General features: G+C 37.6%; 3 protein-coding genes across 3 annotated transcripts in view; 1 reads left to right on the top strand and 2 right to left on the bottom strand.

The window, feature by feature from the left end:
• Nucleotides 1-1,429, bottom strand: part of LOC140235578 (uncharacterized) — a 9,636-nt gene extending 8,207 nt beyond the window's left edge. Inside the window, exon 1 of the mRNA XM_072315583.1 lies at nt 1,153-1,429. Coding sequence (XP_072171684.1) covers nt 1,153-1,429 — 277 coding nt within the window. The remainder of the gene's footprint in view (nt 1-1,152) is intronic.
• Nucleotides 1,430-5,055: 3,626 nt separating this feature from the next.
• On the bottom strand, nt 5,056-6,319 carry LOC140235729 (uncharacterized). The gene is made up of 3 exons (XM_072315741.1): nt 6,241-6,319; nt 5,609-5,932; nt 5,056-5,372 (listed from the first exon to the last, which is right to left on the bottom strand). Exons 1-3 carry the CDS (start codon nt 6,302-6,304, stop codon nt 5,056-5,058), a joined length of 705 nt encoding a protein of 234 aa, XP_072171842.1. The 5' UTR covers nt 6,305-6,319.
• A 67,400-nt stretch (nt 6,320-73,719) lies between these two features.
• LOC140235728 (gamma-aminobutyric acid type B receptor subunit 2-like) lies at nt 73,720-136,437 on the top strand. The gene is given in 17 exon segments (XM_072315740.1): nt 73,720-73,796; nt 74,500-74,719; nt 77,769-77,906; nt 83,207-83,377; nt 104,321-104,422; nt 106,405-106,470; nt 110,456-110,653; nt 112,746-112,979; nt 114,210-114,273; nt 115,572-115,658; nt 118,327-118,483; nt 119,203-119,335; nt 120,288-120,419; nt 132,688-132,813; nt 133,721-133,866; nt 135,415-135,607; nt 136,270-136,437. Coding segments are annotated over 17 exon segments (2,412 nt in total).
• Nucleotides 136,438-144,179: the final 7,742 nt, after the last annotated feature.

Below are 144,179 nucleotides of genomic sequence, written 5' to 3'. Positions count from 1 at the left end.
TCTGAATTTTAATTTCGTTGTAACCGGAATTTTGTTATGACAGTGTTTGAAGGGTTTGTTTGCAAAAACCGATAAGTCCATTTTTGAAGATTTTGAAGTACAATTTCTGTGATAATGTACAAAATAATACCTTTTAAATGATACATTGGTCACTACTTATAAAGGTATATTTTTGAAGTTATGGTCAAAAGAAGCAAAAATTTTCTTTTTATTCTCTTTGTTTTTCTTGACCTTCAATCGCAAATATCTCCATTTGGCAAATATGGACTTATCGGTTTTTGCAAACAAACTCTTCGTTTGTTATAACGGGAGTGCACTTTATACACTTTTATAACATACAAAAGGGTCTTCTCTATTCAAGTCATCTTATAACTTAGCATTAACTTGCATACATTTTCATAAAAAAAAAAAAAAAAAAATGTACAAGTAAAGATTACAAAAACGCTATTACATTCTACTATGATATTTATGTAAATCACTGAAGTAACACAGGCACCCGCCAACTATGTCTATTGGCCTAATAAGATTTTAATATACCCTAAGATACATTTAAGTGGTCAAAGCAAAATATATTATTTATTTTTCCTTTGAATTTCCAACTTCAGGATTTCTATGCCACATGACCAATGATATTCAATCACGATCACATTTTTATTTTAATGATTCGATGACATGAATCTCATGGCGAGAAATGCGTTTTTCACGCTATTTATTCTGTTTTCTTTCCAGTACTTTCGTTATAAAGATGTTGTCATTGATCGTTTTTTTTAGCCTTCCATAGTCATACGTCTCACTATCCAAATCCTGAGACTGAGCAAGTTTCTTTAGAATTTGCAGGCTTCTCTTTTATTTTACGTCTCACTGGCAAAATGAATAAATTAATAAATTAATAAATCAACGAATCGGTTCCAACTTCAGAGGTGAAGTGCAATATCATGTCGCAAGCTTTGTAATAATATTTTATCATATTATCAGAAAACACCTTCTAGTCAGTCTCCACACTATATTACACTCAAAGTTTGTGATGAAAATGCCTCATGTTTTATATTTGGACCAATTTTGACGAGATATCATGAAGGAATTCTGCGATATAGCGCAAATCATATGAAAAATTTAGAAAGCAGTATACAAGGAAATGCAAATTTTACTCACAGCGTACATCAAGCCTGTACTCGCGGTACTGGTTGAACTCCGCAAATTCATGTCCGGAAACCCGGCACTGGAGGATCTTTCCGTTATCTGCTGGCGTCGGGGTAAAGGTTAGCGTGCTGTCAGTGTTATGATTGCAGTAACCATAGTAACTGCCTGCGTCAACGCATCCGGTAAGGGCGAGCCACTGAGGGAAGTAATAATGTAGGGTGGTCGCTTTCGAATGCAGATTTCTGCTCCTTGTGTGATGCAAAGAAAGCTTCCCTTCGGTATCTAACATTTTGTATTACATTTTGCCATCAAGAAAATGATTAAGTGCAAAGTCTTTCACTGGCATACGAGATAAAGAGTGATAATCACCTTTTCAAAAAATTCGGGGAAACTAGAACCTTATTGTTTGTCTTTCCTTCTTTTCAAGCAGGATTTTATTCCTATTTATGGAAAACAAATTTTGCGCCATTTGTGCCTCTTAAAAAGTTAAATGCAGGATATGTGCATGCGTAGAATTTCGCATTTATTTCGCAAGCTATTTCGACTTAATAATCTCAACACTTACATAGCAATTTACTTTAGAGAATCTAAGTTTTCATGTCTAGGGATAATGTAAGAAGGAAATTTTAGAATGTATTTTTGCAAGTGTCAAATGCGACACGGCCCTTGTATTGTACACCTATAACTCTGGGAAGAAATACATGTCCATTATTCGACAGTGCAAACGCAAAAAATGTGCATAAAAAGGAGAGGCAGATAGTAAAAATTACCTAATACAGTTGTTAAAACTTCGAACGTAACTATTCAGCACGAATATTCCCTCATTGTGAAGGAGTAGAAAATATTCCGAGATGTCTAAATTGTCTAGGCCTTCCGCTGTAGAGTTCGGTTGATCGTGCTTCCGTCTTACTACTCCCTGACACCCTGGTATGAAGTTAAATCTTCTTTTTCTACTGTGATCAAGCTCCGTTGCACGTCAGGTAAGACAGATGAAAGGAATCATATACTTTTTCTTTATCTCTGTCGCAAAAAAAAAAAAAATGGGCTCTTGCTAGATTATGCAGTAATCGAAGACTAAGCATGACTTACAAAGTCTTTGGTCACGGGTGTAGCTAATGTCATATCCGTCTCGGAATATATTGTTTCGTGCTAAAATGAGCTGATATTTCACAAGTACCCTGGAATAAGCTAGCTTGAAGTGATTTAAACTTCATACCAAACATGAAGACGACCTGGTATTACAGTAGAAGAAGTAATTCCATGACTCTGATTACTATGTTTCAAATCACCTTTGGGAAGAAATCCATACCGTTTTCCTCGGATATTAAGAGCGATGATTCTAGGAACATCGCTGTAATTTTTCTAAAGTCATCAAGGATCCGAAAGTAGAGAGCCTAATGGACGTTTCATTTGAAGGAAAAAAATAACACAAGTAGAATAATTTTTAAGTCGGTATACCTATTCCCTTAGGATGTCCGCTCAGGCACTGCATTTATCTGCCTCCTTCAGGGAACAGCGGGTAGCTGACGGGTAGATTAGGTCGAAGCCGGAATGCGCTGCGACAAGCCGTCGAAATAATGTTTCGTCGGGCTATTCTGAACACCAGGTATTTTACCCCACTCATTACGGAGCAGATGTGGTCACTGCCGAAGGGAATCAAGAGTTTTCAGGTGAAATTTAGGACCATGTCGAGGATGTATGGCAAAGGTCACTTCCTGCATGTCGTGTTCTACTAGGTAAGAGAAAGGACTGCCGATATTCTTCCGCTTCAACACTGCTAATGTCATATGACTATACCGCTCATTCATTGTGCTGCCATTGTAATTTGCTATGGGAAATATTAATGCGCAAAGTCTTCGCTCTGTTCGCCATAAAAATTAACGTTAATATTGCTAAAATAGCTGAAATCGCGGCGATACTCTCATTGTGTGAGATATTGATTTCTTGAATTTATTATGAAAATTAAATTTGTTGTAACATTTTGTGCGCTTTTTATCTCTTCTTCCAACACCCAGTTGACGACTATATTTTTCGGATATTTTTTGATGCCGACATGTGCGTGCATGGGAAAATGTTACGCTACTTGGCAGAATACAGTGCTTGCTTTGACATATATTTGGATTGATTTCAGTAAAAATCGAGTATGAAATCATAAGATAAAGACTGTGTCCTCTTATACAGGTAGAATATGACTTCATGGCATTAGTCCAAATCTAATGAAACGTTGAAATTTTTTCTTGCAGTGACTCTAGCATGGTAGAGCGGCCGATGAACGTTGTACAAATTTCTTCCAATTGGGACTTTCGTGAGTTTAGCTTTTTGATCTTATTTATACGATCACTGGGAATTACTGACATTTTTAAGCGCTCAAAAGATACACCAGGTTTGAAGAACAGTCCTTTACCTTTCCAACTGCACAGACATATTTTTGCACAACGCCCTAAAAAGTGTATTAAATGGTCAACAAAAAATGTAGGTACATAAGTAGGGCAAAGTTCACTTCCGGTAAACGAAACACTGGTCGTTTGGCACAGGCGTGTAGTGCAGTGTTTGTGTGTAGTTCACGAGGCATGAAAACTGAGTCGCAGAGTAAGTGAAGAAGTGGTTGAAGTTCTGGAATGCTCGGAATTGTTTAATTTAGGTAATTTTTCATTTTTGAAATGAAAACATTTTCTCTCAATTCTTTTTTTTTTTCATTTCACAGTGGAGAATAGCCAGATTAATGAAAAATACTTTGTACTTTAATTGGTGTTGAATCTAACAGTTTATTTTTCATGCAAATGGGGGCAAATATTCAGGGAATGTTTGCATTAAAATGATTTTGAGTGAAAAAGCTAGAAACGAAATCAGACAGATTTAAAGCAGTATTTAACAATTAATGCTATGCAAGATTTGAGTGCTAGAACCCGATGGATGAATGTTTGCCTTTGTTTGATATACAACTAGGACTTTTATTTCCAAGGGACTTCTGTTTGTTGTATACAGACTGACCGAAGGCAGTGTGTATGTGTGTGTGTGTTTTAGATTGTTCAAACATTGCTGATTGTATTTTGTGTTTATACATTCTACGTGATTTTTTTTTTCATGTGAAATTATAGAAATCAAATAAAGATTATTGGAAAAAAAAGTGTCTGTGTCTGTCTGCGTCTGTCATAAAAGTAATTTATCTGCTTGAGGAAATATGTCTGAATGTGATATATAGATGTTTTTCCAAGCAAAGTCATGGATATTCCAAAGAGGAAAAGGAAAGCAGATTCATTAAAGCAACCTATGTTGCCGAACTTAAAATCGTCAATATAACGTCATTTATATACATCAACCTAGTGACCGTGGAAATGAAGTTAACCAGCACGGTTTTCAGAACGTTGATGATTTCGAAATGAATCGGTACAAAATTTTATTTAATTTTTTTCCCCAACGTTCTTGGATGAAAAGATCTTCTTTCAATCCAAGTATAAACAACTTGGTGATTAAGATAATTGGTATTCATTTTTTTTTTTTTTTTTGGTTAGAATAATCAATGAGCAAGTTCAAATTTTAAAGCAACAATAAAAATCGAAGGTCTTTTTGTAACGCCTTGATGAATCTGAAATCTATCAATTTCAACGAAATGAACTTGTGAATCAACTGACATCTAACTATAACGCTAATTACGTAAAAAATGGCAATGTAGAATACATTATTTTGTTGTTGTTGTTGTTTTTGTTTTTGTTGTTGTTTACCCGTCGAGACAGAGAGAAAGAATCTAATATGAATCATGCTGAGTCAGCTTGAATTTCATGTAATGTTGATTGGCATTTTCATGGCATCATCGGTTCCTGTGAAAAGTAGGAACATGGCAACGGTCCAAGAAATGTGCTGAACAGAATTGGAGGGAGCAAGATGACGAAATTTATCCCGACATTTCTTTCAGTTCTACATATGTCCTGTGCTTCGTATGGGTAGTACTTTGCTAAACTTTTCAAGATGCATTATTGGTATCTGGAAGTTTTCAAGGTTTCGTTTTCCCGGAAATCGGAACAGTTTATCGGGAGTAAGCGCACAGTCTATACAATAATCCTTCTTGAAGCGAGTGATGTAACTCTGTGACGTCACGTCTTTATTGACCCGCGCGCCGTCGAGATACCAGGATAATGTTTCGACTGGAATTGCAGCCATGGTGGAGCAGCGAACTGTGATTGGCTGATTGGCTGGGACTCTACTTGGCACGGTGAGCGTCATATTCGAGTTCCCTGGAAAAAAAAGAAGAAGTATGAGCAATGAAAGGACAGTATCGGTTTTTTTTTTAGCTGTTTTTCAATTATGATATGAAGCATTCAGCATCACACAGAACGGAGTGAAATAATAGATTATCACATAAATCAAATTCGAGATATAGTGAAGTGTCTATAAAAGGAACACGTTATACAAAGTTCTTGCCAAGATGATTGAAAAAGATAGGAGTATTCAACCTTCATATCAGCCTTACGTTCAACTTTCAATGTGATGTCTGCATGTTGATTTCCAACAAGGCAGGTGTAGATACCAGCATTGTACATCTGGAGATCTGTAATGCTGAGAACGGAGTATCCATCGGAGCTGCTCTCTCTTACGTTGTATCTATCCCAGTAAAAATGGGCAGAGGTGTACCGTTTGCTGCCGCCGCTGAATACATGGTATTGTGGATATCGGGGATAGCCCCAGTGATACCATTTGAAAGAAGGATTCGATACTCCTGTCACGCTGCATCTCAAGTAAGCCGTCTGGCCTTCCCCGTACGTGATGTTTGGCGAACTGAGGTGAACCGTCGCACCTGCAAAATGTTAATATCCCATTTGCGATATTATATCGTGTTGGAAATCTATCTAGTAGATCATAAGGTTCGATATGAGGTGTTATTATCAATGAACCGGTATTAACAACTCGTTCAACTCTTCCTCTTCTTTGACGTCGAATATAAACAATTGAAAATGTGATGCACAAAGTAGCACAGCAGCGTAGTCATAATACAATAGCCATGAGATCTACATAAGGCTACACAAGACGTGACGAGGCTGATTTCCGTGGGATGTATCATTTAAAAGAAAAAAAAAATCGCCGAATACGCATAATGCATCTCACCTGTAATGCTTGGTGCTGCTACCAGCATGACCAAGAAGACACAACAAATAAATTTGATTTCCATTTTGTCGAGAAATACCAAAGATGCAGTTCAGTCCTCAACCAAGGAAAGATCACCTGCAGACCACAAAGAAGACATGATATTCCAGAAACTGATGATGGGTTAGCAGTTAAAATTTTTAAGCAGACATCTTTTTACGAATACTATAATCGAAGAAGCGACTTTGGTTTTAAAGCTGAGGGGAAAAGGCGTTTTCGAATCCAATGAGCTTAATAACGTTGCTTTTTCTTAGATTAAACGAACCAACGGACGGAAAATATTACTACTCCCTCTCTCAAGACGTCGAAGGCATACCTTTCTTTCCATCTTCACCAAGCATAGATATACGGATACATATGAAAATATCTCACCACATGAAGAAGCAACCCAATGGTGGACGGGGAAATACGCGCAGACGTTCTGCAGGAGGATTTCACGCTTCTGACTGATCAACTCGACGAATGACCGCCAGTTATACCCTCTCGTATGTTAACATGACACCGTGCTTGAAATCTCGATACTAGTATATCGGACACCTCGATGAACGCTGTCATGCGATAGGCCTTCGATAGGTACCGGAATTTTCCTTTACGGAAGTAAGAAAGAATGCATGAGGAACAGACAACTGTATCTTGGAAAGAGGCTAAAATGAAATCGAAGTGATGATATCCTTTTTAAACGATTCATTTCGATTGTACCCTTAGCCAGATAAGCCTACTTAATTATTTTTAAAGAGTTTACTTAAGGACGGAATTGAGACATTAATATAATATTATTTTGACAACATTTGGATATTTATTCACTACAATGAATTTAAGAGGAGGAATAATTAAAATGAAAGTAAGTGTAAATGTAAGGTAAATTAAGGCCTTAGTAATATTCTAAGTAGCAAACATCATCGAACTATCATCGACACGTACATGTGTGTGTGCGTTTGTATGTGCTTAGGAGGTTATGCAGGCCTTTCTTTTAAAATGAATATATATATTTATACGGCATGACTTCACATAGTGATAAGTCACATTCCGTTTCACTGATTTATGGGGTGTTGCAAGAAAGTTGCAATCAATTGCAAATAATTGCTAATTTTGAAAAAAAAACCACTCTGATTGGCTCAGGGTCTGCCCTATTAAGAAGATATGCATGCAACAATGATTTTGATTGGCCAGTGACAATCAGTTGCAAGTTGCAATTGATTGCAACTTTCTTGCAACACCCCATTAGACAGATAACTAGATCTGAAGACGGAGGAAAGATCAACTACGATCAGTGTTGATCGAAAGAGACGTTGGACTCAGGTGATGAAGACGGATAGGTCGGTGAGCATTTATTACCTCAACAGAGGTTTTTTTTTTTTAATATTTTAATCCATTATTTATAAACTGATAATGAAAAATCATTAACAATTTTGAAACAATATATATAAAATCAATGATCCTATTCTAAAAGAATAATTAGCAGGATTATGTAAATATAGATTTACTGAAAAATATGGAAAAAAGATATCATTTATTTTGCCAAAAGCAAAGCTCCTGGCAGTGGTCTAAATATTGCATTTAAGCAATTTCTTTGGACGGAAATTTAGGTTTTATTTGTGCACTCTTTCAATGAATGCTTTGAAGAGATTGAGTTATCAAAAAAAGACGCATGAAAACAAGGTACTAAAATGCTTGTTTAAAACAATCTACTTAAAAAAGGATACCTATTTTCGTTCTGACCTTTTATCATCAGCTTTTACAAAATATTTTTAGCAGAAAAAAACTGCAATAAGTTCACAATTACTCAAAAAGAGTTACTGATTTTAGAAGAAACTTTACTTGTTTAAATTTGATTTTTTTTTTTCCCGAATGGTTACATATTTTGGATTCAAGAGTGATTTTCTGCAAGAAGATTTCATTGTTGAATACAAATACCTGAAGATTTGTTCATGTAAATGGATGGTGAACAAAAAAAAAGTTAAATAAATACCAAGAGAAGTACATCATTCAAGGCTGGTGTCATTTAGGCCTCTATTCATATCGTGGCCGTTGATGTTTGTTAAGCATTAAGATAAGGAGTGATCTTTACATAAAGGTGGTTGAAAATAGTATGTATTAGATAATAGAAACGAAAATCTGAAAATTTGCTGATGACCCACCCATCTTTGTTGATGAAAAAAAAAATCTTGCAAAAAAAAGTGAACTGGTAGAAAAAGACAGAGTAATTTCTTGTTAAACATAAAACAAAACTAAACTTTTCATATTGAATAAGTGGTGAACGTTTCCCATGGTTTAAATCAAAGATGAAAATATTTGGGGATTATTTGAAAAAAAAAAATAGGCACACTTTTTAAAATAATATGATAGATGAATGACATAATACAATTTAATTCGTTCATGAAAAGCGAGGCATTTGTCTCTGTTTTTGAAATTAAGTATATTTTGGGTTTTTTTTGTTATTTCTAGGCTTGATTATGATGCACGATTACTTTTTTAGTGAAAAACGTGGAGAAATGCATTAAATCGTATATACATATTACACAGATAGGGTTGATGCATTCAGAAAGGCAAATCATGAATGAATACTGCTTTGAAGAATAAGAATGATATGAAAATCAAAATTATTTCAAACCATTATTAACCTATTATAATCAATATCACAGGAAGATAAACATTGATAAATGGGAGATGATTTTGAATATTGCTATACAAACAAACTGGAACGAAATTTATTTGATTTGATTCGATACATATATTTCAGGGGTCACAAAAATATCGCCCCTTAGTAATAAAGCACATAGGGTGACTTTCTTTATTTCGTTCTTTCCTTGAAAGGAAATTAGAATTCAATAGTTGAGCATAACTTTTTCATTCTTTTTAAACTCAATTCAAACTTTATTTCATTTTTCGAAAAGGACATAAAAATTTCGATTTCTTTGGTAACAGAGAATAAGGTTACACATAATCAAAACAAAGTAAATTGAGAAAACATAATTGTGGAACCTTGGGGTAACAAATATGGTGTAATGAAAATTGATTGACTGAAGTGATATAGACGATATAACATTACACACAATATTGAAAAATGGAGGGACCCACTGAAAAGACAATGCTTGTAGAATGTGGGCCCCTCAGGTACAGAATGTCAATAGAAAATGAACTGATACAAAAAGGGAAAAAAAAGGTTGGAACAGAATTATATCGAAAAAAATAATGGGATACGTGAAAAAGATACGGAAATATAGAAAAATGGAGAGAAATAGATACGGACGTAATACAAATAAAATCGAATCTACTCTGTAAGTGTCTCAGGACAACAGGGACAAGAAAATACGTGACAGCATATTATTGTAATTAAAGCTCTTCGAATAGAAATTAGAATGAGCCAACAGGCTGATTCAATGCCGTAGGAACATAAAATTGCAATAAAAAAGACGTTAATCTCCTTTTAAATGAATAATATGTAGAGGGTGCATTTTTTATGTCATTATTCAGAAAATTCCGATAAGTTGGGCCAATATAAATAAGTGTGTTTTAGCAAGAATTGTTCGTAAAAGAGGTAACGTTTTTATATAATCTGATTCCTCACATGAACTCTTTGTCCTAATGGAAATTAAATTGCAGTATTTTGTACACATTTGATATTGATCTACATTAATTTGTTTGTAAAATGTGAATACACAAAATGATTTTGGTTGAAATTTTATGCAATTTTCGAAAGAAATATATGATATTGATTTTACTTTTAATGGAGCAATTTTGATTTTTTTTCGCATAATAATCCTTTTATCCTTGTAAATACATTAAATTCTGAATTAGAAAGAGTTGCTTAATGAATAAAAGCAAATAAATTATCTCTTTATAATCTTCAAAAAACAGAATATATGGTTGTCAGCAACTCCATTGAGGCACTACCTGTTGATAATATCTTTGATGGCACACCACTGGAAAATGTTTCTTATATCAAATTTCTGGGAATAACAGTTGATAATAAGCTTTTATGGAAATTTCATAATGATAGTATATGTAAGATTATTTCACGAAATATTGGTATAATCAACAAGATTAAATTTTGTCTTCCTTTGTCGTCCGTGCTTTACATTGTATTCATCCCTCATATTGCCTTATTTGAATTACGGTATTCTTGTATGGGAAAATACATATCAAACTCTTTTGGATAAATTACTTTTGCTACAAAAGAAGTCACTGCGTATTTATGTCACACTGCAAATTTGTCTCATACTGATCCATTGTTTTTGAAAATAAAACATTCAAAATTAAAGATTTGTATTTATTTAACTTAGGACAATTTATGTGTAATTATAATAAAAACAATCGTCCATATATATTTGAATCAATGTTTTCAACAAATCATTCCGTTCATAATTATCCTACAAGGCAATCCAATAAATTTCATTTGCCATATTTTAGGACTTTGCTGGCTCAGCAAACATTCGTCTACGAGGGGCGTAAGTTTTGGAACTCACTTCCCAATACTATAGTAACAGCACAAACTTTGAATTCTTTTAGGAACAAATTAAAATTCTTTTTATAGAAATTTTATGATATACGACCAAATTAGGTTCGGTTTTGTCTCAATCAAGTCATCTTTTTTACAATATTAATATATCACACAGAAATCATCTTGTAAAGAAAATAATCTGTCTAACATAAGTTTTCTCAGATATTTCTTTTATTGTACCAGACAACAATGAGTCTATTCTCTTTCTCTTTTTTTTTTTTTTAAATATCCGTTCCTATGCATTCATACCAGTATATGCACCCAATCAATCGCAATATCAAGCCAGGGAGCATTTTATCGTTTTATTATTGCATTTACATCATGAAGTACAGTATGCTTGTGTCCATGATGGCATGTGTTGTACCATAGTCTCATTTCGCCTTTTTTCTTCTTTTTCCTTTTTTTTTTCTTTCTTTTTCCTTCCTAAGTTAATTTCATGTCATTTGACATTGGTTTCTTTGATTTTGTGTACGTATCTTCCGAGGGTCCCATACCCTACAAGCTTTGCGTTTAATAGTGGGACCCTCCATTTCCATTCTAATCTTTGTATTACGTGTATGTATATACCTTGAATAGAAAGGAATTTCTGTTGTTACTTGTGATCACTTGTAAGTTTTCTTTTAAATTGTTACAAATATTATGTTCTGTAAATATATTGTACATAATTTTCCCTGTTTATTCAATGGAAATGGAAATAAAATTGAAATTGAATTGAAATTGAATTGATTGACAACATAGGAAACGATCAGTTCAAAATTGAACGCTTTTTCATCGCTTATGCGATATAAGCAGTTTTTTGTGATCTTCGTTTTCGCACAATATGGCAAAGCAGTATATTTCATGAGTCTTTAATGTTTTGTGCCTTTAGCAGTTATGTCTTCAATAGTCTTAACGCTTAAAACATTGAAAGAACATGTTTTAAGTTTTAACTTTGCATCTTTGACAACATTGACAACATTGTCATCCAGGACAGTATAGGATTTGTGCGACATTGATATCAATGTTCATGATATGAAACGAGACTCTTTATTCATTATGTATTTCTGTAATGTATTATCATTAATACATGCATTGCAAAAAAGGGAGAAAATCCTTGAAACAAAATATTTCCCACTAAAAATAACTTTAAAAAAATTAAAGATAATTATAGCTTTGGAACTGTCGTAGCCTATCCACAGGATAAGAAGAAGCAGAATTAGAAAGTGAAATCACTCGTTAATACACAAAGTCGAATTCGTGTCTACTTGTAAGAAATATGGAAGCCACATGGTATTTTGAATGTGTAATCTGTTTAAGCTACAATTTGTAGATATACAGTATATCCAACAACAGTTCACACCAATATTGCTAATCGCGCAGAGGCAAATGTGTATGATAATGTATGTGTATGTGTGTGCGTGTGTGTGAGTGCGAGTATCAAAGAGAGAAAGAGAGAGATTAAGAGCGAGACAAAAGGACCCCATTGAGAGAGAGAGAGAGAGAGAGAGAGAGGGGGAGGGGAGAAGGATAGAGCCAATATGACATTTTATTAGTATTTTGATTGTCGTTCCTATGGTTACAGCGGTTACTTAAAATGTTGGGACGTGGCATTTGTCCAAGTTATGTTCTGGTGAAATTCACAAGTGGACGAAAATGCGTGCGATTTCTCTTTCAACTATGTACATTTTTTGTACTTTTCATAGGGTCATTTCTCACAATCTTTGGACTGTGACTCATAGGGATCATGATGTCTCCATAAGCTCTTCTTCCAGGTTATCAGATGGGATTACTGAAATTCCGCTGTCAGTCTATACAGTAATCCTTTGTAAAGCGATTGATGTACGTCTGTGTAGCCACGCCTTCATTGAGCAGCACACCGTCGAGATACCAGGATAATGTTTCGACTGGAATCGCAGCCATGGTGAAGCAGCGTGCTGTGATTGGCTGATTGGGCGAGACTCTGCTTGGCACGGTGAGCGTCATGTTAGATTTCCCTGAATAGTAGTGAACAATATCCAAGGATGACAGAATTCTATTCGATTTAGTATGGTCTACTTCATCTTTGTTAAGCTGCAAAACATTTATGATGCATTACATAGTTACACACGTGTGATAGAAGTATATTCCGGGCTTTGATATCATCATTAATGTTTTAATGATGTAAGTATTATTTCTCCAATATATCATTTGCAATATCATGGTGCTTATGGACAAAGTCGTCTACATTGGAAAAAAATAAGAAATGATATTCCTGATGTTGGTCTCAGAAATTCCTTAAAAAAAAACAGTATTAGGCCTTATCGTCTCATGAACCGAAAGGGTGATGTGTTTAGTAGCATGGTTTGTCTTTCATTTTGCAATGTAAAATCCCCCTCGTGAATACAGTCATGCATACTTTATCATGACAACACAAGTGATACTACTAAAAAATAAATTTCAACAAAAAATGTTACTGCTCACGTTCAACTTTCAAAGTTGCGTGTGCGGGTTGGTTGCCGACCACACACGTGTAGATGCCCGAGTTGAAGATCTTGAGATCAGTAATAATAAGAAGGGAGTCAGAGCCACTCTCTCTCACATGAAGTTTATTCCAGTAGATATCGGTGGCGGAACTATACCGCTTGTTACCGCTGCCAAATAGGTAGTATTGCTGGTGCCTTGGGTAACCCCAGTGATGCCATTTGAAAGAAGGACTCGAGATTCCTGTCACGCTGCATCTCAGGTAAGCCGTCTGACCCTCTGCATAGGTGATGTTTGGTGGGTTCAGGTAAACTGCCGCATCTGTCGGGTACAATGAAAAAGCAAACAAGCAACAAACCACAGAAGATAATGCTAATCAAACGGAAAATTGAAACTGTCGCTCTCTTGACTCATTTTTGGTTACCTAACTCGGACAATGAAATCACATTAAAATGTAACTGTGAGTATATACGAAAATGATGACTGTAAAGGAAAGAAAAGAAAAAAGTGAAAAGAAAACATTTTGAGCAAATTCTTCACTGCTCTAATGACATGTATACAATTTCACGAAACTCACATGTCAGTTTTAGGTTATACAATGTTCACAACGTCACTAGCGACAAATTTAAGGCAAACCTAATGGCAAATCACATCCTCCGAGAAAGAGTCATCCACACAAACCCAAGCACATGCTAAAATTGCTCGTATGTCTTACCTGCAATCGTTGCCAATAGGGCCACTACTGCACCGAGGACAAGATGTTTCATTTCCACTTTTAAGAGCCGCGCTCTTTTCCAGTTCAAGGGCGAGACTTTGTAATTGATTTAAGGCTGAAAGAAAGAATACGAAGGAAAACAAATTGTTAAATCTAATTTCTTGTAATAACGAAGTGATATCAATATTAAAAGGTATTTGATTATATGCTTGGGAACACACATATCAAGATCCATACGCGTGTATTATATCATGAATACCCTGCTTGTGGTTGTTAGGGTGAACAGTTGAAAGAGAAATGCAAGTGTAAAAAGGCGAACGTCTCAACAGAACTATTTTACCAACCAAAAATGAAGAACAAATTCTATAAGTGCAAAAGACGGCATGTGCGGTGCTGGCGGTTGGTTCGGTCTCACAACACTGACGACTGATGCGTTGAAACGAGCGTGCCAAATATCAGCCTACGTTTACAAAGCTCTCTTTATACGCATATCGTCTCCCCTACATGATATCATGGATATTGTACCCCATGGTGTCATCTTACGTGTTAGTTTTAAAATAACTGGCTGACACGTCAGTGGCTTCAAAACGCAGTCGCATGCAAATGTGATATTCGAACAAGACACGTGCATCCCGGAAGAAAATCAAGTTTGTGTGGCTATTCATAAGAAACAGCCGGGTTTGGACGAGAGTTATTCGATAACGAGTTATACAAGGTTCCGTAAGTATGTTCTTGACCACGTGATCCAAATGATGCCGCGACTACTGGTTTAAAAAGACAAAGCTTATCGAGAAAGTCTTTCAAAAAAAGGTAGTTTCTGTTCTAAGAATCTCTGGAGAAAACATAATTGCTAAATTTTGGTTTCTTCTACATAACAGTAGAGGAAAAAGTTGGAAGAATTTCTAACTAAAGGTAAAGGTTGGATAAACTTTAAATACTTGTCTCTCTAGGCCGATTTAAAGCTGCCTGAATGTCATTTATAGGAAATCGTTGACATATCCCCCCCCCCCCCCGCTAAGATGAGTTTTATTCTTAATGCATATACAGTGTAGAGATGTTTCAAGGCTTTCAGCTCCTGACGTCTTGGGCGAATTTAATACTGCCGCATCTTGAGTGACAATGATAGAGCAACAGTATAGCGGCTCATTGCGCTTATTTAATTTTAACGCCTATTTATAAGTGTTTTGACCAATGCAATAAAGACTACGAACAAAATTACATCTTTCGATGAAGCGATGGTGGTAGGTTAAACGTTTGTTATGTCAGGTTTGGACATGGTTATCTACTGTTTAAAGCCTAAGTATCAATTATACCTGACAAGATAATATAATTTGGTAATTCCAACGAATTCGGCAGTTTTTAAGTCAGAGCACAGCAGCGTTGGCTGCACTCATCAACATGCGTTCACGATTTTAACTTGCGTATGGTGTTGAGCTGTGCACTGTTTTTAAAGGGCCCCTGAAATCCCAATGCATGTTGATTTGTGTTGATTACATATTTTATGATACCCTCAACATCACTTTTGCGGTGAAACGAATTCTAGAAACATTCCATATATTTTTAACTATTTTTTTCTATTTTTCTTCAGATTACTTGGGAACGCTCTCAAAAATCGTTCCAAACCAATATTTCTCAGATGACCTAATCTGTCAATCATTGGTGAAGTACTGAAATGTTTAACAAAAGACATTGGAATGCACCTTCCCCTCTACTCAGCTTAACTTGCACGACGTCGTTCCCTCGTCATATCTTTTGTTAGTCACATTGATATCACCAAAAAAAAAAAAAAAAAAATGCAAGTTATGCTGAATCGAGGGGAAGTTGCATTCCATTGTCCTTTGTTAAACGTTTCAGTATTTCAGCAAGGATTGACAGATGAGGTCATCTCAAGAATATTGGTTTGGAAGGATTTTTTTTTGTGGGCGTTCCCAAGTAATCTGAGGAAAAATAGAAGAAAAATCGTTAACACTATTTGGAATGTTTCTACATGTAGATATTCATTTCACCGCAAAAGTGATGTTGACGGTATCATAAGACAACACATTAAACATGCATTTTGATTTAAGGGGCCCTTTAAACTTTGCTGTAGTGCGCTCAGTGTTCTATGATTTGCGTAATATTGTACTGTGCAAATTTCATGAAGTGTCCCCGTGAATGAACTCGATCAAAATAAGTCTTAATCACCCACATAAACAGGCAGACACACAAAACACATCGCAAAATTAGGTTTCTCTGTATTTCCCATTTCTCTGTCTCTGTCTGTCTCTCTCTCTCTCTCTTCCAAGAGCGCTTTTCAGTTAAGGTCGGCTTTTCAGCAGGCTATTCCCACTAAAATGAGTATTTTAACTTTTCTACCGTATGAACAGTCACTTTACTTCCGTTACCAATTCCGATGATAGGGGGCCTATACAATGTCATGTAACTTCATATTGTATCGATAAGGTTGCATAATAATTATGCTACGGAACAACCATTACTCTTTTAAAAGATTGTTTGATATGTATTTTTTTTTAATTTATCATTTAACGGATTACCGGGTACTATTTGTTTTTTAAATTGGCATAATAATATCCTCAGTGTATGCCATTCAACGAAGTCACGTAAATAGTGTTGCTAATGCTATAAGCCAACATTGAAGCATTATTTCGGATGTATACGATTAGGCTATTCCTCTTCACCTTGATGTCAACACAACTCTCAATGGTCTAATAAGAAAAAAAAAAAAGGTATTTGCTGCTGAATGCAATAATTGTTATTGACCACCAATAGACAGACAGACACACACACCTGCACAAGAGGGAAAGGAAAGAGACAAATAATAACAGTAGGATCCCATGATCCACTTCAACATTGCAAATAACCTTGTTTTTTATTGTGTAGTACCTAGTTTTGCAAAAATACCCTCTGTGAGTAACGTTATGACGTTATTAAATGTTATTTAATGTCTTACAATGTAGATTTTTTCATCATCAATAATATCACGAATAGTACGAATTCATTCAAAATGTGGGTCGAAGCAACATGTGGTCCGTACAAGTTCATCTTTCAACTTTGATTTTGATATGTGACCTTGCACCTCAAAACAAACAAAAAGTCGCCAGACATGAATTTTTAGTTAAGACCATATTCTGAAAGAGCAGACTTTAAGCTTTAAAATGATGTATAACTCAAATCAAATGGACTCTCCTAACCTATCTAAATATTGGAAAGAAAGCACAAACTCAGGAAAAGTGTGAACTGAGAAAAGAGGCTCTGAAGTACAGTGTCTATTCAAGCGCTTAATCTTTACCAAACCATGCTGGCTGTGCGATGAATGGGACAAAAAACAGGAAGTAAACCACCAGAGTAACAACAATGAAGGGATTATCAGATTAAAGTGAAATTAAGCATGCCTCATTAACACACTCTGTCCATAATCAATGCCAACTTTCAAAGCAGTAGCACTATACTTTCAAAAGCTATTAGAGTTGAAAGTGAAGAGTGTGGACAAGGTTTTTCAGAAATGAAAAAGGGATTCTCAAGACACACCTAATCACACTATTCTACCAAAAATGTTGGAGATAAACTGCTTAAAAACACACTTTCCTGCCCGTTTTATGATACCAAGTTTTAGCATAATGTAAAAGAAGACCCGCTCTTTCAGAAAATATGAAAAAGTCAAGTTCGGCTAGGTTGACCCATTTCACTTACTTTCAGTCCTCACGCAAAATCAGTGTGTGCGACTTTATGTTCGTTTTGAGGTGCACGGTCACATATGATCAAGACATTCATATCCGTATTATCTCCGTAATTTTCACATCTATGTTTGTTGGGACCTACAGTTTTACAGGTTACCTTTTAGGTAGGTACCACTATATTTCTGTTACTTCATTGAGATCCCTTTATACAATAACATGACCATTAACATTCTTTATTAGGTGTTAACGTTCTTTATTAGGTGTAACCAAAAGACATGGCTGTATACATTTTGTTTGTTTTATTTGTTGTATTAATGTCAATGAATTTGTTATTTCCTTGAGAAAAAATGGAAAGCATGTAACGGTGAGTTGAGCTGAACTGACCATGTAACATAAAGGTGGATTGCCTTACCCCCAGGGGGCCACATTAAAATTACATCCCTATATGTGCGCGAGGCATATAAACGAACAAATGCAAACCTAAATCGATGACGGAAGCAAACGCTTTTACTATAGGAGAGCAATGCAGTTTCTCTATAATGCAGTTCTCTATAGGTTGCTGAACAGATTTGCTTTCACTGTTTTACTCGCTCCACCCCATTCTTCCTGTGTGTTTTATAAAGTGCATGTCTTGGTTAACCAGCATGTTGTACCAGTATTTGCGGGAAAAATCAACAACAAAATCTTGCTTCTGGTCAGTTGGAGATTTTGGACATAATTGTAAATCGAAAGTTTTTTATTTCTTTTTGTTTGTCCTATTTTTTTTTTTTTCATATACAAGTTCTGCCATGTAATCTTTCCTTCCCGGGTATTCTGTGTTGTTCTTTCGGAGTTTTTCAATGCATGTGAATGCTATACATCCATTGCAGAACAGAAAGTGTGGTAAACGGTAAATATGGATGGAACTGGGCGCTCATAAACAAGCAATAAAATTGAAACAACGAAGAGAAAAAACAGTTTTAAACTTTTGTGTGAAATAGAAAGAAATACATTTTCCCTGTGGGAAAAGTGAAAAGTAATAAACTTTAATATCATGGTTTAGATCCTACGAAACACCCTATTTCATACGAGGAACGGAATTTTGGAACATTTATATATATATGTATATAATTCATTATACGTTTTCATTTCAATTTGATAATGTAGTTTGTTTTGTGTGTACGTTCTTTTCTTTTGTCTCTCAGGCAGATCACATCATCCTCAATATTGTCCAACGATAATGCCCCGTGAATTTACCACAGGGATGACGGGCTTTATACACACACATACACACGTAAAATAGAATACACACACATAAAGTTACGCATAGTGTGAAACAAAAGTTCACATAATACACACTTGAAAGGAAAACAATTTCCCTCAAATTTTCAAAACTTCTTCTAGTCCTATCAACTTGTATTGTCATGGGGACAGACAAGTTTTATATATCTGCCAAGTGTCTGTGAAGTATACACAATACATGATCTATCAAAAACACTCAGAGGCATATGTATGGTTTAGAATAGTAAAAATTTCCAGATAATCAGGGGTCAAAAGTTTATTTACATCAACCCTAAAACTTTGTGTCACTAATTCGATTTTCAGATTTTTTTTTTTTTTTTATATTCAATATGCCATCAAACTTTTTTCAAACTTCTGGTAATATGCTATGATGCTGCTTTGCTATGTATAGTATTGGCTCACTTGGAGAAGTTTGATGGCATCATGAATACAAAAAGGAGTTAATTATTTGAGAAAGCCTCTTGGAACCTGATTCTAGGTCGGAATCTAATCTTCCAGCAGGAAATTGGCCCAGAACATTCATTAAAACTAATATAAGAGTGGCAGAAGAAGAACAATGTGAGATTTTCATGCGGTTATCCCAATAGAGAACTTGTGGACAAAAATCGAGAAACAAGTTTACACAAGGCAGCAAAAAACATATTACGACTGAACTGCAGATGATCAGTCTGAATGAATAATCCAGACCTTCAGTGAAGGGTTGCAAGAAGCTGCCCATTACTATTGCTACCGTAACTTCGATGCTACTTCGGTGAAGGAAAATAGAAGCAGCAACACAAAGTGCATGTCTTTAACACATGGATCTGAATGAAATCAGAGGAATTAAGCAAGAATCTGGGCCAAAGGTTGGAATGACAAAGGGAAGTCTCGATTGGCTCGTATCCCATATGAAGAAAGTGATTCTTTGAATGAGGCAGAAAAAGAACTCCTTCAAGCTCTTCAAAGTTGTCCGTTTCTGGTATATTGAAAAGTTCAATTGTTATCATCTTTTTGCGTTAACATTCTAACATAAAACGTCACTCCTTGAAACATAATCCAGTCAATCAAAGTGAAATTTCATGTCCAAGCGGTCTTGCTATATAATAGTGCTTGGTAAACTTATTAACATAACTTTGTGAAGTCACGCCTTCGTTGATCTGCATGCCGTCGAGATACCAGGATAATGTTTCCGCCGGAAGTCCAGTCATAGTAGAGCAGAGAGTAGCGATTGGTTGGTTGGCAGAGATTCGACTTGGCACAGTGAGTGTCATGTTGGATTTCCCTACACATGAATGAATGAATGAATGAATAAATGAATGACGCCACATTTTTGTGCTTTTTAATATGAGTGGACCCATGGAGCAATTGATGCATTGAAAATGGCTTTCATATGATATTGTTAAAGAAATGCTTAAGAAAACTTTTCAGGGTAAAAATTTTAGAGTAATACTGGAAAGTAAATACAAGAACTGTCGAATACAACAACAGGACGTCTATAGAATACTTCGCAAGTTGCATTGGTTTGTACAAGTGCGAATCATCGAATAACTGAAGAGCAATGATTTCATTTTAATATAAACAAATTACAATTTCTAAACTTACGTTCGACTTTTAATGTCGTTTGTGCGAGCTGATTTCCAACAAGACACGTGTAGATTGCAGAATTGAAGATGGTGACATCTTTGATGGTCAGTACGGAATACCCTTCGGAGGAACTCTCTCTGATGTCAAATCTCGTCCAGTATACACCACTGGAGCCCCGCCTGCTGCCTCCACTATAAATGTGGTACTGTGGATACCTTGGGTAGTGGTGTGAGTCATACCATTTGAAAGACGGATTCGAAATTCCGGTCACACTACATCTCAAGTAAGCCGTCTGACCTTCTGCGTAGGTGATGTTTGTCGGACTTACATGAATCGCCGCATCTACTGAATACAAACAGAACTGATAACTGTTATGACTTTAATAGGCCGAAAGAAAGTTACATTCTATTACGTGCAATTTGGAAGAAACTGCACCTCTTGAATCCAAAGTGAATGAATGAATGTTTGCACCCGTGTATTAAGATTTAAAAATCATGTAATCGAAGCGATTGATCACAACGCTCGAATGTACACTTTAATACGTGGTATGAAACATTAACAAATATTTTTACAGTGAAAAGGAAACGACTCTATTCAACGAAGAAAAGAGTCCAATGGAAATGACAGAATTAATTTATGTATCCTTCTTACCCGCATAAAGCGTTTTCGAAACTAGAATTGCACACACAGCAATGATTAGCCTTTCCATGTCGTGCACGTCCAAAGACTGTTCGTCTCGAGATCCGATTAAACACGCTGCGTTCAAAAGAACCAAAAATGATAAAAAAGAAATAGATAATTAGATAAAGAAGAAAAGAAGGAGAAAAAGTAGGAGCCAGTAAACATGTTATTAATGAATGGAGAAAGGGCATAAGCTGAAAAGGAGAGCAAGTTGCAATATTAAACGTGAATCAAGAAGAATATCAGGATGGTTAAGCGACTGTTACACTGGAATCGACTAATAAAAGAAGAGATGAGGTACATCCGAATGAGATTTAAAATATCTTCCTTCGAATCAACAGCAAGAATGTAATGCCACATTCACAATTTGAAGAAGAAAGATGCCAACGCAACGCAAGGAAGCAGACAGCAATTTCTTGATATTGATTTGACCCTGTGATTCACTAACAAGAATGATTACATATCACACAGAAAGACGGATCAAGCAAATGCTCACAGAAAGGAAACTCTGAGATCACGAGAGAGCAGCCAGATCTTTTCGTACTCGATGACTTCAGGAATCTGCTACGTCTGGGGAGGAGCGGCCGCTAAATATTGTCCGCGTGGTGTTGACGTAAGCGGAGGTTTCCATTCCCACTATCTTTCCGAGGTAAAAGGGGATGTGTATCTTATAACATCGGTTGATTCACAGACCGGACGGCGCATGAGCAGAAAAGCATGAATTTAACGAAGAGTTAATACAACAATGATGGCCTGTTCAAATGATATTGGTCTTATAGCACATCTGCTATATCAATACTTAGCGCCTCACTAATCTGAAACTTGATCCTAAAATGAAATGAGGTTCTAAAATCTTAAATAAGAACGAGGTGCGCACTGACGATCCTTCGGAATAACGAACTTTAAAGCTCGGTCAACACAGCACTTTACGGCTTTAATCACCTCCAAAACACGTCAAAAAGTGGTCTCCAGTGAAGCAAACAATGTTGTTGTTCGCATTGATGTCGAGTTTAAGACGAGCTACGGTCGATTTATAGACGTGGCAGGACGCGGGGAAAAATCGGAACGGCGTCGGACGCGGTAAAAAGTTTTGAAGTGCTCAAAATTTTATTCCGCGGACAAGCACGGGCGGCACACGTGGTAAAGACGTGTAACACACGTGAAACACAGGTGATAATCCGTGTTCCCGCAGTGATTAAAACCTCGGGAGACGCGGTAAGACGTGGGTAAGACGCGAAAGTTTCGCAGTCTGTCACGGGCAGAGCATGGTCATCTGACGCGTGCTACGCGTTGGTATCACGAGAAATAGCGTGTGTTTAGCGGCTTATGGATTTTGTTTTTCCGCGTACATACACCTGGCTGGACGTGGTTAGCCGTGCTTAGGCAATGCTTCAGCAGTGGAACAACCGCCAACGGCCCCCGTACAAAGCACGGCCAAACCAAAATTGGTCAAAAAATTACCCCTTACAACCGCGTCCACCAGATTTTCATAACTTTTTGTACGTGATTTAGACGTCGAGTGCTGTGTGACAGGGGCTTTATTCATTTTCGGATTAACGAAGCTTCAGAATAACGTACCCTATTTCACTTCCGGATTACCGAACGTTCGGAATAAGGAACTATATTTTATTTCGGAATTAACAAACCTGCGGAATAACGAACAGTAGCCAAACACGACTCCCAGGTAAATGAGACCAATCACTTGAAATATCTCATCTCCTATGTGGTTAACGCCATGGAGGAGTTCATGACTCGCAAAGCACACATTTGGATTGCATGCAACAGACTGGATCCCATCTGAAAATCAGGCATTTCAAGGACTACAAAACTTGCCTATTTACAGTTTGTGTTGAAAGTAGACTATAACCCCGTTTACAGTGAGTGAAAAGGCCAGCCTCGGCTCGGTATTCCAAATCTACATGTTTATCTACCTGAAGACCAAAAAATCTTTTCATCTTGTATGATTTTTAGTAAAATTGTCAAATACTCTTTCACCATGAGGATTTTCAATCGAGTTGCTTCTAAACGAGTGTAATTAGGTTCTGAGTAAGTTTTAGGGAAAGTCAGTTGATTGGATATATTCGTTTGAAATAATTCATTATTGATGGAATTGAAGAGAAAATGAAGGGTTTGTTTGCAAAAACCGATAAGTCCATTTTTGAAGATTTTGAAGTACGATTTCCGTCATTAAGTACAAAATAATACCTTTTAAATGATATATTGGTCTCTACATATAAAGGTATATTTTTGAAGTTATGGTCAAAAGAAGCAAAAATTTTCTTATTATTCTCTTTATTTTTCTTGACCTTTAATCGCAAATATCTCCACTTGGCAAATATGGACTTATCGGTTTTTGCAAACATACTCTTCAAATATTGGTCTTTATACGTGATTGAAAGTCGCTTGAGTCATCAATATGACATGAGCTTGCGACGAGCATGTAATGTCGTTGATATAGATGAGAAAAAGGAAGGGTCCTGATTGAGACTCTTGGGGAACGCCACATTAATTGATAGGTATCAGGGGAGATTCACATCCACTCAGTGGCCTATATCCTTGTAATTCAGGTAATCCGTCTACCACTCCAAGGCCCTTCCATGTCTCATAGACACTTGTACTTTGTTTTGACGCGCGACAGGCAGAATAATAGTCTATGTAGTGATATAATATATCATATATACTCGTAAAAAAGGGGCCGGTAACACACTCTTATTGGGGAAAGAACCCACGGGTATTTAACACTGTTTAAAGCTGTAAGAACTCCCGATTTCCACTAAAATTAACTTTTCTAGCATAATGACTAACCGCTATACGAAAGCGGGGAATAATTGCTACCTTTACATATGGCACTATCAAGTTGATGGAATGTGTAATTTTCAGGAAAAATGAAATTTTTGTGTAATTCCCTTTATATTTTCTTCATATTGTTGTCCACACATGACGCTATAACCTGTAGTAGTCTCCTCATCCAGCGGTTCCAACACCAAAACTTAAAAAAAAATCATAACTTATTTGCATCAATATTCATTGTCCGATTTTCCTCAAACTGTTACTGATGTGTTCTACTAATGTTGCTGCTTTTACCCAATCGCACATTTCTCTTTGGTTTTGGTTTCTTTTAAGTGAAGAGGCTTGAGGGGAAGACTTCCTTTTTGGATATCACCATAGTATCTATGCATTTCTGATAGGGTAAGTGAGTATCCTTGTAGAGGAAATCAATAATCCATGGATTGTCATCGTAATATGGCACCTAGTTAGTCCTGATGTTAATGTATCTTTTTGTATTTATGCATTAATTGATTTTTATGATTAAAAAAAAAATGGCATGTCAATCAAGTTTAGATCATGGAAAACAAAGTAATCCAATCATTTGTCGTGTGAATGTATCTTGAAAATATAGGCCCATTAAGGTCATATTCTTAAGCTCATATTCTTTAGCTCTTGGGCGTTTTTCTAACAGGAGAAAGTAAACACAAAGTAGATGACATGAATACTCCTGAAGAAGGGAAAATGGACAGGGTGTCCATGCATTCATGGTCGTACACAGCAGTGGGAAAGGGAGGAAATGTTTTCAAACATCCCTTTGTCTTATACTCGGATTACGTATGTATTGATTAGATTTTAAGTATATTCCTATATTGGAAAGTTTTACATTTTTCAATGCCGTAGATATAATCTCTCGTTTTCTTTTCTGTAATAATATCTTATTCATCCTATAATAACACAGTCTCCTTTTTATACCTCGGTGACCTCTGTCTTTGCATGCGTTGGTGTTGACCCTTGCATTCCTCTTCCTTAGCTCCTTTTCCCGGTCATCTTTTCCTGTCAACAAAGTATTTTCTGTTACTCTTTCTATACGCTTATCCTAGTGTAAGGGAAGGTGCTTCGTGTGTGTTTGTGCGCGGGTTTGTGCCAATGTGTTTTGTTTTGTGCTTTTTTTAGTTACGTAATGTTATGCTTTGTTTTCTCTTTTTCTTTTTTTTTCCCCGGCAATTTGTCTCAGTTTCATTAGTTCGATCAGTACGTACTATAATCAGTTAATGTTCATAAGGGGTCTGCAAATTACAAGCCAAGCTTTACAGCAGTCCCCTCCATTTCCAACAATTCTTATTTCATTACAGTGAAGTCACATTGTGTGATTGTATTTCATATCACATTACATGTATATTTTCCTTATTATAAGAAATGAACCCTTTGATATTATATATATATATATATATATATATATATATATATATATATATATATATATATACATGTTTATATTTGGAAATATGTTATGCTGTAAGTATACTTTGTTGGATATGAAGAAATGAAATGTCATTATCTTGATATCTAGCACTACTCAGTTCATTGTTATTTGTCATCGCTGGTGAGTACTATTATAACCATATACGTAGTAGGCCTACACGGTGAAGACACAAACGCGGAACAAGAGGTCACATGTGATACATGTACCGCAATTTAGCCATTCATGTTTTTCCCCTGAATAGTTTTTTTTTTTTTCTATACTCTTTAGATCGGAAATGTTCCAAATATTCCTAAGAAACGTTGACATCAGATAGCTGATTGAAGCACCTCCCGAGTGTTGGAAGGGGACCCTCACCCCCCCCCCCCCACACACACACACACACACCCTCGCTCGGTTGCTGAGCGACACGTCGCTTGCACCTTCTCCCCGAATATTGAACATAGTCCTCCCTCACAATAACCTGTCTTGGGTACGCCTATGTGTGCACGGATATAAGGTATTCATTAAACACGTTCCTCTTAAAGGTAGGGGATACCTTTTACAGACCTCCCAAAATGCAGCAAAACATTAAATATGAACCTCAGGGGACTTGTTTAGGCCACTGCTGAGAAATTTGGAAGTCAACAGTTATCTACAATTTGAATAATGCACAAAACTCAACTACTCAGTAGTTCTGTGTGTCAGCCACACTTAAGCCTTTTTGTTGCAGTCTTCTGTATTTTTTTTTAATCTATAAACACAAATCTAAAAGTATAAGAGCTGATGTAATAACATATAGAGTGTGTGGCAAGAATGTATAGAGAAATGTTTGTAAGTTTTGACGAACTTTCTTCACAAAATATACATGATGGACACACATGCAGTGCATGGGTCTGCAAAGGTAGTCTAGTAATGTACTGGAATTTACGGTGAGCCCCGAAAAAAAAAATTCAATTCAAAATCTAACGGTCAATCAAAATGAAGTTGTTACCTTCCACTTTCAATACTTTATGGGAGTTTCTAAAATGATACTCTCTTCAACATACCACTGTATTTATACAACTCTTGATTTGAGGCATGCAAATGGGATTCCCTTAAATTAGAGTGTTGTTTGACTACTACCTCCGCCTATACCAGAATCTTTGCCAATGATTGCTTTGACAAAGGGAAGTCTCACTTGGCTGTTGTCCCATGAAGGAGGCGAATCTTCGAATGCGGCAGAAAATGTACCCGTACAAGCTCTATGATATCTTCTTTTACAGTTATAATCATATTTACAATTGTCCTCATCTTTTTATCTTGACATTCTTAGATACAAAGTCACTCCCTGAAATATCATCAAGTCAATCGGAGTTAAATTTCACATCAAAGCGGTCTTGCTATAATAGTCCTTGGTAAACTTATTAACGTAACTTTGTGAAGTTACGCCTTCATTGATCTGCATGCCGTCGAGATACCAGGATAATGTTTCCGCCGGAAGTCCAGTCATAGTAGAGCAGAGTGTTGTGATTGGTTGGTTTGCAGAGACTCGATTTGGCACAGTGAGCGTCATGTTGGATTTCCCTACACACGAATGAATGAATGACACCACATTTTTAGTGCTTTAAACATTGTTAAATATGGGTCGACCTATGCTGCAATTGATGTATGTAGAATGGATTTCATAGTTGTAGCAAGAATATACATCAAAATATTGTATAAAAACGAGTAAGAAATTGAAAATCTTTATGAGAATAACTTTCAATACTGGAAAGAATATAAGAGAACTGTAGAATTTATAACGACTGACATCTACTGTGTTTCTTCGTAAGTCATAAGTGCTAATCATCGAATCATTGCAACTTGACTGAGGAGCTAAGACTTCATTATTTTGATGCAAACGAATAACAATTTCTAAACTTACTTTCGACTTTCAATGTAGTCTGTGCAAATTGATTCCCAACAAGGCACGTGTAGACACCAGAGCTGTAAGGCATGACATTTTTTATGGTCAGTACGGAATATCCTTCGGAGGGACTCTCTCTGTTGTCAAACCGCGTCCAGTATAGACCACTGGAGCCCCGCCTGCTGCCTCCGCTATACAGATGGTACTGTGGATACCTTGGGTAGTACCAGTCATACCATTTGAAAGAGGGATTTGAAATTCCCGTCACACTACATCTCAAGTATGCCGTCTGACCTTCTGCGTAGGTGATGTTTGTCGGACTAATATGAACCGCCGCATCTACCAAAAATATAAACAACACGTCGGGGAGGATCAGTATTCAGGTATGACATAGACGAAGAAGAATGTAGGCCCTGTGGTATTTCTTTTTACTCAATTTCATATTGAAAGAAACTGCGCCATTTGTCTCGAAACACAAAAGAGTGAATGCCGGCACCGTTTACTCAAGTTGTAGGCCTACAATTTTCATGAATATCAAGTTCAAGTGATTGCTGACAACATATACATATACACCATCACCGTTGTGTACACTTGAATATACATGTAACAAAACAACATATCTTATGATGTGAAAGAAAATAAATCTACCGAAAAGGAGATGTCGACAAATGAAAAGATGTGCATCACTCTTACCTGAGTAAAGCGTTTTCGAAACAAGGATTGCACACACAGCAATGAATAGCCTTTCCATTTCATGCACGTCCGAAGATCTTCCTTTGTCCAATTCACTTACACACACTGCTTGCTGTAGAGGTAGGTTTAGAAATAAAACAAGAAGGAGAAAGAGGAGGAAATAATGGAACTGTTATTGTTGAATAAAGGTAATAACCTGAGCTGAAAAGTAAAGCAAGTTGCAGGAAAGCAGAGTTGGCATTTAAAACCTCGAACAATACAATAAGAATGTCAAGACGGTGGTGAAACTATTGAACACGAAGAGCAGAAGAAAAACAAAAGATGCAATCGAATTAACTTCTGAAAAAAAAAACATACGACGCAATCGAATTAGTCTCTAAAAAAATCATGATATAATTTGATGGTAAGAGAAAGTATAAATCAGTCGCAAAAGGTCAATATTGAGTATAAATGACACATTCACGACTTGAAACAAGGCATTGAGGAAGGTATTGTGACAGCCAGGAATTACTTGATGCAAAAACAAGAATGATTACATCTCACACAAGAAGACGAAGTAAGTAACTGTCTCCACGAAGAAAACTCTGAAATCGTGAGAGTATAGCCAGGTCTTTACGTACTCGATGACTTCAGCCTTCTTGTGGTGTATCAGGGGAGGAGCGGCCGCTAAATATTGTCGGCGCGTGTGTTGACGTAAGCAGGGGTGTCCAATCTCACTATCCACCGTAAGAGAAGAAGGATGTAATCATAAATCTTACAACATCCGTTGTTTCTGCGCGCGCGTTTGTTCAATCTCGGAACGGACGGCGCACGAGCAAAAAGAGAAAGAAAAAAAAAGCATTACTAAACAGAAAGCTTACACAATAACAAATGTTAGTTTGTTATCAACCATTGATCTTCATGTCCACCTTAAATTTTACGAGTAGCATTTATCTCACATTAAAGCTTTATCGCTTTAACACTCTTCGCACGCGCAATCACTAGTGGGTTTAATAATAATAGTAGACATCTTTAGAGCGCCTTTTCCACTGGATACAAAGCGCTATGAGATGTCATCCCTGGTCGCCATAGGAGATAAAATATAAACAAATTACCAGGCAGCGACAGTACAAGTCCAGTGCACATATAGGGACATCAAAATAAGTAAGTCTTCAAGTTTTGTTTGAAGAGATCAAGTGGTGGTGATGATTTCAGAAGGGCAGGGAGCTTATTCCACAGCCTCGGAGCAGAAGAAGAGAAAGCTGCATCGCCAGCTAATTTGTTCGTGCATGGTTGAGTGAAGGTAACGGATGATGAAAAACGAGTGCGCCTAGAGTGAGAGTGTCGTACAAGACACTCCCCAATGTACGCTGGAGCTCTATATTGTTGACTACTTTGTAGACCAGTAGGAGAAGCTTGAAGCTTGCTTTGACTGGTAGCCAGTGGAGTAGACGTACAAGAAGAGTGGCATGAGAACGTGAACGAACATGGTACACAAGTCTAGAGGCAGCTTTCTGTACTTTCTGTAAGCGATCCACATCAGCCTGACTGATTCCCCCAACATGCCCAAGAAGAGCATTACAGTAGTCGAGTCGCGATAAGACTAATGCACAAACTGCTGTGTGGCAAGTAGAAGCATCAACACATTTTCTGATCCTCCACAGATTTCTGATGTAGTAGTTAGCTAACTTACAGATCTGTGAAATATGCGTGTTCATCTTTGCATCAGAGGAAAAGATAACTCCAAGATTGCGCACATGATCAGAGGGAGAGTTGAGAGTTGTACCAAGAGCAAGTTTGATGTCCTGTACAAGCTGAAGATGGCGTTGGTTTCGCTCGTAACAACTTTTTATTCCTCTATGAAATTTCTTTATGTCATGAGCTGCATATGAGGGAGGGAAAATACAGGAAAATGGTGATGATGATGAATGTGCGACTTCAGGTTGGAGGTTACGATCATTAAAGAACTTGTTAACTTTTGAAAGTAGGTTTTAACCGATATAAAGATTTAGCTGAAAGGTCATAATCATTATCAACATATTCTGACGGTGATTGTACCTTTATTTGCATTCGTATGAGTCTGTGGCAGGACTTCGAAGTTGCACCCATTGGCCTGGTTACACACACACACACACACACACACACACACACACACACATACACATACATATATATATATATATATATATATATATATATATATATATATATATTATATATATAGGCGCACCTGTGTTTTGGTGCCATGCCCATTGAGAGGAAGATGCATGGAAACGGCTCTTGTGTATAAGGCAACCGTCAAGCATGACAACGAGGAAAAGTGCTACTACGGGCTGGCGGGGGTACCTTCAAAGACAGATATAGGAATCCATCAAGAATGAGAAATACAAAAACGAAACCCAACTCTCAAAATACATCTGGAGCCTGAAAGAAAAACGCGTAAACTTCACACTGACATGGGACATCCAAAAAAAGTCAAACTTAACTCTAAGAAGGAGTGGCCTGTGCAACCTCTGCCTCGATGAGAAGGCCATCATCATCCGAAACAAAAACGCACTCAATAAAAGGTCCGAGCTCATATCCAAATGCAGACACCGGAAAAGAAAAATCACCCATGCGTCAAACCGATCCACCGCGCCACACGAGCACAGAAACACACCACTTTGTCAGTCTGCCTGAGGATCGCGACAGCGTGAAACCGCCGGTAGCAGACAAGGCACCAAAACACAGGTACGCCTAATATGCTCTGCTTCACAGCATTGAGCACTTTTCAATCCTCAACAAACTACATATTCCCGACGGATATATACCAAACGGATATATACCAAACGGATATATATATATATATATATATATATATATGAAGACTTTGTTTGCAAAAACCGATAAGTCCATATTTGTCAAATGGAGATATTTGCAGTTAAAGGTCAAGAAAAATATAGAGAATAATAAGAAAATTTTTGCTTCCTTTGACCATAACTTCAAAAATTTACCTTTATATGTAGTGACCAATATATCATTTAAAACGTATTATTTTGTACTTTATGACAGAGACCTTATTTCAAAATCTTCAAAAATGGACTTATCGGTTTTTGCAAACAAACTCTTCATATATATATATATATATCAGAATACGTAAATGATCAGGGATAAACACTCACTATTTTCTCTGGTGGTTCGTATACGAGCCACTAAAATATTTTGATTGGAAGTTCTGGTGACCCGAAATAGAAATGTAGTGGTTCAATTTAAATGAGAAATATAAGAATTCATTTTGAAACTTAGACAGCAATTTTAGAAGTTTGGTGGCCCAACATCAAATTTCAGTGGCTCCAGGCTACCACTAATGTCGAGCCGTGCGCCTTGTGATACTTTTAATGCAACGACAGTTATGGTTTGCATTTTACTATAGTTTTCTTTTTCTTTTATTTCTTAATCATATAGGCATATCCCGCTTCCCGTAGTTGGTACCATTAAACCACCTGGTCTGAAATTCTATCCATTCTCCGTTTCTCTTTCATAAACACTGATTACTCGGGGCTTACAGGCAAGCAAGTTTGCTTTCATGTAGATCCCATCATACTTCTATTGTACAACCCCATTTCGATTTTGACCAGTAATCATTATAATCACAGTGTTATTATCACGTGGTTTGTTTGTTGTTGACAAGAATAGCACAAGAACTTGTGCTGTTTTGATGTAAGATTGATATACGAGAAGTATGAAGTAAATTGAATTGAATTGAATTGAATATGATAATATACGTCAAACTGTTACTTTCATTCATTCATTCATTCATTTATTTATATTTCCATTTCCAACAGAAACATATAAATATTTTACAGAAATGGAAAACATAAATTTCATAATAATACAAAATAAAGGATAAGTTTACAAAATATTGTAAGTAAACGGAAATGCTTGAAATGGGGAGGAATGCTAAAAGCAGTGCTTTTCTGCTGCTTTTTACTGCAAAAGAAGAGCAGGTGAAAAAAAGAAGAAGTCTAAACTTACATCTCTTCCTCTCCTGCTCGATCTAACAAATGAACAAGCAACAAAACGAACAAGGAGAAACATATTGAAACCGTGAAGTGCATAACTTTTTTTTTCTTAATGAAAAAGTTAACAGAGCAGACATACTTTAGCATTCACGGATTTAGATCCTTCGAAACATGTACTCATCTTTATAGAGAATGGAATCTTGAGCTGTGTGTATGTTATAAAATATGCTAATCCTGCTTTTTTTTTGGGGGGGGGGAGGGGGGGGGCAAATATAAAATCCCTGTTAGTTTTTCTATAAATGATGCTAATCCTGTATTTTTTTTTATCTTTTTTTTCGCGGGGGGGGGGGTCAAATATAACATCTGGGTTGTTGTTTTTTTCTCTCTCTCTACTTCTCACAGGTATAACGCATTATATTGTCTGTGACCATAATGCTGACCGTGAATGCACGTGAATTTCTCAGTGTTGATCGGCTGTACAAAATGTATGAATGTAATATAAATTTAAATGTATTAGATATGTATATGATTCCATGTTATACATACATATAAATATATATATATATATATACATATATATATATATATATATATATATTATATTGTATTTATAAGTACACGTGTCTCAGAATGATATTGTTACGAATCCTGTCGAGACATAATTCATGATATAGCATTTACATCATATGTTCTGTATATTCCATTTTTATTCATTCATCTTTATGTATTGTATCGATTTACATTTAAATTAATGTTGAAAGTAAACTGAGGCTCTATATCATGTCTGCTTCTCGTCCTCACTCTATCCTTGTTCTTTTCGTCCTTGCTCGACGATCGGCCTCTGTCATCGTGCGATCCTTGCTACTTTACTTTCTCCTCGAAATGTCCTCTCGTATATTTTACTTGTCTCAACCAAGGAGGTGCCTAGTACCTCCTTGTCTCAACTGCCTGTAGCCCTGTTTCTCGTTGCACTCTCGACTCACCTTCCCTCGAGATTTCTTTGACCCTGCAGCTTCCGCGTCCGCGAGCAGTGGCCTCGTGTCGCAAAAAGCAAGGACGCCGCATGCGACCTCGCTCTTTACGTAACGAAAGGACGCGTCCGCATGCGACCCCAGCTAAAGACAGGCAGGGCATTCAGACGCAAAAAAAAAAAAAATGTATACTAGAACGGTACAGCTATACCAAAACGGTATGGCTATACGATGAATTTATACGTCTGAACGCTGACTAACGAAACGACGTATAACGAAACGACGTATAGCGAAACGACGGTCAGAGCATCGTTTCGAACTAGAACTCGATAACGAATCAGCATTCCATGTCCGTCTGAACGTATGGCGACCAAAGAACGGTATAACTGGGCGGGGCTTAATGGGAGCGCGCACGAAAGGTGACCCCACAGCTGTCACTCATGACTATAACAGCATGCGTAGTGGGAAACTGCACATCTATACGACGTTTCCCAGACCGGTCGAAATTAATGTCTGAACGGTCTGTCGGCTATACGATGATTCTTTATACGTCGTTTCGTTATCGAGTTTTGGTATAAAATGGCATGCGTCTGAAAAGGGGGTAAGTCGCGTAAGGACAGGGACACGTAAGGCCACGCCCTCGTCCTCACAATGATGGACGGCAACAGCTGGCCGTAAGGTCAGATTGCTTTCTCCCAGCAAGGCCACTCTCGCGTCCGCTAACAGGTGACCTCAGTATAAATAGACTTGTTTATGCCTAGTTGATGGAGAGCCTTTTCGTTTAGGAGTTTCAGCATGTAGATCAATAAGTTTTGTTCGTTGTAATGTTCGTGGTGAAAATAACTTTCTTCACAAATAAATTGGACAAACTCCATATGATGCCTCCTGTGGTCTTTGTGACTTGTGACTCTAATATTTCTTGTTCCGCAATACCTTGCAATTAATTACATAATTTCCAGTACACTATGGCTACCCGTAGGCACGCTTAACCACATAACGGATTTTGAGGAGAGTTAGCGAGGAACGGAAGCTAAGTACCCTCAGCATACCAATCGCCCTCTCCATACCAAAATGTCGTTACAATATCAGAAGAAACTCAGCAATACGTTTTGACTACTAGCTCCGTTTTCAAGAATCTGGGACAAAAGTGTCCTTAGCAAAGGGAAGTCTCGCTTGGCTCTTGTCCCATATGAAGAAAGTGATTCTTTGAATGAGGCAGAAAATGAACCCGTAAAAGCTTTTCAAAGTTGTCCGTTTCTGGTTTAAGAAAATATCCAATAGCTTTCATTTTTTCGCCTTGATATTCTAAAATAGAAAGCCGCTCTTTAATCTCCATTCAATCAATCTGCTTGACTTTTTATAAAATTGCAGTCTTTCTATAATAATCCTTGGTAAACTTAGTAATGTAACTATGTGAAGTCACGCCTTCATTGATCTGCATGCCGTCGAGATACCAGGATAATGTTTCCGCCGGACCTTCCGTCATAGTAGAGCAGAGTGTTGTGATTGGTTGGTTGGCAGAGACTCGACTTGGCACAGTGAGCGTCATGTTGGATTTCCCTACACATGAATGTATTAGAACACATCTTTATTATTTTATATCAGTCGACTCATTGTGCAGTAGGTGTTTATTTAATGGATCTCATAATTATGACCCTTGATAACAAGTATATACATCGAAATATTGTCAAAAAAATTTAAGAAAAAGAAAACTTTTCAAGGGTAGAATTATCAATACTGGAAAGCAAATAGACATGTCGAATGTACAACGACTGACGTCTATTAACTTCGCGAGTTAAGTGGCTCTTAACAAGTGCGAATTATTAAATCACTAAAGAGCAACGACTTCATTTTAACATAAACGAATTACAAGTTCTCAACTTACGTTCGACTTTTAATGTCGTTTGTGTAAGCTGATTTCCAACAAGACACGTGTAGATTCCGGAATTAAAGATGGTAACATCTTTGATGGTCAGTACGGAATACCCTTCGGAGCTACTCTCTCTGACGTCAAATCTCGTCCAGTATACACCGCTGGAGCCCCGCCTGCTGCCGCCACTATATATGAGGTACTGTGGATACCTTGGGTAGAGATACTGATACCATTTGAAAGAAGGATTCGAAATTCCGGTCACCGTACATCTCAAGTAAGCCGTCTGACCTTCTGCGTAGGTGATGTTTGTCGGACTAATATGAATCGCCGCATCTGCCAAAATACAAAGAGAAGTGATAACTGTTATGACAATGATAGGCCAAAAGAAAGTTATATTCTATTACATGCAATTTGGAAGAAACTGCACCTCTGATTCAGAACCTCCCAACTGAATTAATGAATGTTTGCACCCATTAAACTATTAAGATATAACAATCATGTAAAGCAAATGGAAGTGATTGAACACAATATACGAATATACACTTTAATACGTGATATGAAACATAATAAATTCAGCATTTTTCTTTTTTTACGGCATAAAAAGGAAACGACTCTATTCAACAAAGAAAAGCGTTTAATGGACATGACATAATTGATGTGTTTTATTCTTACCTGCATAGAGTGAAGTGTTTTCCAAACTAGAATTGCAAACACAGCAATAAATAGCCTTTCCATGTCTTACACGTCTCCGAATCCAATTAAACACGCTGCGTTCAAAAGAAAAAAAAATAGATAACTAGATAAAGAAGAAGGAGAAAAAGAATGAACCAGTAAACATGTTATTTGTGAATGGAGAAAAGGGCATAAGCTGAAAAGGAGAGCGAATTGCAATATTAAACGTGAATCAAGGAGAAGAATACCACGATGGTCAAGCCACTGTTAAACTGGAATTGAATAATAAAAGAAGAGATTAGGTACATCCGAATGAGCCTTAAAATATCTTCCTTCGAATCAACTCAAGAGAAAGAATGTAATGCCACATTCACAATTTGATGCCACATGCACAATTTGAAGAAGAAAAAAAGGAATGGGCAACGCAAGGAAGCAGACAATAATTTGATTCACTAAGAATGATTACATATCACACAAAAAGACGAATCAAGCAACTGCTTACAAGAAGGAAATTCTAAGATCACGAGAGAGCAGCCAGATCGTTTCGTACTCAATGACTTCAGGCTTCTGCTACATCAGGGGAGGAGCGGCCGCTAAATATTGTCCGCGTGATGTTGACGCAAGCCGAGGTTTCCATTCTCACTATCGTCCAAAGCAAAAGAGGATGTGTCATCGGCTGATTCACAGACCGGACGGCGCATGAGTAGAATGCAGAGTTAATTCAACAATGAATAAATGGCATGTTCAAATCATATTGATCTTGTAGCACATCTGCTATATACTCGGCGCCTCACTAACGAGTAAATTTGAAACTTGATCCTAAAATTAAAGGTTCTAAATTGCAAAATAAGAACAAGGTGTGTACTAACGAACCTTCTGAATAAAGGGCCTTATTTCATTTTCGCACTAACGAACCTTCAGAATAACTTACCCTGTTTCATGTTCTGATAACCGAAGCTTCGGAATAAGGAACCTTATTTCATTTTGGAGTTAACGAACCTGCGGAATAACGAACAATTGCAAACACGGCTCCCTGCTAAATGAGGCCAATCACTTTAGATATATCAGCTCGTATGTGGCTAACCCTATGGAGAAGTTAATGTCTATCCTGCATCTCACCTGGAAGTCAGACATAAAGGACTTACAAAACTTGCCTTTACGTTGAAAGCCGACTGTTATATTAATGATAGACAGAGACCATGAAAAGTGCAGAATATCACTTGAGGAGATCTCCTGCCATTTTCTTCTATTGTAGAATGAACACGATTTTCTGGTCACTGTTTCCGTCCAAAAATACAAACAAACAAACAATCAAACCGACACACATACACACACACACACACACACACATATGTATATATATAGGCAAAGCTGATAGTGAATCGTTATTTGAACAATTGAGCAGATTACTTTTTCGTGTTTTCTGGTGTTTGCTGAATACTTTTTTTTGTTATCCGAGTGTGAGATAAGAGATGATTTTAAAGTAACAAAATTACCTATAAATTGATGAGATTTTAAGTATATTCCTATGTTGCAGAGTTTTACGTGTTTCAATGACGTAGATTTAATTTCTCATTTTCCTTTCTGAAATAATTTCTTTATCTATCCCACTAATACAGCCTCCTTTTTATACCTCTATGAGCAGCTTTGTCTTAATAGCATGCGTTGTTATTGACCCTTGCATTACTTCCTTTACTCCTTTTCTTGTCCTCTTTTCCTGTCCACTAGCTATTTTCTGTTGTTCTTTCTATACGCTTAGTGTAGCGGAAGCTGCTTCGTGTATTTTTGAGTATGGGTTTGTGCTTATGTGTTGTTGTTTTTTGTCCTTTTTTGTTACATAATGTTATGTTTTGTTTTCTCCGTTTCTTTTTTTTCCGGGAATTTTCCTCAGTTCCATTAGTTCAGTACGTACTTTAAAGTCAATGTACCTGAGGAGAGTGCAAATTACAAGCCAAGCTTTTCTGCAGTCCCCCTCCATTTCAAACAATTCTTGTTTTATTATAGTGAAGTCACATTGTATGATTGTATTTCAGTATATCATATTTTCCCAATTATAAGAACCCTTTGATTTCGTACATAGATGTATATATATTTGCAAATGTTTTCCTGTAATCATACTTTTTTGGATATGAAGAAAGGAAATGTCATTATCTTGATACATGTATCTGGCGCCACTCCATTCATTGTCATTTGTCATCGCCGGTGAGTGATATTATAACCACCTACATAGACCTATAAGTACACATAGGTCAGTGAAGACACAAACGCCAAAAAAGAGGTGACATGATTGTGATACCACGATTTAGCCATTCATGTTTTCCCCTGAATAGTTCTTTTTTTTTCTATACTTTTTGTGTTCCAAATATTCCTGAGAAACGTGTACAGCAGATAGCTGACACACACACACATAACACACACACCCTCGCCTCGTTTGGTTGGTGAGCTACAGTCGCTTGCGCCTTGTCTCCGAATTTTGAACATATTATTTCCTCTTAACCTGTCCTGGGTATACACCCAAGCGTCAAAGTGTGCACGGATATAAGGTATTCATTAAACACGTTCCTCTTAAAGAAATTACAGTGTTGTTTGACTACTACCTCCGCCTACCAGAATCTTTGCCAATGGTTGCTTTGACAAAAGGAAGTCTCACTTGGCTCTTGTCCCATGAAGGAAGCGAATTTTCAAATGTGGCAGAAAATGTACCCATACAAGCTCTCTAATATCTTCTTTTGCAGGTATAATCTTATCTACAATTGTCCTCATCTTTTTGCCTTGACATTCTAACATAGAAAGTCACTCCTTGGAACATCATCCAGTCAAATAAAGTGAATTTTCACATCTAAGCGGTCTTGCTATAATAATCCTTGGTAAACTTCGTAACGTAACTTTGTGAAGTCACGCCTTCATTGATCTGCATGCCGTCGAGATACCAGGATAATGTTTCCGCCGGAAGTCCAGTCATAGTAGAGCAGAGTGTTGTGATTGGTTGATTAGAAATGGCTGAGATTCGACTTGGCACAGTGAGTGTCATGTTGGATTTCCCTGCACATGAATGAATGAATAAATGAATGAAAATAAATGAATAAATGAATGAATGAATGAATGACACAACATCTTTTGTGTTTTATAATAACAGTCGACCTTTGTTGCAACTGATGTACTCTAGTATGGACTTCGTAATGATAATTATTGCAAGAATATACGCCGAAATATTGTTTAAAAAATGCATTAGGAATAGAAAACTGTAACAGTAGATCTATTAATACCGGGAGGCAAATATAGAACTGTCGAATGTACAACGACTGATGTTTATTGAATACTCTTCGCTAGTTGTAGTGGTTCGTACAAGTGCGAATCATTGAATCACTAAAGAGGTGCGAAATAACTTCCTTTAACGTAAACGAATTACAATTCTTAAACTTACGTTCGACTTTCAATGAAGTCTGTGCAACTTCATTCCCAACAAGGCACACGTAGACACCAGCGCTGTAAGGCGTGACATCTTTTATGGTCAGTACGGAATACCCTTCGGAGCTACTCTCTCTGATGTCCAACCTCGTCCAGTAAAGACCACTGGAGCCTCGTCTGCTGCCGCCGCTATACAAATGGTGCTGCAGATACCTCGGGTAGTGCGCGTCATACCATTTGAAAGAGGGATTCGAAATTCCGGTCACCGTGCATCTCAAGTAAGCCGTCTGACCTTCTGCGTAGGTGATGTTTGTCGGACTAATATGAACCGCCGCATCTATCAAAAATATGAACAACACGAAGAGGATCAGTATTCAGGTATGACAAAGACGAAGAGGAATGTAGGCCCTGCTTTATTTCTTTTTTTTTTCAATTCTCTATTGGAAGAAACTTCACCTTTTGTCTCGAAATACAAAGGAGTGAATACCTGCGCCGGTTAGTCAAGTTGTAGGTCTACAATAAATAATACCATGAATATCAAGTTGAAGTGATTGCAAACAACAAATACACTATGACCATTGTGTACATTTGAATAATTATAAATGTACCAAACCAATATTTCCCATGAAGTGAAAAAAAAAATTACTCCATTGCAAAGGAGATTTTGATAAATGTGATGAATAGATGTGCATCATTCTTACCTGAGTGATGTGTTTTCAAAACTAGAATTGCACACACAGCAACGAATAACCTTTCCATTTCATGCACTTCCGAAGATCTTTCTTTGTCCACTTGTCTACACTGCTTCCTGTCGAGGTAACTTAAAAAGAAGAAGGATAAAGAGGAGGAAATAATGGAACTACCAGTGGTGAATGAAGGTAATGACATGAGCTGAAAAGGACAGCAAGTTGCGATAATATTAAAACCTCGAACAATGAGAATGTGAAGATGGTAATGAAACTGCTGAACACGAAGAGCAGAAGAAAAACATGAGGTGCAATCGAATTGGCCTCTAAAACTGATAATATAATTTGATGGTAGGAGAAAGTATCAATCAGTCGCAAAATGTCAATATTGAGCATAAATGACACATTCACGACTTGAAACAATGATTTGAGAAGGGTAATGTGACTGTCAGTAATTACTTGATGCAGAAACAAGAATAATTACATCTCACACAAAAAGACAAAGTAAGTAACTGTCTACACGAAGAAACTCGGAAATCGCGAGAGTGTAGCCAGGTCTTTACGTGCTCGAAGGCTTCAGGCTTTCTTGTGGTGCATCAGGAGAGGAGCGGCCGCTAAATATTGTCATCGCGTGTGTTGACGTAAGCAGAGACTTCCAATCTCACTATCCGCCGTAATAGAAGAGGATGTAATTATAATTATTGTACAATATCTGCGCGCGTTCGTCCAATCTCCGAACGCGTGGCGCATGAGCAAAAACATGCTCGAACATGCTCGAAACATGCTCGTACCAACTTCTTATTCACAGAAATAGTCCAATTCCACTTTAAAATTCCTTTTTGCGTACGTGAATGTGATGAGGTGGATATGAGGGAGGGAAAATACAGGAACATGATGATAAATGTATAACTTTAGGTTTGAGGTTGCGTTCATCAAGGAACATACAATTAACTTTGAAAGCATATTTTAACAGATATAAGTATTTAAGCTGAAGGACATGAAATTATGAACAAGGTCTGACGCTGATTTTACCTTCAGTTCATTCACATTCTTATTGGTCTTTGGCAGGACTCCGAAGTTGATTGATCTAGGTCTCCTGCATCCCTTGGCGTGATTACACACACACACACACACACACACATATATATACACGCATATTATATATATATATATATATATATATATATATATATATATATACAGATGTATTTATTTATAAATATATTATGACACTCACTATTTTCTCTGTTGCCTCGTTCGGGCAATTGAAATATTTGAATGTAAAGTATTGGTGGCCGGAAAAAGAGATGTTGTGGCCCGAAGTAAAAATGAATATGAAAATTAATTTCGAAATATAGACGCCCGATCATTGCCGATAAGGCCACAGGCAGCCTTTTAAGAAATTTGGTGACCCAACAACAAATTTTAGTGGCTCCAGGCTACCGCTAATGTCAAGCCATGTGTATGTAATATACAAGCGGATATAATATACGTCATTTTTTTGTTTTTTTTTTTACTATACTGCAAAAGAAGAGCAGATGAGAAATAGAAGTGGTCTTAACTTATAACCCATTTCCGAAAAATGTTGTCTGTAACAGGATTACTTGAATATTGTGATAAATCTATCACCAGAGCTGCTGTTAAAGGGTAAGTTCACCTTCATAGACATGTGGGTTGAGTGAATGCAGCAATATTTCTAGAACACATCAGTGAGAGTTTGAGGAAAATGAGACAATCCGTTCAAAAGTTTTTTTTTTTAAGTTTCTTCTCAGTCACAGCTGGGTACTAAGACTACTACAGCTTGTGATGTCACATGACGTGTAGAAAGATATTTTTAAAAATGCAGAGAAAATTCAACTCATTTTCACTTTTCTCGCGTGACAAAAGAACAATTCACTTGCCTCTTTTAGTAGGCGGGGGAATATTAATAAGTCGAAGAAATGTGCACTTTCTCTCTTAAACTAATTTTTTTGAACTTGTCTTTATATTCCTATTATCGTTGTACGCATGTGACATCATACACTGTAGTAGTCTTCTCATCCTGCAATTACTGCATTGGATACTGTCTTCATTCATATTAAATTCTAAATTCATAACTTTCATTTAACTTAAGGATTTTCCCGAAACTTTTATTGATATGTTCTACTAATATTGCTGCATCCACATGTATATGAAGGCGGACTTGTCCTTTAGTTCATTATAATAGTCCCTCATTTTGTCACAGTGATATATTTTTCAGTGAATGTGGATGTGAATAACAAAAATTAACAAGCAAGAGAATTAACCAAGAGAAACAGTTTGAAACCCGCATTTATCATTTTTTTCTTATTGGGAAAGTGTACAGTGCGGATATATTTCAGATTTCCCTGATTTAGATCCTTCGAAACATGTAGGTCCTACTCATCTTTAGAGAGAGCGGAACCTTGAACTGCGTGTTTACGTATATCATTGCAAAAGATGCCAATCCTTTTTTTTCTTCGTTCAAATGTGACCGTGCATCCAAAAAACAACAACAAAATGTCGTACACACCGACTTTGTGTGAGGACTGAAAATAGATGAAATGGGTCAACCAAACCAATCTTCAGTTTGTCATATTTTCTAAAATATAAAGTCCTCGTCTACATTGTAGTAAAGTTTGGGATCGTAAAACGAACAGGAAACTGTGTTTGTAGCAGTTTCTGGAACACTTTTCGGTAGAATAGTGTGATTAGGTGTGTCTTATAGAGTCCCCTATTCATTTCTTTAAAAAAAAACACTGTCCATACTCTTCACTTTCAACTCTACTAACTTTAAAGTGGATGATGCCATTGCTTTTAAAGTTAGACTTAATCATTTCCAGCATGTGTTAATAGAGCATGCTCAATTTCAGTTTAATTTAATAATCCCTTCATTGTTGTTGCTCCAATGGTTTACATCCTGGTTTTTTTTTTTCATTCCTAACGCAGCTAGCATGGCTTAGTAAAAGGTTAAGCGCCTGAAAAGACCTGTACTTCGGAGCCTCTTTTCTCATTTCACACTTTCCAGAGCGTGTGCCTTCTCTCCAATATCAAGATAGGTTAGGAGAGTCAATTTGAATTGAGTTATACATCATTTTAAAGCTTAAAGTCTTCTCTTTCAGGATCTGCTCCAAGTAAAAATCCATGCCTGGCGACTTTTTTGTTGGTTTTGTGCAGGATCACATAAGTAAATCTGGGATGTTTTCTCTGTCTGTCTGTCGATCTGTCTGTCTCTCTCTCTCGGTCTCAGGTAAGACAGGTATATCGCATTGTCTTCAATATTATCTGTGAATACTGACTGTGGATGCACGTGAATCTGTCATAGTCTTGTTGGGCTTTGTAATTATGATAATTACATGTACATGCATTTAATACAAATATAATCTATGATGTATATATATATATATATATATATATATATATATGAAGAGTTTGTTCGCAAAAACCGATAAGTCCATATTTGCCAAATGGAGATATTTGCGATTAAAGGTCAAGAAAAATAAAGAGAATAATAAGAAAATTTTTGCTTCTTTTGACCATAACTTCAAAAATGTACCTTTATATCTAGTGACCAATATATCATTTAAAAGGTATTATTTTGTACTTTATCACAGAGATCGTACTTCAAAATCTTCAAAAATGGACTTATCGGTTTTTGCAAACAAACTCTTCATATATATATATATATATATATACCTGTATATATGATTTAATACATTTTATGTGACCGTGCATCACAAAATAAACAAAAAAGTTGCTCCCCTTGATTTTACGTGAGGACTATTAAAAAAAAAAAGGCTAAACGGGTCAACCAAGACAATCTTACGTTTGTCATGTTTTCTGAAACAGCTATTCTTCTTCTACATCATTCCTAAGTTTGGGATAGTAAAATGAGTGGGAAAGTGTATATTCACCAGTATTCCTCCAACCCCTTTGTTGTAAAGTAGTGAGATCAGGTATGTGTTGGAGGCCCCTTTTTATTGATCCTTTGTACACTCTTAACTTTCAACTCTAATAACCTTTGACAGAATACTGCTACTTTATGAAAGTTGGCAGTAATCATGTACAAGTAGTATGTACATCAAGTTAACACGTGTCTCAGAATGAAATCAGAGGAGTTCAGCAATACGTATTGACTACTAGCTCCGCCTTCAAGAATCTGGGTCAAAGGTTGCCTTTACAAGAGCAAGTCTCGCTTGGCTCTTGTCCCAAACGAAGAAAGTGATTCTTTGAATAAGGCAGAAAATGGACCCGTAAATGCTCTTCAAAGTTGTCCATTTCTGGTATAAGAAAATATCTAATAGCCTTATTTTTTTCGCCTTGATATTCTAAAAAAAAGAAAGCCGGTCTTTAATCTCAATTCAATCAGTCTGCTTGACTTTTCATACAATTGCAGTCTTCCTATAATAATCTTTGGTAAACTTGGTAATGTAACTACTCGAAGTCACGCCTTCGTTGATCTGCATGCCGTCGATATACCAGGATAATGTTTCCGCCGGAACTCCCGTCATAGTAGAGCAAACGGTTGTGATTGGTTGGTTGGCAGAGATTCGACCTGGCACAGTGAGAGTCATGTTGGATTTCCCTTCATAATAATAAAAAAAAAACAACCAACAAGAGTTCATTTTGTTGCAACTGATTGACAAATTGCCCTTCATATCAACGTCAATGAACGTTGATAATGGCAATTTGTCAACCGGTGACGATTAAAGCAACTTGACGAAAAAAAAAAAAAAATTAGTTTGAAGAGCACACTTTGTGGGAGTAATTAGATATACGATGGGTCTCTTAGATTCAATAAAAGGAGGATTTACAAAGTTACCCTTTGATCATGGAATGAGAATTAGGGAAATATTTCTTTTGAGGTACAGGGACTAACGTCTAATGGATACCAGCATCATTGTTTTGTATGGTTTATGTTTATTGTTAAAGTTGTGATGGATTGGTGAACTGCGAATCATGGGCAGTAGAGAGCAATGACTTTAGCATTGTCGAATTACAATCAAATCTTACGTTCGACTTTCAATGTTGTTTGTGCGAATTGATTCCCTACGAGGCACGTGTAGACAGCAGACCTGAGGATGGTTATGTCTTTCATCATAAGAACAGAATACCCTTCGGAAGAACTCTCTCTGATGTCCAGTGTCGTCCAGTATACACCACTGGAGCCCCGCCTGCTGCCTGCATTATACATATGGCACTGTGGACAGTGAGGATAGTGGTGTGAGTCATACCATTTGAAGGAGGGATTCGAAATTCCGGTCACAGTACATCTCAGGTATGCTGTCTGACCTTCTGCGTAGGTGGTGTTTGTCGGACTTAGATAGACAGCCGCTTCTACGGAATACCAAAAATATAAAACAAACAAACTAACAAACAATACAGAATAAAATTCGACTTTGCGTTCTGGAAGAAACTATGCCTTTCCGCTTCTAATCTTAAGCAGTCTTAAGTTAATATTTTCATTACACCTGCTACGCTATTTACATACTTCTTTTATGACTGTGGGTGACGTATACCTAAAGAAACCAAAAAAAGTGAAACATATTATTTTATGCTATTTATTACGATGTGATCAGAAAACAATTACATCTTATTTTACATGGTGGTTAAAGGATATAAAAGTTGTGAATCATTCTTACCTGCATGGATCGCTTTTGAAGCTAGAACTGCAAACACAGATACAAATATCCATTCCATCCTTTCCACGTGGAAGATGAATACCCTGAAAATCCATATAAAATAGAGTTGATGAGAGTTATAAACAGAATAACAATAAAAAGAACGGAAAAATATAATCTGAATAACTTCTGAAACATGAATAACATAAATATACCTAAAGGAAGTGAACTATGAAGACGAGGGTTGAGCAGCCAGGTCTTAACGTACTTCAGGCTTCTTCTGGTGCATCAGAGAAGCAGCGGTCTCTAAATATATTGTCAGCGCGTATGTTGAAATAAGCAGAGGTTTCTAATCTCTGGTATCCTCCACGGCCTGCAGGCGAACGGGAGAAGAGTTTGCCTTTCTTATGTCATCACGTGTTTCTGCGTGCGCTTGTTCGCCGATCGAACGACGCATGAGCAGAAAAGCATGGATAAAACGAAGGATTAACTCAATAATGGATGAGTCGTCCTGTACTATTTTCATCGATCACCGTACATTGTGCATACTGGTACGTCACTCATATGAAACTATATTTTTTCAATTTCCTTTAAAAAAAGTATCTCATCTCATGGAGGATTAGAAGTGGGTTTCGCTAAAAAAAAAGAGAAAAAATCTGTCATTTTTTTTTCACAGAAGTCTTCCTATCTTCCCCTTTTTTCTTTTGAATTCATGATATTAAGAACCTATGTTATTAGATAAGAAATTTATGAAGAGAAAATTGTAAGTGATCACGGTAATAGTAATCACTTTACGTTTGAGGGTGAGGTTATTAGTGATTTTAACATGATACTTGCACAATTAAAACCATTGTTATAATCATATCAAATGTGTTATTGCAAAGGGACAGTCCAATCTTCTATAGTAATCTTGTGTGGAAGGAAAAGTTCCTTTGATACGTTTGATCTCGATTCCCTGATGCTACCTATGCTACAAACTGACAGCTTCTCAGTTGAATTGAATGCAGTTTATATGAGTTTGATTCCAAATGCTAAGTGACATTGAAATCTCATATACTCTAAGTTGCAACTGACATTCTATTCTTTTCTCTTCAAAATAGTGTCTCTTCTAAGACATCGTACTTGACTGATGCAACATATTTTCATAATGTTCTACCGATCATATTGACCCACTTCCCATTAAGTTTTTATATAATGATAGATATTTGTACACGTTAAGTAAACACTTTATGCGACAGTGTGAAAAGTCCTTTCTAATTTGGAAACGTGCTATTAAGTTATGGTGTCATATCAGATATTGAAATAGTAAAATCTGGCTTTGGAACGTGAAATCGATTCGAAGGGGGTAGAATAAAAACACATCTACATTTATGTAACAGAACAAGAAAAAAAGGACTTCAATTATGTTCTTCACCACAACCCCCCCCCCTTCCCCCTCCCCCCCCCCCCCCCCCCCACACACACACACATAGCCTACATGCATTTCTCGCTAAATGTAGAAGTTCTTTTCTGGTTTACAAGATTATGCGTTATTCAGAAATGTTGGTTATTCCTATTGCAGAAGAGTGAAACCCTCACAAAAAAAATACATATTAATCATATTTTATATAAAATTACAATCATATTATTTTGTGATCAGTCTGAGAAGATTGTAACAATTTTCATGTTGGAGAGTCACATGACCTGGTAGTCTATGGCCGCCTGGAAGCAGCGCTCTTCATCACTCGATTTGCATGTTCTTCAGCCTATCAATCTAATCTGTTCGCTGATTTCATCGATTTTGTTCAAACATCTCATTGATGTTATATAGTTCTTCCATGCACTCATGCCATTCTGAATACTCTCTTTTTAATAGTCCATCTTTCCCGCCGCAGTGGTATGTTTTACAGTGTTACACCAAGAAGTTAGGGTGCATTTTGGGGTTAAACTTGGGCCAGTGCACCCTTACTTGGACTACAGATGAATATTGAACCTCTGCGGGTGCTATTAACTTCATGTGGGGTTCAGTTTTAAAGAACGATTACATAACCATTGCTAAACAGAATGTATACGGTGGTAAGAGTCAAATGAGACTACACACACATATACATGTACACACAAAATACATAATATACACACTTTCTTTTTCTCTCACTGCTAAATCATACAAATAAACAAACAAAACTATAAAAAAAAAATCAGATGCACGAAAACCTTTGTTTGGATATAATCTCGTCGTTCCAGATTGTACAGAAATCATTTCCCTGAAGTAGTTAGATGTAGAGTGTACGTATATATATGGGTATATATCTATGCATATCTCAGTAATTTCTGGATTTATTCGAAACATGCTCTCATCTTAAATGTAATTAGATGTTTACAGTCTTGGGACATACGGTACGAGTTCTCAAATTCATGTACGTGTTTTGTTTTGTTTTTTTGTTTGTTTGTTTTTTTCAATTTACCCTTACCGAAGTCAAGATATTTTTATACATAGACGTATATCTACATATATGATATTGTATATATTATGTACATTTATAATGTGTGCTTCTGTACATACATGTACATTTCACTTTTAATGGAAAAGAGTGCGTTAAAAAGAAAGTCAGGTGTCTTTTGATGCAATATCACCAAGAACATAAAGGTGGACCGGTGTGCTTAATCACGCATTGCATTAAAAACATGTCTATCAGACACTACTTTAATAGACATAATTTCGTTCAGCTTTCATAATCTCGTTTCAGGTAGGAGACTTTTAAATGTATATGATTTTACACATAATATGACATTAGGTCTTCGACTCAAAACATAAAGTAAATATCTGATTTTTAGATATTGTACATTATGTTAAATTTCATTACCATCAGGTTATGACTGACCTTATCAGAGTACTAGTATCCCTTACACGGGCTACATATAATAACAAGAATGTGCATATAGATACTAAATACAAATATGTATAATGCATGTAGGACCTATCAAGCTAATATTCAAGAGAATGTCAACAAGTTGTTGATGATGAAATAATAGATTTCTTGCGAGTGCAGTTAGACTGCTGCCTCCCCCTTCCAGTATCTGAGCCAAAGGTTGGTATGACTATGAAAACTCTGACTTGGCTTTCATCCCATGAGACAAGGGATTCTTTGAATGAGGCAGAAAATGTACAGATATGTGTTCTTCAAAATAGTTTTTACTGACATTTGTAAAAATCGATTCAATTTCATATTTTGCCAAATCCTTCCACCAATGAAAGTCATTCCTGTAGTTTACTTTCCACTCAATTAGAGAAGAGTTTAATATAATTGCGGTTATGCTATAATAGTGCTTGGTAAACTTATTAACGTAACTTTGTGAAGTCACGCCTTCATTGATCTGCATGCCGTCGAGATACCAGGATAATGTTTCCGCCGGAAGTCCAGTCATAGTAGAGCAGAGGGTTGTGATTGGTTGGTTGGCAGAGACTCTACTTGGCACAGTGAGCGTCATGTTGGATTTCCCTACATTTGAACAAACAAGAGTACGCTTTCATAATTATGCGATGAGCTGTCTTAGATTCCATGAAGGAGAATTTCTATGCTTAATTGTTAAAGAAAAATATAGCTATGAAATGATCTATTCGACCATCATAACAAAAGTGACAGAAATAGTTTCTCAATATAGAGACTGTTTCTCAATATAGGACGGTATCTACTTGAAAACATTAACATGGAATTCAAAAGGACTGACGCCTGTTGGATACTTTTTACATTTCGTTTATGTCTCGTAAGTTTTAATGGTTTGTTGAACTGCCAATTATGAAACAATAGACAGCAATGACTTTATTTCAACATTGCCGAAATACAATCAAATCTTACGTTCGACTTTCAATGTCGTCTGTGCGAGTTGACTCCCTACGAGGCACGTGTAGACACCAGACCTGAAGATGGTGACGTCTTTAATCATAAGAACAGAATACCCTTCGGAGGGACTCTCTCTGATGTCCAGTCTCGTCCAGTAGATATGGGTGCTGGTAGCTCCTCGCTTGGTGCCGCCGCTATACAACTGAGACGATGGGTACCTTGGGTATTCATAGTGATACCATTTGAAAGAAGGATTTGAAATTCCGGTCACACTGCATCTCAAGTAAGCCGTCTGACCTTCTGCGAAAGTGGTGTTTGTTGGACTTAGATGGACAGCCGCATCTACCGAATGCAATCAACGACACCAACAACATGTTGAACACTTTTAACAGGAATGACACACATGAAATTAATAAAGAATAAAGTTTGCGTTTTGGAAGAAACTATGGCTTTCTGCTTCTAATCTTACATAAGTTAATGACATTAATACACCTTGTACACTGATTGCTTACTTCTTTCAGGACAGTGTATGACGTATACCAGAAAAAGTACTATATTCAATGTTTTTCTTTACAGTACGACAAAAACAACAACAACAACAACTACGTTCATTGTAACGTGGTGTTAAAAGGATTCGTTCTTACCTGTATGAATAATTTTTGAAGCTAGAACAGCAAACACAGCCACGAAAATCCTTTCCATTTCATCCGTGTGGAAGATAAATAAACTGAAAGTCCGAATAAACAGTCGAGGGCAGATAAAAACAAAAATTCAGAGAACGGAGTAAACACATCTGACTTTACATTGTAATACCCACTTTTTAAAACACAGATGGAAGACCGGTTATGGTAGAAACCATGGATTGTCCGCAGAATTTGACAGACTTTAACTCTTAGCAGTCTTTTCCGCCTTTCATGAGCATTAAACAACGATTTCTAAGACAGCGTAAGACATTCCCAGATTTCTTAGTGATCTTTCGATGAATAAACCTCTCTCAAATTCAGAATTAGTTCAAACCAAAATTTCAGCGGTCTCAGATGGGAGAGGTATATCAATGATTGTTTACCGATCACTCAACTAGACTTCACAGCCTCACCGGTCTCTCATCATTTGGTCAACCACGACAACATTTTGAATAGAGATGAATGGAGATTATCAGTGAGAGATCACGAAATATATCAGTAACTACTGTTTAATTTTTTAGAGGATTCTGAGAGGTGGTTAAGAGATCTTGTCAACTTTCTGTTGCTCAAAATGTGCCCAATGTTTTTCGTCATGTGGAGCGTGGCCACTAGTGAAGTCGACTGCTCTTGTCAGTAGACGAAATATGAGAACAACAAGCAATATTGCGACGGTGAGCATAGAAAACTCACGTAAGCCCAGATGCATATCAAATAGTGATGGAGCTGATGCAGAAAGAAGAAGGAAAAGAGGAGATACATACCAGCTTCTAAAACCTCTTTATGGCAATAACAACACCAAAACAAACAAAAAAGTATCAATCGACATATCAAGACTGAGGACTGATAGTAACAGTCTTGATAATAAAATAAACGTTGTGGTTCACCTACAAGAAAAATGGAAGAAACATTAATAACATAACTACCTGGTTAAGAAACGGAACTATGAAGACGAGGGTAAAGCAGCCAGGTCTTAACGTTCTCGATGACTTCAGGCTTCTTGTAGTACATCAGGGGAGGAGCGGCCGCTAAATATTGTCAGGGCGTGTGTTGATTTTAAAGCAGAAGTTTCCAGTCTCTCGTATACTCCACAGTAGAACAGAAGAGTGCGTGTATCTTATGACATCACGTGTTTCTGCGCGCGCTTGTTCACCGAATAGACAGCGCATGAGCAGAAAATTATCGATAAAACGGAGGGTTATTCAATACTGAAACAGACGTAATTTACCGAATTGATCCATCACAATTAGTAAACTAACAGCTCACTTATTTGAAACAATGCAATTTTTTTCAATATTACCTCAAAGAATGTATCACATCTGATGAAGGATAAGAAGTGGGTTTAGCTCAAGAAAAAAAAAGGCAATCTTTTTTTTTTTCACACAAGTCTCCCACTATCCTTTTTCCGTGTTTTCTACTCAATTCACCATTATAACAATTTATGTTGATATAGAGGGAATTTAAAAAGGGAAAATTATAAGTTTGTTTGTTTGTTTGTTTGAAAAGATTTTATTTTCTGCATTTCATATTTTCTTTCAGTCATCACTATAATGGTGACGACTTTACGGCTTAGGCTGAGGTTATTAGACATTTTAACATCCTACGTGCACGATTAAAACTATTGGTTTTATCATATGACAGGTGTTATCGCAAATGGACAGTCTAATCTTGCATGGAAGGTGATGCCCCTCCGATACCTTTGATCTCGATTCACTGTTGCTGCCTATATTCTACAAACTGACAGATTCTCATATCAGTTGAATTCAGTTTATACGAGTTCGTTTCCACATCCTAAGTGACATTGTACTTTGAGTTGTACCTGTCAGTTTATTCTTCTATTCAAAGTGGTGTTTTTCAAATACATCAAATGATAATTGACTGATGCAAAAAAAAAAATGATAAAATGGGGTATTATAAAAACTACTCAGGTTGAATAGGATATAACAATCTGCATGTTGAAGAGTCACATGACCTGGCACTCGTTGGATTCATGGAAGCAGCGCTCTTGATCACTCGATTTGCACGTTTTTCAACCTTTTAATGAAATCTGTTCGCTGACTTCATCGATTTTGTTCAAACATTTTATTGATATATTAGTTTTGCCATGCACTCATGCCATTCTGAATACACTCATTTAGTCCCTCTTCCCTGCCGCTGCGGTATGTTTTTACAGTGTACACATAAAATCAGGGTGGATTTTGGGGTTGAGTTTGGGCCAGCGCACCCTTATGTGGACTGGGGTTGAATATTGAACCCCTGCGGGTGATATTTACTCCAAGTAGGGTTCAGCTTAAGCAAAGGTTACATTACCATTGCTTTAAAGAATGTACGGTGGTAAGAGTCAAATGAGATGATGGGTTAAGCTGGATGTTGGTTTTTCAACTTCATGATCGAAAGTTCATCCACGCCCACAATTCTCCATCCCCCAACACCGAATGCCGTTACCACGAATTCGTGCTAATTGCCTATTTCACAGAACATGTTAATATTTTTGTCATTCCACTGCGTGTAGGATATGTCGCAATCTTTCACACGCACAAACACACATACCCACATACATTCTTTCTTTATCTCTCTCCCCCTCTCTTCCATTGCACCTTCACAAGCATAAGAAAAGACAATAATCAAAGATAGATCGAAACGTTCGTATCCATATAATCTCCTCCTTCAAAATTGTATAGAATCTTTTTCCTAGTGGGTAGATGACGAGTGCATTATATATATATATATATATATATATATATATATATGCGTGTGTGTGACGGAAGGAAAACTTGAAGTATAGACGTTGCAGTGATGTTCAGTCTTGCCTTTATTCCCCGAGCTTTCGGCTATTTCACTAGCCTTTTTCAAGGGCTTTAGGGCGTGGGGATTTGCTTGTGTGTGGTGTGTGTGGTGTGTGTGGTGTCAGGAAGGTGAGGTCACCTTCCTGACACCACACACACCACACACAAGCAAATCCCCACGCCATAAAGCCCTTGAAAAAGGCTAGTGAAATAGCCGAAAGCTCGGGGAATAAAGGCAAGACTGAACATCACTGCAACGTCTATACTGCAAGTTTTCCTTCCGTCACACATATACCAATGATGCAGTACCCACCACGTACGAGGCCAAGCCCGCTTCACATTATATTTATATATATATATATATATATATATATATATATATATACTGTATTTTGCAAACAAACACTTCATATACATGTATATATATAATAATATGCACGTAAAAGATCCCGCTTCATTCATTCATCGTAAAGAGCAGGGTGTTTAACCCGGTGAAGTGGTCCCACCTCAAATCCAACTGGACCCCATGGAAGACCAGCTAACGTAGCTGAATATGGGCTATTCAGCCATCTTCTCAGATGGAAAATGAAAAAAAATATATATATATGATAGGACCCGCTGCAACAAAAGGATCAGAGAGTTGGGGAGGACAATTTTCTTAGAATGACCTGACATTATTCCCTTACTCTTCCACTTTAATGTCACAATAATATAACATGACTCATAAAGGTACTCCGTTGCGGAGATATTGATGATTTTATTAGCGCATGTCGAGTGGTATAAGAAATAAGCGTTTCGAGAAAACCGTCTTTAAAGTTTTCCTTCCGACGCTATCATGATCAAATGGAAGCAAGACAGTTTTCACAGTTTAACAATAGAAGGTACGCTCCTAACAACCCCCATGATGTTCATTCAAGCTTAGAGCCAGCCGTCTACGCACGACCTATCAGTAACCAGAATGCAACGCACCGACCAATGAGATCACTCCCTCGAAGCTAGGGGCGGAGTCTAGCAGCGGCTCTAAATCCAAATCTGTTCTGTTGAAGGTCGGAAAATCATGGCCCAGAATTATTTTTTTCTTACCTTTTCTTTCATCATTTAGCTTCGAAATTTCGGCAGATGATAGAAGATACTTTAGACTACAAATTTATGTCAACAACAGAAATCCGAACGTTTTGACGGAATTTGATCATTTGAATTTAAATTCGATTTTCCCGGCTCACCCGTTAGCGACTTTAGGATCCTTTTGTTGTATACCGGGTCAAATATATATAAAAGTATATGTGCGTGTGTGTGTATATACATACAAGTACACCTTACTTTTAGTTTTGATATAAGAGTGCTTTTAAAAGGTCAAGTGCCTTTGGATGCCTATGCCATCAAGAATAAGGTGCACCTATCACTTAATTAGAGATTGGATTAATAACATATCGACCATCGTGTCATACACCTAATTTCGTTTAGTTTTTACAATCTCGTTTCAGGCAGTAGACGCTCTTATTATCACATATATGGTATCAAATGTTCGAATAAAAAAGTAATAATGATATCTGATTTTTTTTTTCAGGTAATGCACATTATCATCACATTTCTTTATCAGAATCTTTATTACTGTAAACATATCACAGTGACCTGTTGACGAGTAACATATCTTAAATCGTTTTCGATAATACATTTAGCATATGGGTATTGCACCTACATATTCAAATAAAGATGATATATTCAAGAAAAAGAAAACGAGTGGGTCTTGATAAAACCGCAATAGATTTTATGCAAGTTTGGTTAGACTGTTAGCTCCCCCTTCCAGAATCTGCACCAAAGGTTGGGATGCCGAAGAAAACTCTTGATTGGCTTTCGTCCATGAGACAAGTGATTCTTTGAATGAGGCAGAAAATGTACAGATATGTGCTCTTCAAAACCGTTTTTTCTGACATTTGTAAAAATCGAATTGATTTCATATTTTGCCAACCCCTTCTATCAATGAAATCCACTCCTGTCTTTATCTTTCCACTCACTTTCAGTAGAGTCTGATATTATTGCGGTTATGCTATAATAGTGCTTGGTAAACTTATTAACGTAAGTTTGTGAAGTCACGCCTTCATTGATCTGCATGCCGTCGAGATACCAGGATAATGTTTCCGCCGGAAGTCCAGTCATAGTAGAACAGAGGGTTGTGATTGGTTGGTTGGCAGAGACTCTACTTGGCACAGTGAGCGTCATGTTGGATTTCCCTACATTTGAACAAACAAGAGTACGCTTTCATAATTATGAGATGAGCTGTCTTAGATTCAATGAAGGAGAATTTCTATGCTTAATTTTTAAAGAAAAATATAGCTATGAAATGACCTATTCGACCATTATAACAAAAGTGACAGAAATAAACTGTTACTCAATATAGGACGGTATCTACTTGAAAACATTAACATTGAATTCAAAAGGACTGACGCCTGTTGGATACTTTTTACATTTCATGTTTATGTCTCCTAAGTTTTAATGGTTTGGTGAACTGCCAATTATGAAACAATAGACAGCAATGACTTTATTTCAACATTGCCGAAACACAATCAAATCTTACGTTCGACTTTCAATGTCGTCTGTGCGAGTTGATTCCCTACAAGGCACGTGTAGACACCAGACCTGAAGATGGTGACGTCTTTAATCATAAGAACAGAATACCCTTCGGAGGGACTCTCTCTGATGTCCAGTCTCGTCCAGTAGATATGGGTGCTGGTAGCTCCTCGCTTGGTGCCGCCGCTATACAACTGAGACGATAGGTACCTTGGGTAATTGTAGTGATACCATTTGAAAGAGGGATTCGAAATTCCGGTCACACTGCATCTCAAGTATGCCGTCTGACCTTCTGCGAAAGTGGTGTTTGTTGGACTTAGATGGATAGCCGCATCTACCGAATACAATCAACAACGACACCAACAACATGTTGAACACTGTTAACGGGGATGACACAGACAAAAATTAATAAAGAATAAAGTTTGTGTTTTGGAAGAAACTACGGCTTTCTGCTTCTATTCTTACATAAGTTAATGGCATTAATACACCTTGTACACTGATTGCTTACTTCTTTCAGGACAGTGTGTGACGTATACCTGAAAAAGTACTATATTCAATGTTTTTCTTTACAGTACGACAAAAAAACAAAACAACTACGTTCATTGCAACGTTGTGTTAAAAGGATATGTATTTGTTCTTACCTGTATGAATAATCTTTGGAGCTAGAACAGCAAACACAGCCACGAAAATCCTTTCCATTTCATCCGTGTGGAAGATATTCAAAATAAACTGAAAGTCCGAATAAACATTCGAGGACAGATAAAAACAGAAATTCAGAGAACAGAGTAAACACATCTGACTTTACATTGTAATACCCACTTTTTAAAACACAGATGGAATACAGGTTAGAAACCATGGATTGTCCACAGAATTTTACAGACTTTAACTCTTAGCAGTCTTTTCCGCCTTTCATAAGCATTAAACAACGATTTCTAAGACAGCTCAAGACATTCCCAGATTTCTCAGTGATCTTTCGATGAATGAGCCTCTCTGCATTGTATCCATCAAATTCAGGATTAGTTCAAATCAAAATTTCAGCGGTCTCAGATGGGAGAGGTATTTCAATGATTGCTTACCGATCTCTCAACTAGACTTCACAGCCCCACTGGTCTTTCCAGATCTCTCATCAGTTGGTCAACCACAACAACATTTTAATACAGATGGACGGAGGAGATTATCGGTGAGATATCATTGAAATACACCAGTAAAAAGTGTTTGATATTTTAGAGGATCCTGAGAGGTGGTTAAGAGATCTTGTCAACTTTCTGTTGCTCAAAAGGTGTCCTATGTTTTTCGTCATGTGGAACGTGGCCACTAGTGAAATGGACTGCTGTTGTCAGTAGACGAAATATGAGTACAACAAGCAATATTGCGACGGTGAGCATGGAAAACTCACCTAAGCCCAGATGCATATCAAATATTGAAGGAGCTGATGCAGAAAGAAGGAAAAGAGGAGATACATACCAGCTTCTAAAACCTCTTTATGACAATAACAACACCAAAACAAACAAAAAAGTATCAATCGACATATCAAGACTGAGGACTGATAGTAACAGTCTTGATAATAAAATAAACGTTGTGGTTCACCTACAAGAAAAATGGAAGAAACATGAATAACATAACTACCTGGTTAAGAAAGGGAACTATGAAGACGAGGTTTGCGCAGTCAGGTCTTAACGTACTCGATGACTTCAGGCTTCTTGTAGTAATCAGGGGAGGAGCGGCCGCTAAATATTGTCAGGGCGTGTGTTGATTTTAAAGCAGTGGTTTCCAATCTCTCGTATACTCCACAACAGAAGAATGCGTGTATCTTATGACATCACGTGTTTCTGCGCGCGCTTGTTCAGCGAATAGACAGCGCATGATCAGAAAATTGTCGATAAAACGGAGGGTTATTCAATACTGAAACAGACAATTTACCGAATTGATCTATCACAATTTGCAAAGTAACAGCTCACTTATTTGAAACTAATGTATTTTTTTTCAATTACCTCAAAGAACGTATCACATCTGATGGAGGATAAGAAATGGGTTTCGCTCAAGAAAAAAAAAGACAATCTTTTTTTTTTTGGACAGAAGTCTCCCACTATCGCTTTTTCCCTGTTTTCTACTCAATTCACCGTTATAACAATTTATGTTGCTATAGAGGGAATTTGAAAAGGGAAAATTATAAGTCATCACTATAATGGTGACGACTTAACGATTTAGGCCGAGGTTATTAGCCATTTGAACGTCCTACATGCACAATTAAAACTATTGGAATTATCATATGACAGGTGTTATCGCAAATGGACAGTCTAATCTTGCATGGAAGGCGATGCCTCTCCGATACGTTTGATCTCGATTCACTGTTGCTATCTATACTCTACAAACTGACAGATTCTCAGATAATTTGAATTCAGTTTATACGAGTTCGTTTCCACATCCTAAGTGACATTGTACTTTGAGTTGTACCTGTCATTCTATTCTCTATTCAAAGTGGTGTCTCTTCTAATACATCAAATGTTAATTGACTGATGCAAAAAAAAAAAATAAATAAAATGGGGTATTATAAAAACTACTCAGGTTGAATAGGATGTAACAATCTGCATGTTGAAGAGTCACATGACCTGGCACTCGTTGGATTCATGGAAGCAGCGCTCTTGATCACTCGATTTGCACGTTTTTCAACCTTTTAATTAAATCTGTTCGCTGATTTCATCGATTTTGTTCAAACACCTCATTGGTATATTAGTTTTGCCATGCACTCATGCCATTCTGAATACACTCATTTTAAAGTCCCTCTTCCCTGCAGCTGCGGTATGTTTTTACAGTGCACACATAAAATCAGGGTGGATTTTGGGGTTGGGTTTGGGCCATGCACCCTCATGTGGACTGGGGTTGAATATTGAACCCCTGCGGGTGATATTTACTCCAAGTAGGGTTCAGCTTAAGTAAAGGTTACATTATCATTGCTTTAAAGAATGTACGGTGGTAAGAGTCAAATGAGATGATGGGTTAAGCTGGATGTTGTTTTTTCAACTTCATGATCGAAAGTTAATCCACGCCCACAATTCCCCATCCCCAAACACCAAATGCAGTTAACACGAATACGTTCTAATTGTCTATTTCACAGAACATGTTAATGTTTTTGTCATTCCATTGTGTGTAGGATATATGGCAATCTTTCACACGCACAAACACACATACCCACATACATTCTTTCTTTATCTCTCTCTCTCTCTCTCTCTTTCTTTCATTGCATCTTCACAAGCATAAGAAAAGACAATAATCAAGGATAGACCTAAACGTTTGTATCCATATAATCTCCTCCTTCCAGATTGTATAGAATCATTTTCCTAGTGGGTAGATGACGAGTGCATTTTATTATATATATATATATATATATATATATATATATATATATATATATGTGTGTGTGTGTGTGTGTGTGTGTGTGTGTGTGTGACCCGCTGTAACAAAAGGATCAGAAAGTCGGAGATCAATTTTCTGAAATGACATGACATTATCCCCTTACTCTTCCACTTTTAATGTCATATATAACATGACTCATAAAGGCACTCCGTTGCGGAGATATCGATGATTTTTATTAGCGCATGTAGAGTGGTTTAAGAAATCAGCGTTTCGAGAAAACCGCCTTCAAAGTTTTCCTTCCGACGCTATCATGGTCAAGGGAAAGCAAGACAGTTATCACCGTTTGCCAATGGAAGGTACGCTCCTAACAACCCCCATGATGTTCATTCAAGCTATAGCGCCAGCGGTCTACGCCCTACCAATCAGTAACCAGGATGCAACGCACTGACCAATGAGATTACTCCCTCGTTGCTAGGGGCGGAGTCTAGCAGCGGCGCTAAATCCAAATCTGTTCAGTTGAAGGTCGGAAAATCATGGCCTAGAAAAGTGTTATTTTTTTGCCTTTACTTTCATCATTTAGCTTCGAAATTTCGGCAGATGATAGAAGATACATTAGACTACACAATTATTTCAAAAACAGAAATCCGAACGTTTCGACGGATTTTGATAATCTGAATTCAAACTCGATTTTCCCGGCTCAACCGTCAGCGACTTTAGGATCCTTTAGTTGTATAGCGGGTCACATAATTACAGGTGCGTGTGTGTATATATACATACAAGTACAACTTACTTTTAGTTTTAATATACGAGTGCGTCTAAAAGCTCAAGTTCCTTTGCATGCCTATGCCATCAAGAATAAGGTGCACCGATATACTCAATTACAGATTGGATTAATAACATATCGACCATGCGTTATACACCTAATTTCGTTTAGTTTTTACAATCTCGTTTCAGGCATTAGACGCTCATTATCTCCCATATAGGATATCAAATGTTCGAATAAAAAAGTAATAATGATATCTGATTTTTCACGTTATGTACACTATAATTACATTTCTTTATCAGAATATGTATTACTGTAAATATGGCAAAGTGGCGTATTGACGGGAAACATATTTTAAATCTATTTCGATAATACATTTCTCATATGCATATTGGATCTACATATATACATAAAGATGATATGTTCAAGAAAAAGAAAACGAGTGGTTCTTGATGAAACCACAATAGATTTCTAGCGAGTTTGGTTAGACTATTAGCTTCCCCTTCCAGAATCTGGACCAAAGGTTGGGATGATAAAGAAAACTCTTGCTTGGCTTTCGTCCCAAGAGACAAGTGAGTCTTTGAATGAGGCAGAAAATGTACAGAAATGTGCTGTTCAAAACCGTTTTTACTGATATTCGTGAAAATCGAATCAATTCCAGATTTTGCCTAGCCCTTCTAACAATGAACGTCATTCCTGTAGTTATGTTTCCACTCAGTCAGAGTAGAGTTTAATATAATTGCGGTTATGCTATAATAATGCTTGGTAACGTAACTTTGTGAAGCCACGCCTTCATTGATCTGCATGCCGTCGAGATACCAGGATAATGTTTCCGCCCGAAGTCCAGTCATAGTAGAGCAGAGTGTTGTGATTGGTTGGTTGGCACAGATTCGACTTGGCACAGTGAGTGTCATGTTGGATTTCCCTACATTTGAACAAAGAACAGTACACTCTTAATTACAACGTGAGTTGTCTTAGTTTTAATGAAGGAGAATTTCAAATAATGATTGTTACAGAAATTTGACTATTAAATGATCCATTTGACCATAACAATAAAAAATGAGAGAAAATAAACTCTCAATTCAAGTGTCAACTCGCAAAGAAGATAAGAGAAATATTGAATGTACAAGGACTGACGTCTGTGCAGTTCTCTTATGTTGTAGGTTTATGTTTGGCAAGTTTTAATGCTTTGTTGAACTGCTGTAGATAATAAAGAGTAATAATAGATAATAGAGAGTAATGACTTCATTTCAACATTGCCGAAATAAAATCAAATCTTACGCTCGATTTTCAATGTTGTCTGTGCTAGTTGATTCCCTACGAGGCACGTGTAGACACCGTCCAGACCTGAAGATGGTGACGTCCTTGATCATAAGAACAGAATACCCTTCGGAGGGACTCTCTATGATGTCCAGTCTTGTCCAGTAGATATGAGTGTCGCTAGCTCGTCGCTTGCTGCCGCCACTGTACAACTGTTCCTGTGGGTACCTTGGGTAGTCATAGTGATACCATTTGAAAGAGGGATTCGAAATTCCGGTCACACTACATCTCAAGTAAGCCGTCTGACCTTCTGCGTAGGTGATGTTTGTCGGACTTACATGAATCGCCGCATCTACCGAATACAAAAAAAAAAAAAACCCACAAAAAACCGATGAACACTGACAACAGGAATATCCCAGGCAAAAAACTGAAATAAATACATAATAAAGTTCGCCTATGCATGTTGGAAGAATCTACGCCTTTTTGCTTCTAATCTTACGTGAGTGAATACTTTCAATATACCTGGTAAGCTGATTACATACTTCTTTCAGGACAGTGTGTGACGTATAAATCTGAAAAAAAATTGTAATATATTCAAGTTTTCTTTACAATACGACAAAGAAACAACTACATTCTTTGTAACGTGGTCTTTAAAGGATATGTGTTCGTTCTCACCTGTATAAATCGTTTTTGAGGCTAGAATGGCAAACAGAGTCACGAATATCCTTTCCATCGTGTGAAAGATGAATACCCTGAAAATCCGAAAAAAAAATTACAATGTCGAGGACAGGTATAACCAGAATTAGAAGAACGGTATAAACAAGTCAGACTACATAATGTAATGCCGACTTTTTAATACACAGAAAAAAGACCGGTGAGAGACCATTGATTGTCCATAAATTTTGACAGACTTCAATTCTCAGCAGTCTTTCCGTGAGCATTGAACAACGATTTCCAAGACCTTCCCACATTTCTTAGTGGTCTTTCGATGAATGGTGCTGTCGGCATGGTATCCAAATTCAGAACTAGTTCAAACCAAAATGTATGAGGTCTCAGATGGAAAAGGAATTTCAGTGGATGCTCAGCGATCTCTCAAAATGTGACTCACGGCCTCACCAGTCTTTCCAGATATCCCAGCAGTCGGTCAACCATAACAACATTTTAGATGGAGGTGAATAGAGGAGATATCAGTGAGAGATCGTTGAAATACAACTTAAAATTAATCAATTTTTGAGGGAGGTTCTGAGAGGCGGCTGAGAGCTCATGCCAATTTCCTGTCGGTTAATAGTTGCCCAAATTCTCTCCCTCATGTGGAGCGGGGCCAGTAGTGAAGTCGACTGCTTTTTCGGTTGATGAACCATGAAAACAATTCAATAATATTAGGATGGTTAATATGGAAAAACTCACATAACCTCCATATGCCTATTAAAAAGTGATGAAACTAGTGCAGAAAGCAGATGGAAAAGATGATGTACAAAGCTTCTAAAACCACTTTATCACTAATAACAGCACCAAAACAAAACTAAAGTATCAATCAACATATCACGACTGCGTACTGATAGTAAGAGTCTTTAAAAGGAAATAAACGTTATGGATCACCTACAAGAATAATCTAAGAAACATAAGTAACATAGTTACCTAAAGCAAGGAAACTATAAAGACGAGGGTTGAGCAGCGGGTTGCCAGGTCTTAATGTCCTTGATGACTTCAGGCTTCTTATAGTACATCGGGGAGGAGCGGTCGTTAAAGATTATTGTCAGGGCGTGTGATGATTTTAAAGTAGAGGTTTCCAATCTCTCGTATTCTCCACACTAGAACAGAAGAGTGTGTCTATCTTATGACATCACGTGTTTCTGCGCGCGCTTGTTCACCGAACGGACAGCGCATGAGCAGAAAAGCATCGATAAAACGGAGGGTTAATTCAACAATGAAACAGATGTAATGTACCGAATTCATCGGTCACAATATGCAAGATAACAGCTCACTCATTTGAAACTAACGTTATTGTTGTTTCAATTACCTCAAAGAACGTATCACATCTGATGGGGGGTAAGAAGTGGGTTTCACTCAAGAAAAAAAAGACAATCTTTTATTTTTTTCACAGTCTCCCACTATCGCATTTCCCCTGTTTTCTACTGAATTCATCATCATAACAACTTATGTAACTATAGAGGGAATTTGAGAAGGGAAAGTTATAAGTCATCACTATAATTGTGATGACTTTACGACTGAGGCTGAGGTTATTAGCCATTTTAACATCCTACATGCATAATCAAAACTATTGGTATAATCATATCACTAGTGTTATCGCAAATGGACAATCTAATCTTGCATGGAAGGCGATGCCTCTCCGATATCGATTCACTGATGCTACCTATATTTTACAAACTTACATCTTCTCAGTTTGAACTGAATTAAGTTTATATGAGTTTGATTCCACGTGCTAAGTGACATTGAAATCTCATATACAATGTACTGTAAAATGCAACTGCCATTCCATACTTCTCTCTTCAAAGTGGTGTCTCATCTAATACGTCGTACTGTTACTTGACTGAAGCAATGTATTTTCACCATGCACTACCGATCCCATTGAGCCACTTCCCGTTTAGTTTTTACATAATAATACATATTTGTAAACGTTAAGTTAACGCTGACTCTGATAGGCTTTATTCGACGGTGTGAAAGGTCCTTTCTAATTTTGACAAGTGTTATTAAGTTATGGTGTCATATCAGTTGGTGAAATAGTCAAATCTGGCATTAAAACTTTGAGTATGTGGGGCCTACACTTCTCGCTTGATGTAAATGTTCACGTCTAGGTCAAAAGATCATGTGTTTTCCAGAAATGTGGGTAATTTCCATTGCAGGAGAGTCAAACCCTTTCTCTCTCTAAAGAAATACATGTTATATCTAATCGGTTTGAATAGATTGAATCAATTTGCATGTTGGAGAGTTACATGTGACCTTGAAGTCTATGGCCGCATGGAAGCAGCACTCTTGATCACTCGATCACTTGATTTCATCGCATTTCTTCAAACATTTCACCGATATAATAGTTCTCCCATGCACTCATCCCATTCTGGCTACTCTCTTTTTGTCCCTCTTTCCTGCCACTGTGGTATGTCTTGCAGTGTACACACCAATAAGTCAGGGTGCATTTGGGGGTTCAGTTTGGGCCAGTGCATCCTTACGTGGACTAGGGTTAAATATTGAACCTCTGCGGGTGCTATTTACTCCAAGTGGGTTTCAGCTTGAGGAAAGGTTACATAACTATTGCTCAACAGAATGTACGGTGGTAAGAGTCAAATGAGATTATAGGTTGAGCTTAATGTATAATGGTACTGCAACTCCATGGTGGAGAGTTCAACCACGCCCTCTTATTCTCCTTCCCCTAATGCCGTTAAAATGACTTTAATTGCACTTGCCTATTTCACAGAACACGTTAATGACTTTTTGCTCCACTTCAGCATATACAGAACACTGCTGCCCGTCTCATCACCTGTACTAGAAAGTTTGATCGCATCACCCCTGTCATCCGCAATCTGCACTGGCTGTTAATCCCACAACGAATCAAGTTCAAGATTCTTCTCATCACCTACAACATCATCCATAACCGTTCACCTGTATATCTAACTGACCTAATCTCATCGAAACCCAGACCGGATACACACATTAACCTGAGATCATCATCTGCAACCCAACTTAAACTTGGCCCTCGCACCCACAATCGTTATGGTGACCGTGCTTTTTCCGTTTGTGCCCCCCTTCTTTGGAACACTCTCCCTACTCACATTCAGACCTCCACCTCCGTTGACATCTTCAAAAAGAAACTTAAGACTCATTTATTTTTAGAGCAGAATCAATGATTATGTAGGCCCTGTATGCATTTGTAGTAAATTATTTGTTATTCTAAGCTGATTTGTATGTTTGGTTGTTTAGCATTGTAAAGCGCTTAGAAACATGTTGTATAAAGCGCTAAATAAATATTTTATATTATTATTATTTTGCCATTCTTTGCTTATTTGGATGTATCACAATCTCAAAACACACACAAACACCCCCCCCCCGCCACCCACACACACACACACACACACATCGCTTTCTGTTTTTTCTCTCTGCTCCACCACACACATAAAAAAGAAGAAAAAATCACTGATAGACGAAAACATTTACATGAGTATAATCTCCTCTTTCAAAATTGTGTAGAAATCACTTTCCTAGAGTGGTAGATGAAGAGTGCATAAAACATAAAGGTTATGTTAGTAATTCCTGGATTACATTATTTGCAACGTCCTCATCTTATATGTAATTGAATGCTTATAGTCTTGGGACATGCTATACGAGTTCTAATATGCACTTCCACCTCTTCTGCCTGAAACGAGATTGTGAAAACTGAAAGAAGTCACGTCTATAACAGTACCGTGTTGACGGGCCATATATTTAAGATATATACATTTATGATATATCGTATATTGCATATAATATGCATATTGAATCTATATCTATAAAGATGATATATTCAAGAAAAAGAAAACGAGTAGCTGAGGATGAATCCATAAAAGATTTTTAACGAGTTTGGTTAGACTGCTACCTCCGCCTTCCAGAATCTGAGCCAAAGGTTGGAATGACAAACAAAACTCTTCCTTGGCTTTCGTCCAATGAGACAAGTGATTCTTCGAATGAGGCAGAAAATATACAGATATGTGCTCTTCAAAATCGTTTTTATTGACATTTGTAAAAATCGAATCAATTTCATATTTTGCATAGCCCTTTTATCATTGAAATCCATTCCTGTATTTATCTTGCCACTCAGTCAGAGTAGACTTTAATATAATTGCGGTTATGCTATAATAGTGCTTGGTAAACTTATTAACGTAACTTCGTGAAGTCACGCCTTCATTGATCTGCATGCCGTCGAGATACCAGGATAATGTTTCCGCCGGAAGTCCCGTCATAGTAGAGCAGAGTGTTGTGATTGGTTGGTTGGCAGAGACTCGATTTGGCACAGTGAGGGTCATGTTGGATTTCCCTACATTTGAACAAACAAGAGTACGCTTTCATAGTTATACGATGAGTTGTCTTAGACTCAATGCAGGAGAATATCTATGCTTATACATTGTTAAAGAAAAATGTAATTATGAAATGACCTATTCGACCATCATAACAAAAGTGACAGAAATAATCTGTTTCTCAATATAGGACGGTATCTACCAGAAAACATTACCATTGACTTCAAAAGGACTGACGCCTGTTGGATACTCTTTACATTGCATGATTATGTTTCGCAAGTTTTAATGGTGTAATTATGAAACAATACAGATCAATGACTTTATTTCAACATTGCCAAAATATAGTTTAATCTTACGTTCGACTTTCAATGTTGTCTCTGCGAGTTGATTCCCTACGAGGCACGTGTAGACACCTGACCTGAAGATGGTGACGTCTTTGATCATAAGAACAGAATACCCTTCGGAGGGACTCTCTCTGATGTCCAGTCTCGTCCAGTAGATATGGGTGTCGCTAGCTCCTCGCTTGGTGCCGCCACTATACAACTGATGCGATGGGTACCTTGGGTATCCATAGTGATACCATTTGAAAGAGGGATTCGAAATTCCGGTCACACTGCATCTCAAGTAAGCCGTCTGACCTTCTGCGAAAGTGGTGTTTGTTGGACTTAGATGGACAGCCGCATCTGCGCAGTTAAAGAGCAACATTCAGAGTGAAACAAAGGAAGATCATACCTAATATGTTTCAGACCAAAATGTAACAGTAATTAGGATATACCTTTTAGAGAATCTTGAGAAATGATTTAAAAGGTAATCAAATCAAAGAAAAGAAAAAAAAATATTCAGGAAATATTGACATTGTCACACAGTAACTACTTTTGAGACAAATAGTGTTTATGGAATATACACATTGTATTACTAATTAAGAGAATTTCTGATGATTCAGAAATATGTCTTACCTGTAAAAGAAGCTTTGAAAAGTAAAATTACAGCGACAAGCACAAATGTCGTTTCCATGACACGAACAGTATAACTTTCCTGTCCTGTTCAAAATGCACAATCTCTCAGGTTTTATGCTCAGTGTGCTGGCTTCGAAGAATCACTGTAAAAATGAACCGTTTCGAAAGAAATCACAATGAACTGAACCAAAAGAGATACATACAAGACGTTTTTCACAATATCTTTCCACGCCTACTTTTTTATGAGGTCGTCTTTCAACTGGATAGATTGCTGGAACACTTTCATCGGTTACGCTTATGAGCAGAAACAAAAGAAAAGCAAATAAGATAGAATCCCGATATTGTTTGCCGGTTGTGGCACCCTGTCAAACCCCTATATGACTTGTTGTGTCTGATTTGATAAAGAGTGACAGGTATAGCACGCGTCGCATTGAAAAGATAAAAGTGGAAAGGTAACCAATATATTCATTGAGCGAATACACAGAACCACCAGAACCAATCCGACAGAGATCAAGCAGATAAAGGGATGTGTATTGTAGCCTGGGTCCTCGCACACTCCGCTCGCTAAACTTGGACTGGCAGACTTAGGACGAGTCACCAGCTATCATATAGTCTGATTGTGACGTTTCGTGACGTCAGGTGTCCTCATACAATGCACTCTGTGTTGTTAGAATCAAAAACCTATCAATTAGTATTCAGTACCAACACGTAGGCCCAGTCTTTGAAATCAAAGACTCGTGTCGTGATTTATCAAAAAATAATGATAATAAAATAATAACAAATCGTAACTCAATTAAGTTCAATTCATTTCAGTTATAGTTCCTTTGGTTTGACACCTGGTATTTTCAGCAGATGTATTTTGTGTGTGTTTGCGTGTGTGTGTGTGTGTGTGTGTGTGTGTGTTATGGTTGTTGTAATTGATGTTATTTTAATAGGTCTTTGATAATGAAATGATGAGAACAAAATGATATGAATTTGAATAAATTCAAGAATAAAATGAAATTATTATTCCCTTCATACTTGGCAACACTATGACTAGCCTGCTGGATCTTTTCTCAGTGAGCTTAAGGCAGAAGTTCGGAAAAATAAGAATTTAAGGTCTTATTTTTTTATTCCTCTTTGACGTCAGGATTGGCACACATTATTCCATTATCGTGTATAATGATGGTTGCTCCGAATGAGGCCGTGGTAATAGCATCACCTAATATATGCCAGCACAAATCAAATATGGTATTGTACGAGATGTAGCTAGCAGAAACGATCTAAGTATGGTGAAAGATGATATATTTGTTGAATAGTGGTATGATATTGGTGGAGATGAGGATTGGGCATTTAAATTTGTGCGAGATTCCAGGAAATCACTTATGAAAGAGTCCAGAGCATACTATTCTAAGAGGAATTCAAAGTTGTATTCTTATGATGAAATCGGTTTCGAAATGGCTGAAACATCCAAAAACAAAGTGACACAAAGCTATCGTGATGAAAGGTGGGTCCCATCTTTCAATAGGGTCGCTGTGATTTGGATATCTCAGCCATTTCAAAGCGAATTCTCGTCAAATAAACGTTGAATTCCTCTTGGCATTACATGCTCCTTTACATTTCAAAGAGGTACCTCATTTTCTCATTAAAATTTCAGAAACCTTAATTAAATCTCAAACAAAGTTTTACGATTCATTTAAAACTCTAGACGAGACCCACAAATTCCGCGGCATTCTACTTTCACAATGACTATCTTAAGCACAGCACAGCCGTCATGTAATAACGTTTGCTGGCGTTACTGTCGGTTACTGATTGGTTTCACGGTTTGTTCGTGATCATGTACTTAAAGGAGACCTCCGAGTGATTTTCAGACTTTCACATTTGAACAACTATAGATTAGTTATACCGAGTACCGAGTTCCTGAATTTATAGTGATTGAGTCGAGGAATAAGAACGTTTTTGAATTTTTAATTTAATTGAGAAGACTATTATGGATGTGTTTGAAGTGGTGCAAAAAAAAACACAACAACAACAACAACAGCAAGTTCAAGGTACACATACATTTTAGTTTTGGCACAGATTCTCTCTGCAGTTATTCTAAAGAAAAGCACAGATTTGTTTCTCATGGTATGACTGCGTGCATGAAAAGAACCGCCATAGTAGAAACCTCGATTTTTTTTACCACTTTGTATATTTCTAAAATTTGTCTAAATGCGCTTGTTAAAGGGAGTGGCTAGTAACTGATCAGTGGGAATCAGTGGGAATGCTGGGGGATGATTGTTCCAATCCTTGTAGGATTCATTTATAAAGAGTACATTATATATCTATTGTTGTGTGAAAATTATTTGCTTCAGAACGGTCTCATATTCAATTAATGTGCAGTTTAATGCCCCGTTACTGTACAGGCATGCTAACCTGGAAACGTTAAACTGCACATTACTTCAATATGAGACCATTCTGAATCAAATAATTTTCACACAACAATAGATATATAATGTACTCTTAAATGAATCCCACAAGGATTGGAACAATCATCCCCCAGCATTCCCACTGATTCCCACTGATCAGTTACTCGCCATCCCCTTTAAGCTTGGATAGCTTCCACAAATGAAAAAAAAAAAAAATGTTTCAAGGGATATAGTGCTGCCACACAGACACAGACAAATTGGCAGGGATGTGTGAGTGTATACGTGTGTGTGTGTGTGTGTGTGTGTGTGTTATCTCAAGCCCCTATTATGGTTTGTATACGTCGAAACTCCTGACCGAAAATCGTGACACGCTTCGGCAATCTAATCGATTTCATAATGTTTATCTGACGCAGTGTGAGAAGCAGGAAGAGTATCCTTTCGAATTATCAAGTGAAACACGCTTAAAAATCTACTCTTTCTTTTTCCTTCGTCTTCATCTTACTGATGTTATTATGTTTACCTTTACTATCATTGTTTAATGGATGGAAGCAGATATATCAATTACAATAAACTTTGTCTGTCACATGAGTGAGGTGTTGGAATTCTAAAAAACAGATTAACATTTTGCACATGGAAAATTGAGCCGCCTTGTCCTGAAACGCGTGACTCGTATCCTGAAATTTCACACATTGTGACAACAAGGCGAGTTTAGAAATGCATCCGACACCTCGTCACCAGCTTGTTTGTATAACGATCATATATCATTCTTCCCCCTGCGTCACCCCCCTCTCTCTCTCTCTCTCTCTCTCTCTGCCTGTTCATTTTTCTTGCAAGACGAGCCCATTTCCTGTTGAATGTTGGCCAACTTTCAAACGATGCTGCCCCACCCCTTTTTTCAAGCATTGTATGAAATAACTCATTACAAAATAAATCACCAGTATTGAAAACTGGGAGCCGTGTCACTGCGTACAAAATTCTGCATACATTTCAACACATATTAACACGTTACGAAAATATGATTCACAGTAATTGCATTTACAATGTACATACTCGATACAGCTGCAACGATCATTGAACGATGAAATGAACTACTGATAAGTGGTCAAGCAAAGAACATATTTAATATACATAATACACACGTCATCAATACATAATTAATGTATGCACCTAATCAACGCCAAGAACATTAACTTAATCGTTCATCATGATCATTGCACCTGATGAGCTTTTCTCACTCCAGGCAAACCACAGGCATACCTCATTCAAGCACAGGCACACAAAACCTGTTCACCAAACAAAAACTCACACACCAATCATGCAAAATGTTATCTACGAATACGGAGTAAATGATCAGCGTCGCGTGTGGATATCAATTAAAGAAATTGATTATTTAATTGAAATGTGTTATAATTGATTGCCATTATCAGTCCGGACTTGTTCTTTTTCTTTGAAACTCCAGATGTCATAATTATTTTTGTAATAATACCAAACGGGTGATTCAACCGGATTAATTTTCATGCAGTCAGTAAAATAGATGCATCGAAACTTGCACGACTGGTGGACTCGATCCAGTTCAGATTCCTCGGCTCTGTGTGTACTTTCTTGGAGATCCAGTGATAAAGATGTCCAATTTTTTTTTTTTTTTTTTAAATCGAGGATTCTATGGAATCCATGAAGTTGCAGTTTTCGGGCTTCCCTCCCCCCCCCCCTATATACACAGAAGTAGAAGGTACCCCCCCCCCCCATACACAGACAGTTGATTTATACATGCCCTAGTGTTTATCGAAAGAGGGCGCCGTGTCTAGCAAAAGTCGAAAAACCATTGACAGCTGCACGGCTGCACACTCAGTACTTACTAGAAATTATCAAATTCACAAATAAAGAGACAAGCACATTACATCACTAGTGTCTCTCAAAAGATCATGTCAGCGTGGTTACATCTTGGATTCACTACTCCGAATATGCTTTGTAGCGTTACTCCGAAGGTTCATCAAACCAAAACTGAATCATGGTTCCTTATTCCGAAGTTTCGTTAATCCCGAAATGAAATAACGTTCAGTATGCCGAAGGTTCGTTAATCCGAAATGAAAATAGGTTTTGTATTCCGAAGGTTCTTTAATTCGAAAATGAAAACAGGCTCGCTATTTAGAAGATTCGTTAGACCCCCCCCCCCAAAAAAAAAAAAAATAATAAATAAATAAATAATAAAAATAATAATAATAATAAAATAAATAAATAAATAAATAAATCATACAAGTTGATTCGAAATTAAAAGAAAGTGCGTACTAACGAACCTCTGGAATAACGAGCCTTTCATATTTTGCTTTGGATGTAGAAACCGGAGTATTGAATTTATTTACTTCACTTACCCTTTTTTTTTTCAGTCAGATGCAAGATTGTCGTCTTTTCCATTTGTCAGGTTTCTTGATTTAACGTCCTTACTATAGAAAATATCTGACGAAATGTGGGAAACATCCAGCTGTATCTAAAAACTTCTCGAACAACAGATAATGTATATAGTGCGGGTAAACTCTCGACAATGCAAGTTTTGTGGAACCATTGAAGAACAAATTCGCCCAAGTGGGATCATTATTGTGTGGACTGAGTAAATGCAGCGATTATTATAGTAGAACGCATCGTCATGAAAAAGAAATGTCAATCCATTCAAAAGTTATGAATTTTTATTCTGTGAAGCCATCGCGGAATGAGAAGACCACTACAGTTTGAGATGTCACCTACCATTAAAAAAAATAACATTTTCTAAGGTGTCACTCTTTAAACCTTTGTTAAATAATAGAATTAACACTCAAAATGTTAAATCTAGCATTTACAAAAAGATTAGAGAAGTGACAAGATTTAATATATTGATTTACCCCTCTTTTTTTTAAGAAAGTAGCCCTACATGAAATAATAAAAGGAAAATATGAACATAGTTCCACAAAACCTCATTATTTCATAAAAAGTATTAGCAAACACACGTTAGCTAGGGTAATTAAGTTGTCCCCCCTACTTCCTGAGAAAAGTAAATCAAGTGCTTTTTCATTTTGCTGGAATATGAAAACATGATTTAATTCTGTGTATGTACATGTAGTATTTCATGTCATACAAACTGTAGTATTGTGCACATTGTGCCCCCCCCCCACACCAGATTTTCGATTGCCACTCCTTCGCCCTTAATCCGATTTCAACCAAATTTGGTGAATTTTCCTGAAATCTTATTGCAAACATTTTGATATATAATTTTGCTATATATATTTTGATGTTGCTGGTTGCCATGGCAACCATAAAATGACAACCATGTCAGTCAGATTTTGCGTCTTCTTTCTGTTCCCATTTCATTTAACAGCATTACAGTGTATGAAATGGGTGTTTCTAGGCTGAAATTTGTTGAAGGAGCAAAATTTGAAGTAATTATGGTCCTGGAAAGTTTTTTTCATATTATTTCCTTTGTTTTTATGTGACAAAGGCATAAAACAATAGATGTAATAGAGATAATTGACAACAATAATATTTTCTAAAGATTGCCCTTATATTTTGAGTTATTTCGATTCCTTCATCCAAGTTATGCCTCTAATATCATTAGTTTATCATATTATCAATTTGCAATCTCAAAATTCAAGTATTATGCAAATATGAAATGTCATAACTATACATGTACCCATCCCAAACATTTCATCTCATGTCTCATAATGTATCACTATGTTGATATGAATAGCGCCCCCATGTGGTAACATTCAGAAATTTCAACCATAACAAATAATAAAATTCCACTTGCATAATTATTTGTGGCAAATATGAAAATGATTGGTCTATAATAAGACATATATAATGGGGATAAAGAAATTATACAGAAAATTCATGTTTTTAGCAAATTTCCTATGTATTTCTTTATATTTTGGTAAATAGCGCCCTCCATGGGTGACCTTGTGAAAATTCAAATGTACGGTCATGTAGAGCATGAGTTACTCTACCCACGTGCTAAATATGACGATGATACATCAAATAATAAAAAAGTTATATGGGGGCACAATGTGCCCCCCCCCCCCCTTGGACCTGCGAGGGGTCAAAATAGCTTGGGCTTAATAGGGTTAAGACGAAATTTCATTTGTACACATCCAGAGAAAACAGTATCTTACCTTTTCTTCAGACTGGCGTTGACTCGCCGTAGATGGAGTGTCGGCAGTCATTCACTATAGAATTATCTTGATTAGAGAATTACCAATGAGATGAACCTCTTCAAGTACCTAGTATAGTCCTCTTATGCAGCGATGGCTGCACGGAAACTTTAAGATTCTTAGCTTTTCAATGAAATGTCTGATTTTCTTCCCACACTTTCACTGCTCTGTTTTCCTGATATTGCTACATTCACTCAGTTGGCACATAATAGTTGGTTGCTATGAACTCGTCCTGAACCCGTTGATAACGAAAATGATATATTTGTGCCGAAAAAAGAAGTTTTTCGTTGCGTCACACACTAACGAGATTCATCGATGCATTCACTCATTAATAAACTGATCAATAAGAAAAAAAAAGGACACGATGGCAACTCAAACAGATATAGAAAGTTTATACATACAATGTTTTACGCGTGCATTCACCCAAACCAATTCCACGTGCATGCAAAAACGAAGCAGATTCGCAAATACGCACAATTCTCTCTCCCCCCCCCCCCATATGTGGTTATTTCTTCTTCTTTTTTTATCCCCTCACCAATTTCGAAGCATGCGGTTATTTTTTTTTTTCATAACTTTAAGTAGACTCCGCACCTCGTGTTCGTTTCATATATAATCACATTTTAAAGCTCGCCGTGAATGGCGAGCAGTAAGCATCTGATGAACAGCAAAACAGTGGCAGAACAATTAACAATAAATCAAATGCAATAAATCATTGTCCCATTCAACTCAGAAGCACGCTGCATCTTCCATTTTACACGTGAAGAGTCCAGGGATGGCTTCCCGCTAATAACAATAATTATATGTTCGAAGATGTCGTACGTCAGTGGAAGCCTCTACCAGATGTTTAATTATCCCGTTGGGGGTGTGGCGCAGGCAATTACTTTTGTGTACGTGCTTTGATTGTTTTCATCATGCCACGCAAAAAAAAAAAAAAAATGCCCAATGGAAATCCGGTTCACCGTCCGAAAATAATGTTCCAGGTTGAAAATACAACCAAGGGTAGCCAACAATGAGAATTAGAAATTTAAGATTTCTTCCGCTGTTTTGTTGTCGCGTAAAAGGAATAGCGCAAGCTTAGCATCGCGCGTGTTCCTCGCATGAGAAGAGAGTAAAAATGAGGTGAATGTGTATGAACCTATGACAGAGCGCGCGCATGATCATTGAGCGCCCGTAACTTGCGAAGTACTGAGTACTAATACGAGTTTCTGACTAATTGTTCTCCCTACAACAGGAGAGGAACCCCTTTCATTTTCCGTCCATCAACTCCGGTAGAGAACAAGAGTGTCTTATATCTTGACACTTACGCAGACATCTCGGGTCTCTACAAGAGTTACACTAGGTTTCTGTTTATAAAGAGAGGGAAGAAATTAATCTAAAGCTATTCTTATCCACGGATGTGTTTCTGGGTATTTGATGAAACAACCTATCATAATGATAAATTGGATAGACAAAGGGTTAAGGGATTAAGGCCACGGAGAAAAAAAAATATTAGAAAAGATTTTGTTTGTCCTATAAGTTTTCTATTAAATTGGAAATGGTGGGTATGTTGTTTGCTTGCATCGTTGCGTTGTTGACGACTTCGTGCAAAAGTCACGTGACGGGGGAAAAGGACGCCATTGTTATCTCAAACACCACAGGTCGGATTGAGTTGTATATAGCGGCCCTGTTACCCCTCTCTAACCACGCCAGCTGGGCCGAAGAGTATGCCCGCCAGAGCAAGGTCGCCATGGAGATGGCCATCGAAGACATCAACAACCGAACCGACATCCTCCCCGATCATGAGCTCGTCATGATCACCCGCGACACGAAGGTGAGTGCGGCTCGACGTCCTTACGCTCTAACTTAACCATTGGTAATGTAATCATAGGCTGTTTGTATAATAAGGCAGTAACCGCTGCATGCTATAAGGATTACAACCACCACAATACGCTGTCATGCTGTCGGGTGGAAGCTCGGTGGTCTAGTGGAGATGACGCCTGTCCGAAGATCACGAGGTCGAAGGTTCGATCCTTCTCCGGTATATACGTTCATGATTTCTTCTATTTCAATTTCAATTTTCATATTTCTCACATTGAGCACAATAAAGTATATAGATACGAACACGATACAAAATGTAAATTAGATTGAACTTCATCGAAATGTACAAAAGTTTGTCCTGGTATAATCACAAGGTTTATACACGAGATTTGAACTATGGTCATAATGCGAGAAATATGACAGGGCCTGCGTAAAAGCAAGCTTGTGCAGCCGCAGGTCCAGTGATAAATCAGATTAGGGGAACTATGAAATGCAGATATTATGTAGCCCATACTATAACTGGGAGAACCGATGAAAACAGACGAAAAAAAAAATCCTATTAAATAAAAAATGCTACTAAATAAAAAAAAAATAAAAAAAAAATACAGACAGGCCACAACAACGACTGAGATTATAGAGATTCAAATGGGTGTGGAGGTATAGATAGTGGCGTAACGGTATGGCATGACTAAATAATTTTAATGTGTGATGATAAGAAATTTATCATGGATGCAAATAATACACACAAGGGCAGTGGATCTCAGGAGTCACATTCCAGCAGGGATCCTAAAACCAGGCCGAGTGACCATGGTAACCGACAGCTCCCACGCGATAATCGAGTGTAACAATATAGGTGCTTGAAGAGCGTAACAGGCAGACTGATCAAAGATATTGTATATGGTTAAGATCCCTCCGGACTACTAATAAAGGAAAGACAAGGGAGAGATTACAGAGCAACAAGTACTATACACTATGCATGTACAACACTGGCTCTACCTTAGAGCACATCATTAATGACAAAGTAACAAAAATATCAAACTATACATTTCTTTATAGAGTTATGAAATATCGAAGGCCAACCCATCCTCCCATCCCTCGTACAGACGTTTTACAATTTCTGAATTAGGATTTGGTCCATGTTGTAAGATAAATTATAAGAATTCAGTTGGCGCAATTAATGATAACGTTCGTTGAGTAGTACACAGCGGCAAAGAAAAGAATCATCCCAACCCCCTCAAAAGAGTTACTCATTATACCTTGTTACATGAGTTTATAGTAAAGCATGAACAGATGAAGTGAGTACTTGGGTACTCTTGAAAAAAAAAAAGAGAAACATGCACTCAACTCTGGCATTCTCCCTAATCAACCATTATAGATCAGAACACATCTGAGAGAGTGAGAGAGAGAGAGAGGCAGCAGAAAAGCTGTCAGGATTATAAAAGAACGAAATAATAGTGTTTCATGTAGAACATTATTAACCTACTGCTTTAATAAAAAAAAAAGCCTTTGTATGAAGTATGTGCCAGGATATTGCCTTTAGTGAATTTAGTACCAAATGGATCGTGCTTATGTTTAATGTGATAATAAAAAAACGGACAAGTTGACGTTTGTTCCACATACCCAAAAGATACTTTGAATACGGTATGACAGTCTTTCCTTTTTGAGAAAGACTGCTGCTGAGTCGCAGCTCAGCCGCAAAACTCGCAATCTCCGCAAGCAACAAGCCTGCTTCTAAATCAGCATGGCGGTCGGTCTACTTCTCCGACCCGTAACTGATAGTAGAACACTAGGAAATAGCAAATATCTCTACAAAATTATGATTCAGTTCTTTTTCACTATTATAATATATATAATTATGTGGGTATCAACACCGTTGAATACGATTAGCCAAAGAATATAAAACAATGACAATTGGCTAATACTGGCTACATGGTTACTACTTGGCTATATTATGGCTACTACTACACTGATCAATTCAGTGCTTATTTACGTCGATGAATATAGGGCACTTTTCAATCAGTTGCAATGAAAACATATCGACGGAAGAATTTTATTTATTTCAATTTCATGAATTCGAATGTCATGGTCCCTACATGAGACACCCGCAATTGAATGATTAGACTGTACTTTTGCTTATTTTCATTTTATCGACGCTAAAAGGCTTGAAATAAACAAAGGCATTTTGAATAGAGGACATGCAATCGACTGATTGCTGAATAAGGGACAAAATGACAGACAGACAGACGGATCAGAGGACGGGGTGAATAAGGGAGAAAGTATATGTGTAGGCTGTAAAAGAGTTTGTCTCTCTATCACGAGCAAGTGATTATATCTCGTGAAGAAAGATCGCCTCATGTTCAACTACCAAAACACACAAAAAACAACAACAAAAATCTCATGATCAGACGTTCCTAAATGATTATTCGTTATGATTAGTGAGGGCACTGTGGTTAGCCTGCGGGTAAGGCTCCCGACTCCCAGTGGGAGGAGGATTAGAAGTAAAATGCTGCCAAGTGCTTATGTCCGTGCATGGACAAGATGTTTTTGGCCCACTATCGAACTCGGCCCAGGTGTATCATAAGTGTGTACCTGGCAACGGTATAGGGTGATAACAATTGCAGGGCCCTCTGACAGAGCAGTAGCAACACTGAAGAGGCTACCTTGGATAAGAAAGACCACGTCATTATAGTTATCATGATTATTAGTCATTGCTGTAATTATTTTGATTGTCACAATACTATCTGCTCTGCAAATTCTTAAGAGAGTAGTGTTTGAAATGTCTGTTCCAGGGACGGGAGAAGGCCTGGGGATGAGGTAGGGCGGAGACAAACTTAGAAGAATATAGGTTATTTTTTTCTTGTACCATAAAGTGAATAACATGTCGGATAGTGTTACAGTTGTAGGGAGTTGCGTCCTCCCTCCCATTATACAAGAAGGCCTAAATTGGTCGTTTGCAAAGCTGGAAATCTATGAGAGTACTAATATTGTGCATCACTCTCAAGCACTTCAGCTGTGGTATGTACATTTTCAAGGGTTGATTTATCTTTCGTCTATATCGCTAGGGCTCGTCTGGAAGGGCCCTGAATCAGCTCTACGATTTGCTTCTCGGCAGACGCCAAATCATCGCCTTCGCGGGAACCATTGAGGCTGAAACCACCAAGATCCTGGCAGAAGTCACCGGTCAATGGGGCGTAATCCAGGTACCGTCCCCGCTGACTTTCCCCCTGTCCTCCAGCTGATACTAGGGAGCTTTAGATTTTAGACGCGCGGACGTTCAAAGAGAAAAAAAAAAACATGATCTGAGCGTGCGCAGTAACTTGATCCGCGCTACTGCGCACGCTCAGATCATGTTTTTTTTTTTTTTTTTCTCTCTTTGAACGTCCGCGCGTCTAAAATCTAATAAGACGAGGGGGTTGCCGTTCTAACTCCGTTTTGGAGTGGGTTCTTCTTCTTCTTCTTCTTCTTCTTCTTCTGATTAAGTCTGCCTCCTTCAATAGACTGAAGATTCTTGCAGACTGGTGCTATTTACATTATAATACAATTTATTTACAGATATTTACAAGCACATAGAAAATTTGACGAAAAAAACTACCCACTGCGATCAACCGTTAGACGGTTTCGAAATGATCCCACAGATGGCGCTGAAACAATTTCTCAAGACAGGGAATTCCAGTTCCTTACAGTTCTTGGGAAGAACGAATGGCGATGAGATTCAGTTCTCGAATATGGTACCTGACAGGAGTGTGGTTGCGAGGCTCTCGTTAACTGAGTAGCCTGTTTGATAATATAGTCCTGTGCTGAAAGAGGAGTGAGATTATTGTGTATTTTGTACATCATAATTAGCCTGTCAATGCGATGACTGATTAACGCAAACTTTGCATCCATCGTCATTGATTTAATCATCATCATACATGAATAAAGTTGAACCCAAACTGAAGAAAATTCAAACCACCTCAAGGTTGAACCCAGTTTCATATAATATGTCGTGTTAGACTGTGAATTTACATGTCAGTATAGCAGACACCTATCTAATAGCTAACTCTTATTTCTTGATCATGTTCTTACAGGACATTCGCGCTAAACATATAGAAGTTGCATACCGTAAAGACGTCACTCTAAAATGAGTTGTTGTTTTTTTGAGAGAGTATAATATCAAAAATAATAGCATAAATTCTTGTACCTTGCCAATTATAGACAATCAAAAGAATACATACATAACACAGTAAATTATAACTGGTCGAAATCTAAATCGGATTGTACAACGCGAGGTATGACGGAACTTACATAAAAGCAGTCTTTTTGGCATATGTAAAAGCCAGGTTTCAGCCAATCAAAGTTGGGCATTCATACTGTAGACTTACACGTATGTTTCGTTTTCTGACTTATTCCTGATACGACTTATGCGACATGGCCCTGGTTTGATTAGAATTGAACATGAATGTGTGTAATCAAATCATGAACCTATATATTTCACTTGAAGAGTTTGTTCGCAAAAACCGATAAGTCCATTTTTGATAATTTCGAAGTACTGTCTCTGTCATAAAATACAAAATAATACCTTTTTAAATGATATATTGGTCACTACCAATAAAGGTACATTTTTGAAGTTGTGGTCAAAAGAAGCAAACATTTTCTTATTATTCGCTTTATTTTTCTTGACCTTTAATCGCAAATATCTCCATTTGGCAAATATGGACTTATCGGTTTTTGCGAACAAACTCTTCACTTGGACATTAATCGCTCGTTAATTAATTCGTGCACCTGTTTCAGTCAAAAGCGTCACAAAAACATTATGAACATGCTTTCCTGCTTTGATCCAGTGTTGTCCACCAACAGCTAGCCTGGCTAAAATCAAGACGGCGCTTTGAGAAATCTAAAAAATACATGCGCAGAAGATAATAACTCTTAAAGAAAGAAAGAAAGAAAAATGCATAAGCAGTTGCAGTGTATCCTGCGAAATCATTGCTAAAACAACTTCATTTGCGAAATACAAGTACTTTAGAAAAAAAAAGCAAATAATTAGGCAGGTTGACTGTGATTTGTAGTCTATCCTCCCCCCCCCCCACCCCCCCCACCCCCATTTTGTCGCACATTGTTTCAGTGTAAACAGGGACAGTAACAGTAGACGACATGCTTGTCTCGCCATTCAGGGGCGTTACTTGCGTGGCCGCAAGTGGCCGCTTCAGTAATTACCAATTTTGTGAAGCAAAATATGTCCTTGTCTGAGGTTTGCTTCTCCCCATCATTGGTATTTATTCAAAGGTATAGTTGAGCCTGAAAAGGCACCTCAGCTAAACATGAAAGAAATGAGGGAAACGGTTCTTTTATCAGTGATGATGCGCGTCATTGCCCAAACGTTTGAATGTACTCAATAAGATTCACATGATCATGTGGCGGTGGTGAACATCGGATCAAAGAAAGACCTCCGTTCATAGTCTATAAGCAAGTGATAAGTGTAGTAGGTCCATGGTCAAACAACCACGGGAGCGACGGTTTTGAATCCCCTCTGGCTGAAAGACTTTCTTATAAGGCAATGAGGATAAATTGCCTTGTATTTCACCTAGGGACGCAACGTTCTTATTTTATGGAAAACAGTCCATCTTATTCGGCATGTATCACTTTCAATAATATCTTCTTCCTTTGATAACTCGTCGTGCCATTAAACGCTTGAGGAAAGAGATCATGAAGTTAGTTGAATGTCATTCAACGCCTGAGGAAAGAGATCATGAAGTTAGTAGAATGCCATTCAACGCTTGAGGAAATAGATCATGAGGTTAGTTGAATGCCATTAAACGCTTGAGGAAAATGATGATGAAGTTAGTCGAATGAAACTCAAGGCTTGAGGAAAGAGATCATGAAGTTAGTTGAATGCCATTCAACGCTTGAGGAAAGAGATCATAAAGTTAGTCGAATGCCATTAAACGCTTGAGGAAAGAGATCATGAAGTTAGTTGAATGCCCATTCAACGCTTGAGGAAAGAGATCATGAAGTTAGTCGAATGCCATTCAACGCTTGAGGAAAGAGATCATGAAGTTAGTCGAATGCCATTCAACGCTTGAGGAAAGAGATCATGAAGTTAGTTGAATGCCATTAAACGCTTGAGGAAAGAGATCAGGAAGTTAGTCGAATGCCATTCAACGCTTGAGGAAAGAGATCATGAAGTTAGTTAAATGCCATCAAACGCTTGAGGAAAGAGATCATGAAGTTAGTCGAATGCCATTCAACGCTTGAGGAAATAGATAATGAAGTTAGTTAAATGCCATTAAACGCTTGAGGAAAGAGATCAGGAAGTTAGTCGAATGCCATTCAACGCTTGAGGAAAGAGATCATGAAGTTAGTTAAATGCCATCAAACGCTTGAGGAAAGAGATCATGAAGTTAGTCGAATGCCATTCAACGCTTGAGGAAAGAAATCATGAAGTTAGTTAAATGCCATTAAACGCTTAAGGAAAGAGATCGTGAAGTTATTGAAATGCCATTCAACGCTTGTGGAAAGAGATCATAAAGTTAGTCGAATGCCATTCAACGCTTGTGGAAAGAGATCATGAAATTAGTTGAATGCCATTCAACGCTTGAGGAAAGAGATCATGAAGTTATTCCAATGCCATTCAACGCTTGTGGAAAGAGATCATGAAGTTAGTCGAATGCCATTCAACGCTTGAGGAAAGAAATCATGAAGTTAGTCGAATGCCATTAAACGCTTAAGGAAAGAGATCGTGAAGTTATTCAAATGCCATTCAACGCTTGTGGAAAGAGATCATAAAGTTAGTCGAATGCCATTCAACGCTTATGGAAAAAGATCATGAAGTTGGACATAATTGTAGGTTATGTTATGTTTGCAATTTTAACGATGTTTAAGGTGCCATTTTCCTTTGGGAGCAATGATTTAAAAAAAATGTTCGAGATATTACATTTAATTGATGCATATATGTAGGTCAGTTGGATCCCAAACGTTTTGTAATAAAGCTTGAAATATAAGGAAATATCACTATTTTTCTCAATAAACCCTAACTAGAGACGGTTAAGTCTAGTAACTTTTTACTCAACTATTGTTCACATTTTGTGTATCAAACATATACCGATTCAAATTTTTACATTGGTTGTTTCTATCGCTAACTCACATTTCTGAACTGTTTTGAAACACCAAAGCTGGGTTTTTGTTTCATCTGCAAATGTTAATAATGTCTTTAACTGTGTATTACATGATTTACTGATCGATGTAAGATACGGCCTTGTTAAAAAGACAAAACAACAACAACAACAACTGTGAAGCTGAAAGCAGGCTTTTAACCCGTATATATATATATATATATATATATATATATATATATAAATCAACTCAACAACGGCTGCAGCTTTGGGACTTAAACTAGGGATGTCGCTATTGATCATTTATATACTGAATTATCCAACAACTCCTATCGTGCCTACAGAGCTTCTGAAAGGGAGTCGTTGAGGGCGTAAAACGTAAAGGATGTATTTTGTGGATATATACTTGACTTGTGAAACATCTTGTAGCACAACGGCCTCCAGAATGGTTTATTTCACTAAATCAATGTAAAGAGGAATATGAAGTAGATTACGTCACTTTCTACATGAAAAGCACGGAATTCGGCATTGCTTTTCCAATAGCAACAAAATTAATGAAGGCGTTTGTTTGTAAAAACCGATAAGTCCATTTTTGAAGATTTTGAAGTACGATCTTTGTCATAAAGTACAAAATAATACCTTTTAAATGATATATTGGTCACTACATATAAAGGTATATTTTTGAAGTTATGGTCAAAAGAAGCAAAAATTTTCTTATTGTTCTCTTTATTTTTTTGACCTTTAATCGCAAATATCTCCATTTGGCAAATATGGACTTATTGGTTTTGCAAACAAACTCTTCAAATACTTTTTCCTGGGAAGAGAAATGACCTAAGGCTTGAAGATCACTTTGTCTTTTTTTTTTTCTTGATGGTATGAATGGCTATTGTATTACATGGGGAATCTGTCAGTAATGTCATACAATTTATCAAAAGTTATTTGTGTTAGGTCCTTTCTGTTTTATTTTCTTTTTTATGTTAAGTGTAATACTATTTTCTGCACACCCTACTTTGTATCAAAGACACCAACTATATTCAATAATGTATCATTTGTATGATATCAATCATACGTGTAATACATTCATGCATTTTGTGATATTTGTATGTGTATGTAGGCTACTTTATTACATGTATGGTATAGGTCCTGCGTGTATATTCACGATTATGTTACGTAGGTATGTGATAGGACCTATTGGTAAATACTTTATAATCAACAGGCTGGACACATGACCCGGTGGCCCCGAGCCACAAGAAGCGGATGTCGGGCCACCAAACCGAAAGAAAAAGTCAGTGTCGAGCCTACACTATTATTCATTTATTTATCTATATGTGTGTAAATATCTATGTAGAATAATCTTTTGAAATCCTAGCAATAGAAACACTTTCATTTACCTTTCTGCCATATCTTTCCAGGTTGGCTTTGCTAATTCGGCCATTGGCCTCTCCGACCATGCGCGGTATCCCTACTTCGTCCGAACCATGGGCAGCTCGGCGGACCTGAACAAGGTCAAAGTTCAGATTTGCCAGCGTTTCGGGTGGACCCGAGTATCCACGATCACGGAGTCAGTTGAGCCGCACATTGGGGTGAGTACTGCAAAACCAGCAAGTATTTTGATGCGTGCATAATAATATACACAAATCTTTCGCGAATTTCGGAAGGAGCCAAGATTCGCAAAAGTAAAATGTCTACACATTGCATTGAATGCCAGCATGTGGCAATTTGCGAATGCTTCACGCCGTAAATTGTTTTACAATCTAATGTCCGGAGACTCATGCGAGCCTCTGTAAGCCCTCTTTATTTTGGAGGTTAACAGCTTCGAAACAACCTAGACAATTTCACTGAGTATGACTATGCCTATATGACGGGAAAATTATTCTCAATTTAGAGCTCTGTAGTAAACCAGCAATTTCTTTCTGAATTTTAGCAGTATGTTTATATATTGGTTTTTTTTTCTAGTTCTTTGATATTTGTAATATCGTCTCTCTCTCGTATGCCCCTCCAATTATACATTACTACACAATAATAAAGTTTATCATAATACTTTATTACAAGACCAAAACAATGTTATACGAATCATACATCCTATGCTAATTGTTATGATAACACTAACTTTTTAATTCACAGAAAGTTTAATCGAACACTTGTGAGGAAAAGACATCTGTTATGTGGTTTACCCTTTTAAACCAATAACTTGCGAAAACAGGAGAAACTAATAATTCCATAACATTCATGTAGTACTTCAGTGTGTGTTAAAAATCCCACAATTTCCTTTCTCTGATTTTACTCTTCTCATTAAATGGATCGTATAGTTTAGGTTGAGAGCTAACTTTAGGTTTCTAACACTTTTTTTTGTGTGTGTGAAATAACGAGAAACCTCTTATGCAATATGAAAGAGCTTATAATTCCAAAAGTAATTGAACGTTTATTTGGTGACAATTTGTTTTGAAATGGCTGAGATATCAAAAACAGAGCGATCCTAATAAAAGGTGGGACCCCCTTTGTTTTTGGATTTCTCAGCCATTCCAAAAAAGATTTTCATCAAATAAGCTTTGAATTCCTATTAGAATGGTATGCTCTGAACTATTTCAAAAGTGGTTTCTTGGTATCTCACAAAAAAGCCAAAACCTCATTCTTCATCTCCAAAAATACTCTACCATCCCAACAAAGGGCAAGTCCACCTTCATATACATGTGGATTGAGTGAATCCAACAATAATTAGTAGAACACATTATTGAAAGTTTGGGGGAAATCGGACAATCCGTTCTAAAGTTATGACTTTTTAAAGTATCTGCGCAGTCACTGCTGGATGAGAAGACTACTAAAGACCAAATCGCCTTCGCTTACGGCGAAAATGGCTGTTCTTTTGGCGATCGTGTCTTAGATATTCTGCGTTGAACCCTGACACATTTGGTACCTACAGAAAGCTCTACCTCTGCTTATTCCAAATATGGTCATGGCATGATGTCATGCTACTCACTTTCATTGATAAATTCGTCTGAAACATGCGTAAGTTTATGCAAATCGTCTCCCAGACGCGTAAATAGCCTTGTTGCTTACCAACACACGTGGTCGAAATACGTGTTCACGATTGGTCAACTGCGCCGAGGACCCCCTCGTTTACAAGCAAAACGTACATGTACGTGTTATGCAGCAGCGGTGCATGCTTGCATGCAACACGTGTATCGTGACCGCTGCTCAGCACGGAAATGTTGCAGTGGTTTCCCGCTTTGTTGGACTGTTTTTTTTTTTTTTTTAGCAAGTTGAGGTAGAAATTAGAATTTAAACCAACACACAAGAGAAAAAGAAGGTCACATATCGTCGGCGTTTTCACGAACTGACGCTATTTCGATTTTGGTCAAAATTTTCAAAATCGAGATATTGGTACCAAATGAAAGTGCTTTCAAAACTCTACCAAATCCCAAAATTTTAGATCACAAAATTAATTATTCTTAATTTTATCAAAGAAAGAAAAAAACGACGGTACTCGAAATATCGAGAAATTGAGAAAAAGGAGTTTCACGAACCGACGCACGAAAGATACGCCGGTTCGTAAAACCAGGGAGGTGTTTTCCTCTCACCTCCCTGGTAAAACCCGAATTGCTACGGTGAAGAGCAATGCGGGTTTTACGAACCGTCGCAGTTGCATTACTTTGAGCTTTGTTCAACTTACTGGCCTAGAATTAGGTTTTGGCCCTAATCCAGATCTCAGAGTGAGAACCAAACCTTCTGAAAGATGAATGACGGCCTAAGCCAGCCCACTGTCCACGAGTGAAGTGAATGGTAAGCTATAATCCTATTAAAATCATGCTCAAAATAACAGTTTCAGTTGGACTCACTGGCGTAGCCAGGGGGGGGGCGATGGGGGCGGTCGCCCCCCCTAAGATTTGGACCGGGGATTTGGGAGGCGGAAAAAAAAAAAATGCGTGTATACTGTATGCATGCACATGAAGCCGGTCTCCTTTGCAACCTTTCATCAATAAGATTTTTTTTTTTTGAATATTTCACTCAAAGTGTGCACCAAATCGTTGAATTTCAATTCAAAATATGCAAAATCTCTCGTGCTTGGGAGGGGGTATCCCCCTCCCAAACCCTCCCCCTCTGTGCCTCTTTCCCTAGCTTAGTAGTACACTTTTTAGATTTACCAAAAAATTATGAATAATTCTGAGTGCACAAGACTTATCACTAGATTCCCTCATGTATAAGGGGAATTTCCCCTTTTAATCGACCCTTTCCTCCCTCAGTCCCCCTCCCCATCATTTTTTTTTGTGTGTGTGTGTGATTTCCCAAATGTTGATTCCATCAAATATGCGTATACGAGATATCTCAATTTCAACCTTAAAAAGGCAAAAGCTCCGTCGGAAGGGAAGGGTGGAGATAACACTCGCCCACGCCTTCTCCCTGCTCGCACGCCCCTCCCCCCCCCCCCCTTCCGCGGTTCCGCCATGCATAGAAGTAGACTGTGGCTATACCCAGATCGCTTTATTTCAATTCTAAAAATGGGGGAATCCCCCTTCCCCTAAGCTCTACCTCACTAGACTTTATACATACACACAGATGGTGCACATTCGGAATAAAAGCTAAATTCCGTGATTTTAACACTTCGATGAAAAATATTGCACCAAAAATTTGCACCAGATCGCTGAATTTCAGGTCTGAAAACGCAAAATCAACTTCGTGTGGGAGGGGATATGCCCCTATCTACACCCTCGTGTGCATGCTTTTTCTGTTTGATTGCTGAACAGACAGCGTTCATGATATTCAGCGTAAGAATAAATACAAGAAGATTATTTAAATGATACCATTTTATAGGCAAATTGTTCGATAATCCCTAAAATATACTGCAACTTTAAACAAGTGGGACTGTTTCAACTCGTTAAAACACGCAAAAACATGCATCAAATTGCACCATTTGCAACATCAAAATGCAAAAAGTTCTCACCGTGGGAGGGGGAGCACCCCCCTCCCACACCCTCCCCTCCCCCTTCGCTCGCTCCGCTCGCTCGGGTTCAGTCGCGTTCATGATATTCAGTGAAAAGAATTAATACAAGAAGACTATTTAAATGATACCATTTTATAGGCAAATTGTTCAATGATAATCTACATCAAAATATACTGCTACCTTAAACAAGTCTTACTGTTTCACGTCGATAAAACGCGCAAAAACATGCATCAAATTGCACCATTTGCAACATCAAAATGCAAAAAGTTCTTACCGTGGCAGGGGGACACCCCCCTCCCACACCCTCCCCTCCCCCCTCGCTCGCTCCGCTCACTCGGGTTCAGTCGCGTTCATGATATTCAATGAAAAGAATTAATACAAGAAGATTATTTAAATGATACCATTTTATAGGCAAATTGTTCAATGATAATCTACATCAAAATATACTGCTACCTTAAACAAGTGTTACTGTTTCACGTCGATAAAACGCGCAAAAACATGCATCAAATTGCACCATTTGCAACATCAAAATGCAAAAAGTTCTTACCGTGGGAGGGGGGACACCCCCCTCCCACACCCTCCCCTCCCCCTTCGCTCGGCCCGCTCGCTCGGGTTCAGTCGCGTTCATGATATTCAGTGAAAAGAATTAATACAAAAAGTGTATTTAAATGATACCATTTTATAGGCAAATTGTTCAATGATAATCTACATCAAAATATACTGCTACCTTAAACAAGTGTTACTGTTTCACGTCGATAAAACGCGCAAAAACATGCATCAAATTGCACCATTTGCAACATCAAAATGCAAAAAGTTCTTACCGTGGGAGGGGGGACACCCCCCTCCCACACCCTCCCCCCCCCCCCCTCGCTCGCTCCGCTCGCTCGGGTTCAGTCGCGTTCATGATATTCAGTGAAAAGAATTAATACAAGAAGTGTATTTAAATCATACCATTATAGGCAAATTGTTCAATGATAATCAACATCAAAATATACTGCTACCTTAAACAAGTGGGACTGTTTCAACTCGTTAAAACACGCAAAAACATGCATCAAATTGCACCATTTGCAACATCATAATGCAAAAAGTTCTCACCGTGGGAGGGGGGACAACCCCCTCCCACATCCTCCCCTCCCCCCTCGCTCGCTCCGCTCGCTCGGGTTCAGTCGCGTTCATGATATTCAGTGAAAAGAATTAATACAAGAAGTGTATTTAAATCATGCCATTTTATAGGCAAATTGTTCAATAATAATCTACATCAAAATAAACTGCTACCTTCAACAAGTGGGACTGTTTCACGTCGATAAAACGCGCAAAAACATGCATCAAATTGCACCATTTACAACATCAAAATGCAAAAAGTTCTCACCGTGGAAGGGGGGACACCACCCTCCCACACCCTCCCCCCCTCGCTCGCTCCGCTCGCTCGGGCTCGGTCGCTTCGCTCCCTCGCAGACTAACCGCCCCCCCTAAGATGAAATCCTGGCTACGCCGTTGGTTGGACTACCATAACCATTAATTGCGGTAGTGTGTAGTCCCATGTATCGCGTGATGCTTATGAAGCCTAGTCTGTAAACGCCATCCAATTTCAAATTAGATCCCAAATCATATTATTTATTGTTTCTTTTCAACTTATGTCGTTACTTCTGAGACTACTGAGTACTGTAGTCGTAACGTCTGTGTGCAAGACATGCAGATTGCAAGATTTCAAAGTCTCGAAGACACTAAAAGCCTTGACTTTTGAGTTGAAAATGAAATCATGAGATTGACAAAGTAGGCGTACTAAACTACAAAAATAAAATAAAAAGTCTAACAGTAAAACTCAAAGGAAGAGTAAAGAATAAAGTTAGACATGTTAGACTTTTACTTTCAAGTCTAACTATTAAGTCTAAGTTAAGACTTGTAATACCAGTTACTAAAACTAAGATCAGCTGAAGTCTAAGACCAAGTCAAATTAACACAGTTCAGAGCCATACCGGTAGTCTAGCTCTAGATCTACATCTAGACTAGTGGTAATATAGTAGGTAGAGTCCACCCATTTTTTCCCCCAATCTTTACTGGTCCATTTCTGAAAAAGTTACTGGTCAGTGTCCAACAGTGATTTTTCCTGGTCAGGGACCGTCGGACCAGTGCCAGTGTGCAGCGTTGGTGTAGATGTCATCTATGACAGTATGTGGTCTAGTGATACTACCTAAACACCACGAGTACTCTACAGGTTAGGTGGCTTTCCTGTACAGTGCAGTGTTAAAGTATACTTGTGAATTCAGCCCTAGTACCGTACTGTGTGTAGTGTATGTCTAACGTTAGTTCGAGTGGAGTACCTAAGCACAGCGGTGCACGGGGCTTTTTTCCCCTAAAACTTGTGAATGTGGCCCAACCAAATGGCGTTTATATATTTACGCTTGATTGATAGTGATACAGTGGCGCTGCCGATTTCCACAGCAGCCATACATAATCTCTTGTCCTTTCTTCTTTCCTTTTTTCCCTTTGTTCTTTCACTCTTTTTATTCTTGGAATCGAAGGACTTCCTAAGAAATGTCCCTCGACTGATTTAACCAGGACTCTTGAGTCCTGGTAAACCTAACCTTACCGAGTAACCGTTAACGTTTGTTAGGCCTAACATAACAGTAACACTGACTTAGCCCTGTATTGACTTTGTCTTTGGCCGACTTACTGAGATGGCGAGTCTCACTCTTTAACGTTTATAGTCTAAATGTAGTCGCTAGATCTGTCAGTGTCAGTGTCACCGGTTATTGTATATGGTGCCATCTCTAACGTACTTTAACAAGTTGATGTTAGTTATCTATGTCAACTTACTGATTTAGTAATAGTGGTACTGTCATCCTGTTGGACATCGCCGAAATATCATCCGTGACGTGTTAATTTCGTGTCACAAAGACAAAAGTTGCCAAGATCTAATAGTATTAGATGTCTAGATTTAGATGTAGTCTAGATCTAAGTAATATGAAATCTGTGTAACTTAAAAGTGAAAGGTCTAGACTTCACTTAGTCTATAATTAGACCAGACATTCATGAGGCAAAGGCCTATTTAGTAGATCTATTCTTATTCTATTTTAATGTCAATTCCTGCTAACTCGCCACGTGTTATTCCTAAGGCCAAGGACTTCCGGGTTAGTGATTTTTTGTTGTTGATAAATACCAAACAGCAGGCGTGTTTCATTTGCATTCTTGCACAGACTTCATGAAAATATGTGCAGTATCAAAGAAATATGATGCACATGACAATGCCACTGTTTTATAGGTGAATGGTTAATACCTTTAAAAGCTGAATGATAATGTAGAGTCTAGGTCTCATTAAGATGATACAGTCTCTGATAAGAAACAGGTTTGATTGTCGTAGACTGTTTCCCAAATGCAGGTAGTAATATTCAGCTACTTCAATGCAATGCCTTGTTTACAAGTACATGTAGATTTATATTCATGTGAATGATAATTCAATTTCTACATGGGACTTACTAAGTGCTAGACATAAGATCTTGCATCATTAAAATGTGTAAATGACGAGACAATTTGAATATGGATCAAAGACGAACAGCAGTATATTTTGACATTCTTTGATCCTGCATAGGCCTACCATTTTGTTTTATGTTTAATATAAATAGAGCAAAATAATTTCAACTTCAGTTTTGTTGGCTGATTTTTTTTTCTTCTCAAAATTAAAGTTGTATCTTGTACCATGATGTTTGATTTTAATCAAAAGTTCTTAATTTCTTTCTTTTCTTTCAGATGACTGGTGCCATGTAGTAGCGAAGAACTGGACTGTCTCAGAAAAGAAAAGAAATAGTACAGGGTCGTGTACATCATCAACGGATGTGAATACAATGGTAATTAGAGTCTAGGTCTAATCAAGATGTTAAAGTCTCTGATAATAAAGAAGTTTGATTGTCGTAGACTGTTTCCCAAATGCAGTTAGTAATATTTAGCTTTTTCAAAGCAATGCCTTATTTACAAGGACATGTAGATTTATTCATGTGAATGATAATTTAATTTCTACATGAGACTTACTAAGTGCTAGACATAAGATCTTGCATCATTAAAATATGTAAAAGGCGAGACAATTTGAATATGCATCAAAGACGAACAGCAGTATTTTTTGACATTCTTTGATCCTGTATACCATTTTGTTTTATGTTTGATATAAATAGAGCAAATGATTTCAACTACAGCTTAGTTGGCTGATTTCTTTTTCTCAAAATGAAAGTTGTATCTTGTATCATGATGTTTGATTTTAATCGAAAGTTCTTAATTTCTGTCTTTTCTTTCACATGACTGATGCCATGCAGTAGCGAAGAGCTGGACTGTTTCAGAGAAGAAAAAAAGTACAGCATCGTGCTTATCATCAAGGAATGTGAATACAATGGCTTAGGAAAGAAGACAATCTACAGATAGGATAGAAGGGAGAACTTGGGATGAAGGGCGACAACATAAGGACAGTATATCTACATTAAAATGTGATTGTAAAGTGGAAGCATGAAAGAAGATTCTAAGATTGAAGGTGAAAACATGCATTCCATTCTGTGATGTCGTAATTACAATTTTGCTACACTTTAATAACACTACTGAGAGACATTTATATCAAGGCAAGCTTCATGTGGATATGGAATGTTAGATTTTCTTTAAGTGTTCATTGGTATGTATTTCATGATAATAAATCTTGAAGGTTTTGTGTGGTAATCATAACCTTGTGATACATCTTGATAAATTTCTAAGTGCACATTGGCAATATTCAGATGATGCTGTAATCAGATGAAGTTAGATGGTTGAATAATCATTGCATAGTTGTAATAGTTATCGACTGAGGATTAACATGCCCTTCACTGATTTATTTTTCGTAAACGGTGATAATTGCGAGAGTCAATCTAAATTGTCGGGGGCATAACCAAATGTGTCACACTGTCAAAATGTGTATTTCAGAAACTTTTCGCTCGCTGTACGAATTTTCACAGAAAACAGATTTATGAGAGTCACAAATGGTAGCTTAGACCCATTAACAAAAAGTTCCAGCTTCATCTTCAACCATGTTCTTGATACATGTTCATCTACATTTTGCAAACATTCTGAATGTTGATTGAGACATGTTATACATGTATGTATTTTTATGAAATTAATGCAACAAATAATCAAATATGCATCTCTGCTAGATGATAATATTAATCCAGTTAATGACATGCCAAACTCACCTCAAACTGTAATTCATTCTATTCTCCTTTATTTTTTTATTTATTATTTTGTTGTCTTCAACCCACTTTGAATGTGTTACGTATGATTCTTATAAACATGGGAAATGCACTCCATATAACTGATAGGACTTATAACAAATTGACATAATCATTCAACCATCACTAGACAGTTCTGTTATGAGATGTTCTTTATTTAACTAAAATTGAAAATTATGATACGTGTATGCTCCCATGCAAACTCACAACAAAATACAGAAATATGATTTCTTTTAATAATAATTCATTATGTCTCTAAATGTACAATTAAAGAAAGTGATTACAAAAAGGATGTCAAACATTGTATATTAAAATAATAGATTATTCATTTGTCTCCATCCGTAGTAACACATGCAACTGCAGTGTGCAGTTTGTGGGCTGCTGTGAAAAAAAAAAATCACAGGCAGCCCAAGCGGGATTCGAACTCACGACCTCCGGATTACTAGACCAGCGCCATAACAACTAGACCACCGGGATGCCCTAGCACTACCTTTAGACATGAATGATTAAATATAGAAGGGCTTGGGGGCGCTTCGAAGTTAACTGCTCTTATTAAATATGCACATGTCATTTGCAACACGACTAAAGATGATTAAACGCACTGAAATTCTTACTTTAAATAGTATTCATAATCTGTTTTTTTTTTCTTTAATAGCTTGGGATGTACACTTCATACACTGTACCGGTCTACATTTCGCCTACAATATGGAATTCTTTACTTCGAGACGTTTGTTTTTTACAAAAGAAAATTAAGAGTCCTTTAAAGGTGCTGTAAAACAGTGGCGTGTTTTTTTTTTTTTTTTTTTTTTTTTTTTTTTTTTTTTTTTTTTTTTTTTTTTTTTGGGGGGGGGGGGGGGAGTCAAATTAGCCTTGGCCCCTCTACACCGTCCTTTCCCCCCCCCCCCCTTTGGCTGCATTTTTTTTTTTTAGTCATCACATGAAAATTCGTCTGCATCCACCGATGACCGATTTGCCGATGACCTTTCTTTTTAATTATCTTAACCACACACAATTTTGGCCGAATTTCCCCACCCCTTTTGTGAATTTGCTAGCACATGTGTTTATAGTACTGGTGGATTAAGGATTCGGAGGGGGGGGGGGGTCGGCCAAAATTTCTCTTTTCTCATATAACAAGCCTACGGGGCGAAAGGCTGATATTATGGGCTTTCTACACACATTTTTAGATGCTAATTATTGGTTAATATGAGCACGATCATTTATGTTGTGATTAATTTGTTTCCTTTTCATATATGTATATTTATTAGAGACTTAATTGGCTTGGCACTCCTTACATCGACCTATTTTAGACACCCATTTCCTTCTCTCTCTCTTGCTTTTTCTCTACTGTCCTGTGAATAGTGTAACTACATGTACATGCAGTACCTCTTCTCTTTTGTATGATATACATCAAGTTTCCATCTGAGCATAATGTGTGTTGCAGCACTCACAAGCTTCATGCATATGCAGCAACATCTTTTTATGTTCATATACATAATTATGCTTGATATATTAATTTGAGAATGTTATTCTTTCTTTTGTATATGTTCCGTCCGCACTCTATAGATGTAAATGTTAATTGTAAGATTTGGTGCGCATGTTCGAACTGTGTTTCTCTTTTTGTGAACACACAAGAACTGATGTAATAATGAACTTGAATAACGCATATTCTTTAATATTGATTCCATCTCCATTTGCCATTAGATATTTATTGATTTATGGAGCTCTTCCACAATTGTTATCCTTCCCATTGTCATTACTCATCTCTGAATAATTCAAATTTGATACTTTATTGAGAACCTATGTTTCTTCGATTACATAATGTACCTCTTCTATATATTGCTGCAAAAGGCATAATAAAACATGACCATTGTTATATATTTAAAATGAAGCTTGAAATTCTGATAATTTTGATATTTATGTATTTTTAGGAGCTTATCAGTTTCAAAGAGTGCATGCAGGATGAGTTTTATGTTTTTATATGATCAAGTGCAGCTATCAAAGAATCTGTTGAGCAGGAAAGAGAAAGATGGAAAATGAGGAATTATGAGTGAATTCGCATGCAAGCCAAATGACAATAATGACACCGATAAAAATTGTGACAAAGTAAAAGTCACAAATAATGTGGAACAATAAGAAATAAAGAAATTAATAGATTATTTCAGAGAAAGAAATAACAGAGTGCATGAGTATGAAAGATGAGTAAATGCAAGTAATCATTACTGACTGGCACATCTTTTTCCCTATATTTAGCGGTATCCTTCATCTTAGAACAAACATTCATAATTATTATGAAAGAAGTGAACTGAATTTGAATTAAAAATTATGTGAAAAATAAAGAAAGTAAGTTAAAAAAGTAAAAAAATAAAACAGTAAAAAGTAAAAAAAAAAATATGAAACACAGTATACCGAGTACATATTAATTACCAAATGATAAATGTCCACATGCAAAAGTGTTGAATAATATATCCACACAAAAAAGGAGGGGGGAGGGCAAAGAAATCTTTGGAGCGATCAACGACAGCTCTAATAACAATGCTAAATGAAGATGAAAACAAGGACAACACGCTTTTTAGAACAATTAAGAGAAACTGGCTTATATTATCATCTTAATTATCACCTAATGTATTATAATCATCACAATAATCATTACATGACAATTAATTTCAATTAATAAGGTTATTGTTGATAAGCAGGTATAGCCCTAATAGTATTTGTATGTAAACACATACGAAAATGAAATAGCGACGGTTCGTAAATACACGCGTATTGCACGTTACCTATTGTGCAGGCCCTACAGCGCGGGTCTCACGAACCGGCGTAATACAACTTACGTCGGTTCGTGAGACCCGCGCTTAAGTACATAACCTATGGTGCGCGCAAGAAACGATGGATTTACGAACCGACGCAGTGAGTTTGAAGACAGAAATATCGTAATTCTTTTGAATTCACACTAAAATTACACTATGGATAGGAAGAACAACTTCCACTCTCATTACCCTGTCAAAATTTTCACACACAAGACAGGAAAAGTCATTGAAAACGTTGTCTAAAACTTGTGAGATCTTTAAACGCGATTTTCTCAGAATTGCATTTTCGCTCAAAAACGAAATAGCGTCGGTTCGTGGTAACACCGACGATATATCTAACAAACCTTCATCATGCCATTTCGAAGAAGAATCAAGCTGAAATCACGGCATCAAGGAATACCTCTTCACTGCCGATTCTGCTGGTAGGGTTTGTGCTTTTCAAACGTCGTATTTCCGTAAATTTATGGGTGTAAAAATGATTTCCAATCAATTACAGCTCTTTGACTTAGTTATCATCCTTCATGAGTATGTAAGATTGCCTGAGCTATACGCAATTCCCCCACAGTGATCGATTTGTTGTGTCAATAATAACAGCAAATTGTGGCTGTACAAAGCCAAAGGAACAGCTGATCACGCACGGCAATCGTGAATCTTGAGCTGACGATAGGTTTTGTGCTTTTAAAACTTTGTTTTTCCGTAAATTTACGGAATTTATGGGTGTAAAATATGATTCCAATGAACACAAACAAACAAAAAATTTCACGACGCGAATATATAGTTTTGGCGGACGATTTATTCTAGATTGACAACAAATTACACACCAATTTCCTGAAAAGTGCACACAGTTTGCCTATAGATACGTAAATCCCATTGGGTTGCATACACACGTGGTGACGTCACAGATTTGGCACTTTTCGTAGCCGCATCGAAATTTTTCCAGTGCTCAAATTTGGTAAAAATAAAGATTCTTATATTCAAAGCAGAGACAACTATATTGCATGATCTATGTCAGAAATTAATCGAAATAACATTTAATGATAGAAAACAGTCAATTTATATGATATTAATATTTCCTATAAATTTCTTAAGGATAATATTATTCCCCCTGCCTTCTGAAAGAGAGAAGTCAAGTATTATTTTGTTATGCGAGAAAAGCGAAAATATGTTGAATTTTCTTTACATTTTCTTTATTAACTGCATACGACATCACAAGCTGTAGTAGTCTCCTCATCCAGCAGTTCCAACACAAAAAAATTAAAAATTCATAACTTTTGCATCGATTGTCTGATTTTCCTCAAACTTTCACTGATGTGTTCTACTAATATTGCTGCATTCTCTCAATCCTTATGTTTATGAAGGTGAACTTGTCCTTTAAAAGGTGGAATTATACTTCAATAGTGCCATACCGCAGGGCATGCCCGTTGGTGCTACTCAATTTACTTCAGTCTACAGAAGAGTCAGCTCAGTATTCTTCATTAGGCATGAATGATTTGCAATATTTCACTGTTTTATATCATTTTGTTTCTAAAACGCCCTGTCAGACAATACTTGTTTTGTTACGTCTTCGTATGCTGTTAGTACACCATCCGAACCAGAATCAAAATGTTATCGTAACAGGGATAGAATCTGTCAGGCGATTTGATCCAAAGAATTGAATGGAAGAGGCCGATAAATTTATTGAATGACATCCTCCTTTGTGTAAACTCAAGGCGTCATACGGCTGGCGCCACGTTTTGAAAAAGAAGGGGGACAGTTTGTATGTTTCTGGTCCTACTTCCGCTTAACTATACACAGCCCAGTCGCTGTACATGGTACGTCGCGACAGGGCTGTACGCGCGCGACCACCAACCACTAGGAGAGCGACGTAATCGTATCACGATAGCTTTGAATTTTGATACTTAACATCATTTTTGTCACCTCAAACTCATCGAGTATACACTTCAATATTTACTCTACATCTGATGCTATCAGTATTCAAATGTACGCAATGAAACTTACCGAAATTGATCATCATATCCAGCATGTCCACACCGTACACAATCTTTCACGCCAGGCCTAACTATACACAGCCCAGTCGCTGTACATGGTACGTCAAATGTCGCGACGTACCGTGTACAGCGACTGGGCTGTGTTCAAGTGTATAGTTAGGCCTGGCGTGAAAGATTGTGTACCGTGTGGACATGCTGGATATGATGATCAATTTCGGTAAGTTTCATTGCGTACATTTGAATACTGATAGCATCAGATGTAGAGTAAATATTGAAGTGTATACTCGATGAGTTTGAGGTGACAAAAATGATGTTAAGTATCAACATTGAAAGCTATCGTGATACGATTACGTCACTCTCTTAGTGGTTGGTGGTCGCGCGCGTACAGCCCTGTCGCGACGTACCACGTACATCGACTGGGCTGTGTATAGTTAACTTCCGCTATAACAAGCCGAAAAAAGACCCTCAGCGCAACTTTCTGCTACCACTTCCGGGTTTGTGCAGCTGAAAAAAAAACAACAAAAAAAAACAAAAAAAAAAAAAAAAACCCTGCACTTCAAAGCCCTTCGGTACAACACATGAAAAGCTTACTTCCGGGGTAAAAAGAAAAAAAAAAACAAAAACAAAAACGGGGGGGGGGGGGTAGTGGTTGCAACCTATGTATTTCTTTGTATTATCCAAAAAGGGGGCCCGGTTCCACCGGCCCTGGGTCACTGCACGCTACTGGACTGTTAATTGGATTCCCTTTCTCTGTCATTCCTCATGTTTGTGTCTTATGGGAGAATGATTGTCGGCCAGTTTGGCTTCTGTCTTAGCGTTTGAATATCATACAGGTTTGCCACTATACACTGCCGTCACCATCATTAGCTCACTGTGCTGGAGACGTCTGTGTGTACTTCCTAATGTCTGTCATTACCGTGATCATTACTATTATTGTGATCACTTTTCTTGTAGTTGTTGTTGTTGTTGTTTTGTTCACTGTGAGTCTTTATTTTCGAAATCTAATACATGAACAAAGCGAGGACTCTTGCAGACGTGCCTTTTAAGGTCCCATGATGGCAATGAGAGAAAAGAGCTTGGTCACGTGAACATGATATCAATGACATTTTTTTTTGACTCAATGTGGACACAAAATCATTAAAATTACATTTTTCCTGCAACTTGCAAAGTCTTTGTCATCCCCTCCTTCACGCCCTCTCTCTCTCTCTCTCTCTCTCTCTCTCTCTCTCTGTCGTCCTTGGAAAATGCTCATAAATCAAATAATATTCTCTCGAGGAGAGGCCCAGAGATTGATTTCTTTTCTTCTTCTTCTTTTTTTACTTTTTTTTGGTCTCATTCACTTTGCCACTCTGGGGGTAAAAGGAACGACAAACGACACAATATAGTCAGATGATTAGCAACGCTGCTTACAATGGTAACGTCGCGTCGAGGTTCTCCGATGCCCGCTGATTACATCAACCCGAGCTCATTCATTAACCTTCAAGCAGGCGTGATGTTTTTTCTTTTTTTTAATGATTACAAAATGATGTGCTTTTTTTTAATTCATCATTAAAAAAAGATTATCACCTTGCTCGGTGAGACTGACAACTCTGATATTCATCGCATATCCTGTATTAGAGAACGAGTAGATAAAACAAGGTAAATTTATTACATATACTATCTACATAATTTTTTTATGCAGAAATAATAAACATTCGTTCAATTGAGATATAGAAAAATACAACCACAATCGTTTGGTATAAATATGTGACCATGTAAGTCAACTATTATGTCAGTCAAAGGATTCGAAATTTTCTCGATAATTCTGTAATAAACAGTGATGATAATGGTGTACTCCAGACCAAGATAAAGCAGGAGAAACATGTTCTACCTTATGTTTGAGATTTCGAGTAACGAACACAGCATGAAACCATGCAAATGTCTATAAGACTTCATGCATTAGTAAATTTGGCCCACGTGATGCTTGTTCTATTTCTCCTGTTACTAAGTTAAGAATTTATTTCCAAATATTTGCACTTTTATAAATAGATAAATGATTAAGTAGATAAAGTAATGGATAACCAGTATTTAGCCGGCGGTAATTGCCCTGGGAGTACTTGTCTATATACATATATATATATAGAACAGTTTGTTTGCAAAAACCGATAAGTCCATATTTGCCACATGGAGATATTTGCGATTAAAGGTCAAGAAAAATAAAGAGAATAATAAGAAAATGTTCGCTTCTTTTGACCATAACTTCAAAAATGTAGTGACCAATATATCATTTAAAAGGTATTATTTTGTACTTTATGACAGAGACCGTACTTCAAAATCTACAAAAATGGACTTCTCGGTTTTTGCGAGCAAACTCTTCATATATAGATGTGTGTGTGTGTGTGTGTGTGAAGAATGTGTTTTTATTTGTGCGCGCTCGCGTGTGCTCTCTTGTGCTGGGTTAGCAATGCTGACTGGACGAAACATTCAGATCAACGCAGATTTCATCCGTTGTGAGATGCGGATGCATTAGATGGTTATTTGTTCACTGGTCTTTAGCATTGATTAGTTCTCAATACCGAAAAGGAAAACATTTACCACAAGTCACACAACGTTTTATTCGATAGCAAAATACAGAGACAGTGTATTGTGAACGATCAGCAACTGGTCTTCGCCTGCCATTGTGGGTTTAAAAAAAAAATCAGCAGCAGCACAAAAAAAAAAAAAGAAATTAAGAATTTCAATTTTGAGCCATTTCGAAATCAATGAGGCAGAGATAAACACGTGGATTATACTATTTGTGATACTGTAAAAGCAAAGCTTCTAATAAGAAAATTATTAGCCTCCATTCCAGATTCTTCCGATATTAGGCAATTTCTACGAGGAGATGACATAGTATTGTGAAATATAGGACCTAATAACATGATGGCTATTATAGGAAATTACACTGAGGGAAGGCAAAAGAAGAAGGAAAAGGAGATTTCCTTAATTGCTGGCGTTTTTTCAACCCCCCCCCCCCTCTCTCTCTATTGCGTGTCACAGCTGCGATTACTCAGCGAGATCCAATCTGCAAGGTGAATAGTCTTGACATTACACGCAATGATCAGATGCTTTAACAGCTGGAATCGCCTTAGCCTGTCTCGACTTCCAGATAAAAATCATTATGGCCACCATGTACAAATTATATAAGTATGGATATAATCGATATACGTGTGTATTATTGTTGAAACAAAGAGAACGGGTGTGTAAAGCGTGTTTCTTATTTTAAACTTTAACTAGTGAACTATTAATCTGTTTATGCAAAGAGATAAATCTGAACAATACATTGTACAGAATTATAAAAACGAAAGTCGATTTTTATAAATAGGTGATAATTGGTAAGATTAAAATCTGTTGGACAGTAATGCATTAATTTCATCTGCTCATTTTTTTTCATTATACCGATATCAATGCGTGGATCACAATTATCATTATTATGTATGCATATATATATATAATATATATATATATATATGCATATATAAAATATATATATATATAACGGTCCGTAAGGCGAACATACGTCTGAAAACGAGATATCTTAAGGACGTTCCTCAGTTAAAGTGAAGTCCATGTCATTTTCTTCAAACTTTTCATACCGTAACTTTGACCCATCCGAAACCCAAATAATTATGTAAATAAAACCGCAGGTTCAGGTGCTTGTTTTTCTTCTACGGGACTTTGAAGAATATGACAATCTGCCGTCCAGTACCAAAATGATAACGTTAAAGGCATTTTCACGAAACTTGACCAAATTGTAGACGAAGGCTTACTAATTCCAGAAAAGATTGGGGGTTCGTGTGCTAATTTTTGTGCTGGCAGCACCTCCATAATAGAAATCATCCTAGAACCCAAAATCTGGATATAAACCTAGCGTGGGTGCTCTGATTAGGAGGGGTTTCGTGAATGTCATGCTGTACATTCAAAACATATGTCATTTTCATGAAACTTGATCAAATTGTAGAAGAAGGGTTGCTTTAAATGCAGAACAATAAGAATGGAGGTTCGTGTGCTCACTTTTGTGCCTCCTTGCGACAGAAATCTCCACATTGACATGTTTGTTTGTTTTACCCACTTGCTGTTATAAGCAAATTGGAGTTTTGGCATTAGTCTGACGGTCCTCCAAAGGAAAAACAAATCTTAATATAATGGCGTTCATTGTAGATTGCATTTCTTGGTTGTTGCAGTGGATGGTAAAGTGCATGTTGTAAACTAGAGATTCTGAACTAGAGATTCTCCTTTTGTTACACTAGATTTGGTGATAAAAAATTGGATATCTGAATGGTGAAAGTGATAAATACAGTCATGTTTGGTAATACTTTCGTGACCTTGTATTTTGTAACCAAAATTTAAAGAACAATATTTTGTATTACACATGTAGTAATGACAAATTTAGATCTAATTTAGCAGAGATATTCACATTGTTTTAGTTGTTAAACCTTAAGATGAAATGTGTATCATATGATATATTATTTTTGTTGTTATTATTGTTGTTTTTAACACCTAGTCTAGTAGACTAGTAGTCCCCGACTAGGGCCTATAGGCCCTGGGTACCTTTTGAGCACTCGACTTGACCATGTTGATGAACAGATAATGAACTGCATGTCACACACACACACACACACACACACACAAAAAAAAAATCTGTGGATTGAAAATAGAAACAGCTCAGTTCCACTTCCAAGCTTCCCGATTCCGTCGATCAGTGTTGTGCTACCATGACCATGTGTATGCGGCTAGGACCGCTGAACTTTGCGTAGTACGTAGGGCCTATAGATTGTAACGCGTGCAGTCGGCACCTGAGCCGTGCGAGGCCGCTCAGCGCGGCCGCGGTGGGGAGCTCTCGGGTATCCGTACGTACAATTGTACTACACTCTACCTTGATCAACTAGCAGCTTCTCAGCTCATCACTCGTACGTGCGTGCGCTTCTACGCTCTTTGTTACGTCACTGCTTAATCTGCGCAGCTAGGATACGCACAAGAATAACTGAGGAACGGCAGTCCTCACGAATTTAAAAAAAAAAAAAAATGTTGTTGTTGGTACCTCCAATGAACTACTTTCACCAAAAACAATCTTTCAAATCACCAAATAAGCTCGTAAATTTTTGTTGAAAAAGTGTGAATCTGCATGGTGAATATGCTAATGAGCAAGCCGTGTTCTGCTCGTTATGCGTACGCTGAACTACCCGGATGCATGAAGTAGGCGATGGCTACTAGTATTTGACATTATTTTTACGTACTGTGTGTGTGTGTGTGTGTGTGTGTGTGTGTGTGTGTATGTATTGCGTATTGTATATTCGCACAGTACACCGCGTGGACGGTACTACAGTACTACAGATCTACGGTAGATACGCCGATTGCGTTTGCCCTTCGTGCGTTTCCAGTTTATCACAGCGAAGCCCTGTCGCCGCGCATGCAATTATACTGTTTACAGTACGAAGTAGGCTATGTTCCGGTACATGATGTACATGTAAACAGTTCTACACATTCGGCATCGTCTGGTAAGGCTATCTTTAATCATGCCGATGGCGATGAGTTAAGCAGTATTTTGCTCGAATCTTAGAGAAAATTGACCAGGAAAATCGTTTTTCCATCCCAGACCCACAAAACGTTCGTGGAAGGTGCGATGTATGGCTCAGAAATCTCGGTACAACGAAGCCGAACATAAAAACTTAAAGCATTCTCGATATCGGCCATCTTTTTCAAGTCTGGCCGGCCATCTTTTCAAGCTATGCTTACAATGGCGGCCCTCTGCATTATCGCTCCATAATTATAATTGTTGTAATCCCCGCTGCATAGACATGCATACTGTATATTGTATCATTAATTACCTTTTATATCTTTGTTTACGCAAGTCAAACGACTCTGTTTTGAATCTATTTTGTATATTTTCCACATATTCATGATCATGTGCCTTATGTATATTGATTTGCTGATTGATCTGTTGATTTACAGAAAATAAAGTATCTATTAAACAAAATCGTGTTGTAACGTTAGGCCTATGCGAGGACCATTTGAGAAGCATGTTTTGACGTGGACAGGCAGGCTGTGGCCCTCGGTTATAAGCCGAGAAAACTGAAGCTAGCCAGATGCAATCCCGACCATATTTGCTCATATGAGTTATAAAACAGAAACACCTCGAGCATCGACTTCGAAGAGAACCGAGGAAAGGAAGTGTAAATGTTAGAGAGGTAAGGAAAGTGGCTAGCTATGTGTCATTTACGGTGGGGCTGCAGCCGGGGTTGGACTGCAGTACAGTGCCACTGCAAGTGCCGACTGGACCTGCACGGCAAAGTGGAGCGAAATCACATTATTCCTGCGGTACCCCTGTTTTTACCCTGCCCGGTAGAAGTCATATTTGTTTGATATCTGAGTACTTACAGAAATATCGAGATAGAAACAATATTTCCTTTGAAGAATTCGAGTCTCTTATGCCCAGGTAATCTTCGGTCTGAACACCAAACTCAGCTAGAAGGAGTACTGTGTACATTAGTATGGTAAGAATTCGCGCGCGAGAGTGGTTTGTACGCAAAGTAGTATGCAACACGGACAGAAGCTAGAGAAGGACCGTGCCTATTTGATGTCAAGTACAATGTCATGGTATATTTGATTTTAAAATATTTATAAATTTATGTTTACAATATTAATTGACATGAATTACATATAACTAAGCTTGAAATATTTTGTTAAAGATAAAAAATCACATATTTTCACATTTTATGATAAAATTACAAGTGATCATTTGAACACTTAAATTGGTTTTTAGAGGCACGGCTGTCAACTTGAGAGTAGGGCATCAATGACGTAGCATCTTTTTGCAGGCTCTTACACGATCGCTTGCAGGAATTATTTTTCAAAAATCGCGTATGGAGACAGTTTTTTTTTATTTCCACGCGTATTGGTAACTGGTGAAAGCTTATATTTTTCACTCTTCTTAATTATCAGTATAGTGAAAATCTCAGGACTGTCTCCCTTTAAGGGGAATTCGCTCCAAACCTTAAGGTTTTGACAATGTTTTTTCAATACCTTATCAGTGATCTGGGGCCTATAGAAAGGACTACCCCACTACCATAAGCACTCATGGCGTAGTGTCTGTAAACTGAGGACTGTACCATCAATTCAATTTAGAGGAGATTCTCAGCGATGCAAAAAATAATGGGTGTATGTATTGGATGTGCATAGAAAACGAGTCATTGGGGAATGTAGGTATATCTGCTTTTTCTCAACAACAAAAAAAGTGGTATTTCTCATAAACATAAAGAATTTAGGGGTATAAGATGCACTTTGTGTTCTTGTCAATTCAGTGCTTCATTGAGCCCATATCAACGCATATTTTTTTAAAGAGTTATATTTGCACTTTTTTTCCTCATGCTTTTCATCAAATATCCCCCAAACTACCATTTATTCCGCATTTCCCCTTATGGCTGGAAATAGCGTTTTATGAGTGTGTGTGTGTGTGTATGTGTGTGTGAGAGAAAGTGTAAATAAATCACATGCATACGAGTATATAACGAACGTGGCTGTTTGGTGTCTATGACAGGTCATGTCGGACTTTCACGAGCTGCTGGAAACAGAAAACATAACGCTTCACTCCCGGCAGTCTTTCTACTACGACCCGTCCGGGGCCGTGTCCCGGCTGAAGGTTAGTGGTGTCCGCTGCACCCACGATGCTGAGACAAAGAGCAATCTTTCCTCGCTTGATTTGTTCTCTCATCGGTTACTCATCGGAAGCCAAGCTTATAGCTTCCGGCCACCAACCGAAGTGTATCTCGGACCGCATAGTCTGATGAATCTGACTGGTGTTGGTTGACTATCGGATCACTTTAAGACATGACAAACCGAGACGGATTCATCACACTGCGATCCGATGTTTCGGGTGGTGGCCAAAAGTAACAAACTTAGCTTAAGAATTCTCAATTAGTTGAAACCTTAAAAGTATGGTACAGTTATAGAGAAGGTATTTTGAAAGACCTTGAAGACCTTGGTCTTTCAAATTTTCATTTACAGGATTATATATGGTGGAATAAGAAAGTTAGTTGGAAACATAGACCTTTTTTGATTACTCTGTTTTGAGAAAGGGATTCATTTTATTAATGATTTGCACATAGAGGGTCGTGTCAAAACCTTTGAAGAGCTAGTTTTAGAATTTGATATTGCAATAAAGGATTGGAGAAAATATTCTTTAATGAATGGTATTTATCTTTCATGGTTTGACTTTTCCTTCAATACAAATGAAGATTTATTTGATAAAATAGTGACAGAACTTGTGAAAAAAAGAAGGAAATGTCAAAACATGTTTATCCGGTAATAAGGAATGTACACTGTGACTCCTCATGTGAGAAAAGAACAGGTAAATGGAATGACCTTCTCTCCATTAATGATGAAACAGCTCAGTGGGATGCTATTCATATGAATAACTATAAATGTACTATTGAAACGCAACTTCGCTCATTCTATTTTAAGGTTTTTCTTGATATTATTGGTTTAAATGCATTCTTATTTAAGATTAAAAAATAGAACACCCAGAGTGTATGTTTTGTAGTCAAGAACAGGAAACTGCTTTTCATTTATTTGTACAATGTCCTAAAACACTACCTTTATGACAAAAAAAAATATTTGGTTTTATAGCGGAAAAAGCCAAAAAAGTATACACCTTTTCGCTCATTATGATGTTTGGTGTAAATAATTAAATAGAATTTTGTACATGTACAGATTATTCATTTCTTTGTCTTAAGTTTTATATTCATAGATGTAGATTTCAAGGTTCAACTCTGAATTTTGATGCATTCATGGCTTTCACATAAAACTGAATATGTTATAGCACAAAAGAAAGGTAAATTACAATGTCGTTTGAGGAAGTGGTCCATGCTTGTGTAATGGTTGATCCGCTACGTTTATATATCTATTAAATAGACATCCATCTTCCTTTGTTATTTCATTATGGCAGATAGTTTAAGGTGACTTGTTTTAACTGAACCCTTTTTATTGCTATAGGCTGGTCATTAGTATATTGCTTGTTTTTTGGTTGCATTGAAAAAAAAACACACACAAAAAAAAAACTTAGCTTCCGATGAGTGACCGATGACACAAAATATCTGCGGAATGTGGTATTAAGTAGGGGGTTGGATTACAAACTTTTTTTTTCCTTTTTTCTCTTTTTTTTCCATCGCATAAAGAATCATAAATGCCGATTAGCTGTAATCTACGTATTTTTCCCGATTTGAATTGAACTTTATAGATTCTTTTTATTGCTCTTGTTTTTTTTTAATTCTGTTTTCAAGGAAACGAGTTTCTGACATTTTGACTCTTTTCCTACATTGATTTGGCCTTTTGATATTTACCTTTTAAACTTTATACCTTGATGTATATATAATGTCGATTATTTTGTAAAGTATTATAAGTCCGTATAATAAAGGTATAGTTCGTTTTCGAAATTAAAAGGTATTCTTAAAATCAAATAAACAAACAAAACGCAACCCTTCCCCCCACCCCCCACATGATGATTATGATAGTGAGATATTTTTTTTCTTCTCTTTAAGATTGTCCGATATGCGGTGATCTACAGAGAAAGTGAGAAAAAAAATTCTTAAAATGTTTACTGAATGTCATGCTGTACTCGTTTAGATTCGAGACGCTCGTATCATCATCGCAAGTTTCACGGAGGAGACCGCAAGGCGTGTCATGTGTCAGGTAAGAAACATATTTTTTCCCTTTGAAGTAACATAATTCATACTTTTATGATATTGCACATAAGAAACAGGTTTATATGAAAAGAATGTTTATATCTGATATTGTTATATCTATTATAAACATTGAATACATATTATAATGTATAATAAACATGATTATTATAATGTATTACAATCCAGTCAGACCTACTCTATCGTCCACCTGTCCATAGTTACCACATTTTTCGTCTCCTTGTTTGGCTGCGATAGACAGTTATAGAACTGTACTTATATAGTTATGTTTATACGTGTGTATATGTATATATGAAGAGTTCGTTCGCAAAAACCGATAAGTCCATTTTTTAAGATTTTGAAGTACGGTCTCTGTCATAAAGTACAAAATAATACCTTTTAAATGATATATTGGTCACTACATTATAATGGTACATTTTTGAAGTTATGGTCAAAAGAAACAAAAATTTTCTTATTATTCTCTTTATTTTTCTTGACCTTTAATCGCAAATATCTCCATTTGGCAAATATGGACTTATCGGTTTTTGCAAACAAACTCTTCATATATATATATATATATATATATATATATATATACTGTATTAGAAAGCAAAAAAAAAAAAACATTTTGGAAAAAAAGGAGGGAGTGGTCGTCCTCAAAGGGACTTCTGTGGACTCCATTGATGAGGTGCATGGTTGCCTCTTGAGAGGTAGAAGAGGTTTGAATATGCAATTTTTTTTTGTTTTTTGTTGTCTTGTTTGTGTTTTTGTTTGTTTTTTGTTTGTTTGTTTTTTCCTTATCAGCTGAAGAAACCCGGAAGTGGCACCCCACAGAACTATACAAGTTGTGCTAAATACTTTTGTTTTTAATTGTTGCTTGTTAGCTGATGAAACCCGGAAGTGCCACCAGAAGTCTGAAGTGCCCCCCTCCCCCCCACCCATACACACTTTTGAAAACACGGCGCCGGCAATGATTGAATAGTTTCCTGATGAGAAGAAGCCACATGTTTTATTGCGAAGTCCTGAATCTTTTGTAATAGCATTGTGTGTATGAATTTCTATATGTATGTCTTTGTTTCGCTTTGTTTATGCCAGTTAACAAGATGTCTTGATTGTTAGGCGGGCTTCACGATGATTAACCTTTCCCATTCTGTATCATATGTGACCCTGCATCACAAAACAAACAAAGAGTCGCCAGACGTGGATTTTTAGTTGAGAGTAGATTCTGAAAGAGCAGACTCTAAGCTTTAAAATGATGTATAACTCAATTCTAGTGGACTCTCCTAACCTATCTAAATATTGGAAAGAAAGGACACACTCTGGAAAGTGTGAACTGAGAAAACAGGCTCTGAAGTACAGGGTGTAGTCAAGCGCTTAATCTTTACCAAGCAATGCTAGCTGTGGGATGAATTGCACAAAAACAGGATGTTGACCACTGGAGCAACAACAATGAAGGGATTATTGGATTAAGCTGAAATTGAGCATGCTTCATTAGCACATTCTGTACATGATTAATTCTGACTTTCAATGCAGTAGCATCATTCTCTTTAAAGTTATTAGAGTTGAAAGTGAAGTGTATGGGCAGGGTTTTTGAGAAATGGGAAGAGGGTTCTATGAGAAACAACTAATCACACTATCCAACCAAAAAGTGTTCGAGAAAAACTGCTGAAAACACAAGTTCCTGTTTGTTTTGTGATCCCAAATTTCAATATAATATAGAATAAGACTTGTTCTTTCAGAAAATATGAAAAACTCAAGATTGGTAAACTCAAGATTGGTTAGGTTGACCCATTTCACCTATTTTCAGTCCTCACACAAAATCACTGTGTGCGACTTTTTGTTCATTTTGTGGTGCACGGTCACATAATTATTATCATAACAGTCCGTCTTCCACACACACAAAAAATCATTTTCACGGTTACTCGTTTGAATCGCTACATTCTATCCCATGCACAGTTCTTTCTGTTTCTTTTTTACTCTTATCATAATTTTCAACTTACGTTCCGTTTCTGCCTATGCTATCATTGATCGATTGCGATCTCTCGTTTAATATCCTTAAAAAAACCAAAATCATATGAAAATAATTATTTATATCTCCATTATTTCTCGGTCTTACCCAATCCACTATGGTTCGTAGTGGCCCACCGACTTCCGAACCCTCAACTTCATCCTCACTTTATTCTGCCTTATACAGTAATTGTCCCAGTGCCCTTTCCTCCCCTATCCCTTAGTGCACCCTTAAAGGGGAAATCCAGTCCATATATGAGGTAGTCTGATAAGAAAGAGTAAAATATTACGAGTTCAACGGTATGATTTTTAATCGAAATGGAATGAACAAATAAGGGAGTTATGACATTTTGAAGTTTCGCTACTTTCTTTTTTCAGGAAACAGGTCTTGAACAGTCAATATGAATATGCAAATTCCAGAGTCAGCATGTCATTCCCTCACAACTTACCATTATAGTCTGTACATGACATTTTGAAATTTCCCGTTTTTTCATTCAAACGCAATTATGCCCGAGGCTCAAATCCTCGTATGTTTAGTTAACTGATCGCAATTTGAAATTAATATTCAACGAGGAATGACATCATTTTTCAGACTTTTTTTTTGTACGCGATCAATGAAAAATTGTGAGGTTATGACATGGTTAGGTCCTCATTTTGCTTATTCATATCCACTGTACAAGAACTTCTTCCTCATCTTTTGAAACCAAATTGGTGACCCCCGGTTACGCATAAATATGTAGGCCCTACATGCATATCAGAACAAAAACTGCCAGAAACAAAACAAAACAAAACAATTTCAATGCAAATTGTACTTCCAGTTAAATTTCATAAGAGCATGATTATTTTCCTGTCATTGATTAAAATCAATATAAAGACGTATTCCATTGGCAATCCAACAAAGACCAAAAAGTTGAAAAAATAAATTGTACTTAAGAAATAAAAAAAAAACAGTGCAATACTACATTTTATTTTTCATTGGCATAATTAAATATTCATTTGCATTTTGCTAAGGACACTAGAAAGAATATTTCCACCCAAAGTATGCTTTTTGGCGTCTTACTTAGTGATTTGTAGCAGATAACCTGATTTCACGCATACATTTTGCATAAATTAGCATGGGTAAGCATAATGATATCTTTTGAAATATCAACTTAAAAGTTTTGTAGATTACGTCGCAGGCAATGTGCATGCTAAAATTAGTCGCGATCGCGCTGTTGACGGCCGAGATCTGGAGGGTTAGATAGCCCGGCTTTGTTAGGGTTAACTTCCAGTTCATGCACCGCTACCGTCAGACTGTCACTATTGGCCTTCTTTAAACACTCCCTTTGTGGCCGCTTTTACCTCTACTCTTCCTCGGGTCTTCTTTCTCCAAACAAAATAATGTCCCTTCAAGGACTACACATTGTAATATCGAAAGCCTGCCTTCGTAATTTACACATCACTATTCAAACATTCAAACAACGCATAATACAAATGCATATAAACGTGTGCATGGAAGCAAACCAAAGGGGAAAAAAAATATAGTCTAAAGGACCGCCTAAAATATTTTTCGTTTGTTTGTTTGTTTGTTTGTTTGTGTGTTTCTATGCTGTTCTCATTCCATGACTTCCTATACTCACTTTTTAGATAAACCTTTTGTATGCTTCGGATGCTGATTGGCTCAAAAACTCACCGGCGAAAGTCATTCCCGGCAAAGAAAGGCTTGAATTTGAAGAAGCAGATTATCATCTTAGAAGCATATATTTATTGTCGTAATGTGCAAAATTTCCAACTCCATTTTCTCTTCGCTTTGTTTTCATCTTTTTTTTTTTCCATTCAAGACATCTGTAAATTTTAATTACTTTCAAAGCTAGAGGGGAAAAAAAGTTTGCAAAAATTCCCTAGCCCACGTATCATGATTGTTGTGGTATGTTGGGGAATTTTTTTCATCAGTGAATCATTTTCTTCTTCTTCTTATCTTTTTACTCTTTTGTTGTCGCCAAATATAGGTATTTCAGAAAGAATTTTACGGACCGAAGCGAGTATTCATATTTCGCGGCTTTTCTGACAACGAGTGGTGGCGCACTTCCAATAAGGACGAAAATCTACCTTGCAGTGACGACGACATGGAAGCCGCTCTCCAGAGCGTTATGACCGTCTTCTTTAGCATGAACGCGCGGCGTAAACGCGTTACGTTTTCACAAAGAGTAAGTATAAAAGCAGCTGACTTGAGAAGAATTGACAAAGAGGGCGGCAAACAGGCATTTAATTAAATCTGCAACATATCAAAATTTATCTCTTTTTTTATTTCTGGATTTTATTGATCAGAAGAAATCCTTTTTCATAAATCATATGACATATACATTTTTGACATCACAAAACAAACATTTTAATAGCATTCAATTATAGTAAAATTACATGGCGTCTGATCCTTTTTTTGGACTATACTCTCTAACACACGTTAACACCAATAACTCTAGAGTCGTATACATAGAAAACGAGGGGGGAATAAGAAAAAAAAAACCCTTTACTGGGAACAATAAATATAAATGTTATCAAAGACAAGACAGAACAAACCAAATGCACAAGAACACACACTACAATCTTTAAAAAAATCAAAGATATTATTTACCTAGCTCATTTAGGCACTCTCCGTAACTTATTCAAAATTTATTGTTCCAAATATGAAAAAAAGGAAATCGATTTAGAATTCAAAACTGGTTTTAACATCATACAAAAAAAATGGGGGAATCAAGGTATTCTTATGAGTGTGTGTGTGTGTGTGTGTGTGTGCGTATGTGTGTTACGGGGAAAGAGGGTGACAACGGAAATTTTAAACACGTCCGATTATTCGCAAAATTATACATCGAGAAACCCGGTATGTCCGACCTGTACTTAAATGTTGATCTGTTTATTTATCTATTTTTTTTTTTTTTGGGGGGGGGGGGGAGTAGGATGTATTTCAATATTGAAAAAAAAAAAAAAACGAAAGTTGTAATAATAGGGTATTGCAGCGATCAGTGGTAATTCAGCTATGCAAAACAGGTTCGATTCCCGAGTCTTACTTAGCAATGCTGTGTGTTCTTATGCCGTCCCCTCTTGTAAGAGGCAAAAACTTTCTGTCCCTCAGATAGGACATAATTTTGTTTACCAAATGGAGGTCCAATGTGTGAGATAGTCACAACTCTTGGAAGTAAAAGACCCCCTTCACTCATTCATAGCAAAGAGCAGAGTGCTAACCCAGTGAAGTATCCATCCCCTAATACCACCTACTTACACAAAAACAGTGTGTTTATTGTCAAACATGAACCCTGTGAAGAAAAGAAGAATGAGAAAGAATTGGAGAAGAAGAAGAGAAGAAGAAGAAGAATTTAGCTTTGAAAATCACATACATGGATCTTACAATGATGAGAGTGGGTATGAATTAATATACGTTCATAAATATTAGGAAGAGATCAAGATTGTAGATATATACGCAGACAGACAATATAGGTAGGTAGATGGAAAGACAGGTAGTATTAGGACAAACAGAAAGATGAGTAGATAGATAAAAAGACACGATAGATGCATTGCTTTTCCAAGACATCGCCACGCACGGCCAATCGTTGTCGTTACGTGTCACGTTTGGATGTCCAAAATTCGAATTTGTGATATCAAAATTCATTTTGTGATACCACGAATTACCATTGGTTTTCACGTGAGGCCTATTTCTTATATCAAGAATTCGAAATTCTGATATCACAAATTCATTCAGCGATATATAATGAAGAGTTTGTGCGCAAAAACCGATAAGTCCATTTTTGAAGATTTTGAAGTACGGTCTCTGTCATCAAGTACAAAATAATATCTTTTAAATGATGTATTGGTCACTACATATAAAGGTACATTTTTGAAGTTATGGTCAAAAGAAGTAAACATTCTCTTATTGTTCTTTTTATTTTTCTTGACCTTTAATCGCAAATATCTCCATTTGGCAAATATGGACTTCTCGGTTTTTGCGAACAAACTCTTCAAATTGAATTTTCGATATCACGAATTAGAATTTGTAATATCATGAATTGAATTTGTGATATCAAAAATGGATTTCGTAATATCACAAATTCGACTTCTTGATATCACATATGAAGTTCATGTGCTACACTTATGGGAATTTGTGATATCACAAATTTCATTCTTGATATCACAAATTAAATTCGTGATATCAGAAATTTGATTTTTTGGTATCACAAAATGGAATTCGAGATAACAGAAATTAACTTTAAATGGTAAAAAGGCTTGCCATACGTTCGCCTCCGGCAGACCGCATCCTCGTTCCGGTTACAGATGGCCGAGATCCTGGGCTCCCACATCCTGCTCAACAACCAGGACGTGGCGGCCAACGCGCACGACGCCATTTGGGCTCTTTCGCTTGGACTCAACTCGTCAGTTGGTCACCTGGGGAATCGATCGCTAGAGCACTTCACGTACGAGAGCCCCGCCATAGTGAACACTTTGTACAGGAACATCCTTGAGGCCGAGTTTTACGGCGTGTCCGTAAGGATCAGCCTTCTTCCTCTTCTTTTTGTTTTTTTCTTTTCGGTTCTTCAATCTTATCGTCCCATTGATGTTCTCTTCCAGAGGGGCCCACATTCTACAAGCCCTTTTTGGGTCATCCATTTTCGCACTTAATGCAAGGTTATACATGTACTTTATTTCCACCTCTTATGTTTCTTTTTTCTTACTATAATGTATATAAGTTTCCTCAATTATTGTATAGCCTTTTCATTCTGCTGTGTTGATCTTACCTTCTTCTCTGTTATCAATGGAAGTGAAAATATCTTTTGTAAAAAAAAATGAACTAGACTTTGAAACCTTGAAGCCATGATACAGCGCCTATGCCCTTTGCAGTTGACGTGTTGATTGTTGGTATAGGTTCCTTCAGCGTGTCTTAGTTGCTACCAACCACATCGCAACTAAAGGAGAGATTCCAGTTTTGCCTCTATGTTTGGTTTGGTTTTTCTCGAGTCTCCAGTGTGCTTTCAGAAAGAAGGGGGACTAATCAAGTTGATGGACCCGTGTAATTTGCATGAAAAATGATTTTTTTTTTTGGGGGGGGGGGTGGTGGTGGAATTCCCTTTATATTTTCTTTATACTGTTGACCACACATGACGTCACACATGAACTCTATTAGCCTCCTTATCCAATGATCGATTGCAACACCAAAACTTTAACAATTCATAACCTTTGCATCGATTGTCCGATTTTCCTCATACTTTCACTGATGTGTTCTTCAAATGTTCCTGTCACTCAAACCACATTGCTCTTTGGGTTTTGGTTTCCTTTGGTTAGTTCACACGTCAGGAATTAAGGCTTCGTGGATTCTGTTATTTTGAATTTCAGATCGAGGAGGGGAGGTTTGGCTTCATGCCAAGTTCCCATCAATTGCTCTTGACCCTTCTTTCTGCGGGAATGATTGGAAAGTCACCCTATTCTCTGCCCCTCAAAACACGATTGAAGATAATAATGTTATGTTCACACGCTAGATTCGCTGCTTAATTCTGACGAAACGTGATTGGAAAACACCTCCGAACTGTCATTGGAACACGAATAGAGTTAAGTTCAAATCACCGTCAGCGATTTCCGTTTCCATTCACACGACAAGGTTGCTTAATTTGAAACACGATTCTACTTTGCTTAATCATGCATGATCGTGTTTGAAATTAAGCAATCTCGGTACATGTGAAAGTCCGGCTTGATTAAAGTTTTGCTCATGTCATTTGCTAGGGTCCGGTGAGCTTCAAACCAGATGGTGATCGGATCGGTGCCTTCATCATTCAGCAAATTAGAGGTAAGGCCACTTCGATACTTTTCTTATATACGCAGTGATTTGGGTTGGTCGGTAGTGCGTTTGCCTCAGGAACTGAATTCGATTCCCAAGTCTAACTGAGCGATGTTGTGTGTACTCATACTACCCCCATTCAGTAAGGGGCAAAACACTTTCCCTCGGATAGGACATCCATTGTACATTTATTTTGTTATAAGTTCGGCTTACTATACTAAAGCGGTCCACATTCCTACAAGCTTTTCTTTTACGTGGGCCTTTCTTTTCCGATAAGTTTGAATAATTAATTCCATAAGTGTATGCTAAGTATGCATCGGTAACAAATATGTGTTATTGGACACAAAACTTTATTTGAATTGAATTGAATGTAATTAAAAAAAAAATGGAGGTCCGGTGTGTAAGAGATGCCCACCTCATGCACGTAAAAGATCCCGCTTCATTCATTGATTGCAAAAAGCAGTGTGCATATTAAAGCCAGTGAAGGTGTCCCGCCTCACACCCAACTGAATCTCTAGAAGACTAGCTTACAGTGCAATATGGGCTATCTAGCTATGTTCTCAGATGGAAAATGAAACAAACAAGCAAACAAACAAGCAAGCAAACGCGGGGCGGTAATATCTCCAACGTGTGAGAAGGACATCAAAGGGCGAATCATAAGTATATTTCCGAAGATATAGAAATAACATGAACAATATTGATCCATTTTGTTCAAGAGTGATTACAACGAGATTACCAAGTGATGTCTGTAATTAAAAGGAAGTCTATGTGTTCTTTGTCGCGAATCAAGACACCTAAAATGTCATACCTGTCTACAGGTAAAACACACTACCTTTTTTTTTATAATTATGTCTCATCAGACTTACTTTACAATATAAAGAACATTTCCGCAATCAAATATAACTTTATCATTTCGTTTATGTTACAGTATGTCTGGGTATATATATATATATATATATATATATATAATAATTCTAATAATAATAATTATATATATGCACTTATGTAGTATTTACACTATTCATGACGTAATTTGTGTTGACTTTTATTCATCATATATATCTGTTATAACATAACATTCCCAACAAGACCTGGGGCCAAAAGCTCGGAAATAAAGTATGTTCGGCGAAGGTACGTCACTGGATGATCTCTCTTTCATTCGTACACTTATATGAAATAGAATGTCGCCCAAAATTTACAATTGGATTACCAATATGATTATGTGAATATGTGTATATATGTAATATCATATATACATGTATATATATATATATATATATATATATATATATTTCTTTATTTTGCAGACGAATCCAGAATAGTTATCGGAACATTGCAGCAAGGAGAGTCCATTAGCTGGATTTTGCCAACAGATGTCATATGGGAACGGAACAGTAAGTAGCACCTATACTGCATCTCAGTAATGCAGCAATTGATGTTAATGCAGTTGAATATTATATTCATCTACATTATAGTAAGAATGTATATTTTGTATAAATATATATATCATGCTTAATTTCGTTGTTTTTCATGAACAATTTGGCAATTGCTATGATCAACAATCTTGTGATAAAATTTCATAATACCGTTCATCTTCCTTACACAATCGCACATGACATAGGAAAGTTAAAATAACTATCATAAAGTTAGACATGTGATGACGGCTATCAAAATTGGACGCAACGATTCCATCTGCTCAAAAAAAAAAATCATTCAATTTCGTATAAAAGAACACGAAGAAATCTATAGTTTAAAAAAAATATACAGGGCGATATTTGGTTTGAAAAAAAAAAACACTTTTATATCACATCTTCTTCGGTCTGCATATTCGAAAATCATCTCATCTGAATGCGTATTACAACACCTCTCTTATTCAAATTAATGAAATTTTTGCGTCGAATTAGTCAAGTGGATATGACGCCTGCCCGCTGAGTATAGGAGGTTGTAGGTTCGAATCCTGCCAGAAAGTGTACGCAATGATATTCTTTTTTTTTTTATCATGGCTACTACTTATACCAACTTTACGTCGATGTAGAGCAATACTTTGTCAATCTGTTGCAGTAAAGACAACTCGACGCAAGAATTTCATTTATTTGAAGGAAAAAAAAGTGCTCTGTGCCCGCTGCATGCTATGAGGATTAGAAGCTCGGTAGTCTAGTGGATTGGACATAGAAGGGCGTATGTTCGAATCCTGCCCGAGTGTGTATGCCCATTTTTTTAATCATGATTTCTACTATCAAAAACTGATCAATTCGGTGCTTTCCTATATCGGTGTAGGGCAATATGTCAATCTACTATTAAAATCTGATCAGTTCGGTACTTACCTAAATCGGTGTAGGGCATTTTGTCAATCAGTTGCAAGGTCTGTCTTAGTATAGACTAAAGTAAACATCACTTTCATCAGATGTAAATGCATCACTGGTGCATTTTACATCAGTATAATCTTTTGACGTACTACATAGAGTATTTTGTTTCATTTCAAAAAAAAAATAAGTATATTTGAAGAGTTTGTTTGCAAAAACCGATAAGTCCATTTTTGAAGATTTTGAAAAAGGGTCTCTGTCATAAAGTACAAAATAATACCTTTTAAATGATATATTGATCACAACATAATTATAAAGGTATATTTTTGAAGTTATGGTCAAAAGAAGCAACAATTTTCTTATTATTCTCTTTGTTTTTCTTGACCTTTAATCGCAAATATCTCCATTTAACAAATATGGACTTATCGGTTTTTGGAAACAAACTCTTCATTTAGAAAAGCTAGGTGTACTGGCCAAAGGGAGTGTTGAGAATCAATTACATCACTAAATCTGATTTGCATAAAGTTCATGAAACGATTAGACTCCATACTTGTTACGACAGTTATCTTTGAAAATGTAGAGAAACTAAGATCTTTCTGTCAACTAACGACGGTATCCTGCGTAGAGTTAAGATAATCAATAATGTATCTATTTAAATGCGTTGATGAGTCTGTGGGATTCGTTAGTGGTGTCGTAGATGAAGCCACTGCACGAACTGTTCATAGATATGATTTTTTTTTTTGACAACGTCTCTTACTTCTTGGTTGTTTTTATTTGGAGGCTGACAAGGTAGTAATTATAAACATGCAACCACATACGGACGGTACTTTATGTACCCTCAGAAGGTCTATTATAGCCGATAAGGATGAAGTGCCTTGCCAGGGGGCGCAGCTGCCACGGCTGCTGTAGCCAGTGGACTCGACCCTATGTTGGACTTCGTGGTTGATAGTCCGTTTTCTAGTTAGCCACCGACCCACAACCGCTACTCTAGCTGTCTAGTCCCAGGTGCTAACAAGCCGGACCCCTGAAGGAACAACGCTTACAAAGGGGGCCGTCTCATGAAGAGCTGCGATTTATCTTACGCTCGATATATCAAGCGTTACTCAAGGAATCGAGCGTAAGATTAACACTGACTGTAAAACCGTTTCAGGAAAATACCTTGGGCTTGATTTCAAGGGGACCTTCCCACGACCTCGACACCCACTTGTCGTACAGCCATGGACAGTCACCCATCAGTCATACAGCCAACTATTCCAAAAGTCACACAGTCTACGAACTCGATACTAGGCAAAAAAAAAAAAAGTGAATAAAAAATGAAAAGTCCACCGCTACGCCAATAAGGCCCATGAGCTAGACACTAGGCAAATAAGGCCCACAAACTCGACACCAGAGGAAAAAAAAAAAAAACCTAAGCGACCGACATTGCATTTATTCTGTACATTAAGCCCCGTGATATGATGTTCTCGTGGGTCTTTTTTTCGTAGTGTCAAGCTTATGGGCCTTGTTTGCCTAGTGTCGAGCTGATAAACCGTATAGCTCGTGGACCTATTTTATAATGTCGAGATCATGGGTTAGTGGGCTGTATTGTGGACTGTATGACTCGGTATGACTCGCGGGTTTCTCAATAATTGCATTAAACTTAACCATGTTAATATAGATCTTAGGCTCAAACTTTATGAAACGGGCCCCTGGATTGACAAAGTGTTATCCTTCTCTCTATCAGTGTCAACATTATCATTACCTTGACACTAAATTTCAGATGGGCGTGCCCCGTTTGACGACGATCGAACGGAGGAGATTTTTGTGCGCCAGTCGATCTCGAAAGTCGTGGTCATCATCATGGGCGTCATCTCCGCTCTCGGCGTCGCGCTTGCTCTAGTCTTCCTCGGTTTCAACGTCAAGAACCGTAAGAAAAGGTACACCAGGTTTAAACTTAAAAGTTCAAAGGTTAATAAATCAGTATGATCGTCCCTGTGCATGCCATTACGGTACTTTGCAATATCAGAATCTTGAATTAAGCGTAATGTTACGCCACGTTGCCCTGTAACGTTAGTCGTTTACTCCTGCTGATCGCAAATCGATTATGTATATATGTCCATGATTCTTATGATGGGTTTCCTCATAATTGCTGAATAATCGGTGTGTATTTCTGTTGATAAACATGATAAAGGGCAAACTCTCAAACAGTTGCAATATATAAATTAAAAATAAATCTATATCTACATAATTATATATACGGTATATACTGTATGTATATATATATATATATATATATATATATCGACACAAAAATCACCAAACCCGGCATCTTTTTGAGAACACACAACAATCTTGTCTATTCATTGTATTCAATTGATATAGTTTTCTATTCTTCAAACATAATAATAACAATAATGATAATAATAATAATAATAATAATAATAATAATAATAATCACTTCTTAGAACGCATAATATCATAACATCTCTATGTGTGTACATGTCCAAATTAATGAAAACAAAATCTATCACAAACAGACATAAACAGACATGTTATTACGCTGAACTACACTAGACGTCAACGAATACTTCCTTTGATGTAAGTGTCATTTTCTCCTGCATTGCGTCAACTATTTTCTTTCCAATTAATTCGAAAGACACATTAAGATGTCAAGTCCGAACCTCAACAACCTGATCATCTGCGGTATCTGCCTAGCTTATATCTGCGTGGTCCTGCTTGGGATAGATCTTCCCTACATCTCCGAGAATAATCAGGCTCGTATCTGCGTGGTGAGTGTGGTACTATAGGTCCCTATGGCTTTGCTTTTGTCATTTGGCATTTACCTACATAATATTTCTATAGAGTAATAGAGAGTAATGTACACAGGGTAGCCCATTCTTTGAAAGAAAAATGTTCTCTCTTTTAAGAACATATTCCTACAAAACAAATGCACGTATGTAAGAAGTACACTTACATGATTAGTGTTTTCTGATTGTTTCAATTTGAACAAGAAAAGAATATAATGTAGATGTAGGTCTACAAAAGACTTGATTATATTTTCCGTTCACCAGACAGGCTTTCACTCTTTAAATTCTCTTATGTTTATGGTTTGATCATGTTATGCATGGTTTTAAGATGCGTCGTACATTGCATGTTTCCTAAATCATTTTCACGATAAATGTTTAGCTTTATTTTCTCCTACAAACATATTACATGCAAATGCAACTCAAAATGGTACATGTAGCAGTGTGTAGTGTTACACTTTTGAAATTCCGGGGATAGAGAATTTTCAAAAAGAAATGCTTGAATGAGGCACAAGCTATATAGTTCAGTTACCACTAAGTGAATGGGGAAATGTAATCCCTATTCGAGGTTGACTCTCATGAACAGTGTGAAACCAGCCACAGAATAATAGCTGCAGTCTTAATGCATTGGGTAATTGTGATATTTGTAAAGATATTTAGAATCTTACAAGATTTCCCAAAACGTGAATAAAAGTGATAATGACAAACTCCAACTACATGAAGTGGCAATTTCATCCCTTCTTTGGTCACCACACGTTCTATGTCTACACATCTTTACTACTTCACAGACTCTGAAGAAAACAATGAAGTTAAAAATAAACCAAAAAAAAAAAACAACAAACAGGAAAAGTATTTCTCATTCTATGATTCTATAGTAACACATATGAGGAATAATGAAGTCTTTTAGATGTTTTGTTCGTGTGTGTTTCTCACCCAGTCCCGCATATGGCTGATTTCGTTGTCATTCACCGTGGCGTTTGGTGGAATGTTTACTAAGATGTGGAGAGTTTACAATATCGTCATCAACAAACGCACCATGCGAAAGGTAAAAAAATGTATGTAATCAAATGCAGGTTGATCTTTACTCTTCATTAGCTATCTAGTATTCACTCTTTGAGAATGCGTAATGACGTCATCACAAATACGTATATTGAACCTTGATGATTTCGTATGTATTTGATTATAATCACGTTGCTGCGGTGTTTTGCATTTGATATTTATAAAAGAGTAGGTCTATATTACCTATGTTTTGACAACTGCAACTATGAAAAAAAAAAATCTCCTAAACTGTACTTTTCCAGAGACCTGCTTTCTTTCCCTATTTTCAGGAATGTTACCATTTAACCAAATAACACAAATTAGCCATCATTCAACTCAATACGTTAGGTTCTGAAAAAAAAAAAAATACTGAAACGACAAAACTGATGTTCGGTTTCCTTATGAAACTGTTATAAAGAGAAGCCAGGCAACCTTTACGCGGGCAGTAATCAAGTTATTTTTAATGAGGAGCACGATTCACAAATCACAGAGTAAAGGAAGACATATCCAATATTAGAAGTATCATTACGCGAGAGTTGAGCCTTCCCTGTATTCATTCTGTTGATGTTGTTTTGAAGTACGGTTACATTTCTTTTATCCATGTAATGTTTGAATCTCAGCGATGTCCGAGACTTCGGAAGCCGAACAATCTTTTGTTTTGCAAGCGAAAAGGATAAGGTAGGGGAAAGTCAAAGTAAAGTGACGTATCTTTGGGAGAAGCCGAACTTGGAAAAAAAAAATCGAGGGCAAATTACGTAATGTTATTGAAAGTCAACAATTTGGCAGTCATTTTTTTTTCAGTATTTTGATGACTGCACCGCGACGTGAATTCAACCTGGGTGAGCCATCGCCGCCTGCTATACACGCACACACGCTAAAACAAATTCACATGATGTGAAAACAAAGGGCCTTAATGAATATACGTTGTCTACTGGTGCATGGTCTAGAGGAGGACATTTGTCATTATGCAGTATTTTTATTATTTAATGTAGATACTGTTCACTTTTCTGACAGTGTTATGTTGTCATCCTTGACACAAAGAATAATTCCTTGACAGGCGTGATTCAGCAGTTACGAGACATTTATTTAGGAGCAATACTTGACGTAGCTCTGTGCCTATGAGTGTCTCTGAGCCTCTCCACTCAGTATTACAATTTGGTGTACATCCGAATATATGTCAATTAGTACATGACATAACATCCCCTCTTTCAACAAAGAAGATGAGGTCTTTAACCGAGTCAGAATAACTGCTCAACTTTAAAAAACACATTCTATTCAACGAACGCCAAATTGGTATCTTGATCATAACACCGTGTAACATTTATACAGTATCTGCCACTGAATGTGACACATATGCAAGTTCAATATATTTATATGGAATAGCAACTTGCATATTGTAAGCAATTTATCTGTGACCTGTTGTTAAAGCAATTATCTTCAGTAATGTAACAATTCCACATTGTCTGAAGTAAATCAATTGCTAAAATGAATAAACTAATTGCATGCACATATATCACTAGTATTGTTCTTGCGACTGATACATAAAGATTGATTAAAGACTGTATCAATTTTGACTAATTCCAAAATGCGTAGATTGAAAAGCTTTTACTCATTTCTAGTATGTTATAGCATGCCAAAAGTTCAATCTATACTATTTACGGGTGAAGCTAGAGTGAACTATGGTAATTTCATACATTGTACATACATAGCTCATTATCACAATTGAATTCTAATAAGAATTAGCTTTCATAAATTTGGTTAACTCATGAAGTCAATATGCACTTCTATCAACAGGTCTGACTAAACATACATATCTCAGCATTGGGTGTTGTATTGTCACATTATGTCAGTATGTTTCAAAGTTTACACCACATAACTTCTCCCTTTTCCCATAAATGTGAATAATTTGAAGTGCTTTGCCTCATGCATCTCAACACAAATAATTTTCAATCAAAAATGGAATAGTCACAAGGGCTATCCTTAACACATAAAACAGTATTTACAAAGCAGAGTATGTGTTTGCTACTCTGTGATAAGCCTCTTTGGTGGTCTTACAGTGCGACCACTTCTAGTAGTGTATACACCTGGTTTGTCAGGGGTGTTCTTACACTGGCTTTTCTTGGGTGTCAAGATTTCAGGGGTGGGGGCAAAGTGGACCCGCATTTTTGTGGTACCGAGGTCTCTCAGGTCACTACGGTTTCTACGCAGTGTGTGCCCATTGGGGGTCTGTACCAGGTAGGAGTTTGGTTCGGCACATACGTCCTTCACGACCACCGGTGTCCAGAGTCCTGTTCTGCTGTCCCTCATAGTAGCTTGTTGCCCTATCTCTAGGCTCGGCAGTTTCCTTGTACCGCGAACGTCATGGTTTTCTTTCTGCTTGGATTGACGGTCACAAAGCATCTGGCGGATCTCATCGTTGTCTGGTATGTTACCACGGTTCAAAGTGTCTTTCACAGGAAGTGCACTTCTAGACTTCCTCCTGTACAGTATTTCTGCAGGTGGCGGAAGCTTGCTATCTATGGGGGTATTGCGGATGGAGAGCATGGCTAGAAACTCGTCTTGGCCGCCTTCTCTAGCTTTGGTCAGGGTTGCCTTCACAGTTTGTATTGCTCTCTCCACTTGACCATTACTTCTGGGATAGTGTGGGCTAGAGGTGACATGTGTGAATCCCCAGGATTGGCTGAATCTCTTGTATTCCTCACTAGAGAATTGTGGCCCATTGTCACTTATCACTTTCTCTGGGATTCCATGCTCACTGAATACTGCCTTTGTCAGGCGGATTACAGCCACACTTGAGTACCGGGAAGGTAATTTCCTAACGAACGGCATCTTAGAGAAGTAGTCCACGATGATCAAGTATTCGTCGTTACGGAAGTGAAACAGGTCAGTACCGACAACTTTCCAAGGGCCTTGGGGTACCTCATGGTTTGTGAGTGGTTCCGCAGACTGTCTTCTTTGGTGTGCTTGGCATTGAGTGCAGGAGCGAGTCATATTCTCCACATCTTTGTCTATGCCAGGCCAGAATACACACGAACGTGCATATGCCTGCGACTTGACTATGCCTTGATGTCCAATGTGGATTTTCTCTAGGACCTCCTTCCTCATCCGTGGGGGTATGAAGATCCGGTCTCCCTTCATGAGAATGCCATCTTCGATAGAGAGGGAGTCTCTGCAAGACCAAAAATTCCTGATCTCCTTGGGTAGATCCCGTGCGTGTTCGGGCCATCCTTCTATCACTATTGTGGCAAGCAAACTCATGGTCTTGTCTTGCAGGGTCTGCTCTTTGATTTCTTGGAGCTTTGTGTCAGAGCAGTGTATGACATGGATTGTCTCCTCTATGTCCAGGGTCTGTCCTGAGATTGGGCTCAATCTCGAGAGTGCATCAGCAAGTAGCATCGTGCTTCCTGGACGGTACATGATGTGGACATCATACGGTTGAAGCCTTAGCATCATTCTTTGGAGTCTTGGTGGGGTGTCAGCAAGATTCTTGTGCTGGATGTTCTCCAAAGGTTTATGATCTGACTCGACAGTAAACCTAGATCCAAACACATATGTGTGGAAACGTGTGCATCCGAAGACTACTGCTAGTAGTTCACGTTCAATGTTGGCGTGCCGTTGCTCGGTGGGGGACAATGCTTTGCTCGCGAAGGCAACAGGCTTGTTGTCCTGAAGGAGGGCAGCTCCTAGGCCCTTCTGTGTTGCGTCTACTTGGATGACTGTCGGCTTCAATGGGTCGAAGTATGTCAGAGTTGTAAGCTCTTCAACTTTCTTCTTGAGAGTCTCGAAGGCCATCTGGTGCGAACTTGACCACTGCCATTCTCTGTCTTTGCGGGTGAGATCTCGAAGGTCTGCTGTCAGATCAGCTAAGTGGGGAAAGAATGGTGAAAGGTACTGTACCATTCCGAGGAATTGCTGTAGCTCCTTCACATTCTGAGGGGGAGACAGTGCCTTGATGCTGGCCACTTTCTCAGGATCAGGGAGGATGCCATTTGCATCATAGTAGCACCCAAAGAACTTGACAGAGGCGATCTTGATGTCACACTTGTCTAGGTTGAACACTAGTCCGTATTCGCGTGCTCTCTGCATGAGTCTATGCAGGTTGTTGTCGTGCTCCACTTCGGAGGAGCCAAAGACTACAATGTCGTCGGCGATTCCTATGACACCAGGACATCCTTCCAAGATCACGTCCATCTTTGCCTGGAATATATCTTGCGACACATTTAGCCCGATGGGAAGTCTCTTGAAACAGTATCGTCCAAGCGGAGAGTTGAATGTGGTTAGGAGACTGGATTCATTGTCCAGGACAATACTCCAGTACCCATGACGGGCGTCAAGTTTGCTGAAGACCTTTGCTCCGCTCATCTTGAAGGTGATCTCTTCAAGTGTAGGTGTCTTGTGATGGGTCCTTCTGCATGCCCTGTTTAAGTCCTTGGGGTCAAGACAAACACGAAGCTTTCCGTTTGATTTACGGCTCAGGGCTATTGAGGATACCCAATCAGTAGGCTCTGTGACTTTTCTGATAACTCCAAGTTCCTCCATCCTGTTGAGTTCTCCTTGGAGTTCCTCCTTCAAGTGGATGGGGAGTCTTCTTGGGGAGTGAATGACCGGCTGTGCATCATCTTGTAGATCAATGTGAAATTCACCAGGGAATTTGCCGATGCCTTCAAACCTGTCTGGATACCTTGTCTGTAGGTCCTTGGTATTCCTTACAGGTGCCTGTGTTGATGCCTGCACAACGCAATTTAGTGTTACCAGTTCCATCTCCCTTGAACTGGGTAGACCAAGGAGTGCTGGTCCGGTAGTATCAACCACAAAGAATGTAGTTTTGTGCCACTGTGTTACCAGTTCCATCTCCCTTGAACTGGGTAGACCAAGGAGTGCTGGTCCGGTAGTATCAACCACAAAGAATGTAGGTTTGTGCCACTGCCCATTCTTGTATCTACACGATAGGTTCACTGTCCCGTGCTGGGGAATCTCTGCACCATTGTACGCTAAGAGTCGTGTGCTGCTCCTGGAGATCAGAGGTTCGCGTGCGGTATCATCCCCGTCAGTCCATTCTGGATGAATCTGCTTGAAGATGCGGGTAGGCAGTATGTTACCCTGTGCTCCTGTATCAACTTTCACTTTGAGAGTGTGATCTCCTCGTCTATTCGGAATGTCTACGGCTAGTGTGGCAAATACCTCATCGCGTACATCAGCAGTTAGGCTGTCGAATAACAGGTCCCTGTTAAACGTCAAAGTCTCAAGTTTTAGTGAGTTGAACTCACTTGTTGCATGTTCGTCATCACTTGTCATTTCAAGTGGGTGGACAGCTTTGTTACCGTGAGTCCCTTTTCTCTTATTCCATCCTTTTTGATGAAACTGTGATTTCTGTTTGGATGGTCCACGGCGGTCATAGTTTTTTCCTCTGTTACTGCTCTTGCTCCGGCACATCTTCTTCCAGTGACCTTTTTTTCCCGCAGTTGTGGCAAGTAGAGGAGTATGCGGGACATTTTCCTTTCGGGTGGATCGTGCCGCAATTCGGGCAGGTACGGCTTTTCTGAGCTGTATGAACATTAGCATTGTTCTCTAGTCCTCGAAGCTGGGACATGTGTACTGTGCTCGCTTCATGCGTTCTCGCGATATCCAGGGCTTCTTTCAGAGTCATTTTGTCTTTAGCGAGAAGCATTTTCTGGACTTCCGGATACTGAACTCCAGAAATCAGTATCTCAATTATGCGTTCTTCTTGGATGTCTTCATCCCGAAAGAGGCACTTGGCTGCTTTTGATTTGCATCGAACAACAAAGTCATCAATAGCCTCATTATTCAGCTGTCTGTAGCGCTGAAATTCCAGTCGGTGGATACGAAAGTTTTCGGTAGGCTGGATGTGACTCTCCAATCTACTCCAAATGTTCTGAGGATCCTTCAACTGCTCTTCAGTCAGATTCCATGTATTAAAAACGCGAAGACCATCGCGACCTGACCACATTATTATGTAATTGTATTGGTCTTCTTTCTTGATTCCCTTTACGTTAAACCACATTTGGGATAGCTGTTTGAACTCTTTAAATGCCTGAGCTTTGTCTGGGCAATCCCAGTCAAAAGTTGGGGTAGGGAGGGGGCCAGCCATGATATTTAGGTTACTGACAAAATGCTGTGAAAAACATCAATACATGAAAAAAAAAATTGTCAACTTAGTATGACATATTTTTCTAAACGCAATCACATAAAATACATGTGTTCTTTGAATATCAATTGAGAAATTAAAGACTGTTTAGGAAATTTATGTGCCCAGTTTAATTGTAATATAATCCCTTTGCAATGTTTATCCAGTTAATAATAAACACCATTATTCAATCAAAATAGGCACAAATATAATTCAAATACTTCCATACACATGAAAAAAAATGTCGGTATGCGTACTAAATAAAATGTTCAAATACAAAATATCAGTATCTAAATACACTATGTTAGAAACCTAATTACACATCAATCAATTTAAAAATCTATTAAATGTTTACATTATATTTTTCCAAAATTCCAGTGAATGCGTAGGCCTATCTAACGTTAGAGCATGCTGCAAATTGATGCCTATAAATCTTGAACCAAAATTCAATTCTGAATTCCACCATTACAATGTTATATAATTCCAAAAATCACAAAATTTATACAAATTGAAAACAAAATCAGCTTAGGTGATATTTACGGGCATGTTAAATATAACTCAATTCTCACACTCCAGTTATTAACAATCAATTTCTTCTATTATACATTACATTTAACTTTACACATGAGTATTGAAAAAAAAAATCTTTAGGGCCTAATTAATGTAGTTTGGTCAACTTAGATCTGACGTTACAATACACCAAACCAAATAAGATCTTTTAATATATTCTTTTTTTTTTAATAAACAATTTAAACAGAAGTTAACCCAGTCTAACCGTGGCGTTACAACTTCATTTTTAAATTAATGAAACCAGAGAGTTAATCTTTTATATTGATAAAGAAATCCTGGATTTAAAACAAAGGTTTCAAATTCAACAGAGTAATTTCCAGCTCTCAAATTTCAATCTCATTTGCAGTCATACGACTAAAAATTTCATGCTTTCATTTTCAGATCACTGTTTTTTAATTTATAACTTCAGCACTGTTGTATTTAACTTGAGCTCGGCCTTGTCCTCGCCCTTGGCTTGGGGCTGCTCGCGCTACGTTGGTCGCTTGGTGAACATCCGTACACCGTCGCCAGTTGTCCTAGCGTTAGACTGTTGCTTGAACGGCAAAAAATAGTTCCTTCATAAGGCTTCAGCTCCGATTCGATTGCTCATCCACGTAGCAGGCTAGCTAGCTAGACATCACGTACAGTACGTCGATGCGTTCTCAACTGGGCTGCCAGTACCGATCGGCGATAGTGTCAAAATGTCAGATTATTCTCACTAACTTTGGCAGTAGGCCTAACTTAGTTTGGACTAAGCCGTGAGAACGGCTGTTTTACAGACTAACCTGTGTGGCGGTGGCAAAATTTGTCTTGGATGTGTGCTGCAAAGCGTCCAAAACCATTATTTAACTCAGTCAGTGTCACACATCTCGAGACAGAACAGGTTTGCAAAACATCAATCCATCGAGGACAAAACATTCCAATGCAGAGTCGAAACAATGCAGTTTATTCCGTAGCAGCGAAAATCTTCCGTAGATATGGAATTGTTTTACTCACTTGCGTGCTGGAAAGCGTCCGAAACTCACGCAGTATGACGGCTTTCTTTGGCAAAACGAGCACAAAATCCTTATAACATTGATCTTTGCATGTAGGCTATGCGAAATGAACCCTTTGCGTGCCGGAAAGCGTCCATAAACACACACAATAGGGCCAAAGCAGCGGGGTGAAGTTTCAAGAGTTTCCAAATTTGTCACTTTTTCAGTTTACGAGTCGAGTGTTCGATTCAACGCTGACGCATATTAGTCCGCGTATGCGGGAGACTTGAATTTGCATAGGCACAACACGGTAGTTCCAGGGATAGCACAGACGATGCAGTGCTATAGTGATGCGGTCACTAGACTGTGGGAGAGGCGACGCATCGGTGCAGTTCCAAGTCTGGATTCGTGTTTCCAAAAACAGTTTCAGTCATAATTTTGAGAGTTCCTCAAAAATAAGGTTTATTCCAATCCCGCAGCTGCCACCATGTTATGTTGTCATCCTTGACACAAAGAATAATTCCTTGACAGGCGTGATTCAGCAGTTACGAGACATTTATTTAGGAGCAATACTTGACGTAGCTCTGTGCCTATGAGTGTCTCTGAGCCTCTCCACTCAGTATTACAATTTGGTGTACATCCGAATATATGTCAGTTAGTACATGACATAACAGACAGCATTGCGGCACTCAACATTTTATCAAAGATTAAAAAAAGGCGAAAGATATGAAATAATTGTATTTCAGGACAGAGAATTACGAGAACTTAAAGATCCCCTATTCAAAATGGTCCCGTATTTCTAAGGATAGATCTCCAGATGATCTTAGATGTTGCATTTGAGCGTCCATAGATTGGTTACACTGGGTGCGAAGTTTCAGAATTTATAGTGATTGGGATGACAAGAAAGTATTTTCCAAGTTCATAACAAATCACAATAGGCGTTTTCACATCAGCCCGATAAAAATCCAAGCTCGAGAAATTTTTCGCGATTGCGAGTTAGCGCGCTATTTCATTTCTTATTCACATCAGCCCGAAGAGAATCAGCCCGAATTTTTGTCGAGCTAATTCGACAGCCGAGTATGTGCAAACAGCATAAGTAATGTGTGTGCTCTCTCAAAAATTCCTCGTAATTTGTGTGCAGTTTGCCTCGATCGATTGGGTCACACACGCTAGGCATAATGGATGCATCGCGCTGATTTCTCGAGTCGTTTTCACATTATCAAATAGCGCGCTACTATCCCGCTATTTCAGAAATTTCCCGAGTTGGACTCGAGAAATTTTCTCGATCAGAGCGATACAGTTAGCACGTTAATTTATGTTCACAATATCAAATAGCGCGCTATTTCGCTATCGGGAAAATTTCCCAAGTCAGAAAACAGCGCACTATTTCGAAACATCGGGCTGATGTGAAAACGCCTAATGAAGAAGAAAGTATGATGACATAACAGCTTCACATAAGAATGCAAGACCAGGTGCTCAAGGAAGCAGAGCAAAAGAAGAAAACATGCATGAATTTCACACAGGTGCAGTGTAATGGAATTTACAATTCTACACAGACTATTAGAATAAAGATGTGAATCTCTTATTTCATTATCATTGTTCAATGCATTATGCTTTTGGGGTTTTAGAGTGTAGATTTATCTGCCCAAGACCACAATAAATTCAACAAACACATGGCAATATCGACTTACAAATTGTATGATGTGAGGTTTTGTGAATTATCTGGGATGCTCCTTTAATTCTCCCTCAGTCCTTAGACTTATACACTAGGTAACGAGAGTTTCAGCAAAATATTTTGTGTGACTACCATCTACAGAAGATAAACAAGTTGCGGAATTTTTTTTTTTTTTCAGAGGTGCTTGCGTCCTTGGACGAGATGTTTTTTTACCCACGGCGTCTCTCGATCAATCGATCGATCCAGGTTAAAACGGGAAATGGCTACCTAACAAAGTTAGTTCTATTGAAGGGGCTGTTCTCTGGATGAATATTAAAAAGGAAATCCAGTCCAAAAATACGTTGTAATAAAAAATATAGGTTTTCCCGGCCAATTTCGCACTTTTGTCAGTCTATTTGATAAAAGGTTCATTCAATTTAGCGAAAATCCTCGTCACTGCACATTCTGTCATTCAAAATTGCAACTTGTTCGTTCAATTTAGCATTTCGGTCAACGCACATGTGCCTTTCGAATTCGTAAAACGGGCATTCAAATTGGCACGTGCTCTTCAGTCATTCAAATTCGCCAGCACTGGCGGAAAATGGTATTTCAGTCATTCAATTTCGCGTATGGGCAGTCAAATTCCAAATATGTTCATTCAAATTGGCGTAATGTTATTTCTATTTTGAAAAGGCGAGAACCGTGATTTACGCGTATTTAAATGTGAATTTTTGTTTCATCCACACACTGTTAAGTATATAGTAAAGGTATCTTTGACCCTAAATAACTCAAATTTGTTGTTCTGTAACGCCCCTCTTCTTCCATACATGTTATCAGAACTATACATGCCATGCTTGCACCAGTACCATAGATTCACTTCACTTTCTTATGTCCAGTCATGGCAGCACGAGTTAGATACAGGCGTATCTCTCAAGAAAACAGGGAAAGAATCATAGAAGCATTTGAGGGTAATAACCTTGACAAATTGATGGCTAGAGCTGATCCAAGAACTTTTATTCATTCCTAATGATAATTAACGCAATCTAGCACCCACCAAATGTGACCCTGCACCTCAAAACAAACAAAAAGTCGCCAGACATGAATATTTAGTTAAGACCATATTCTGAAAGACCAGATTTTAAGCTTTAAAATGATGTATAACTCAAATCAAATGGACTCTCCTAACCTATCTAAATATTGGAAAGAAAGCACAAACTCAGGAAAATTGTGAACTGAGAAAAGAGGCTCTGAAGTACAGTGTCTATTCAAGCGCTTAATCTTTACCAAACCGTGCTGGCTGTGCGATGAATGGGACAAAAACAGGAAGTAAACCACCAGAGTAACAACAATGAGGAGATTATAAGATTAAAGTGAAATTAAGCCTGCCTCATTAACGCATTCTGTCCATAATTAATACTAACTTTCAAAGCAGTAGTACTATCCTTTCAAAAGTTATTACAGTTGAAAGTGAAGAGTGTGGACAAGGTTTTTCAGAAATGAAAAGGGGATTCTAAAGACACACCTAATCACACTATTCTACCAAAAATGTTTGAGATAAACTGCTAAAAAACACACTTTCCTGCCCGAATTATGATACCAAATTTTAGCATAATGTAAAAGAAGAGTTGCTCTTTCAGAAAACATGAGAAAGTCAAGTTCGGCTAGGTTGACCCATTTCACTTATTTTCAGTCCTCACGCAAAATCAGTGTGTGCGACTTTATGTTCGTTTTGAGGTGCACTGTCACAAATGAAAATAATGAAACATGCAGATGAAAGAAATAATCATGTAAATTGAAACCTCCTTCTCCCAATTATTAACAAAACAAACTTAAGATCAATGTATCTGTGAATGACATAATGCTATCGAACATTATAAACACATTCACTTATTTTGAAAGTACTGTTGCAAAGGTGATATCAGAATAAAAGCATAAACGTGTCTGCTAAATTGACTGCAGTAAATGCGAAATTGGATGCCCAAGAATGAATTCGAATGAACGAGCGCAGCGTTTACGTGATCACGTGACTTATATATCGTGCTAAATTGAATGAACGATTTGCGAAATGGTGCTTGTCTTACGAATTTGAACCGAAAAAGTGCTGATTCGAATGATGTAAAAGGTAATTTGAATGCTCCAAAATGAATTTGAATGAAAAGATTATAAAATTGAAATACCGAACATGCCGTCTAGGCTAAATTGTGCTAAATTGAATGCAGCAATTAGGAATTGGACTGAAAAAAGTGCGAAATTGGCCGGGAAAACCTATAGTAAAATTTTATAAGTTCAACTATAAAAATTTGACTGAAATCGGATGTAAATATAAGATAAAAAAGTTATGAAATGTTTAAGTTTTGATAATTTTTCCATAAAAGTTCTTGTACAGTGGGTATGAATATGCAAATGAGTGAGCTAACCATGTCATACCCTCACAATTTTCCATTGATCGTGTAGTACAAAAAAAAAAATGACGAAAAATCAATGTTTCTGTCATTGAAGTCTGAAACATGACGTTATTCCTGGCTTATCATGCTTGTTGAATGACATCAGAATAGTGATCTGTTAGAAATACGAGCAACTGAGCTTCGGGCATAATTGCGTTTGAACAAAAAAAAAAAAGATTATTTACAAATTATATGGTACGTTGTGAGGGAAAGACATGCTCACTTTGCCATTTCCATATTTACATTGACTGTTTAAGAACTGTTTCCCTCCCCCCCCCCCCCAAAAAAAAAAAAAATAGCGAAACTTCAATACATAATAACTGTCTAATATTTTACTCTTTCTTATCAGACTAAATTATGTTTGGACTGGATTTCCCCTTTAAAGCCCGCCGCGGATCCAAAGTCTGTCAGTTGTATAGTCGTGAGTCGTATAGTGTGAGGCGAGCTTAAGATATTATTTTATGACATTTGTGGTTCTCTTGTAAAATATCCCAGCTCTATTGCTCCTAATCGACTTGTGTCCTATGCTCTAGGTCATCAAAGACCGCCATCTGGTGGCGATCATTGTCATTCTTCTCATCATCGACGTCGTCATCCTAATCACGAAGCATATCATAGACCCTTACCGCGTGATCGACGAGATGATAGAGCAACCACGGGTAAGAACAGAGAAGAAGAAAAAGAAAAAGAAGAAGAAGAAGAAGAAGAAGAAGAAGAAGAAGAAGAAAAGAATCTTGAGCACGGTGCAACCTGCACTGACAATGTCGTCATGCAATGTACATGAAAAACCATCACTTTTTAATACAATCTACTCAATGTTGCCTTTGTCAGATTGACTAATATCAAGCTATACCATTTCGATTGTAGCTGAGGTTCTGATTACTGCAGTAGTATCAATTATTATTACTCTCACACTGTCATGTGCTGCCAGTAGGTCTACATGTTTACATGGCTTCTTATGGTTCAACAAACACATAACATATTAGACATCCCCCATAAATCTCTCCCTTATAGGATACTGTTTTTGTTGCTGTTGTTGTTGTTGTTGTTGTTGTTGTTGTTGTTGTTGTTGTTGTTGTTGTTGTTGTTGTTGTTGTTTTCGTGTTAATCGTAGCACTTAACAATACATATTGGCCAGCGATTTCTGGAAATCTCCTGTCACGGGGGAAGGTGTCCTCATCCCCTCCCCTGTAGATTATGAGAAGTTTCCTATAATATGTTTGTCCCTGATGTCCACTACGGTATACTGCCCTACTTTGGCAAAAGGAAGCAAGTGACATACCATCCGAATTTGAGTATTGATGTTTTCATAATTCACATAATGAGCTCTTCTTCCAGGCCAAATTTCATGCAGAAACAATCATCCTACTAAGAGATATGTTAGATAAGACATCATGATAGTCCATTGACGTCAGTGTAAATGACAGACACATTTTGCTCTTTTACGAGAAATGTCACTTTTGTCACTTGCTTCCTTTTGCCAAAGTAGGGCAGTATAACTGTACAGACGATCACGACTAATATGTTCATAAACTAACGTGTATGATTGCCCTGTGTGCTTCACAGAGCGAAGAGGATCGAGCACAGTTTGTGGTCTACATCCACGTGTATCGCCGCTGTTCCACGACCCACAACACCGTATGGACCGTCATTCTCGTGGTTTACAAGGCCTTCATAATGCTCTTTGGTGCATTCCTCTCTTGGCAAACCCGGTGAGTACACATAAAACTGGAGTTTGAAGATCAATCAGTAAGCACTGAATTAAATGATAAAGTTTATGGAAATACTGCCTCACGCTTTCCTTGTATGTAAACTCTGTTTGTTTGTATTTTTATTATCATTATTCGGTTTGCTTCGTAAAGTCAAGAATGAAAAAAAAAATCGTTAATTTCTTTCACGTATATACTTTGTTTCGGTTACAAAACCTTCAAAGGGCTCTTCCTTGATAAAGTGTTAATGATTAGAGTTCCTGTGTTACTCACAAAGTGGCAATTTTCTTTTTATCTTTTTTTTTTTGCAGATTCAATAAAATTAATGTAACCACTTCCATTCCAAACCGTTCTTAAACATTGGATAGCAGTAAAATTCAGAAGTGCCACTTTATTGAGGTGATTTAAACATGCTAAAGGGATTATGTGACCCTGCACCACAAAATAAACAAAAAGTCGCCAGACATGGATTTTTAGTTAAGGGCAGATTCTAAAAGAGCATACTCTCAGCTTTAAAGTGATGTCTAACTCAATTAAAATGGACTCTCGTAACCTACTTTCATGTTGGAAAGAAAGCACACACTCTGGAAAAGTGTGAACTGAGAAAAAAGGCTCTGAAGTAAAGCGTCTATTCAAGCGCTTAATCTTTTCCAAGCAACGCTAGCTGTGCAATGAATGGCACAAAAAACAGGGTGTTAACCACAGGAGCAATAATAATGAATTATCAGATTAAGCTGAAATGAGGCATGCTTTATTAACACATTTGTCCTTGACTAATGACAATTTTCAAAGCAGTAGCATTATCCGTTCAAAAGTTATTAGTGTTGAAAATGAATAGTGTATACCGGGTTTTAAGAAATGAAAAGGGGACTCTATCAGAATCATCTAATCACACTGTTCTACAATAAAGTGTTTGAGAAAAATTACTAAAATCACAGTTTCCTGTATGTTTTGTTATCCCAAACTTTGACATAATGTAGAGGAAGACTTGCTCATTCAGAAAATATGAAAACTTTTAAGATTAGCTATACACGTAGGTTGACCTATTTCACCAATTTTCAGTCCTCACACAAAATCACTGCGTGCGACTTTTTGTTCGTTTTGTGATGCACGGTCACATAGTTTTGGTTGAGATGGGACTTCAGGTTTCCAACATTTTTATGAGATAATGAGAAACCTCTTATGAAATATGAAAGAGCACGCAATTCTCAAAGGAATTCAATTTTTATTTGATAAGATTGGTTTTGAAATGGCTAAGATATCTGGCAACCAAGAGGTCCTAATGAATTAAAGGGCCCACCTTTCATTAGGACCACTTTGGTTTTTACTTTGTTTTTGACTATCTCGGTCATTTTAAAACCGATTTTCATGAAAGAAACTTTGAAATATACCTCTTAGAGTTGTATGGTCTATAACAATATCATTTCATAAATGGTTTCTAATTATCGGACAAAAAGTTACAGAATCTAAGTCCCCCATCTCCACCAAAGCTATACCATCCCTTTAAACGACGATTTTAAGTGGTTTGATTGATTCCTGTACCCGTCGCAGGACCATCAGTCTGCCAGGTCTCAATGACAGCTACTATGTGGGGCTTTCCATCTACAACGCCTGCCTGTGCTGCGCCGTCGCCGTCCCGCTTTGCATATTCAACGCGAACTCGCTGAACGTGACGTACACGGTGACGGCTGGCTTCATTCTCTTCTGTTCCACCTCCATCCTGTGCACGTTATTCTTTCCAAAGGTCAGCAAACTTTTCTTACCACGTGACTACAATCAGTCTCTCTCTCTCTCTCTCTCTCTCTGGACTAAAGTCGAGACCTGAGAAAATATTTCGTCGTTTTTAAATGTCCGCTCACACAATCACGTGACAATAGAGTAATGACGTTATTTATAATGATGATGAAAATGATGAAATAACAATGATAACATTATTATAATCATGATAAAAATAAAAATGGTAGTAGTAGTAGTAGTAGAAAAAATAATATTTATAATAATAATGATAAGATAATAGAAATAATAAAATCTTATTTCTCCAGGGTAGCCTCTTCAGTGTTGCCACTGCTCTACCAGAGGGCCCTGCCATTATTTTTACCCTAGCGTTGCCAGGCACACTCCTGGGTCGAGAGGGACATGGTGGGTAAAAACATCTCGTCCAAGGACGTTAGCACTGGGCGGGAATCAAACTCGGGTCCTCCGATTGACAGTCGGGAGTCTTATCCACTAAGTCACAGCGCCCCCACACTGAAAAGGCCCATATCTATTCATCTGTTGATGACATGTTAAAAAGCCATCATCATTATGGAAAAAAAAAAAGAAGATGTCCAAGGATGTCGTAATCAACAGTATTACACTGTGTGATTGCCTGCAAAATGATGCTTGTGTCTCTATTTCACATGGCAGGTTTCCGCCCTCTATCGCCAGAACCATGAAGTTGCTCAACTTCCTCGAATTGCTGTCAACACCGTGTCGACCTCCCTGGCCGGGCCCTCGAGGGGCGCATCCCGCAAGATGGAGGTGCGAGAACCTACTCAGCTCGACGAACATAACCCCATCAACAAGAAGATCTGAATCACAGTTTTGGAGGCAGACACCCCGTTTTACAACCTCGCACAATCACTGCCAAGCGAAATCTAAAGGCCGTGTCACACCAGCCTTGCGTGCGACTTGCGTGCGACTTGCAAAGAACAATTTTGACTACCCGGAGGTCCCCGTAGATGATCCGCACATGACAGTACCTAGCATTTATCTCAAAAGTAGTCGCCCGGAGGTGCGCACGCATATATTTTTACCCACAACCGTGTTTAGGCCCTGTCACACCTTTCCGGGCAAGCTTCTCGGGCTTGTTACGTGTAGGGATTTTCTAGCATACCGGACATTCCTGAGGGCGGAAAAGGATTTGTGCGAGTCAGCGCATGTGTCTTACTTGCTGGACGCGTTATACTTGCGAGTATACTGTGTAACCTTTGTACCAGTCGCGTGGGGGCTGACAACGCAGTGAAGGAATTCCTCTGAAGGAATGGCAGAAGTCCCACGGAATTTCATTATCTTGGCTGCATACGGGACTGCGAAGTACCTGCGTGGGAATTGCCTGGGAAGTACTGCCGCTAAGGGTCTCCTACTGGCGTTCTGCGTGGACCTCTACGGGCATTCCCGCGACTCACCCGGAAAAAGTTTTGGTCATGCTCAAAACTTGGCTGCGGTTAAATCGGACTTGCGTGAGCACCTCCGGGCAACTACGCGCTAGATACTGTCACGTGTGGACCAACTGCGGAGAGCTCCGGGGAGTAAATTTGTTTCCCCGCAAGTCAAGCCGCAGAATTTCCCCCGTACGGTATGACAAGGCATGAATGAAAATTGCAAACATTCTTGTTCGCCCGCTGAAAATCTTCTACGTGCTGGAAACTACCTCCTCGCGAACAAGAATGTTTTCAATTTTTGCACTTGTTTCTTACCTACTAGACGCGTGCTACTTAGCTTCTACTTGCGTGCATTCCATGTGACCTGCGTGAGAGCTTTGAAACCGATCCCTTTTCTGTTACGAGCGACTTGGGGTACTGAGAAGTACCTGTGTTGGAGTTGCCTGCGAGGTGCTGCCGGTAAGGGTCTCCTACTGGTGTTCTGCGTGTACCTCTGCGAGCGAACCCCCACGACTCACTCGGAACAAGTTTTGAGCATGCTCAAAGCCTTGTCATATGGTATCTGGGGAAGTTTTGCGGCTGGACTTGCGGGGAAACAAATTTGCTACCCGAAGCTCTCAGCAGTTGGTCCGCACCTGACACTACCTAGCGCGTATCTCGCCTGTAGTTGAATAACTGAATTGAATAACTGAAACTGTACTGGTCTTGCACTCGAGACACAGTGAACAGTTCCAGCACGTTTATTTTCATATTTCACTTGACATCAAAATACATCCAAAAAAAGAATACAAACCAAGTAAGATACAAAATATGTCATACGTCGGGACATGAACAGAAAAAAGTGTGTCAGCATACACAATGTACATAAGACTATTCTCTATAACTTGTGAAATATGATGGAACCGCAAAAGCAAAGCTTGTAAACGCAGGTTCCATGAAAAAATACCGGTGTAAATTTTCTATGCAATCAATGGAGATAGGACACAAAGTAATAATGACGAAACGATTATGAAAGCTAAAATATCAAAGTACAAAGGGAAAAAGAAATAAGAGAATAAAAAGAAAAAGTGAAAAAACAAAACAAAAAACAAGAACCCAAAGAATAAGAACTAAATGAAAATATGGCATATATAATTAGGTACACAAGTATATACGTGCACATTATCTATAATCAACTTCATAATGAGTTCAAAATGTTAATACAAATACGGGTGCAGTGATTATATAACGGGAGCATAAACCAGAAATATACATTGAACGAGGATACTGCGCATATAACATATTGAAATATTCTAATCAGACTGATTATATTCATTTATTAACATTAATTTCAATTTTTGTTTAAATGTAAACATACTAGAACAATTGATTAAATCGGCGGGAAGATCATTCCAGAATTTAGGTCCGGTAAAAACAATTGTTTTTTGAGCAAGGAGTGTGCGAGTACGTGGAAGGTGAAATGATTCTCTTTGTCTTGTGGGGTAAGCATGGACGATATAGTTTTTCTGAAACATATGAGTAAATACGTCAGGCAAGCCGTTTGCTGATAACTGAAACATAAATGTGCCTAAGTTGTATAAAAACAAGTCAGCAACCTTAAGGAGTCTGTTTTCAAAGAAGAAATAATTCGTGTGACAATAATAATCGGCTAGATTTATTGAACGAATAGCCCGTTTTTGTAGTTTGAAAATTTTATCAATGTATAATTTGGCACAGTTTCCCCAGGCAAGTATTCCGTAACAGAGGTAGGGTAAAATGAGCGTTGAATATAAGTTTTTCAAAATATACTTTGGGAAAAAATGTTTTAGCTTATTTAAAATCCCAGTATTTCTCGAAAGCATTTTAGATAAATAATTCATGTGATATTTCCATGTTAATTCATGGTCAATATAAAGACCTAAACACTTAAACGATTCAACTTGAATCAAACTATTATTATTCATTTTTATATCGCCAGGCAAATGGATCACAGAATTACTAAATAACATATAAACAGTTTTGTTTATATTAAGAGACAACTTGTTAGCTTGGATCCACATTTGAACCGACTTTAATTCTCTGTTCACTACATCTAAAAGGGTTGTTGGGTTTCGATGGGAAAAAAAGATATTAGAATCATCGGCAAAAAGAAGAAAAGATAAAACATTAGATGAATTTTTGAAATCGTTTATATAAAGAATAAACAAAAGTGGGCCTAAAAGGGATCCTTGAGGGACCCCACAAGATAGTGTTTTTAAGTTGGAACTGAAGCCGTTGATATTTACAAACTGTTTCCTGTTAGTTAGGTAGCTCCTGAACCAGTCCAAGGCCTTTCCACGTATCCCATAGTGCGAGAGTTTGTATAGCAAAATACCGTGATCGATAGTGTCAAAGGCCTTGGACAGGTCCAGGAATATACCAACAGTATGTGACGAGTCGTCAATAGCGTGGGCTACTTTATCGATAAAAGCAAGCACAGCATGAGTAGTAGAGTGTTTTTTCCTAAATCCAAATTGAGACTCACAAAAAATATTGCATTCGTTTAGGAACTTAATTACACGAGAATATATCAACTGTTCAAGAATCTTAGACATCGCCGTCAAAAGAGAAATTGGACGATAATTACTTACATCTTGCTTGTTACCTTTTTTATAAATCGGAACAACTTTAGCAATTTTCATTTGACTAGGCACTACGCCAGTAACAAGGGACAGATTAAATATATATGTTAAATGAGACAATATTGCCGATATAATATTTTTCAGTAAAAAATTTGTAATACCATCATGTCCAGCACTCTTTTTTGCTTTCAACTTCAGAACTACATCCCTCACCTCGTATTCTTGGATGGGAGTAAAAAACACAGATTGAGGATTTGGATCAGTTAGAAAATAATGAAATTCTTTATCTGTTATTGGGATATTACTAGCAAGACTGGGGCCTAAATCAACAAAAAAATCATTAAACGCATTAGCAACATGTACCGGATTTTGGATCGAGATACCATGCTGAGATATTTCCTTCACTTGTTCCGATTTATCTGTAACTCTGAGAACTTCATTAATCACCTTCCACGTACTCTTGGTATCATTTTTGTAAAGGTCAAACTGCCTCGTGAAATACCTCCTCTTAGCAAATCTCAAAGTTGTTGTAAGAATATTACGATAACATGCATATTTACCTTTCGTATTTTCATTCGGATTCCTCTTATATTTACAAAATAAATTATTCTTATGATTGATAGACTTAAGGAGGGATTTGGTGATCCAAGGCATTCTTGGTGTTTTTTTGTAGGTAGAACGGGTGGATTGTCGTAAAGGAATAATTTCATCATAAAGCCTAGAAAATTTATCCAGAAAAGTATGAAATGCAGTTTCTGCATCATTATCAATACCAAAAACTTCTTCCCAGTTAGCAGTCAACAATCTCTCCCTGAGTCTATCAATGTTGCTCTCAGAAAAATCACGAAAAGTAAATCTTTGAGTCTTAAGACAACAGCTTTTCACAAGAGGAACCTTGGCGTATATCGGGAAATGATCAGATATATCAGATACTATAACACCAGATGATACAAACGAAATATCGTTAGAAAAAATATTGTCTATCAAGGTGGATGATGTATCAGTCACACGGGTAGGTTTTCTAATTAACGGTATAAGATATTTGGATAACATCAGGTCTAAAAATTCTTGGCAGTGGACATTTTCATTGTAATGAAGCAAATTCAAATTAAAGTCCCCCATGATAAAAATATTCTTTTGGTGTAGGGAAGGCGTTAGCAACAAATCAGAAAACGTTTCAAAAAAGTCCCGGAAATTGGAAGAAGGCGGCTTATAAACTTCACCAACTACAATATTCTTTTGTTTTGATATTTCAATTTCAATAAAAATACATTCCAAACTATCACACATTATATTTAAATCCTTCAATGTTTTAACTTCCAAATTGTTTGTAACAAAAAAACCTACACCACCCCCTCTCCTGTCAAGCCTATTATTCGAATGAAAAGTATACCCTGGAATAGAATAAAATGAAGACGGCAAGTTGCTTATCCAAGTCTCTGATACACCAATAACAGAACAATCAGATTTCACTTGATTTAAAAATGTTTCCAGCTGATCAATCTTTTTATTAAGACTTCTGATATTATAATGCAAAAGAAGAAGTTCACTCACAGGAGTCTTTTGCATTTGTTCAATCATTTCATTCACGGAATAATAATTAGTGGTAATGTTGTAAGCTAACCGATCATTGGGATCAAAATCAAATCGCACCTCAGGTGTGGCCGTGTAAAGGGACGGTAAAAATACAGGGTTGTCAGTACAATCAGGGAGGTGAGTCACCTCCCTGGTACAATCTGAAGTCTTGGTCACAAATAGGGAGTTTGTATTCACCTCATTAGCCATTGTGAATTAGATTACAACTAGTGGGGGAGAAAAGGTTGACAATAAAGAAACTATCACTTTCAAGCCGGACGGGGACACAAACTAGACGTGGTTCCCAAACGTGTGACATACAAAAATAACACCTGTTGGGAGGTTTCAATATACATCGCGTAACATATTGACTTTGGAAATACGAGAAAAGCATAACATTACTGTTAAACAAAGAGACAACTTGACATACTTTGCCAGAAACGGAAACACCGTGTAAATAACAATTGGGAGATTTCGTTACCAAGTAGCATATAAACATTTCAAAAGGAAGCAGAAAATACCTAACATTGTCATTATGGAAAGAGACATTTAAGACAAGCTGGTGTGAAACGCAAACAGCGAGGAATACCAGTTGGTAAATTTCGATGCCAAGCAACATACTGACGCCAAGGATGCAAATTGCCGTTACGAAAACGGGTGAGTCATGTGTGAAGTCACACAAATGCATGTATAAGAGGAATCTTTTCGAGAAGAAATACAAGGAATGCTTCTGGAGCGTGGTACACAATAATGTTTTTCCAGTAAACCAGGTGAGAGACAAAAGGTTTCTTAATTCTATCAATAATACAAGTGGGCTATTAGAGTATTCACGTACAGCAATTATATTGTGTGAACGGAAACTGCTGAAGAGTTTTCCACAAGAAAGACATACGGTACAAACGAAATTCTGCGGGAAAAATCCCGGAAACAAAAAGACAAGACAAAAACAAAAGAAAAAATATACATATATATCAAAAACGAAACAAGGACCGAAATTAAAATCACGAGGAGTGAAGTAAAAAAGGGAACTAGACAAAAATCTCGTCATAGAGAAGACACGGTTGTCTGCTCGCAGCCACCACTTCGGGATAACTATAAATCAATGAACAAAATGTGGACTACAGTGAAAAGTTCAGCACTATTGGCCTACATAATCATAGTTGCCCGGAGGTACTCACGCAAGTTCGATTTAACCGCAGCCAAGTTTTGAGCATGACCAAAACTTTTTCCGGGTGAGTCGCGGGGATGCCCGGAGAGGTCTACGTAGAACGCCAGTAGGAGGCCCATAGCGGCAGCACTTCGCAGGCAACTCCCACGCAGGTACTTTGCAGTCCCCGTATGCAGCCAAGATAATGACATTCCGTGGGACTTCTGCCATTCCTTCAGAGGAATTCCTTCACTGAGTTGTCAGCCCCCACGCGACTGGTACAAATGTCACACAGTATACCCGCAAGTAGAATTTAAGTAGAACGCGTCCAGCAAGTAAGACACATGCACTGACTCGCCCAAATCCTTGTTTGCCCTCAGAAATTTCCGGTATGCTGGAAAATCCCTACACGCAACAAGCCTGCATAGCTTGCCCGGAAAGGTGTGACAAGGCCTAAACATGGTTGCTGGTAAAAAGATTTGCGTGCACACCTCCGGGTAACTACGGGTGAGATACGTGCTAGGTACTGTCATGTGCGGCTCATTCCGGGACCTCCAGGTAGTAAAAATTGTTCTTCATAAGTCGCACGCAAGGCTTGCCCGGAAAGGTGTGACACGGCCTTAAAAAGAGTCTGTTGCGTGCTGTCAAATTTACTGCGGACCAGTGTGCAGAGAGTTGCGTATCCACTACGGCTGTCCTACTACATGTGGTAGGGCAGATATGTAACAAAAATTGGTCGAAATGCTCACATCCGGCGGAAAGTATGAAATTTTGCATATAGGGGTATTTTGTGGCGCTGATTTCAAATATTGCCGGATCCAAGAGATCTGACCGCGGGGTCGGCCGCCATTTGAATTCCAATATGGCCGCCATCACAAAACAAATTTAAAGATCCCTATCTGCAGTTCTGAATGACCTGTGGCACCAAAATTTGGTACACATGAGCGTGTTGACACATTGAATTTGATGACAGATTGATTCGGAGTGTCTGACAAACATCGAATGGCCGCCATTTTGAATTCCAGTATGGCCGCCTCGACGAAATATTCAAAATTCCTATCTCGATTTCTTAGTGGTGAGTGACCCTGAAATTAGGTGTAAACAAGTATTTTAACATACTGAGTTAAAATATTAACTGATGTGATGTGTCTGACAAACGCAATGCCTGCTATTTTGAATTCCAATGTGGCTACGAAGTCAAACATCACGACTAACATTCACGGGCATGTCAAAAAGTGCAGCAAAACGGAAGCATAATGCGCCTTTCACTGACGTCACAATGTAAATACATCAGCGCGCACTCTATCAGTTACAAACGCGCGCTCAATCAGGGGGGTTGTTTCATCAACGTTTGTCGGCGCTGACAACTTGAATCACCATAGTAACAGTCAGTGACCAGAGCATCTCAGCCAATCAAAACCAAGGATTTTGCTGAAATTGGTCAGAGCCGACAGTTGTCAGCGCTGACAAGCGTTGATGAAACACCCCCAAGGTAGCCAAATTTACAAACCCGAGATAGAGATTTTCAACACTCCAACATGGCAAATATGTATAAAAATTCAAATTGGCTGCCGTGCAGCTTGTCAGACATATCAAATAAGTCTGTTATTGAAGTCATCATATCACCATGCTTTTATATATCAAATTCCAATGGCTAATCTCATTCAGAACTGAAGATAGGGATCTTTGACGGCGGCCATATTGGAATTCAAAATGGCGGCCGACCCCGTGGTAAGATCTCTTGGATCCGGCAATTTTTGAAATCAGCGCCTCAAAATACCCCTATATGCAAAATTTCATACTTTCCGCCGGATGTGAGCATCTTTTTCACATATCTGCCCCACTAATGGC

This window comes from Diadema setosum, chromosome 12 (assembly GCF_964275005.1).
Source record: "Diadema setosum chromosome 12, eeDiaSeto1, whole genome shotgun sequence".
Taxonomy (NCBI): Eukaryota; Metazoa; Echinodermata; class Echinoidea; order Diadematoida; family Diadematidae; genus Diadema; species Diadema setosum.
Note: the sequence above shows the minus strand (reverse complement) of the source record. Positions and strands in the feature narration are given on the sequence as shown.

Excerpts from the sequence above, each read along its gene's own strand:
- LOC140235729 (XM_072315741.1), bottom strand. The coding sequence starts at position 6,304 with ATGGAAATCAAATTTATTTGTTGTGTCTTCTTGGTCATGCTGGTAGCA. Across the intron at positions 5,933-6,240 it reads AGCAGCACCAAGCATTACAG|GTGCGACGGTTCACCTCAGT; the intron begins GTGAGATGCATT and ends AACATTTTGCAG. Across the intron at positions 5,373-5,608 it reads CATCACATTGAAAGTTGAAC|GGAACTCGAATATGACGCTC; the intron begins GTAAGGCTGATA and ends TTTTTTTTCCAG.